The sequence below is a fragment of the Mytilus trossulus genome, chromosome 14, assembly GCF_036588685.1.
Source record: "Mytilus trossulus isolate FHL-02 chromosome 14, PNRI_Mtr1.1.1.hap1, whole genome shotgun sequence".
In the NCBI taxonomy this organism is placed as follows: Eukaryota; Metazoa; Mollusca; class Bivalvia; order Mytilida; family Mytilidae; genus Mytilus; species Mytilus trossulus.
In genome coordinates, this window is record NC_086386.1 from 30,266,226 (window position 1) to 30,410,404 (window position 144,179).

The 144,179-nt window shown below is 31.8% G+C and overlaps 4 protein-coding genes across 6 annotated transcripts in view; 2 read left to right on the forward strand and 2 right to left on the reverse strand.

Annotated features, from left to right (window-relative positions):
• Positions 1 to 10,501: 10,501 nt before the first annotated feature.
• Positions 10,502 to 48,955, reverse strand: LOC134697019 (glutamate receptor-like). Its single transcript, XM_063559026.1, has 17 exons — positions 48,744 to 48,955; positions 43,160 to 43,306; positions 28,946 to 29,191; positions 28,508 to 28,704; positions 25,567 to 25,620; positions 23,894 to 24,007; positions 22,899 to 23,069; positions 22,144 to 22,260; positions 20,624 to 20,737; positions 19,527 to 19,739; positions 17,933 to 18,279; positions 17,090 to 17,288; positions 16,074 to 16,318; positions 15,721 to 15,832; positions 14,620 to 14,757; positions 13,947 to 14,060; positions 10,502 to 12,310 (listed from the first exon to the last, which is right to left on the reverse strand). Exons 1-17 carry the CDS (start codon positions 48,868 to 48,870, stop codon positions 12,236 to 12,238), a joined length of 2,730 nt encoding a protein of 909 aa, XP_063415096.1. The 5' UTR covers positions 48,871 to 48,955; the 3' UTR covers positions 10,502 to 12,235.
• A 159-nt stretch (positions 48,956 to 49,114) lies between these two features.
• Positions 49,115 to 85,095, forward strand: LOC134697018 (glutamate receptor-like). 2 transcript variants are annotated; one of them, XM_063559024.1, is made up of 17 exons: positions 49,115 to 49,584; positions 66,265 to 66,453; positions 67,166 to 67,408; positions 68,799 to 69,019; positions 69,706 to 69,759; positions 71,405 to 71,551; positions 72,296 to 72,469; positions 73,506 to 73,616; positions 73,967 to 74,089; positions 74,583 to 74,828; positions 75,639 to 75,988; positions 78,051 to 78,249; positions 79,270 to 79,520; positions 79,795 to 79,900; positions 81,494 to 81,628; positions 82,079 to 82,177; positions 84,149 to 85,095. In XM_063559024.1, the coding sequence occupies exons 1-17, from the start codon at positions 49,437 to 49,439 to the stop codon at positions 84,239 to 84,241; spliced, it is 2,889 nt and encodes a 962-aa protein (XP_063415094.1). In that variant the 5' UTR covers positions 49,115 to 49,436; the 3' UTR covers positions 84,242 to 85,095. The 2 variants fall into 2 exon arrangements, with proteins under 2 accessions (XP_063415094.1, XP_063415095.1); XM_063559025.1 differs by lacking the exon at positions 49,115 to 49,584 and adding an exon at positions 65,015 to 65,062.
• An 11,082-nt stretch (positions 85,096 to 96,177) lies between these two features.
• LOC134697656 (glutamate receptor 3-like) overlaps positions 96,178 to 144,179 on the forward strand; it is a 48,646-nt gene continuing 644 nt past the window's right edge. Inside the window, exons 1-17 of the mRNA XM_063559940.1 lie at positions 96,178 to 96,283; positions 98,425 to 98,574; positions 107,197 to 107,439; positions 119,886 to 120,091; positions 121,174 to 121,227; positions 124,538 to 124,699; positions 125,412 to 125,609; positions 126,240 to 126,347; positions 127,806 to 127,916; positions 128,817 to 128,892; positions 132,536 to 132,678; positions 134,214 to 134,563; positions 135,398 to 135,596; positions 140,552 to 140,799; positions 141,680 to 141,791; positions 142,382 to 142,516; positions 143,151 to 143,273. Of these exons, the coding sequence (XP_063416010.1) occupies positions 96,178 to 96,283; positions 98,425 to 98,574; positions 107,197 to 107,439; positions 119,886 to 120,091; positions 121,174 to 121,227; positions 124,538 to 124,699; positions 125,412 to 125,609; positions 126,240 to 126,347; positions 127,806 to 127,916; positions 128,817 to 128,892; positions 132,536 to 132,678; positions 134,214 to 134,563; positions 135,398 to 135,596; positions 140,552 to 140,799; positions 141,680 to 141,791; positions 142,382 to 142,516; positions 143,151 to 143,273 (2,724 nt within the window). The remainder of the gene's footprint in view (positions 96,284 to 98,424; positions 98,575 to 107,196; positions 107,440 to 119,885; positions 120,092 to 121,173; positions 121,228 to 124,537; positions 124,700 to 125,411; positions 125,610 to 126,239; positions 126,348 to 127,805; positions 127,917 to 128,816; positions 128,893 to 132,535; positions 132,679 to 134,213; positions 134,564 to 135,397; positions 135,597 to 140,551; positions 140,800 to 141,679; positions 141,792 to 142,381; positions 142,517 to 143,150; positions 143,274 to 144,179) is intronic.
• On the reverse strand, positions 111,711 to 114,696 carry LOC134696247 (uncharacterized). Of its 2 annotated transcripts, none has more exons than XM_063557933.1 (2): positions 114,584 to 114,696; positions 111,711 to 112,891 (listed from the first exon to the last, which is right to left on the reverse strand). In XM_063557933.1, exon 2 carries the CDS (start codon positions 112,889 to 112,891, stop codon positions 111,722 to 111,724), a length of 1,170 nt encoding a protein of 389 aa, XP_063414003.1. In that variant the 5' UTR covers positions 114,584 to 114,696; the 3' UTR covers positions 111,711 to 111,721. The 2 variants fall into 2 exon arrangements, with proteins under 2 accessions (XP_063414003.1, XP_063414001.1); XM_063557931.1 differs by having other exon boundaries at positions 111,711 to 112,894.

A 144,179-nucleotide genomic window follows, 5' to 3' on the forward strand; every position in this document is an offset into this window, starting at 1 on the left:
TTTCCCACTAAAAGACATTTCAGTTTATTCGCCAATATAACTGCTAACGACGAGGCTGACTTTCTTGCAAAAACAGCAACACATGAAGCAAAATAACTATTACCAGAAAATAACGTCTTAACACTACAGGACGTCAAACCAGCAGCATATAAAACTACAGAAGAAAAATGGGAAATATTTGAGAGGGGTAGGGACCTTTACGAAACAATACCAAATACAAACACTCAATTATGTATGATTTTCCCACTAAAAGACATTTCAGTATATTCGCCTAACTAAGAACTGGCTATACAGAACTCAACTTCTACAAGAACCGACTAGGCCAAACCAGCGCCATAGAGTCGTGCAACTGTGGAGCACCTGAAACGCCTGACCATTTCCTTCTGGAGTTTCCCTGCTATGAGAACGTACGAGAAGATATGTTACACCAAATATCCAAAGAGGTCGGAGTCAGAAACCTAAATTTAGCTATTATGCTAACGAGACTAGACGGCGAGAACACAGACGAGACAAAAGCCAAACAAGAAACAGTGGCACATTACATTGACAGAACAGGCAGATTTGACACTGCTGTTCTTCAATCCCAATCTTAACCAGCGCATACTTACTACCATGTTGTGTCGTGTTCTATTGTTCGTCTGTTTGTCTTTTTCATTTTTAGCCATGGCATTGTCATTTTTTTTTTTTTAGATTTATGACTCTCCCTTTGGTATCTTTCGTCCCTCTTTTGTAGGCCAGAGAAGAAAATACGCCGAGAAAAACGCACCAAAAAGGAAAAAAAAGTATTGAGACAATTCGTGCAAACAGGATTTAAGATGGAGGATTGAGGCCTTGGGTTGTTTATGCTATTTGTTGTGTAGCTGTTTCTTTGACAAATCAGAACATAATATAGGGCCAATAACTCCCTTAAGTTGTTAATTCAATTTGGGTTTGTTGGTTTGTTTTTTTTTATTAAAAAAACAGTTGCAGATTGTTTTTATAGTTTGTGAAGCAAAGCCACATCCACTTGTATTGTTGTCCATCTGATGAATTAAGCCATTTTCAACTGATGTTTATATTTCGTTCTTATGTTGTCCTGTCATACCACTGTCACAGGTTAGGAGGAGGGTTGGGATCCCGCTAACATGTTTAACCCCGCCACATTATTTATGATTGTGCCTGTCCAAAGTCAGGAGCCTGTAATTCAGTGGTTGTCGTTTGTTTATGTGTTGAACATTTGTTTGTCGTTGATTTTTTATATATAAATTAGGCCGTTAGTTTTCTCGTTTGAATTGTTTTACATTGTCATATCGGGGTCTTTTATAGCTGACTGTGCGGTATGGGGCTTTGCTCATTGTTGAAGGCCGTACGTTGACCTATAGTTGTTGATTTCTGTGTCATTTTTGGCCTGTTGTGGACAGTTGTCTCATTGTCAATCATACCACCTCTTCTTTTAATGCTATTATTCCATGGATTCTTTCATTCACTTTACACTTGTGCATATCTTGTTGCACACCTGATTTTTTATTCTTAGGTTAATTTAACATTATCTGTTGTTCTTTTAATTGAAAACTTTCTTGTTTTGAATAATTAAAAAGTATCATTGATATATCATGTCAACTCAAGGATACTGACTAAGACCGTATAATCAAACATATTTGAATTGATTTGAATATATCCAGTTTATTCATTGAATAATCTTTATAAGGTTTTCGTTGAACGTAAAACAAAGATGAACATCAAGTAAGGACACTAGCGTTAATGACTTTATTGTGCAACCCTGTGTTTTTGTGGGGATCATATTTCTGAATTGTTGATTTTCAGTTTCGGTTTGAAATTTTATGAAGTAATTTTTACCATATATCAATTGTACATTTGTATTCATTCAAGTTAGAAGTCTTAAAAAATAAATTGCATTCCTGAATCAAAATCAATTTATTTCGAACCAATCATTAGCGGCCCATGACTGCAAATGACTCCCTTACTGAACATATAATATAATACATACTTGCATTAGTAACGTAATAACTATCTTGGCAATCTACAATCTCATGGATCTGTTCAAGTGTTATATCTTTATCCATGGTTGATAGACGACCTACTTCCAACTCGAACGTCTTTGCTAAGTGTCGTGATTTGTGGTCAAATATAGCACCTGGAAGGAAATTCAATCGATGGATAATAATTCAATTAAGTGAATAAAGTTATAATAATATTTTGTATCTGACTATTTTGAACTGTTATAATAGATCGACATAATCGTGTTTGTTGTTTGATGTTTAACAAACTAGACTGTAAACAGATTTTCTGTTCATAATGCTCCAGAGAGAACCACTAAACCTTGGCAGGAAATATAAAAAAAAGATGTCAATAAAGATCTTAGTCAAACACACCTCACCATGATCAGGATTTTAACTCTTAACCGTAGAGTTTTTGTTTTGAAATAAAACACCTGGTCATAACTGTTTGAGTTCAAAACAACTAGTTACTAAGCGGATATAGAGTATTAATCAATTATCTCCCTTGAAAAATGCACTCATATTTTTAAATTTTAAAGCAATACCACGTAATGAGTTTATTGTACTTAAGATAAACATGTGAGCCCTTTGTGTTAACTTACAAACAATCAAAAGTGACCGAATGAATATGTGCTTCTAAAGTCGTGCGTGTGGTTAACGTTCAACAAACTTCGTCAACAAATATGTTCAACAAACTTTTAATATATGTTGCAAAATTCAAAATGTTGTTACGACACACACACACATAACTAGCATAGAAGCAATAGAATGAAAGCACCGGAATAAGACTATACGTAGTTACTAATTAAAAGAATACTTCAAATCAAATACCAACTTATATATATACATCAATCCTGAATAAATATAATTTGTTCGATCGGTACACTTCCAACAGATTTTTGGTCAAGACGTCATAAACAGTTTTAGAATCGATGATGTATGATAATGAGTTCTCATAACTTCACAAATGCAGCAAAATATATCAAATATGTTTTAATTTTCGGAAACGAAAATTGATATAAATACCAAAAACGAATATTTTACTACTGTATTTAATTGGTAACCTTTTAGAATAATTAATTTAAATAATTGATTCGTTATTTTTAAAGTTCTAACTCTCTGATAATCTGTGTAAGACTGTGTATACTTTTTAATAATCATTTCAAACGCGATGTAAATCAAGCATGTACCCATTTACATAAACCTAGCATGAAGTGGTGAATATGTTTGAATAAATATGATGTATTTCTTTATACATTATATTAATCGATTATTGACCGTCAAAACAGCATCTACAAAATCAGCTGTTTGAGATTAAAATATAGATAAACCAATTTCTTATATTGTCCTAATGAGAATTGGAATTGACTTACCGATTTTACGCCTCCTGCTTGAGTCCTGTCCATTAATCATTGTAAACATGAAATAATAATAAGAAACAAACGAATGTATTTTCATCTTTAAAACAATACTTTCCAAATACATATGTTGCGAAATGTCCTTATTAGCCAAAAATCGTATCTAATCATTAATTGTGCTGCGCATGTCAGCAGTCAGTATTTACAACTGAATGCTTCAAGATGGAGTTTAAATTGATGTATAAATGTTGCTTTCATACTAAAAGCTTAGACATTATGTATTACGCATTTATTTTCTCAAAGAGACAACATCGGCACGCTTATAGATTATCTCATTAAGTCAACAATTCTATGAAAATCACATTTGGGTGTAAAATATCAATAAGTATTGATGGTTAATGTCTGTCGTGATGTTGACGATCTTGTTCTACGAGATCCTCTACCTCAAATATAATCAGTATTATATTTTTATTGTCTCTGTCTATGATTTCATTTATATCTATATCATGTGGTTCTACGTCGATTACTTTAACATTGTACAATATATACATAATCATTACATACTTGCTTACATTTTCAGTGCATTGAAAATCAATGCAAACCGTTTAGTGTCTGGTACCTGATTAGAGGAAACGTATAAACAATGTTACAAAAAGAAACGCAAAAATATTAAACAAGGACAACGAAATTGTTCTCAGTTCAGAGGACATTTGAACATTCAAAGCAAATATTTGTTCGAAGGGTGATCATAATTGTAATGATTGGTAATAATTGGTTTACTTGTGGTTCTGAACATACTTATCAGCTGAGTCTGAGGCTTGCGGATATTTTTCTCATTGGCCTTTTGACGTACATGAATCCTGATGAAGTGATACTGATCGGATTCCATTTTCTGTCGAGGATCTAGAGCTATTTTGTTGTACACAACCACATGTATTGATAATCCAAACTAGAGTGTACCTATTTGTGTTAACACAACCGAACGATAGGTAATTTTTCAAAAGGGAAAATACCTCCACACTTAATTGACGCATGTGGAAAGGAATATTTACAAAATAAGATAAATGAGGATTGTTTAACCACATTTATCTAATACAACTTTCAAAAAAGCCTTATATCAATTGTTATGGTAAATAAGCCTGACCAAATTTTTTTTATGGGTATAACTAGCATATAAATTGTTGATCTCCTTTCAAATTGATGAATTCTTAGTCAATATATAACATTTCTATTTAAGTTTTATGAAAAATTCAATCTGAAATGACAGTTTTGATTTGTAACCAATGATACGTTTCCTAAACAATATAAAATATAACCCACTTCTTCGTTATAGGAACTCTGTTAAAAAATATCGAAATGCAAAAAAAAACCAAAAACATAAAATGAATGAAGCTACAATTTTAAGTTACTGTTTTGCCACGCTTGTTTGTCTTGAGCATACACTCTTACGAACATTTTTAACGTCAAATACAGTGGACTTTGCCCCCACAAAAAGATTTAACCCTTTAAAATCTATTGGTGCAAGTCAGGTAACTGAAATTGAAGGTTTTAGCAGGTAGCTGTCTTTCTGTCTTTTTTACATTTAAATCAGGCTGATCACTGTAATTTTTCTATTTTGACATGTTTTAATATGTATACCCTATATAGCTAAATATACCTTGAAGGTTCTGCCTATTGTATATAAAAGGTTCTACGACTTTAACATCTTTTCCATTGTTCCTAATGCTCAGATGGCATTGCCAATCACATCACATCGTCTGTTTTCATATTTCATGCAATTATAATTGACACCTTACGCCCAGAAAACACATTATCTGAATGTTAACTAGTAATGAATTTAATGTTAAAAGAAATTTTTGCTGTAGTCAATATTAATCTTTTCCGGATATTTGAGATATTTGCATGCATATATTGGTGATTTTGAATCTGTTCAAAGTTTTGATTTTTCTACCCTATATACCACTTAACCTCATATTCTTATTAAGAAAAAAATCACATCCCTAATTAACTGGGCATTTAAAAATGCGAGTACATATGTTCAAACTCTTTTAGATCATTTTTTAGTAGCAATAAACAAAAGACCTATGTCAATTGGACATGCTTTGATACTATTTATGCGCTTGAATTTTTACTAGATAACATTTTTGTTCGCTTTGGAGATTCCGTATATCGTCAAGTTATTGGAATTCAATGGGGACTAACTGTGCACCACTTATTGCGGACCTGTTTTTGTATTGTAATGAGTTACAATTTATGACTAAAATTAGCAGAGACCCATCAAAACAACATTTGATACAAAAATTTAACAATACTTTTAGATATTTGGATGATATATTGGCTCTCAATAATAACGACTTCAGTATGTATACTAAAGAAATTTATCCTGTAGAACTTACTTTAAATAAAGCTAATGATAACAATGACCACTGCCCTTTCCTCGATCTTGATATCTATATCATAAACGGGAAGCTTAATACAAAAATTTATGATAAAAGAGATGATTTTTCATTTCCTATTGTTAATTATCCATTTTTAGATGGTGACGTTCCCTTGTCACCATCTTATGGTGTTTATATATCTCAACTTGTACGATTCGCTCGTGTATGTAACAACGTATTAGATTTTAGCGAGAGAAATTTATGTATTACTGAAAAATTATTACACCAGGGTTTTCGATATCACAAACTGGTCAAAACATTTACTAAATTTTATCACCGGTATAAGGAAATAATTCGTAAATATAACTCAACATGCAGACATCTTTTACGTTCAGGTATTTCACATCCAAAATTTTATGAAAATATTCTTTATAAAGCACAAAAATGTCAGTTTTCTCCTCAGAAACTAACAAAACCTTTAAATAGACTTATTAAAAGGGGATATAGTTACGATACTGTTGTTAGGTCATTAAAGATTGCATATTTTGGCTTTAACATTGATTCACTGATAGGGTCTTTGCATCGGAACTAAACACATTTATTTAAAAAAAAAAACAGTTGTTGGCATGACACGGGTTATGTTCTTCTCATATATTTTATGATAGTATGATACTAAACCCCTAACGGGAGGGATTGTACCTGATATTCATATGATGAAGACATAATCTTTCAATCAGTTTAATTGAGGTCTGGAGCTGGCATGTCAGTTAACTGCTAGTAGTCTGTTGTTATTTATGTATTATTGTCATTTTATTTATTTTCTTTTGGTACATCTTTTGACATCGGACTCGGACTTCTTTTGAACTGTATTTTAATGTGCGTATTGTTATTCTTTTACTTTTCTAAATTGGCTAGAGGTATAGAGGGAGGGTTGAGATCTCATAAACATGTTTAACCCCGCCGCAATTTTGCTCCTGTCCCAAGTCAGGAGCCTCTTGCCTTTGTTAGTCTTGTATGATTTTAAATTTTAGTTTCTTGTGTAGAATTCGGAGTTTAGTAAGCAATATAGAGTTTGAAATATTGTCTAATACACTTGTCTCGTATAACTACTTCTTGGTGTCTTTTGATATTTGAGAGCTTTGAAATGATGCCTCGAAGATTTATAAATCATACATTTACACATATAATAGTTTGTATTTCAATAACTCAAGGAGATAATTAATAAAAAGTTAAACATTTTCAAATTTGACACTATGTTTTTTTTTAAACCTGTTTAAGCCATAAAAGAGGGTCGACAGATACATGTACCAGAGGGACAGTCAAACTCATTAATCGAAAATGAAATGACAACGCCATGGATAAATGAAAAGGACAAAAAGACAAACAATAGTACATAGGACACGACATAGAAAACACAATATTCTCAACAATGTCAACATTTGTTTTGTATAAGATGGCTTATATGGTCTAACCTAAAATCTTCACGGAACCAACAATATTCTGCACAACGTCCGTATGAATGTACAAATATATGGCAAAGTTTTCTAGCCATGTTAATTTTATTAACAGTTCATTTCATAGAATGGCATTTTAAGAATTCACTTGATTTGAATGAAAAACATAAACAAATTAATAGTTCTACGGTTCTTCTACAATTTTCGTGCAAATGCCGAAGTGTGTACAAAAAAAATTTCAAATGAGTAAAAACTAACTGAAACCTTTGAAAGAGAAAGGCAGAAAATTTAAAAAAAAAAAAAAAAAAAAGTCATTCAAACTCATTTCTCCAGAATTTTCGGACAGCGCAATTAATAAAAAAGAAAGAAAATCACCAGACAAACAACAGTTCACAGAATTGCATGTAACATAGAAAAAAAGACTAAGAAATACAAACCCCATCAAAAACTTGAACTCATCAGATTTTTAATCATGAAAAGACCAGTTATGGCGATCGTTAGTATTCATAAACTATCCTACGTGCAATTCACAAACAATAGTCTGTCCCGATGCGGGTACCGGTACCAAATCTGATGAATATGCAAACAAAACTATTAACAATAATCAAAAGGAAAAATTAAAGAAAGGCTAGTCCGTAAAACTTGACAATACCATGTATACTTGATTATATATATCAACCATTGGACCGAATAAAACACAACAGTCATAGTCCAGATTTAGTACAAATATTTTACGAATAAATGGGTCATAGCCATGGTATCATAGCTTTCTAAACATCGCACTTGTAAAAACTTGTAAAAGTGTAACAATTGATATGTTTAAAATTGAGGGCATTACAAAACAAAGTAAATAAAAAGAAAGTATGTCCAATCTTTTTAACTGAACCTGGAACTACGCGAGAAAAATGTTAGAAAACGAAAAACCTTTATGACAAACTTCAACATAGAAAGGACTATCGGTGATTTTACTAAAAATCTCCCATAAACTGTGGTCAATAGGTTTTAACAATTCTTATTCGATGAATAATGGATTTCTTATCACGTGTATTTTCATAAATTAATAACTTTCATTTGGATCGTAAAAGGTATGGTATATAGGATAAAAATAAAAAACAAAAAACAACAAAAAAAAAAAAAGAAAACCAAACAGTCTTTCTAAGGTAATGCCGTACTTGTTTTAAAAGTGATGTCGGAATGGAAACATTTAAATTCAATGTTATTATCTTTGAGTCACCAGTCTGTTAAATATAACAATTTTCTTCTTCAACTTTCAAGAATATGAATCTCAATATTTTGGTACTCAATGTGAAAATCAATTTGAAGTTAGGCATAAAAAAATGAAGTCGGAATGGGCGTGACTGCTATCTACTATACGTTAGATGGTCCAACAATGTAATCACCAATATTAGCAGTCTGACGAAAGGTGAAGAGGAGGGACTAAATCGTAACCATTGGTCAACGAAGATGGACAAAATGAGAAGCAATTCAAAAAAGGAAACCAACGACTTAATTTTCTTTTACAATAATGAACTACTATCAAATGAAGCAAAGAAACGATTAAAGATCGACAACTACTGGTGAATTGGGTTTGGGTTCCTGGTTCGTTTTGAATTAATTGTCATAATAATGCCAGGTATTCATCGAACATAAATGTAAGCATCCGCTAATCTTCTGACTCTTTTTTTTAACTTTCTCTGGTTTACATTGATAGTTTAGATTCGAGTGAGGAATCATTCTCCAATGGACTATGAATGTATGCATTGTCGTTGATTTCTATCAGATAATTTGTCATTTCGTTTCATTTGTATTAATTTTGCTGTCTCCTTTGCATGAAACTGATAATTATATGTGTTTATTCATAAAATGATTATATTCCCTCTCACTATGTAATCGACAAAGATGTTTAAAGTATTGTGGTACTTTAACTAATCGATCAAAGTCCTTGTTTTGAAACGTATTAAGAAAAGTGCTTTGAGTTAATTTACCGATATTTTCCCAGTATGCAGTTAGAACTTCGGCCACCCCACAGCGCAAGTACTAAGTGCAAACGGTAATGACATGTAAAGATACGGGCACTGTTAACTAAGGTAAAGATTTATAACTGATTCTTAAACATGTTAAAAACACAAAAAAATAACTAATCATTGAAAACTGTTTCTAAAAGGTTGGTAAAACAAACAAGATAATTAAAACAACATCATGGCACTATCAATTCACTTGTTTGTCACTTGGCTCAAGTACTCTTTGTTGGTGTTATTTTAATGTTACGATCCAAAAAACTTTGACAACAAACTCGAATGAAAATGAGCTTTCGATCAACATTACAGAATGAAAATTTAATTTATATGTCGATAAAACATTATTGATTTGCAATGATTTTAAAAAAAAAAAGACTTGCATAAAAAAATTAGTACTGTGTATTAACATGCATTAGTTTACTGTTCTAAATATCATTTAGATTACATGAAACTCCTTTCATATGAATTAAAAGGATAATCTGAGCATATTTAGTATTTTAAAATATATTCTGAAAAACTTTCAATACAAATAGTTATCAAAAGTACCAGGATTATAATTTTATACTCCAGACGCGCGTTTCGTCTACATAAGACTCATCAATGACGCTTAGATCAAAATAATTATAAAGCCAAAAAAAATACAAAGTTGAAGAGCATTTAGGGTCCAAAATTCCATAAAGTTGTGCCATATATGGCTACGGTAATCTACTCCTGGGGAAAGAAAATCCTTAGTTTTTCGAAAAATTCAAAGTTTTTTTAAACAGAAAATTTATAAAAAATGACCATATAATTGATATTCATGTCAACACCAAAGTGCTGACTACTTGGCTGGTGATACCCTCGGGGACGAAACGTCCACCAGCAGTGGCATCGACCCAGTGGTGTAAATAGTTATCAAAAGTACCAATATTTTAATAGGATAAGAGGTACTGATTAACTTTATATGTAAATATTAAGATTTTGTATAATTGTGCACATTTATAGTATATGTGTTGAAAAGAATAAAGTGACATGGACAATAATGTTAAACAATTCTTTATGTGGGCGTACAAACGAATTTTTAAAAAGGCAATACTATTTCAATTTTATTGAAAGACGTAAACAGTACAATTAACTCCTATAACAATGTTTTCTCATGCACTTGAAATTTCATGAACTGGTTGTGACATCATTTAACAAAATTACACATAATACAATAGTTTCGTTTCATTATATAAATACATATTATAATAGGTGCAAACAAGGTTATGTTATATAATAGAATAATACCTGGGTGAATAACATTTTTGTATGCAGAATATTTAACAAATATGTATAAAATGACTACATGATAATGTGAAACTAATATATGAATAAATTAATAAGGGTGAAATATTTACACTAACAATAAATGTCCAGATATTTTGAAGCTGAAGCTATCAATTTTTCTAATTCTGTTGGTAAACAAATACATTTTTACCAGTTTGATGACAACACGTTGATTAAATTTGTCTCGTATATAAACATTGCACTCAGCATTTTTTTTTTATTATTTTATTAAGTCATTATAGAAACAGATTCAACCTCATTACAATGTTGACTACAATTTTGCAACGATCTCGAGCTCGTTCGGTACTGCTTATTCATTGGACCTGTCACGAGTGGATTCATTTTGAATTAAAAGGGGATGTTTAGTATCTTTAAAATCGGATATTACAATTAAGTATGTTTTACATTATAACATCACACAAACAACAATCAAGTTATATTGTTGTATATTTCCGATTTGTTTTTAATAAGATGAACCGATACCAATGGAATAATCTTGTTGTGTTTCTCTTCTGCAGAAGAGTTAAAGAAGGTGACACTGTCATTTATTTATTTTTTTCAAATCTTTAATTGCTTTAAAACTACTTTCATTACAAGTGTCTAAGCTAAACAAAAATAACAACAGTTAGATATGTGTCAATTAAAAGTACATCAATTTTCTTATATATAATGAATACACAGTCACACAAATGATACAAATGTCAGTTTATTGTTTTCCGTTTCTACTTTGCTTTCAAACAAACATATCATTTGTTTCACGTCGAAATGTCCATTTATGGAATGGAAACGTATCAATTCTTAAAGTTAAGCTAACTTATTTTTCGCAATTCAGATTGTTTAAGGTACACAAAGAAAGACTGTCATATGTACAATAATTTTAAATGATCTTAGGCTTTCTTATATCTCATATATATTTGGACAGCGATTGCACTTTTTGTTATTATATCTTTAAGTTAGCACAATTACGTAATCTGTGTACAATACTAACATTCAAATTCAGTGATTATACATGTTAAAGAATTAATTGCATTCATATTTTAAGGTTCAATTACGCAATAATCGTTTTAAGCAGCAACAAAACAAAACACAAATGTGCAAAATAGAGTAATAAATTGAATATATATTCGGTTGCTTTAATACGACAAATGAAGAGTCTACAATATTATCTAGTTTTTGTTTGTTATACATTATTGTTTATATTAGATTACTAGTCTATAAGTATACACATACTACTATATAGTGGAAATGCCAATGCAAATGGTGAAATGGTGAAATCGTAAGGAATGAATGTTTATTGCAAAAGGATTTGTTGATTTTAACCTATAAATCTGTGTGGGGATATTTAATATAGAATTATAATTTAAAATGTTCAACATTGAACATGTTCAATTTTATATAATAAATTGCCACAATCAAAATATTATTATGACATTATGATATCGTAAATAACTTTTTAATCACATATTGACTGTCCCTTTGGTATCTTTGGTCCCTCTTTAACTACGTCGTAAATAAAATTGTAATCAAATATAATTATAGATACCAAATGTTAGCAATGTAATTGTTGATGAGGATACACAATAAGCATAATTTTAAATGTGTTGAGATAGAACATGCACAAGTGTTCTCTTTCATGTGTTGTATATCTTTTACTCGGATATCATAAATATATATAAATAGAACTCAATCTCACAATCGTCAGTTTGATTCTGCAGCTTGGTGTCATACTTGTGTATGTGTGTTTGTATCAACATAAGGATCAAATCCCGGAAGCTGTGTTGGTCCTGTATATGTATACTGTAAAAGACAAAAAAAACAATATTTGTATTTTGACTTTAATTGTGTTTTTTGCATGTTGTTTTGTTTGCCTCGAGTATCATACAGGCATGTTTTCCCCAGTATCACTTTTTTATTTTCTTACCTGTCAAATGTGAAAACAGCAACGGATGAAAAGGAACACATATCTAAATCAACGTTATACATATGTACAAGATCATTTTGAAAAAGCACACTTTACGTATCCATGTGAATTTAGCATGCAATGTACCACTGAACAGTCATTATTACATAGGTCAAAACAAAACGCAACTGGTATGTCGACATGATGAACATCCTATCCATTAACATGTAAAAAAAAATGGAATTGTTTTTGCGATTTAAGACAGTTTAATGTTACTTTAATGTGTATTAAAATTATAACAGGCAAAGTTTATGCTAGTTGTTTGTTGTTTTGTTTTTTGTTTCGTCGTTGGTTTGATTTTGACGATGCAAACTTTATAGTAATGTAGTTTGTCTTTTTATCTGAAAGTTTTTAAAAAAACTCGCATTTCTTTTTTATAAAAATATATACAATACGTTTATTGTTAAGGACGAACATCTACCAAAGATTTAAAGTTTTATTCAGGGACACAGTTAAAAGTGGAATAACAGTGAGAATCAAAATTGGGAATATACCAAAGAGACAACAACCGGAACAAAGAGCGGAAACATTTCATGGCTCTACATGTATTGCTGTATATCATATTTGTCCTTCATTTCATTTTTTGAACATTTTTCAGGTACATCTTGAGTAGTTTCGTTTTACATTTAAATTTCGGTTTTGGTTTTGCTCATTGTTGAAGACCGTACGGTGAACTACCTGTTATGTCATGTTACATGTCTAGAAAGTAGTCTCATAAGTGTAGTCTCATAAGTAAATGTAACACATATTCATATTTTTATTTTAAATTAAAAAGATGTTTTTGCAACAATACTTATTACAACTAATCCAAATTTAAGACAGAAAAAATGCGGTTTAAAATATCTAAACAGTACAGAAAGAGATATACAGAAGAAAACGCAACTAGAAGATACTGGTGACCTATATGTAAATACTCGTCAGATATATGTTATACTCGAAAATGGGAAACAGGAATCGTTGACAATAACACAACGTATAACTTACCAATAAACAACAATCGAAAAGCACATGGTCAAGGTGTCCTGAATTTCCACATGCAAAATATGAGGAAACAAGAATGTGTCCCAAGTACACGGATGCCTCATCCTCACTATCTTTTTCTATGTTCAGTGGACCGTGCAAATGGTTGAAAACATCTTATTTGGCATTTAAATTAGAAAGATCATATCATAGGGAACATATGTACCACGTTTCAAATGAACTGGACTTCAAATTCATCACAAACTACCTCGACCAAAAACTGTAACCTAAGGCGGGACAGACGGACAAACGAATAGACGGAGAGACGTACAGACCACAAAACATAATGTCCATAAATGGGGCATAAAACACATGGTCACGGTATCTTGACTCTTTACATGCAAAACACGAGGAAATAAAAACTGAGACTGGAACAGTGCAATCAACCAATTAAACAATGCAGTATAAAGATATTTAAAAGGAATGTATAACTGGCATATCAAAAATACTTACTGTTCCTGACGATCCAGATTTTTTCAAAGGAGTTGTTGATTCTGGATTACCAGAATCCATAGATCCTCGAAACGATAAACGAGCTTTGTTTCTGACAATGGTACCAAACCCTTGCTGCACATAAATAAATGGGTGCGTCAATTAGAGAAATTGACAATTTTCTTTTATTTTACATTATAACATGTATAATAATGTTTGACAATGGAAGAATTGAAATAAAGATTTATCAAACATACACACGAACATGATTTCTTTTCTTTGTTATTACTTCTATAAAACATAATGAAAACGTGTTACTCTGTGAGATAAAGTGAATGAAAATAGCTGCTTGTGTACCCTATAGATTAGTCTGCACTGCAATCTCGTCGATTAGTTATTAAAATTTAAATGAACGATATTTTAAGTATACAAACAAGTCAGACATTTCGAAAGAATGACAACTCTTGGTATAAATGAAATTGAGAAAGGAAATTGTGAATGTGTCAAAGCGACAACAACCTGACCATAGAGCAGACAACAGCCGAAGGCCACCAAACCAAATCTATTTATAACTACATGTGTATCATAATTTTTACTTTAAAAACATTTCGTCAGCTTTTAAAGATTTATGCAAGATCTACGTGACTGTTCTGTTTTCATAATAAGTATAAGAGTTGTTCTGCTTTATGTTTACCTCTGATTTTCTGGAATCCACGATAGACCTATACAGGAATTCGAACCCAGCAATGATAACCGACAAGCTTAAACCCCCAATCAAAATGTAGAAAATACCAGCTACGTTATTTAGTTTCAACTCTGCTTCGCTGCCATCCTGTTAACGAAAATAGTCATCAGCATTGGATTTTGTTATGAGACACTGATAATATATCACAAAGCATATTGCAAAAGTTTTATGACATAATTTCATAACTAGAGTAATGTTATATTTGTTATTCTCATAATTTCATAATTAATGCAACGGACAAAAAAAGACAATACAAATCCGACATTGTTACAAAGTACTATAAAGTGTCAAAGTAACGAAAGACCGAAAGACGTAACTGAATTTTATACCTGTGTTTCAAATTCAAAGCAATCATTTTGCATAAAAACAAATATCTTTCCTGTTTTTTTTTCTCTCAATCACAATCATGTCTGTGGAATCACTGTTACACTTTCTATAATGCGCCTTTTCTTAGACTGATATGTGAACCACGCATTATCACAGTGGATCGTACTGTCCAACTGTGTTCGATTTTTTTCATTTGTTTGCGAATGCGAATATGTTTTCCTTATACATGTGATTAAAAATGAAAGCAAACATATGTAAATCCAGTAAGGTACACCAACAAATCAGCTTGAATTGAATATTTTGGTATTTGTGTCAGTAGAATTTGTTAACAATACTTTCAAAATGCAGTTAGTAATATTTGTAATACAGAATAAATTCAAAATATGGAGAATATTTTTACTATTATTTACAATACTTATATAGGGCATCATCTAATTAAAATAACTCTATGAGTTTAGAGATGTGGTAGTATTACCAATGAGACAACTATCCACCACATGAGGTACGTGTAGAAGTTAGAAGCTATAGGTCGATGTATGGCCTACGATAATGAATAGAACTAAGTCTTAAAGGTCCCGTTGTGACAAAATTTTACACAAAAATTCGTTTTGGTTATTTTTTATTTAATAAACTTACTAGTATGTTACATAAGCTAAAAAAGGACTTGAGTTGTATCGCGTTATTTTTCAAAATATAACTTTTAAATTACTTTAAAATGCTTACCAAGGCAGCAGATGGTTTGCCACATTCTGACCTCTCATCCCACCACTTTTTCTTTAATGACTGCAATACTCCTTTCTCTCTTAAGTGGAGTACTGCAAGTGTTAATGAATCTCTGGAAGGTAAAGTGAGGTATTTCTGTAGAATATACATCTTTGATTTTTCTTTTTTTTTTCGAAATTTTTGTATGCTACTAATATTTATAAAATAACAATTTGTATTTCATAATATAATAATTTTCATGCAAATTATTCTCAATTGCATGTATTTTTTTTTTATTTTGTTCAACATTCGACATTTAACGCCTTTGTTAAATTAACACAAACAAGTACAAGTTAATATATGCATACACATACCTTAAATCGGATCCAATTGGTGTGGCTATTCCATAACCCTTCGAATCCAAATTATTTCCCACTTTCATTGTATCGCATGGTTTTCGTGTGTTTTTATACTCGTTCGTTGAAGACTCAATCAAGTACGCATATTTGCCATTTTCATCTCGAACTCTTTGTACACCTTCACTTGTTGTCTTCGCAAATACATCTTGTGCAGAAGTCATATAGGCCCACATACGTTCATAAATGGCTACCTTTGACAGCTGTAAAAACAAATCATTTTATTGCAGTGCAAATGTAATTTTGACAAATTTAAAACATGCAAACAAAAATATATATTGATGTCGCATTTGGGAAAGCTTCAAACAATTGTTTTTCAAACAAATAGTAGAAGTAAATCTTCTTCTACTGATTTGTTAACAAAGCTATTACTTAAACAAAAAAAGACAGAGAACTTTGTATGTTTATATCAAACGTGTTGTAAATGGACTATATACACACTATGCATGTTTCTTAAATAACTTTAATTGGAGAAAAACTAAGTCAGAGTACAATACACTACTTTAGCGCATGCAATTTACAAAACAGAGCACATTATCTAAATTGCAAAAATCACCATATGACTGTGACATCAACTTTATACTGTATTGATAAATATTCCTGTACATATTCATGAAAACTATACAAAAAAGTTATCAAAGGTACTAACTAATAGAGTAATGCCATAGAACCTATTATGAGGGTCTGGATGGGGGGTATGTTATTCTGTAATCATTTAATTTTCAACCGTCTTTTCTCTAATATTTAAAAAAAAATAACCCCTTTTTTTCTATAATCTTTAAAAAATTAACCCCTCTTTTTCTATAATCTTCCAAAAAAAACACCCTTATTTCTCTAATCTTTATTTTTTTGCCCCGTTTTTCTCTAATCTTCATTTTTGAAGGGCATTTTTCTTTAAACATTTAACCCCATCCAAACCCTCCATTTCAACGTAATAAGATAAAAATTATTGTTACATTCATAGTATTAATTACCCTAAAGAAGTCAGCTGTAGTACCATACTCATATACACCATACTGAATTTGTGTCTGCTTAGCCAAATCTTCTGCTGATTCAATGGGTGTGTTCATTCTTTCCACTGTAAGGAACGCAGCTAAGTTTGCAGTATATGAGGATATAATGATTAAAGTGAAAAACCACCATACACTACCGACAATCCTACCAGAAACAGATCTAAAATCAAATTAGAAAATAACATTTGTAATTAAACCAAACCCAAAGTTCAATGCATTGTTGTGGATTTATTTTACAACAACGTTTGTATCTACTAATAACCTCCTTTCTAGTTTTTTTTAATGTCTACTGAATAACAGGATCCTGCATAAGGAAAGAAACATCCTAATGGTAACGTGGTTAAACATGTGTGCGAGTGCTAAACCCTTTTCGTATCCGACACAGTGGGGGTACCACAATAATAAAACAACTGTTGAATCAGTTTGAGCTGACTATCAGATGGGAAAGATGGAACAAATTCATATGAAAACAAATGACACGAGGTAACGATTTAAGAGAACTCACAGAAAATACAAGAAGTTAAAATTCCTTTTTCAGCTAAGGCTAATGAGTACACAATGTCTTCCGAGCATATCAATCATTATACATACAAAAAAATTAATAATTACTTTATGAATGGTATGAAAAAAAATAACTTTGCGCAATCCATACACAAGGACAGAATCTTGGATCATAAATGTTCATAAATGTAAAACAATAACATTATCTAATATTTTTTTCATTAACTGGTTCTTTGAAATTGATGTCGTTTTATAAAATTTTATATTTTTTATAAAGTTTTACCAATTTTTAAAATGACTTACTTTGGACTAATATCACACCCTTGTTGCATGAATGCACCAAGCGAATACCATAAACTGTTTGATATTGTAAAGTCATTTCGTATTGTCCTGTCGTCTTCTATATGCCATTCTGTTGGACTAAATCTACTGACAAGGAATAATACTACACTAACTCCAACATAGGCAAACAAAATGCACATCCAAATTTCATAGGACAAAGGGTCCATAAATGAAAAGGTGTGTGCTTTCTTGTTGGTTGGTTTCTTTATCATGATACTGATGCCTAAACTCATGAAAGGTTTTGTAAAATCAACAACTCTTTCTCGTTCTGATGATATTGTCATTGCTGCAAAGGCAATATCAGCAATCTGAAAAGAAAAGAAGCTATGTACTTGCTATGGATATACAATTATCCTGTATACCATTATTAACTCCTTAAAGATTTATAATGAAAAATTTTCACAGTTATGTATAGTATCCGCTTTAAAACGATATCAAAGGTACCAGGATTATCATTTAATACGCCAGACGCGCGTTTCGTCTACATGAGACTCTTCAGTGACAATTAGACCAAAATAGTTATAAAGCCAAACACGTCCAAAGTTAAAGAGCACTGAGGACCCCAAATTTCAAAATGTTGTACCAAATACAAATCTCAGGTAAGAATAGTATATTTTATCAAACTTTTTCAGACTCTTATATTATAAAAGATATACTGAAAAATTAGGAACCCTTGTGGAAATATGTTGATTTATCTGAAATCTGATAATTCATTCCATATGCCTAGTTAATATAAATTTATTAAAACAAAATAAAAAGTTCTCTTTAACTATGTTTTATTAGATTTTGTTGAAAAAGTTGTTTAACATGTTTAAAGATAATATATAACAAAGTTGGGAACAAGTGCGAAACATATCTTTAATTCTAAAACATCTCACATTAGAAAAATATATAAGATGTGGTAAGAAAATGAAAAAGACTGTTAATAAAATTCAGAGGAAGCTCACATGCACATCCTCAACATTCAGATCTTGGATATAAGTAAAAGAAAAAAAATATTGAGGCAGAACTTCTGTAGAAGATCAAGACCTTTATAATTAATTTCCGTACTTGACAACAGAACGTTATTTGATCAATTAAATAATAACAACAATAATTTTAGTAAACTTTCTGATGAAAAAATCAATTTGGATTGAAACTAATGACGACCCATACAAAATTTATACAATTCATACACGTTTAAAACAACTATATATAAGTTAAAAAAAATTGACTTAAGAGCTCGCCCTAATTATTGTATAGAATTGTTATGTTTCAATAGGAATCCGTATTGCTGGTTTATATCAACCAGTTTATATATTGTGTGTCGTTTTCTTTATTAAATGTAGATTTGTTAAATTTTTACATGAACTTAATCATGCAAATCTTGTTAAGTTGTGTATGTTATTATGTAGCAATAATTAAACTGCAATCATTTTGCCCAAAAATGGACACTGTTATTAGTTAATATTTTTTTTAATGTATTTGTTGTTTCCCTTGCTATCAGGCTATTGCATTACATTTATTTCGAATATGTGTGCATTTCTTTTTGTTAGTCATGTATGACTCGACTCACCCCTCTGGTTAATTCTCCGATCACACCATTCCATGTGCCATTTTCCAATTTTTTGCCATATGTTCCATCCCCAGCGATGCATAGTGTATAATTAAATTTAAGATAATCGGATACTTTATCTATCAGATCTATTATATAACCTTGGAAGTTTTCTCTTCCACATGTAGCTCCTATTTGTTCTCCTTGCTCAGTCCACATCACATAAGGATCTTCCTGTAAAAAGTTTTCATTTTTAAATGGAAAATTCCACTTTTCATTTTGCATTTTGTTTCATTGTCAACTTTAATATCGTAACTTATAACTCCATTGATGTTTAATCTTAAATCCAGTTTCACCTACTATTGGACATGCAGATAGTTTTTGCCTCCTGTTTTTTCGTTCTATGCGGGAATCAAGCAACCAGAATAATACAACTGATGACAACTTCGACGTTCACGCATACATGACTTTGTGTGTTACACAACCTAAACCTATCTATATGGTGTTTTTTATTGACTTTTTATATTGCTTGTTTTTTTCTGTCGGCCATTTTGTTATTCGTCTTTACTTCTCCTATTTTTACACTTTTTGTTTGGTTTTTACGTATGAAACATAAAAAGCATAATTTTGTGTTGATGCTATTAAATTTTATTTGTCGTTTTGATGTAAATTGGTTTAAAGGTATTTCCATTCAAAATTGTAAAGAATCAAGACTTTCACTAGGCGGCATCTTCAGCACTTTCCGTTTATCTTATATATTGGCCAACTGGAGAATGAAATTAACAATATATTGTTTTAGGAATTTATTTTGTTAATTCACAATGAAGTAGATACAGTTAATACATATTTATCATAATCCATTGTGCATAATTCAATAAAATCGTCGAAATAATTAACTTTGCAAAGAAACCTGTATATTTCACACGCTTTGAACGGAACAAAGCAACAACTATTGAAAAATACCCACAAAAATTAAATTTGGGAACTGTTAAATAGTTACAAGTTTCAAATGCAAGACGTCTCGGTTACAGTTTTTGAATGAACGAACAAGTAAAAGACTATTCTTGCTCGATTACATGAGTATATAATTGTTATTGTTAAAACGCATAAATTGTCACCTTGACTGTGGTTATCCGTCGAACTATTTGTCTATTTGTTATATTTGGTCTGGGTGCTGTTTGTATCTCTGGTTCGTGTAACTGTAGTTGTGTTGGTGGGTTAAAAACTCCGACCTTCAAAAAAGAAAACATGATTAAACAAGGTCATCATAATAATTATATATTTAAGAGATAATAATAGTTATTAAAGGCACCAGGATTATATATAATTTAGTACGCCAGTCGCGCGTTTCGTTTACAAAAGACTCATCAGTGACGCTAATATCAAAATATTTATAACGCCAAACGAGTTTGATACCGTTGCAAAATATCAGTCAAATATAATATAAACATACACGATTCTCAAGAATCACAAATGAACCGAGACATAAACAAATGATAAAAATAATCCTAAGAGCGGATGACTTTTGAGAAGAATCAGGTAGCAATATTAAGATGCTCATTTTGCCACTTAACTGCTAAAAAAGTATTTCTAAATGGTAGACAAAATATGTGTATTCACAGAGTTGATTCCTAAACGCAATGTCTTAACACGTTATATTAGGCATGTTCCTATATATGCAAATGAGTTTTTACAAATCGTTAATACTCACAAATTTGAAGAACTATTAAGTTTTGATTCAAACTTATAATTCAGCTAACTTATATCAATAGCAAACGGGATGTATAATTTGCATTTGATACCAACATTATGATTATAAATAGGTATAAATCAGGGCGTTGATATTGCCTTTTGACATTTTGTCATGTGGAGGCAGTTTGTAGGTTTTTAAAACGTGTATATTTTTATCATTGTTGGATGTTGTTTTGTGACCTAAAATTGCTTACATCAACGTCTTTTGTCTTTGACAGACAGTTGTCTCATTATAATCATACTAACTTTACATCTCCTTATAATTACATTAGATGCATGTTTCTTTATAATACTTAATTCTGATTGTCTAACTGCACATCACGTGTTATTCCTTAAGCAATTGCATTACTCAATAAAACTTATCATTCAAGATAACACGCGGTCCCACAATAAAGTGCACAGGTGAATTAAATAAAACAATTATAAAATCCGTGTTTTCATGATCATTTCTAAAAAATGTAATTATAAGTATTGAATGCTTCTTTTTGTAACTTTATAGGGTTGTAAAAGCGACGACCGTACTTCGGTCAGCGCGTTTACACCCCAATGAAATTCTTAAATAACAAACAAAACAAGATTGAAAGGCAAACACTTGAATGATTTTGAAAAAATGCATTCTTACCATTTAAAATTTGAAAAACTATTCGGAATGATATTGTACTTGAAGTTGTAAAGTCGAATCATACTATCCAAATGAATTCCAAAGATGTTCATCAGAGTTTGTGTCAATTTTTGAACCACTGTATATTTTTGTTTCTCTTATTTTAAATGTGTTGTATATAAATGTATAACAGTAATTAAAAATGAGACGTCACTACTAAAGCAGAAACCAAAGGAACAAAATCATCAAAGAGGAGAAAAGTAACAATAAATTGACATAATGTACCTTAGCTATCTGCATATTCATTCTAGTTTCAAAAAGTGGAAGTTTGAACTCCTTTCGCCAGCCGTTTTCTTGAAATTTTATAGGATTTTCACTATCACTTTTTCCATCATACTCTCCCTACAAACAGATCACAAAACAATCAAATAATTTTTATATGTATTACTCAGCACAATGTGCGATTTGACTCTATTGGACATGAAAATGTTAAAAGAATTATTCAATATTTAGTATAACGCACGGAGTGCTGAGCATTAATCGACAGCAAGACCCCTTATGATTACTAGTAATTCTTAAAAGGTTACGTACATTTATCGTTCAGGTACTTTTTAAGGAGACCTATAAGACTTATTTATAGAAATGTCAACTCTACCTTTTTTTTTAATTACGACTATAGTTATAAGTATGATTACATGATTTGTACGTTTAGAATTATATCTATTCCCAATTTGTATACACTTAGAACAGTAAAAAAGCCTAAAAGAATCATCTGTCTACTGTTTGGGACTGTTTGGTGTCTTCTTTTGATTTCGTTTTAGTGTGTTTGCTTGTTGTGCGTTGACGTTTTGCTTCATTTCATTTATTTGTAAAGTGTTCATATATATAAACAAAACAAAAAACAAACAAAAAAACTCGTTTTTTTTAATTATTGTAGTACTCATAGTGATATGAGAAACGAATGAAGTTAATTTCATAAATAGAACTCGTATTAAAATAAATAAAATCGATTTAAAGGAGATAAAATAATAGGTTTATACCTCTCTTATAGCATTCAAAACTCGTTTTCCTGGCCTAAATGAAATACTGCGTTCGTTGTCCCTACACTTCATCATTTCGTCAGGATTACGGATCTGGGTGACAGGATCCGTTAGTTTCTTTAAAGCTCTATGGAAAACCATGACTGCATCTTCAACAAGTACGTCCCCATACTAAAATTATAACGTGAATTTCTACATATTTATATGATCGTATACAATGTTCGTGCCAAGTCAGGAATATGACAGTTGTTGTACATTCGTTTGATGTGTTTTATCATTTGTTTTGCCATTTGATTAGGGAATTTCCGTTTTGAATTTTCCTCTGGGTTCAGTATTTTGGAGATTTTACTTTTTTACCATGTTATTCAACGGTAATGTTTCTCACAATTGGAAGAAATACAATTAACTTGTCATTTTAAATAATAATTCTAATGCATTCCTACTACATATTTTTTTTTAATTGTCGAAATCAACTGATATTAAATAACATCCAATGACTTTTCTGTGTCATCTTTTTAAGAATGATAATTCAATGTGCATTGTTTTCATGTCGTTAGGTTACTGTCTTTCATATCATTTGATCGTTTATAACTTTTCATTTTGTGAACTTCCTTTTCGGAATAACTTTGGAGTATATTACAATAAAAATACCTGCAGATGTCTGATTTAATATGACGTGTCCGACTTACATACTATAAGTATATTTGTGAACGAATCAAAGAATACTAACGAGACAAGAACACAATATGACTCCATTATCTTAAGAAAAAATAAACCTTACTCAAACAAACATTTTATTATAACTATCAATAATGCAATTGTGTTCTTTTTCCTGATGCAAAGTGTGCGACAGTTTCGAGGTAAACAAATTACATGTATCTATAAGTAATATCAATAGTACATGGTTAATGTACTAGTAAAAATTCAAATAAGCACGTTTTCAGAGTGAAAAGCATATTCGCAATTTTATTTATTATGTTTTGTTCTAGACTTACTGTTCTCTTTTTTCGTGATTGTGTATTCCAGGGCTCTGCTTCAGGGACTTTCAAACTGAATCCAGAAACGTTCATTCCAGCAGATAACACTGTAGCATTCATGTCGTTGATTCCCTAAAATGTCATTTGTAAAATTTCTTAATTTCATCAATTTTTATTTTTCTGTGTATTGAAATACATTAAAAAGTATTGGTTAGTGGCGTCAATGATTTTTCTGGTTAAGGTTTTGTTATATTTCATTACATTCATGCATACTTATGAAACTGAACATAAACACGTACACATAAATAGAATTACATTTGCAGTTACAAATTCATGATTTTCTGCAAACACACTATTAAGAAAGACACATCATTAATATAATAACCAGCAAACATGTTATCAGAGTCACACTCGAAACCACTGAAATTAATAGCAATTTTGAGTGTATTATCAACGCATATGTACTTAACCTAATATTGTCCTAAGAAAAAGAAAACGTTTATCAGTATCGATGTTGTAACGATTTTCGTTATAAAAACCCACCGGAAAACATGGGGGATATTTTTTAATGGTTCATTTGCATTCATTTTTGCATTTAAATATTTCCGGAAACCCTAAATTTATTTTCCCCTTTTTATAAAAACAAAAAACAAAAACAAAAACATAGAAATAAAACAGTTTTGACAAAATTTTTCGTATTATTATTATTTTCACTTTATTTTCTCCCAGTTTATCACTAATTTGTCACATATTATACTCCTCATAACCGTTTATCTATCGTTCCATATTTTATTTCTTTTCCAATTAGAATACAAAGTTTATCCTTTTTGAAATAGAAGGTTTATCTATTGAAGCTGGTTTCAAATTCTGTATATTAGATACAAGGCAACAGTAGTATACCGCTGTTCAAAACTCAAAACTACATAGACAAAAAACAAAATCGGGGTAACAAACTTGAACCGAGGGAAACGCATTAAATATAAGAGAAGAACAACGACACAACACCGAAACGCAACACACACAGAAACGGACCAAGCATCAGACAAAATCCCACGAGAATAACACATATAACATCTAAACCAAAAACATGATAAACAAGTACCGTGCCACGTCTTATCTTAATATCACAAAAATAAGAGAAAACAAACGACACAACATTAAAATGCAACACACACAGAAACGAACAATAATATAACAATGGCCATCTTCCTGACTTGGTACAGGACATTAGAGGTGAAAAATAATTGTTGAGACTGTCTCTTTGTAAAGATAAATATAACAATCTGTTGACAGAATGTGTTGATTAACGCTAGGCCGTTGCGTTTATTCAAGTTAATTCTTTCATAACTTCTAATCAAGTGCACTGTCGTATATTTTACTAAGAATTCTAAATGCGGACCGGAAGTATATATATCCTGCTGTCATAACCAATCCTATGATTCATTAATTGTAAGTCTGAACGAGGCTATACATAACATATTAAAACACTTTTTCGAGTTCGGTTATTGATACTGATAAATAAACCTTCCAGAACGAATACGCTAAAAGTCAAATATATAATATAGCATATTATATAATAAACGTAGATTTGTATATATGACGTTGAAACCTTATAATAATGCAACTAATAATCAAACGTCGATATCATTGCTATAAACATATAGACAGTTAATATGTTATAACATACTAACCAAGTCAACAAGAAGAAAATGAAATCTGTTGTTGCTTATGTCTGGATCATGCTTCTGAAAAAAAGAAAGACAATCGTAAATTCAATTGCATAAAAAAGATTACACAACATTAATTTAATCAGACACAACTCCTAGTTTTATTTATTTTACACACGCAGTGTATGTCGTCTGTTAACTTTATATTAGTAGTTGTTATCAAACAAATTAGTACAATCCTACCATTTTATTTCAGTGCAGTGACTTTGGTTCAAGTGTGTCGTTTCGTTGTAAATTATCATAATTTTAAGTTCGATTCAGTCTGCTTTCTTATCTGACCAGACGAAACAATTAAGCAAACATTTAATCAATCAACGAAAAAGAAATATTGGTTGAGTATTGAGACCATCAGTTCCTATCTGCCTAAAACAGTAATTCATCAACTAAAAGACAGCATCTTAAAACAGTTGTGTACACAATGGTGAACTAAATAAATGTTTTTATTACTTTGGTGTACTTCGTTAATGTCATGATGACTTGTACTGCCACATATATTAATAAAAGCCTTTGGTATAAAGTGTCATATTCTTTAAAATTTAGCTCAAAAACTGTTCGTTGGTTTATCCTTTTTAATTCGTGTATCATAATGATATCCTTTTAATGATATAAGGCATGCGTTTAGAATAAACAAGATGTCAATAATGTAGTTTCAACTTAACGGAACGGTACCCGGTGCTTCTAAAATAGTTACTTTGGGTTTATTTCTTTTTTAGGAGGGAGCGGGTTTCAGAGTTTTTATCAATATTCTTGTCACAAGACAGTATATTCATCTTCATAAGGAATACTATAGTATAGAATCTAGAAGGTCTGATTTATATCTTGTTCTTTTCCTTTTGGTTAAAACAACTATTATAGTATACTTCATTTTTCCATTTGTCAACTACCATTTTGTTTAGCTGTAAAATACACTCTCCCATTGTATGACGTTAAAGAATTGTAATTGATAAGAATACGTTACGCTCGTGTTTATTTACGATATGTTTTCGTAGTTTCCGATCTAACGATACACAAGTTTGAGCTTTCTAAAAGGCAATGGACTGCTTTGCTCTATCCTAATTTAAGGTGATATGTGTGCCTATGGTTGTTGAATTAGTATTCGAAATGTGGCATTTTTAGATATTGATGATATAAAATGGATGTACTTTAAAAAGTTTAAGAGTGTGCGTTGTACACCCATGCTTAAAAATAATTAAAAAATAATACATTGTACTTTTTGAAAATCAATACAATTAAAAATAGATACGGCCTCTCTGGAGTTGTAACTACTCGTAGATTGTCAGAAGTTATAACATACAGACAATGCATTTTTAAAACATTGTATAGGAACATTATTTAGCAAATCGTGCAAATTGCAGACTATTAAAGCTAATAAACACGTATTAATTATTAATACTTCAATATTGAATGTATCTATGAAATTTGTGTATTCATGTTTACACGTCTACTATTGAAGATTTTATATTGCACTCTTTCTGTATTTGTTATTTGTGGGTTTTTTGTTGTTGTTGCTTAATAACACAAACCCAACATCTCAAAACAATCATTAAACGCAGATACAAAATTGATTATTTACAATATATAAATACAGAAATTGAAACCATTTATTGTTAAATATGATCTGTAAATTCTATTCAGTTCTATTTAATTTTGTTTATTTAATCAATACAATGTAATCCACATAGTAAAAGTATCACATCAGCGGAAAAACCTGTGTAGCCTAAAGTCAAAATATTGTTTTACAGATCCTTTGTTAAATATTATTATCAGTGTAATATGAATTTAAGAGAATTACATGGTAAAAAGTTGAAATCTTTAAACAAGTGTTCAAACCTAAGATCTAAAAGTTGCACCGTCTAAAACATAGGGTAACTTTCATAGTGACTAAAGCCAGAAAAGTGCATCGAATGTAATACTTGGTAGCTACATTCTACACGTAAATCCGTTTGTTTACTTTTAGTCACCGGTGGTACCATCAGCTCAGTAGTCGATGCATCAGTACTAACACGATGTTTAACACGAATTTTCTTTAAATTTTTTATCCGTTTATAAACTTATATCAATTTTGCGCAAAAAAAATATAATTAAAAAGAATATAGTCGTAGGAACGTTTTTAGATATTTATGTTGATATATTGCTAAAGTATAAAAAGAAAATGCAAAAATTATGTTTTCTACAATAAAGATGTAAAATTTGTATTTAATTTTATACTTCGTGTTACATATATCCGTTAATCACAACAAAGCTGTCAATGGTATACTTAATTCAATAAGCTATGACTAACTATAAAATAAGTGTCAACGTGTTATTTTCTATTGCACAGGGGAAATTATATATTTCAAACTAAAGTAAGAAGACATCAAGAGGGTAATTAAAATAACCGAGGCGATAAAAGACATCATGATATTTAAACAAATGTTCAGCAAACACATATGACTACAAAGAACAACACCGTTATAGCAGGACATGAAACTGATTCTCAAGAATGAATCAGCTGTTATTGTAACATCCGTATTTTATTTATTTCAAAGGATAACAATTTGGAAGGTAATAGTCGGTTAGGTAATAGCATATGCAGATTCCTATCCTTCCATATCACATAAGGTCAACTTGTTTTTTTAAAGAGTTTGTATATTGCTTAATTATTCTTAAGTTTCCAGTGTAGTGTTTTGTGCAATTTATTTTTGCTTAGTATTTGCTTTGGTCATGGGTATACCATGTTCTTCGACTTGCGTGTTTTATTGCCTTCTTGATCTCTTTTCGCTTTTTTAAAATCGTATATTCATGCTAGACAATTAATTGAAACCACCAACCTGATGTGTAGAAATATATTTAAAAACAAAATTATTGTTGAGAAAAATTGAAGGTGATATTTGAAAAAACGATACAAAATATCTTTGGTACCTACAATGGCTGTTATTACTTCCTGCGATTGGTCAGAAGTTAGGTCCAGAAATACTCTCAACGGTTCCTTTGTAATCTCATTATAAATATCCCGTAACATCTGGTGGCATTTTTGTACCGATACTATTCGCTTTACAATTATATCTAAGTCTAATTCCCTAAAATTGATGTCTTGGTATAATTGTTGAAGTCTTACTAATCCTGAAAAATAAATGCACATATTTAAATTAGTTTTTGCATTAGTTGATCATATTGAAAATTGTAATTGAAATATTAGCGAAAAATTATACAATCTGAAAGAATCTACTCCATTGCTAATTAGTTTTTATTCATTATTATTATTTTTGAGGTTGGATATTTCAAATTAAATTGTAATTTCACATAAATATTTGTTTAGATATAAACATTAACGCGCCAATAACAAAATGAATAAAATACATACCATCGTCTGCTTCATAAATGTAAAATATTTTGTTCCACTGTTTTAACTGTACAACATCCAGTAATCCTTTTATATATGCAGGTCTTATATAAAGCTGGTACGGGTCTGGAGAAGAAGACTGTTGTGGCATGCTTAACGAAATAAAGGGGACTTTAAATGTGTCCGTATACGACTGGATTGTTGATAAGGCACATGACTGAAATGCTCCAAGTATTCCATAGACATTGTGTTCCAATAAATTACAAACTACAAGAGAAAACGAAGAACGTTAACTTATTAGTTTTTGGCCTTGTTTGTGTAACTCTACATTTCTTTTTAAACACTTTATTAGATTTCGGCATTGTTGTTGTTCTCCTACAACATTTCTTTTCGTCATCAGCTTTATCAGATATGCATGATGTAATGCACTACAAAGGAGGGCGTGATATCACCATCATTTTAGATGCGGATCGTGTTGATTAATAATTTTCTATGTTATATTTGTTGACTGTTATTTATTGTTTTGGTTTTCTCTATGAGTTTAAGTGTTACTTTGATATATTTCTGCTCTTTGGCATTACAATTGCATTATTAAAGTTACATTGATATCAATGAACAATTAAAACAGTTTAAAAAATAATCATACCAACTCAATAAACTATAACTATTAATGTGTGTTATGTTTTAAATAGAGGCAGCAACAGTAGTATAGTAGTTTTTATAGTAATATTAAGATGATAACACAATAATGACTGCTGTACCCCTATTTTTGACATTTTTACTCTTTGAGTATGTTTGTTTTGTTCATACATCGTTGACAATGTAATGGAATTTGATGCGACTGTCATACAAGTGAGAGGTTTAGCTAGCTATAAAACCAGGTTCAATCCACCATTTTCTACTTTAGAAAATGCCTGTACCAAGTCAGGAATATGACAGTTGTTATCCATTCGTTTGATGTGTTTGGACTTTTGATTTTGCCTTTTGATTTTGGATTTTCCTTTTGAATTTTCCTCGGAGTTCGGTATTTTTGTGTTTTTACTTTATACCGCTGTTGACATATCTTTTTTTTTTACATACTAGCCTTTGAGTTTTACATGTCATCTATTGTATCCTACTCTATCTGCACTGTTTGTTGTGTTGTTTTCATGACCTTTGTATGTGTCTATATATTTTGTTATTCTTTCAATTTGAAAAACTCATTAGAACTTGTGTGTATGTAGTTAACTATAGAATATTTATAGAAACAATAAAAACTTTGAATTGATTAGAATTGAATTGAATCTTCATTTTTATCAAAAGTGGACATACCACACTTTAAGACTCACATGATGTGCTCGAGTTACAACGCAAACACTAACACGTAAGCACGACAGGTTTATAGACCATCTCAATAGTTTTATTTCAATACTCCATACAAAATATAACACCATTTACTAACGATAGCAAGCACTATTGTATCATTCAAGTGTGATAAAAGGGTAAACAAATATCATAACGAGAAATGTGTTTATGTTAAAGCTCTTCAGTCTGTAAATCACGATTTCAAGAACTGAAATGTCCCCATAACAAACATATCAGATCGTCTGGGGAATAATGATTTTTAGAAAATAATACCCATAAAAACATTCAAACTAATCGCTTTAAACTTGTGCGACGAAATGCATTGAATGGAAACACTGATACCACAGAATAATCGTACTTTAGTGGTAAAGTTGATATAATTGATAACCTAACTTGACGTTGTTTTTATTTCAGATATTTGAAAGCAAAAGTCTCAGCGTCCGCAATCGATTTGAACGTACACAGTAGGGTAAAGATGAACGGTAGTTCTTCCATAATCAAATTTCTGTTTTATTGTCGAAAAGCATGGTGGAAACGAGATCGATTTCTTAGTTATATTTGTCCCTGGAGAAATGAGAATTTAATAATTTTCTTTACCTCGTTTCACATGGCACATTGCAAAAGAAATTAAGAATGACCGTCAAAAGAAATAACCGATGCTTAAAGATAATTGTGATAAAAGGCATTTTTGCACGAAATCTTGTTGTTAAGGAAAACTGCAAATCAAGTTAATACATTGCCGCAAGTTTTCTTAATTGTTATAAATTATAAATCAATTTCAATAATATGTACTTAACTTTTACACAAATAGATTATTATTTGCTGAAGAATTTAGACTTTAGACTATATTTTTGTCATATAAATCTTTGAGCTTGATTTCTTTTTTTTTCGAAGTGAAAACTCAAAATGAATAATTTTTATTTTTAACCATGGAGTTTTCAGTTTATTTTCTATCTATGAGTTTGACTCTCCCTCTGGTATCTTTCTCCCACCTTTATAAGAGTTTGGCTATGTTCTAATCCTATTAGTCTGTACATTGGTGATGTGACACCTTTTAAGAACTAAAGGTAACATTTTGTTTCAACACTTTTTGAAACAGTATAAGAACAAAAATATTTGCTGTTTAACATTTATTAGATATTTATTTTTATATTTATTTGTAAGTATATTTAACTAAAGTAGTTAAGTACCTTGTGAAAACAACAAGGCCAAACACCACGTACTGTGTTTTTTATGTTCGGTTTCAACATATAGTTTAGTAGCTTTTGAAAAATAAGCAAGAATAAAGAATCGAACGATGTTATAAAATAAATGGCCATAATGTTTTTATATGTTACTCGGTCAAACAAAGCAGATAGTGTTATCTGCTGACTCGGCTTGTATAAACACACAACGCTTGTTGCGATGATTTAAATATGAGTTTTGAAAACTGTTATACGGTTTTATGCTTTAGGTGTACAGTTTTGAATTAAGTTCATTAAAATGGAATTTGCATTTTATCCAAATAAAACATGTATGTACAAGGAATGAAATGATTTCTTTCAGCTTTCTTTGAAACGAACAGGAAGAAGGAAGGTCGCTGATCTAATTTTAATAAATTTTGCGGTGTAATCCAAAATTAGGGTTATGATGAAACTCAACGACCATCGAAGCATCCTCAGTTCCATTCTGAATTAGTTTATTTTAATACCAAATTAATACATTAATGTATACAGAAATATGAATAAACTGGTTATTCTATATTTGAATAAATATCAATGGACGAAAAACGCAAAAAGAGGACAATAGCTCAAAAGGTATCGGACCATGAATGCCGAAACACCCAAAACACAAACAAATTTTTTTTAAAATAATCTAACCATCTTTTTCTGATGTTACCTTCGTCATGAGTTTAAACTTGTAGTTCTTTCGTTTCTGTGTATCTGGTAATTAGAGATATCTCTAAGACTAAACACCCATGTTGTTAAAATGATAGCTTAATTATGGAGTTAGCACCCCTGAACAGTATATATACACTAGAACAAACCCGCGAAATCGCGGGCATTGAGAGGGTAGTTTAAAGAATGTAAAGTTTTGTTGGAAGAATTTTGTAAAATATTAAATGACTGGAGAATTTCAGCAAAAGTATCATAAGTCATAGGTTATTGGGGATAGGAAATTGCTTTTTTTTTTTTTTTTTTTTTTTTATCCCGCCTGATTATTTCCAATATTCCCATTTTTGGTTTTCTATCAATTTCAATATGAACAAACATTTAGTATGTTATGAACATTCAAGTAAGGAGCCTGTAATTCAGTGATTGTTGTTTGTTTATGTGTTACATATTTGTTTTTCGTTCATTTTTTTGTACATAAATAAGGCCGCTAGTTTTCTGGTTTGAATTGTTTAACATTGTCAGTTCGGGGCCTATTCAAGTAAGGAGCCGGTAATTCAGTGGTTGTTGTTTGTTTATGTGTTACATATTTGTTTTTCGTTCATTTTTTTGTACATAAATAAGGCCGCTAGATTTCTGGTTTAATTTGTTTTACATTGTCAGTTCGGGGCCTTTTAAAGCTGAGTATGCGGTATGGGCTTGACTCGTTGTTGAAGGTCGTGCGGTAACCTATAGTTGTTAATATATGTGTCATATTGGTCTCTTTTGAAGAGATGTTTCAACATGGCAATCATACCACATCTTCTTTTTTTTTGTAATCAATGAATTTTGTAAAAGATTTAATGACTGTAGAATTTCAGAAAAGGTATCAAAAGTTCACATGAATATTTTTAGCGCTTATCTGTATATTTTGAACATTCATTACTATATAAATATAGTGTATTTACTTTCAATTCGAAGTTTACTAATAGATCCATAGTGGTCATTGATAAAGTATACAGACCCTCTCTATTTAATAAACTCTGTGACTGCCTTGGATAGTAAACTTGAAAATGATAGCAGATAAAATTCAATTCTGAAAATACACTTTATTCTTTGTATATGTATGTTCAAAGTATACAGAAAAACGCAAACCGGAAGTCTAATCTGAATTAAAATTTCGTCCAATGACGGGACAATATCCGGATGCCTTTTTTCTTGTTTTTCTCCAAAAATAACTCAATCTGAATAAACATATGAATGGATGACAAATGGCACTATGCACTGTACCTATAGGACACAGAGGCGTGTTGATTAATTTATTGTTGAAAGAAGAGAAGCGACACCCAAAATGAGGTCTTCTCGTTTAATAGTACTAGAACACACCCGTGATATCGCGGGTCCGTGACTGAATTAAAGTATATAACTATGCGCAAGACTTATTTTTGTATTAGTATTGTCATCTGATAAAGTCATGCCGCCGGTTATAAGAAGGTTAACAATTTGACAATTTAGTAGTGTCAACCCTGTGATTATGACCCTTGTATATAGCATATCCTGAATACACCGTTTGGTGGTGCGCCTGCCAAATGCGGAACGTACAGATAAGGTAATAGGTAACAGATGAATATACTATTGGTATCGGTATCGGAATCCACCCGGAACTTCTTAATTATTGGCAATATTAATTATGTGGAAAACAAAAGGGCCTGGAGTGGTGTAATTTTTAATCTACACCTTTGTACTATATTAGTTATATATAAAGTCGAATTCTTTGATTCGTCGTTTTTACGTGATGACGGCTGACAAATTGGACCTCGTAATTTTAGTATTATAGATGTATTTCTAGTTCATCTCAACCAAATTATATATTGAATTACCAAGGCAGGAAAAGAAAACGAATGGTATATTCGTGCACTATTTTACATTTTGAACATAAATTAATGTCAACTTGAGTGGGGTTTTGTTTGTGATGTGTTCACCACTGCCTGGATCTAAATGTTAATTGTTCGCTTAAGTAATTTTGTATTTTTATTGTTTATATAAATGTTCCAACATTTTCCTCGAAGTTCAGTATTTTTGTGGTAACTTTTTTCTCTTCTCTTTTAAAAGATTCTCCTATCAAAACGAGATCAGGAAAGCCATAATATCAGAAGGCAATTACGACATATGAACTAGACTTGTCAAAACTAAATATACATCTATATGATATCTGTTATAGAAGTCGATATCACTATCTACAAACACTTTCTGAAAGCATCATTCGACAAATGACTTCCACCAAACTCGTACAAATCCATTATCCTCTGAAACAAAATAAATCTTTCGCTCAGGGAATTAAATAATTCGTTTCCATAGTAACTAAAATGAAAAGGAGTAGAAATGTGCAAAATTGATTTGACACGCAAAGTGTAAATCCTCTGTCGTGCGTCTTCAAATTCACCGGTTTCTCTTAAATATTTATCAAAATATCGACTTCTCCCAATTAGTGGGGAAATAACGCGGTTAATTTTGGAATTGTTAGGAATTCTTTGTATAATTGACCATGTTATGCCAATTAAAAGTTGTTATATGATACAAACACAAATTGCAATTCGGTAATATATCCAGTTTCAAATGATAATTTTTTTTTAAATTTATTATGTCATTATTTTTATTGCAACAACATTAATCTGCAATTACTGTGAGTAAATGTCATGGGGAGAATACTTATCTAGTAGTAATATAAAACACAAAAAAGTCGTCCAGAATAACATGGCTGTTGTCTGCTCTATGGTCGGGTTGTTGTCTCTTTGACACAAACCCAATTTCCATTCTCAATTTTAGAATGTACACCTTCCACATACATTGTATATCGACAGTCTAAGGGTCTCCTGCTATGAATTTATCATCCGTCATGCAAATCAACATCCGGTCAAAATATCCTGAGAGAAAGAGGAACTCAGAGAAAATAAATATATAGATAAAACAACTATTCGGAAATCATAATGTTGGAGACTTCGAATTTATGTCGTCTATTTGTGCATACAGTTGGTTTTTAAAATAAAAGAATGAAAAATATAGTAAGACAATTTAGTAATAAGACAGCATGAAGAGAAAAATCATTTTCAAGCAGATAATATATTTCTTATATAGTATTTTTATGAATCTGCTTAGTTTTAAACCCTTAGTGGTCAGACGTTGCATGATTGTATACTGTACATGAACATCTGTTTCAGATCTAAAAAAACAACAACTTCTTAACAATATTTATTTATACAAAATTAAATAAATTAACACATTTAAAAAAAAAAAAATCGTCCAGGAAAATTCAATTCAAAGACAACATCTCATATGTTTTACTTGGATGTATTTAATATTTGTTGTATTCAAGAAAGTACATATAAAAAAAAAGATGTGGTAAGAGTGTCAATGAAACAACTATCCACTAACAGACTAACGTTCAGATGAAGTGGATGTAATCAATCACAAGTACGTGTATAAATTCACTCAGTATCACAGTATAGGAGGGTTTATTTTTACAAACAAAGATATGAATACACAGAGAGAAGAGTATAGGTCTATGATGGAGGAAACACACAATATAGAAAAGAAGATGTGGTATGATTGCCAATGAGACAACTATCCACAAGAGACCAAAATTACACAAACATTAACAACTATAGGTCACCGTACGGTCTTCAACAATGAGCAAAGCCCATGCCGAATAGTCAGCTATAAAAGGCCCGGATAAGACAATGTAAAACAATTCAAACGAGAAAACTAACGGCCTTATTAATGTAAAAAAAAATGAACGAAAAACAAATATGTAACACATAAACAAACGAAAACCACTGTAATACAGACTCCTAACTTGGGACAGGCACATACATAGATAATCTGGCAGGGTTAAACATGTAAGCGGGATCCCAACCCTCCCCCTAACCTGGGACAGTGATATAACAGCACAACATAAGAACGAACTATAATAATCAGTTGAAAAAGGCTTAACTCATCAGATAGACAAAAAATACAAGTGGACGTGGCCGGGTACTTATACATCCCGACACAAAAAGACAAAATGAACAGATCTGAGAGTACTCGCAGTTATCTGACAGCTAGCTCAAAGCCACTAACAACTAATAAAATCAAAGCGCTGTAAGCACTGTAGGCAGTTAACCAAAAACCAAGGCAAACATAATTATGAAAACTGTGGCAATGCTGCTTCAATTTTTTTTTTAAGATTTAAAAGACCAAATATTAAACATTCATATATAATTGTCATTTATGTTTATTTAAGGAATTGTTCATTAAGGCAAATAATTCATATTTTATCAAGGTTTACAATAGCAACGCATATATCAAGTATAATTTTTTTCGTGGTCATGAGTCTTGAGTAAGCAGTGGTACACATTCGCAATGATTGCAGTTCTTCTTGATGATCGTAATTGTTCGTATTAGTTGACTGTGTGTAGTTCAAGTTGACTTAAGTGCGAGATTGTAAAAGTAAGAATGGACTTGCTTCCCTGGAAAGAAAACTGAGTTTGTGTTCTACAGTACAAAAGTAATGAGACACAAATCAGACAAATGTTTACTACTACAGAGATCAATGATGAGGTCTGACTGACCTGTCCATAGTAAATGTAAATGACCCCCCCCCCCCCCCCTTACCCCAAGTCCATGATGTCTAAGTTTGGAATAAAATGAAAGGTGTTAGGTCTAGCAAAGTGATATGCATATGTGACGCCTACGAGATTGACATTGTATGTCATTCAATCTTTTTGAAATGACAAACAGGAATGAAATGAATATGGTTTAGGAGTTGGTATCTCAATCTTATACAAGTTCTCAAAACACACACAAGAGGGCCATGGGGTAACCCTAGGGACTACACCTATTTTTCATACGATTTTTTAGTCCCATACATGAATATATATAGTTGAGGGGTGGGGATCTCATCTGTTTCCAAGTTACAAACAGGATTGGGTAGAGTGAACCTCAGGACTCTCCCTATATTTCATTTGATAAGTTCTTTTGTCACATACATGAAAATATATAATGGTTTAATTTAAAGGTGTAGATCTCGACTGTGTCCAAGTTCTCAAACAACAGGAGGGGTGGGGTGACCGCAGGGAATCCCCCTACATTTTATTTGATTTGTTATTTAGTCCCATACATGAGTATATATGGTTAAGGGGTGAGGATTTCAAAATTCTGAAACAGGAAGGGGTAGCATGGCCCCACGAATTCCATCTCTATTTCATATGATTGGTTATATTGTTCCATCTAACTTGCTTTACCAACATTTATTACTGATAAAGAAAATGTATACTGCCACAAGGACCATATATATTGTTAGATTGTTCCTAGCTGTCACAAAGACTCACATTGTATTGGATTCACATTAAAATTTGTCCCAAAAAATATTTTGGAGTTTCATTATAAAATATTTTCTGTTTTTTTCATTCTTTTACATATATCTTTTGGTTTTCAATTCCAGTTTTTATATTTATTTACAATGCAAAGATGTATTTTGTCATCTGTCTGATTTTTTTAAAAGTTGATCACGGAATTTACCCATATCCGCTGCCGGAATCGGATCCGATATTGTAATTTTCTTCTTCCGTCAGCCATTTTGTTTTCAATGTTGTTTTGTCAGATACGATTTTACTCGAATTTACACATTCTTTGTCGGCGATTAGCTGTATAAAGCTAGCGGTTGAACAAAATGAACATCGCTGTCATGAATATTAATGCTAAAAACAAGTTTTGAGATCGTTTATTAGGAGACTTTGGTAAAAAGGTTTGGAAAGGTATTTTTTTTATTTCCTCTCAAGTCGGGCATGTCGATCGTAGCTAGTATAAACCAAGTCGAAAGTCCGACTGCAAAAGTGGGAGGTCGCAGACCTCGGAAAACCGGTAATTTGAACCCCTGCCTCCAAATTGACAAGATACAAAAATTTCGTCTTATAATTTATAATTGCCGCCAACAGCATGATCAGCGGAACTTATTTTAAGACTATTGACCTAGTTGACTACGTATTGACGACTAACAATATTCCTACGACTTTTGTCATTTGGGAAATCTAAACTACTTGTCTTTAAAGATTTTCGGCGATTAAACATTTCAAACATTTGTTCTTTGACAGCTTAGCCAAAATCTCAGGGGATAATAAACTACATAAAGATTCCTAATGTGCCCTACTTCCTATGTGCAACTTCAAAACTTTTGGATAAATCGACGATCATTTAAGGTTTTTCTGGTCATAGTTTTTGTAATCAAGAATTAAAAGTGTGAAACAATTGCCCAATTAGTTATAAATAACAAAAGATCCAGCTAGATAATAACAATGACACATATTTCAGCATTTATTGGGTAGCACACAAATCTAGGATGCTCGCATAGGGCAGCTTAACTGCCTAAAAATCATGCATCTAAGACTAAACACTCAATTCGGACACATCCAACATACAATGGATTTAGTGTACAGACGTCATACACAGCCAGAGAAAAACATGACCTTGTGCAATGCCAAGTTACAGATATCGACAGATTGTAGATCCATGAAAATGTATATGTATATAACATACTATTATAAGTCTAGTAATATTTAGTTAGCTTTTAATCTACTGATAACAAAATTAATATTTATACCAATAAAAACAATTATCAATGATCGTATTACAGTGTTGAATAGGTAACCTTTTAGAATAAGTTTATTTAAAGGAACAACAAGTTTACATGGATCCTTTCTAAATTTCCGGGCACGGTTAACAACATTTCCGTAAAAATGAGGATGTACTATCCCGTTTGAAATAAGTTTTCTACAGTACAGGTACAACCAAACTTCAAAACCAAATCTTTATATCTATGGAAAAATTTAGTAAAGGTTTTAAGAAATTTATGATAACGATATCCCTGGTTTAATAATTTACAAGAAATACAAAGGTTGCGTTCGTTAAAATCAAAAACGTCACAACAGACACGGGCGTAGAGTAAAAGTTGTGCAATATAAACATCGTAAGATGGTGCCAAAGGAACATCACCATCTAAAAATGGAAAATAAACAATAGGGAACGAAAAATCTCTTTTGTCGTAAATTTTAGTGTGCAGTTTCCCGTTTAAAACTGGAATATCTAAATCAAGGAAAGGACAGTTATTACCGAATACATTTGATTTATTTAAAGTAAGTTCCTTGGGGTAAATTTCAGCAGTATATTGAGAAAATTCTTGATTATTTAACGAAAAAATATCATCAAGATAACGATAAGGGTTGATGAATTTATCAATTAAATGCAATTTCAACGCGGGCCTTTACTGAGTTTAGTCGTAAATTGTGATTCGTAACGGTACAAAACAAGTCTGCTATTAAAGGGGCACAATTAGTGCCCATGGGGATACCTACAACCTGTCGATAAACTTTGTTGCCGAAACGTACGTAAATATTATCAAGGAGAAAATTAACATCTTCAATCATCTCATCACACCTCCAGTAAGTATATCTAGCATATTTACCTTTCTCATTAGAGAAGATGGCTTTAAATGAGTTGCAGCAAATATATCTACATTCCGCTTTACCAAACGACCATTTAATTAGATAGGAAAAAATTTGTTTAATAAGATAGACAACCTGGTTTCTAAACTGTGTGTGAAAATAGAGAAATATACTTGTGTGCTGTTGCTGTGTCATTTATCATGAATACCCTACAACCTTGGTTTTTCTATTAAACAAAAATCAAAACAAAATTAATAAAACATAATTCATGTAAACAGTAAAAGAGTAATGTAACTGTAAACCAAAGACAGTTAATTTACGATATTCCATGTTATCAATAACACGACAGGACTACTTGTGGAGCAGGTATTGGGATATGTTCGTATGTCTAATTTTTCCATTTTAGATTTTCATATTTAAGTGTTCTTTCGTATTGGGCTCTTTATATTTAAAGAAAAAAGTTAAATATCCTTGCACTTTAAAAGGGTATACACCAAGATGTTAATACAGCTTCATTAGAAGCAGTCTTGCTTGAACAAATGTTTGGAAGCATTGCAAAGTGCGCATATTTCAACAAAACAGAAATTCATAATCTGATCAAATCAGACATTATGTCTCATTTAATTCATACCAAAAACCGTACACTAGGAGATACAATTTAATCTATAATTTTATGAACCGATAAAAGATTATGAACCGATATTTTCAGACAAAATGTCTTATTTAATTCATTACAAAATTATACTAAAAGATATGAGTTAATAATTTTCAAAGTCTAATAAACTTGTGAGAGAGGAACAAGGAGTCACAATAAGAAATAATTATATTATGTGAACAATATAAAATAACTAAAAGTGTGTTAAAACGCCAAGTAATCGTAATTGTTTCTCACAGCTGTTGTAATTGTGATCACCCTGTTTATTTACTGAGGCACAGACTACATTATATATATATGGGATCATTTGATATAAGTCATTGGCCATATCATAAATAGATTGAGCTGTGCGTATCTACTTGGTTTTAGAGAACAAATTTTGATAATTGAATACTAGGTATATTAAACTGAAGGATAGTTGTTTTTGATTCCTGTTAAAATCATTTTAACTACATGGAATCAGTATTTATGATACAAAGTATTATTGTTGAAGGCCGTACGGTTGGCTATAATTGGTAACATCCACTGCAGTTCAACTTTGGTGGACAGTGATATCATTATCAATCATTCCTCGCATCCTTGTCTTTGTATAGTCCTATATAACATTTTTATCAACACTGACATTTTTCAATATTGATATTTACGTGCCCATCATTATTTAACTTCCTACATAATTGTTGATAAAACTGATCATCCTTGCATATGAATGTACAAAAAAACAAATGTATATTTTCGTTAAAATATCATAAATCATCATGTTACCAATAAAAAAAATCATTATACCTATATTCATGGACATTTTTCCATTGCGGGTTCTTTCATTTAGTTTCAGACCACGAAATACCGGTATACTCTTAATAACCACACGCAAAAATTTTGTAGACAGAGGCAATAGTGATATGTAGAACGAAAGTATCTTTGATGCATGCGTTTATGTATTATACTGGAATCGTATTTAATAAAAAGCCGCTAAAATTTCCATTTTAACAGACTGAGTATACTAAAGGTGGGCTTTAGCTGACCTCTATGAACTATAATAATCTATATATGCATGTCTTATTCTTTACTGAAGCTATATCCTAGTGAAAATGACGTGTGTTACCATTAATACGATAATCTTTGTCGGGTCAGTTACAAGGTGAAAATCTTTCTTCAATAGGTTATACCCGATACAAATGACAGAAGATTTGGAAAAGTGCTAGAAGTGTTTGATGTTATTAATAAAGCAATCACAAACTGTCTGTCAAAGTTAACTTCAGATGGGAAATTTCAAGAAAACTAACATTTGATATTAAAAGTCCGTTGTGTGATGTCCTAAAGGATGTTTGCCTTTAACGTGTGATGTTTATACTTTAACATTGTCCGCGTAAGATCATTTTGTATGAGAAGAAGAATTTTCCGATTAACAAACAGAAATAAGAAGAACTTGAATGTCAATATAATATTAAAAGCATATTTCAAAGGCCTTAATAATTTGAAAAAAAATTCTGCAATGCAAGTATAAGACATTTTTAGATTGATAATAGCTTTTGGTTATGCATATATGATAATTTTCCTTTCTAATGAAAAGACCTATTCAAATCCGACTGGGAAAAGTCACTTATTGAATATTATTCTGTCATACAGATTCCGCTATATGGATATATATATGTTTGTTTAACTCTGCTATTTAGTGTGAAAATCATATAACATGGGCATGTACATGTTTAAATCTTATCTTGCAATACGATAGTACTTGTGTGTCAACAGACATGTATGAGTCATTTTAAATTGATATTTATGATATTGACATCGCCCGCGGAATGCAGTGTCGCGAGGCTGCTGTTTAATGCTTATGGGGCATCATTATTAAATTTATAAAATAATTTAATAAAAACAAAATGACCACATTTAACTAACATCTATTGGAATAACAGAAGCATATTCGAACACATGTGCGTGATTTGGTCCATTGGGGTCCCATTTTCGAAACTTGGAACATGTATGCACGTGTCAGCTCATGCAGTATTATATTAACAATTTGAATATTGGTATCTCTGTTAACTTTTTGGGTTGAAGACTCATACATTCTCTTTCCATAGCATTTATAGATTTTATCAGCTGTGCGCAGTACTTGAGGTGATTTCACCGTATATAATTACGATTACAACCGACGGGTATTATTTAGTATTGACGGTGTTATGTATAAAAGGCAAAAAGCGGGATCACTTTTCTTTTATATGGGTTAATATGCATATTTTAGACATTTTCAAAGAATGTGGAATGTTACTATAATGTAAGCTGACTTACAAATTTGTGTTATGACTGAGAGTAAGAAGATAGAATAGAAATGGAAATGGGCCAAAAACCCGAACAAGAAATCAGCCCGAGGCCTCCAATTGGTGTTCAACGCGGCAATACTTGAAACATAAAAAAACTGAGTGTTTCTTAACTTTGAAACCGCTGAGAAGAACTAGCTGTTATGCCTCGGAACATTTGACTATACAGCTTTGGAAATAGGGAATGATACAGATAAATGCAGCTAATGGTTGTCTGTTTTCGAGCACAATCAATATGGCAGTCGATGGTGGCAGTTTAAAGTATTGAATACTCGTGTTGATAGTACAAAACAATACTAGTAATACAAGACACTACAATTGGTTTTTTATACTTGTAAGATAGAGATACCTGTGCATTTTTCAACGAATGAGTTCTAAATTAAAATTAAATAGGCAGTGTGTTAAGTAAAATGATTTTGAAAGAATTTGGTATAATAGTTCAAATCATACTATCTTAATGTTGAACCTTACATTCATATTAAAATAGACTGACACCAGTGAAATTGAGAAATATGTTTATCATATCTTCATTGCGCAAGGTATTTTATTGAACTTATAATTGTAGTTTAGAATAAAGTATGCATTTTACTTACTTGCATTACTAACATGAAAACTATCTTGACATTCGACTATCTCATGTGTTTGCTCCAAATGTATGTCCTTGTCTGAATTCGACAACCTCCGAACTTCAAACTCAAATGTCTTGGCTAAATGTTCTGATTTACGATCAAATATGGCACCTGCAAAAAAAGCAAAGTGAATGCAAAAGGTCAATTTTATGCAATAGACATGCAGACGACAAACAGTAAACCAGTTAAATTTCACTGCTGTTGCATCAATAGTCCTACGACACATAGGGACCCAGTCCAATGTCGTTTTTGTAACATCGACATTCCTGATATAAACAGGTTTTACATCAAAATTATGTAAGGGATATAAGCCGATAACAGTCCATTCTGTAAAATATTGGACAGGTCTGAGGCCGCAGGCCGAAGACCTTCTTCCAGGTAAGGAACCGGATTCATTGCTGAATGTTAACCTGTTCAATATTTTACAGAATGGACTGTTAGAGGCTTATATCTTACTTAAAACATTGTTTAACACGTCGATAAAAGGTAAAAGAAAAGAAAAAGCAAGCAAAGATTTATTTTCATCAAGTATGAAAATTGTTTTGTAAATAAACTTTCTTTGCATAAAAATATATCCTACATGTTGGCCCCTTTAAACAATAATTAAACTTAAAACAAATAGACAAAAAGAAAGTACAGCTGAAGGTAAACAACATGTATTGCTACATGACGAATAAGACACAGGGTATGCGTACCATAATTTTTGCGTGCGCAAGGACTACTCACATTTTCTGCTCATAGTTTCCGTGAATACCTTTACATACGGTTTGTGTTTCAAATGGATAAAGTGATGAAAGTATATTTTAAATGCAAAATCGAAGAAAAAGATGTCATTGCATGTATTAGTGATTGTGTTGTTTCAAACTTTGGATTAAAATCAAATGTGTATTCAGAATCTATTCAGATACAGTATTCAGTGTAGATTACAAAGAGGATGTAGTCAAAGAAGCTCATAATGATAAGTTTTATTTGTATTATATTTCAAAATGTAGTCCTCTTCTTAGTTTCTTTTTCTTCTTGGGTTTTATTTTTACTAAGTGAATGAGAAAAGAAATAGAATATGATATGAAAAAAGGTTCTTGTCGAACCATATCGAGTGCACCGCAGTTGATTTTATTACAAATATATAATTAATATGAACAAGTGAAGAAATAGCAACATGCAATCAGTTATTTGCTTTTGTTAGAATTTTCAGGAGACTGTACCCAAACGGTACCACCTGAATACCCACCCCCCTTTCTGTTTTTTTTTCTTTCTACAATGTCGTGTCGCTCTTTTTTCGCTTATTTGTTTATTAAGTCCCTTGTGTTTTATAAATGTTACCGAAAAATATTCTTGTCTCGATTTTGTTTTGAAAAAAAATCTCTCATAAAACGATCACTGCAAAAAGTGCGAATCGGAAACACGATTGGTTTGTTTGACAGATATAATGCGGTAATACCTTCCTTTATTCTACTTCCCATATTCATCGTCGTTCATTAGCGAAGTGTAGCATTATATTCATATTTTAGCAATAATATTAGACTTAAAAAACAATAACTTCTAAATCAATTTAGAAACTTGAAAATTATAAAAACTATTATAGTCCCCTAGTTCATGAAGGAAGTTCAAGATTCCCACTTGTACTTTGTACACTGTCATTGTACACAGGATAAGGTTTAGGTTGTTCATGGCCCTTGTATATTAGCATGATCTATCAAATTTAAGAAGAATTACTTCATTGCTTTTTTTCATTTTAATTGTAGTGGAAAATGATGTTACTAGGAAGAATAAGAGCAACACCAGAGGTCAATTTTGATAGCCTAAAGACGTATGAGGATAACTCTTTTGAAAAATGAAATTCATAAAAGCCAAAAAACAAGACTTACAACGAGCATAATCAACTTGTTGAATTAGTCTTAAAAGAGACAAACCCAAAACATGATAAAATGGCTGTGATATAAGTATTGGATGTGTTAAAAATCAATTTGAAAGCGATTTTTTCCTCAGGAAACCGTGTAGATGAGTGACAAAGTTATTGTATTGGAAAGTGATTTTAATAGAATGGTTTGTTTTATTGTCATTTGTTCTTTGGTTGTATTTTTGTTTACATGATGAAAACAATTGAGGTAATCGATAGTTTTTTTTTTATTTCGGTGATTAAACTATCATTACCTGTAAGAATCAGTGATGCTACCTCTAGCTGTCCAATATTTTTAAGAAAGAGGAGGGCTATTCTTAAAAATATTGGACAGCTAAAGGTGGCATAATGGTTTTTTACAGGTAAATGATAGTCCAATCACTGAAATAAAGAACAGGTAAAACAATAGAATGACGTCACAGCAATGTTTTAAGGATACATGTATTACATTTCCAAGAAAAGTTTGAAACATGATAATAAATTAAATCACACAGAATAATTTGCATTATCTATTACAATCAACATAAATCCCATTTGCTAATTCAATTAATATTGTCTCCCACAAGTTTACCGTTGTGCAATGTTTCAATCAACAAAACAAACAGATCTCAACGTTAAAATATTTGTTTTCTTAAACCTATAATATTCGGAGCATTTCTATTATTATTAGAGCGATTTCATACAATTCTAATCCCTGCACAATTCAATAAGTGTTTACTTTTGTGACTAATTTATTGACTCCGCATGTCTTAAAGTAAATTATTCTTTCACATTCTTGTGTACCTCGTTGACAGACGTTGCAAGTTCAGTCACATGACATATCTTCAATTTGACGTTTGGGCTCCTTTTATTTACATTAACGTAGATGCAATAAATTTTAAAATGTATAATTTATTTTCTGAAATGAAAAAGCGATTAAGTTGAAAACTAATTTTAAACCCCAACACTGATGTTGACAGCCACAGTAAGGTGTACGTGGAATTGTAATATTTAAATTCTAGAACGAGGCCATTATTTTGTGTACCCTAATAAGGTCAATGGATCGGAAGGTATAGCGTCGTCTGAGTATACTTTCTCAAGCTGAGGGATGAATAAGGAGAAGGAAAATATGAAATTATTTTGCATGCATGATGATTTTTTTCAAGTGTGTATGCATTGCGTGATAAAAGGCATCAAAGCCCTCGTAACCTATGAATGTATAACTTAAAAGATAAAAACAAAAGAAATCGGTCATCATATATATTCAAATTTATTTCTGATTATTATAATGAAAATACTTCAGTAAACTTTGTATGAAGGTTCAGGTCAGTGTTAGAAAGAGGTGAAAACCCTAATCATGCTATGCTATTATTATTCACATGGCTCTGGAAATACTATCGTTCCACTACTGTATTATAGGAGTCAACCGAACAAACTATTTTTAATTTTAGTTTCTTGTGTATAGTTCGGAGTTTAGTATGACGTCCATAATCAATAATAGTATGCATATTTGTAAGGGTCCAACTGAAGGACACCTTCGGGTGCGGGAGTTTCTCAATACATTGAAGACCCAATGGTGGCCTTCGGCTGTTGTCTGCTCTATGGTCGGGTTGTTGTCGCTTTCATTTCCTTTCTCAATTTTTCTACAGTTTTGATGTTTGGTTATGATAAAGAGAAAACAAAAATTACAATTTTAATCTCATTTAATAGCAATAGATTTTTTTAATAATGTACGTATTCAATTATCTTATTCTGAGCTAAAGGTTGCATTTCTTTAAACATTGACAATGCAATTTCCCATAAGAAATCCTTTTATGGCTAAAACTGTACTACTTTTACTATGAAGTTTTGATAAAAATCTTATCCTAGAATTGAAAGTTCATATGCACTACAATTTTTTTCATAGGTCAAAATATAGGGGTGTGTGGCATATTTTCAACGTTTATATGCCCTAAACTTTTCAGAGTTAAAAATAAACATTACTTTTCTTAACTGCCCCTATCTTGAAAAAAAGGTTACCACTGATTTTTAATGTTAACAATATGCACATGTATATTTACTGGCAACTTTCCCAAGTTATGTCTGTATGACAGGGAACACAGAGAGCATAACTGGGAACCAACATGTAAACAAAATTAATTTTCTATGAATATTCTAAATATCCACAAAAGAGGCGTGGTGTGAGGAACAGCTGTATTTACAAAGAGCAACCTTAACACTGCATGTATGCAATTATATACAGTACTGTAGTATGGTGGTAAAAGGTTTAATAATTTGGGTAAAAACTATGGATTGTCAAATTGTTAAACTTTTCGTATCGATTTGTATGTAGGAAAAAAAATGTACAGACTTTTGCATTTAGTTTGATTCTACTGTACTCCTTGTTTCATGGGGGTTTACGTTTTTGTTTTACTGTTTCTAAAAAGGGTGGTAACATACAATGTACCTTTACAATTCCTACCAAATTTTGACACTGACTACAGTTGGTAACGTGTATCTGGGATATTAACCTTCAAACCAAAATGTTTGGATTAAAATACATAAAACGTTGAATCATTTTGAACACTCTCTCCCTTCAAGTTTTTGTCAAAAATCCCAACAGAAAGGCTCTTCAGTCATTTGTGTTATTCGTATGGTGCATACATGTACGTAAATTTTAGTGAAAAAGTTATTAAAAATTGAGAATGAAAATAGGGAATGTGTCAAAGAGACAACAACCCGACCATAGTACAGACAACAACAGAAGGTCACCAACAGGTCTTCAATGCAGTAAGAAATTCCCCCACCCGGAGGCGTCCTTCAGCTGACCCCTAAACAAATACATATACTAGTTCAGTGTTAATGAACGCCATACTTAACTCCAAATTGTACACAAGAAACTAAAATTAAAAATAATACAAGACTAGCAAAGGCTAGAGGCTCATGACTTGGGACAGGCGCAAAATTGCATCGGGGTTAAACATGTTTATGAAATCTTAACCCTCGCCTTAACCTCTAGCCAATGTAGAAAAGTTATTTTTTACAACATACATGTATACGTTGCAGTTGTTGTTGTGATAATAGTGTATTGGAATTATTTTGAAATTATTCATGCAATTAGATACATGTTTAAATAGAGACTTATATAATTTTATACTCCAAGATGTATAAAACTTAGAAATACACCAAAAATTATATTATAACCGATTGACTTCGACAAAATTGTTAATACGAAATAATACATCTGAAAGATTCAGATTTCCAATAATTGGCTATCATATTCAGTAATTTGATGAAGTTATCCCATAGGAGGTGCTGTGATAACCAAAAAGTTAATTACATAAATAGAATATCCTCTGTCTAAGGACATAATTAAATAAAACGAATGAGATACTGGTCAGTCCAATAATCACTTATAACTCCCCAGGGGTACACAAGTTATAGAATTTACATGGTCGATATCTTGTTTCTTAAGAAATGATTGAAATAAAAGAGTATGACACCAATACATACACAAAGTCACTTAAGAATAAACATATCTACATTTCATTCCAATAAACGACTAGAAATTTATAAATGACGGCAATCTTAGATCAAAAATCAATTGTAATAATAGATTAAGATATTAATGGTTCATTTCAATTAAATAAACGATCATGCAGGCAAAATATACTTAAAAAAATAACTTACCAATTTTACGTCTTTTACTTGAATCTTGCGCATTTATCGTTGTAAAAACATAATAAAAAGATACAAATAGATATATCTTCATCTTCACTTGTTGTATCATTGTGTACTTTTTACTAAAAATCTCCATTAGGCAAAAGATGCTTCATTTTTCCTCTATAACGCAGTAATTTGTATGCGCATGTCAGCTTCGGCTATCTATAACTGAGGGCTCTTCAAGATGGAGTTTAAATTGATGTCAATACCACCCTTGCTTCTTTATTGATGGTGTAAGCTCGTTGTATGCAATCTAATTACTTTCTCTAGGGATGATGACAGCACACTTATAGATTTAAAACATTAACTAAAAGATGCTGTGTGAAGCTCTAAGCCTCTTTGTCGTGGATGCAAAGGGTAAATGTGTGTAATTGGTTAATGTCAATTTTATTTATCATGTTTATTGGTCGATTTGTCCGGTTCGTACCATGTTATTTTCACTAATTTCATTTATCTGAATTATTGGATTGTAAATCTATTACGGAGACACTGTAAAAAGCAGACCCAATCTGGGTGAAATAAATGACATTTTGATTGTATTGAACAAGAAATTTGAAACCGTGATTTAAGTGTTTAATGATGGGTTTCTATAAGAGCTTTGCAAAAGTGTTGAAAAAGCTAAGCATGAAGCAAAAAACAATATGATCTTTAAACAAGTTAATGAAGAGTATTCTAAAGAAAAGCAACAATAGTGTTTTCGTGGTGCGTAGAACTGGTTTCCTTTTCAATATGGGTAGTGCTATGCTGATTTGGTTCCTCGTTTTTTCGGTACTTAGCAGAACTTCGGACGGCATAGATATATATGGGGGTGAGTATTTTAATATTTAAATTTTTTGTCTATCAAAAGCTGATAAAAAATGTATTCCATGGTAAACAAAACAATATTCTTTTGTATTGAACTCAGACTATTTAACGTTTAAACGAGATGACTCCCTTCTTAAGCCACGGATTTGTTAGAGTTTAAGTAGATTAAGGGGGGAAGGAGGGGTGACGATTAATCATCACGAGCCTACATGGCATAGGATGAATGTGGATACAGAATAACTAGCTCCAATCACCAAGTCTAGATCGGGTTTGCATTGCTTCATCTTTATGTAAGGTTCAACAATGTTGGTTTGTACACCATTAGTTGTGTGTGCATTTTTCTCTGCTGCCCATGGTGTTGTTTGGTCGTGTTTGATTCAATATTGATTGTTTCTTTTGCGTACCATGTAATATGTTATGTAGAAAAATAAGTATTGTAATAAGTCATAAGTGTAAGAAAATGTACATACATGTACCTAAAATGGTCACAACTAAGTAGTGACTTTTCATGATTTCAAATTATATTACTAATAAAAAAACGTTTCTGATAGTATACTGTTTATGCTTATATGTTGACTTAATTGGGCATATAGATAATAACACACAGAAAAGAAATACACAAATGATGATGTTCCAATGAACAATAACAAAAAAATATAAAATCTGCACAATTGCATAAAATAATGCAGACTTCGATTCTGTAACTTTCAGATTGAGTTTCTCAATGATGACTTATAGATCGAGTTGTACATTGATAATCTAAAGATAATGTTGTACAATCGTGACTCACGGATTGAATTGTTCAATGATGACTTACGGTTTACTAAGTCATCTATGTACAAATTGATCATAAGTCATCATTGTAAACTCAATTTGTAAGTCATCATTTTACAACTCAATAATGTAAGTTGTCATTGCACAACTCTACATGTAAGTCATCATTGTACAACTCTATCTGTATGTCATCATTGTACAACTAGATATGTAAGTTATCATTAAAAACTCAATGTGTAAGTCATTATATATTGTACAACTAGATCTATAGGTCATCATTGTTCAACTCTATCTGTAAGTAATCAATGTTTAACTAGATCTGTAAGTCATCATTGTACAACTAGATATGTAAGTCATCAAAGTACAACTCTATCTGTAAGTCATCATTAAATGTGTACATCTCTATCTGAAAGTCACCAAGGTACAACTCGATCGGTGGGCTTAAGTCATCATTGTACAACTAGATCTGTGTAAGTCATCATTGTACAACTCGATCTGTAAGACACCATTGTACAACTCGATGGGTGAGTTTACGTCATCATTGAACAAATTGATCTGTAAGTCGTCATTGTAAACTCAATTTGTAAGTCATCTTTTTACAACTCAATATGTGAGTTATCATCGAAAAACTCTATCTGTTAGTCATCATTATGCCACATTATCTGTAAGTCATCATTGTACAACTCGATATTGAAGATATCATTGTACAACTCGATCGGTGAGCTAAAGTTATTATTGTACAACTAGATCTGTAAGTCATCATTGTACAAGTCTATCTGTAAGTCATCATTATAAAACTCTATCTGTAAGTCATCATTGTACAACTCGATCGGTGAGCTTACGTTATTATTGTACAACCTGATCTGTAATACACCATTGTACAACTCGAGATGTTAGCTTAAGTCATCATTGAACAAATTGATCTGTAAGTCAACAGTATACAACTCTATCTGTAAGTCATCCTTGTACAACTCGATCAGTGACCTTAAGTTATCATTGTACAACTCGATCTGAAAGACACCATTGTACAACAGGATGAGTGAGCTTAACTCATCATTGTGAAACTCTATCTGTAAGTCATCATTGTGAAAGTAGTTATGTAAGTCATCATTGTACAACTCAATATGTAAGTCATCATTGTACAACTCTATCTGTAAGTCATCATTGTACAACTCTATCTGTAAGTCATCATTGTAAAATTAGTTCTGTAAGTCATCACTGTACAACTAAATCTGTAAGTCATAATTGTACAACTCAATCTGTTAGTCATCATTGTACAACTCTATCTGTAAGTCATCCTTGTACAACTTGATCAGTGACCTTAAGTTATCATTGTACAACTAGATCTGCAAGTCATCATTGTACAACTCAATCTGTAAGTCATCATTGTACAACTCAATCTGTAAGTAATCATTGTACAACTCTATCTGTAAGTCATCATTGTACAACTCTATCTGAATTTAATCATTGTAAAATTAGTTCTGTAAGTCATCATTGTACAACTCTATCTGTGAATCATCATTGTAAAATTAGTTTTGTAAGTTATCATTGTACATGTACAACCCTATCTGTAAGTCATCATTGTACAACTCAATCTGTAAGTCATCATTGTACAACTCTATCTGTAAGTCATCATTGTACAACTCTATCCGTAAGTCATCATTGTAAAACTAGTTCTTTAAGTCATCATTGAACAACTCGATTTGTTAATTATCACTGTACAACTTGATCTGTAAGTTATCAAATTACAACTCGATTTTTAAGTCATCACTGTACAACTCGAATTGTAAGTCATCATTGTACAACTCGATCTGTAAGTCAACATTTAACAACTCGATATGTAAGTTATCATTGTACAAGTCTATATGTAAGACATCATTATAAGACTCTTTCTGTAAGTCATCATTGTACAACTCGATCTGTGAGCTTAAGTCATCATTATACAACTAGAACTTGAAGTCATCATTGTACAACCTGATCTGTAATACACCATTGTACAACTCGAATGAGTGAGCTTAACTCATCATTGTAAAACCCTATCTGTAAGTCATCATTGTGAAAGTAGTAATGTAAGTCATCATTGTAAAATTAGTTCTGTAAGTCATCAATGTACAAATCAATCTGTAAGTCATCATTGTACAACTCTATCTGTAAGTCATCTTGTACAACTCTATCTGTAAGTCATCATTGTAAAACTAGTTCTTTTAGTCATCATTGAACAACTCGATTTGTTAATTATAACAGTACAACTTGATCTGTAAGTTATCAAATAACAACTCAATTTATTAGTCATCACTGTACAACTCGAATTGTAAGTCATCAGCGACAACTCGATCTGTAAGTCAACACTGTACAACTCTATCTGTACGTCATCATTGTGAAAATAAGTTATGTTAGTCATCATTGTAAAATTAGTTCTGTAAGTCATCATTGTACAACTCAATCTGTAAGTCATCATTGTACAACTCTATCTGTAAGTCATTATTGTGAAAGTAGTTATGTAAGTCATCATTGTAAAACTAGTTCTTATAGTCATCATTGAACATCTCGTTTTGTTAATTATCACTGTACAACTTGATCTGTAAGTTATCAAATTACAACTCGATTTATTAGTCATCACTGTACAACTCGAATTGTAAGTCATTATTGTACAACTCGATCTGTAAGTCAACATTTAACAACTCGATCTGTAAGTAACCATTGTACAACTCAATCTGTACATCATTGTGCAACTCGCTTTATTATCCACAACTGTACAACTCGATCTTTAAGTCATTATTGTTAAACTAGATTTGTAAGTCATTTTTTGAACGACTCGACCTGTCAGTTATCATTGTACAACTCGATTTGTTTATCATTACTGTACAACTAAATCTGTAAGTCATCATTGTACAACTGTATCTGCAAGTTATCATCGTACAAATTTCTTTATTATTCATCACTGTACAACTCGATCTGTAAGTCATTATTTTTAAACTAGATGGTAAGTCATCTTTGAACGACTCGACCTGTAAGTATCATTGTACAACACAATTTGTTAGTCATTACTGTACAACTCGATCTGTAAGTCGTCGTTGTAAAACTATAGATGTAAGTTCTCATTGTACAACTCGATCTGCAAGTTATTATTGTGAAACTATATCTGTAAGTCATCAATGTACAACTTGATCAGTAAGTTATCATTGTACAAATCGTCCACTTAGTTATCATTGTAAAACTTAATTTGTTAGTTATCATTGTACAACTCGATTTGTTAGTCATCACTGTACGACTAAATCTGTAAGTCATCATTGTACAACTTTATCTGCAAGTTATCATCGTACAAATTTCTTTATTATTCATCACTGTACAACTCGATCTGTAAGTCATTATTGTTAAACTAGATTTGTAAGTCATCTTTGAACGACTCGACCTGTAAGTATCATTGTACAACTCGATTTGTTAGTCATTACTGTACAACTTGATCTGTAAGTCGTCATTGTAAAATATAGATGTATGTTATCATTATGTTTTAAGTTTCTGCTTGTCTTAAACAAATTAAACTATTGAATTAGTTCATACTTATACGACTTAGATATACCATCTTGATAGTATAGTTATGATTTGTCAACAGTGTTCTAATAATGCAATTATTGTTTAATCTTACTTTTCGGTGAGCTTTAATTGTTTAACAGTATTGAAGTTGATAGGTATTTGCCCTCTACATGTAAAAGTAAAAATCTTATTTATTTAACTGGTTCTAGTTTATTTATTGTAATTATTTTTATAAATCTACACCCAATACTCAACAACACAGCATGGTACATCGCATATAAAACAGAGGACAACGTCTTACAGCAGTGACACGGGCTTTTATCCGATGATATAACACGACAAGGTCAACAATTAAGTTTTGACCTAGCCCATTTTATTTAAAACTACATGTGAATCATCATAATTTTGATAACTATCATTTATCTAAATAATTCAATTAAGACATGGCACAGGAGCTCGTTTAGTAGAGGCAGAAGACTGTCCAAATACCTTAGGGTATCGACCACCATTGATACTAAAATCTCATCTGAATTAACTTAACTAGCCCTTGTGGTCTGAAGTTCTTGCAGTCCATATCTCTAATACACAATTAAACTGTAGACATAATCATTATCAATTATTTCCTATTTGAATACATAAATCAAAAATAAGATCACAATCACATTAACTATTAGCAAAATCTGGTCTATTTGGGAAAAACATGAGCCACTTGGAGCATGGACCCTGTTTCATCTGTAATTGTGTTAAAGATTTTGTTATCATCATTTTTTTTTTAATTTCAACTTGTCATTAAATGTATGTGGTCTTGCTCGTATCGTTTATTCTTCTAGTTACTGTTGTCCAAATATTCTTACCCTCTACTCATAATCAGCATCTCGTTTTTCAATTGTAACTTGCTCCTTAGAAGAAAAAAAAACCAGGTGTTTAAAATAAACCATTTAAAATATAGGTTTTAATCAGTTTAAATGAGGTTCAAGCTGGTATGTAATTAACTGCTAGTAGTCCTCTATTAATTCATGTATCATTGTCTGTTAGTTCAGGTTTTTTTTACCTTTTCTGACAACGAACTTAGACTTCCTTTGAACTGAGTTTTACTGTTGTATAATGTGTGTTTTTATTCATTCTACATTTGCTAGAGGTATAGGAGGAGGGTTGAGATGTCACGAAATATGTTCAACCCCACGGCACTTTTGTATCTGTCCCAAGTCATGAGCCTTTGGCCTTTGTAGGCCTTGTATGGGTTTTTTAAAATTTAAGTTCATTAATGTTTTGGAGTTTAGAATGACGTTTAATTTAACTAAACCAGTAAACCTTTTATTTAGGGGCAATCTGAGGCCCACCTCCGGGTGTGGGATTTTCTCACTGCATTGAAAACCTATCGGAGGACTTTGGCTGTTATCTACACTCTTTGGTCGGGTTTGTGTCTTCAAGACATATTCCATATTTCTATTCTTAATTTCATTTGAGTGTACATGTATTTCCATAATGATGTTCTATGTAAACTGGTGTTTTCCTTTATCTTATAGCCCTCCATGTAATAAAAATGACCGAGGTAAACTTTTCCTCTAGATGTCAAGACATATGAAACAGAAATACAATATTGGACAAGTTTATAATAACATTAACGGTACCAATTTCCCTGCACCAGATGCGCATTTCGACAATGCATGTCTCTTCAGTGATGCTCGTGGCCAAAATATTTGAAATCCAAAGTTTATATAACAGATGAAGAGCTATAATCCAAAAGATCTAAAAAGTAAAGCCAAATCCGTGAAAAGAATCAGAGCTTTGCATGAGGGAGATACATTCCTTAGTTTATAATAATTTCTAAAATTTTGTAGCAGCAAATTTTAATAACACAAAAAAAATCCGTATTTTCATGCCGAAAATATAATATAACAAAATGTCTTGTTTAGCCTGTTTTTGTATGGATTGAAAGTTGTTGTTTGGCTGCATGTTCGTGTGTTAATTGAATTTCACTTTGTACAGTTTTATTCGATCATTGGGTTTTTTTTGGGTTTTTTTTTAATCATTTTCATTCACATGTTTTAAAAATCTTTCTATGTGTGATTATACATTTATACGAAAGTTACATTACCTAAAAAAGGAACAACTTGTCGATGTTCCTAAGAGAGGAACTTTAAAGGAAAACGATGATTACCCCCGACTTGATAAACTTGTCAATCGTTTGTCTGTAGTGCTTTAGAGCAGTATATGATTTCACATGCCCTTTGATACAAAGTTAAATAAACATTATCGATTTTCCTGTCTCACTAACCATTCTACAGATAAATTATGTTTCATTTTATAGTTGCTTTTCTTTCAGAATAGATTAGTTTGATAATAAACTTTGACATTACATTGTTTTCCTATTAGGAAATCATTAATATCTAGTATCTACTACAGTTACCCATTTGGAGGCTATTTTTTTCTTGTCAATTATGTAATTGAACAAGCAGCTAGATAAATATGATTTTAAGTATTTAAAATTAATGTTTGATTGAGATTTCAGTTCTTCAAATGGACATTCCGATACAAACATTTGTATAATATCAGCAAACTGAATGACTAAACTTACAGATCAAATTTCATATGTCTACATCTACGTACTTTTCATCTACGTTACAAAAAACTTTTTTTTTCAATCGTATATTGAGATCAATTGAGATCTAGGTAAGCAGTAAGGGAATGTATTGAGATCAAGTGAGATCTATGTCAGCAGTAAGGGGATGTATTGAGATCAAGTGAGATCTATGTAAGCAGTAAGGGGATGTATTGAGATCAATTGAGATCTAGGTAAGCAGTAAGGGAATGTATTGAGATCAAGTGAGATCTATGTAAGCAGTAAGGGGATGTATTGAGATCAAGTGAGATCTATGTAAGCAGTAAGGGGATGTATTGAGATCAATTGAGATCTAGGTAAGCAGTAAGGGAATGTATTGAGATCAAGTGAGATCTATGTAAGCAGTAAGGGAATGCATTGAGATCAATTGAGATCTAGGTAAGCAGTAAGGGAATGTATTGAGATCAAGTTAGATCTATGTAAGCAGTAAGGGGATGTATTGAGATCAAGTGAGATCTATGTAAGCAGTAACGGAATGCATTGAGATCAAGTGAGATCTAGGTAAGCAGTAAGGGAATGCATTGAGATCAAGTGAGATCTATGTAAGCAGTAAGGGAATGCATTGAGATCAAGTGAGATCTATGTAAGCAGTAAGGGAATGCATTGAGATCAATTGAGATCTAGGTAAGCAGTAAGGGAATGTATTGAGATCAAGTGAGGTCTATGTAAGCAGTAAGGGGATGTATTGAGATCAAGTGAGATCTATGTAAGCAGTAAGGGAATGCATTGAGATCAAGTGAGATCTAGGTAAGCAGTAAGGGAATGCAATAGAACGTCAGCGTAAAATCTTTTATGTCTCAATAATTACATAAGATGTGTGTTTCATATAAAAATTTTATTCTGATTGGCTAACTGCACATTATGCGTTCTTCCTTCAGCAATTGCATTTCTCAATAAAACCTTTCATTTATGATAACACGTGGTCCCACAATAAAGTGCACAGATTAATTAAATATTTTGTTTATAAAATTCGTGATGATCATAGCTAAAAAAAAATGTAATTATAAGTATTGAATGATTCTTTTTGTAACTTCATGGGGTTTTAAAAGCGTTGACCGTGAATGAAGCGCGAAAGCGCTTCATACAAAATGTATTTCGGTCAACGCTTTAACACCCCAATAAAGTTACAAAAAGAAGCATTAAATTCTTAATTGGCGTGCGCCCAATATCTTCCTGTATCTATACTTGATATATGGCATGTGTTCTTATCTATTGTAAACTGCCTTATATTTATTGATCTATTGATACCATTTGTAAAATATATGGTGGTTTCTGTATCATTATCCACATTTTCTATTCACCCACATACCAACAGAGCTGATGTGCAGCTAAAATAAACAACCTTTACTAGAACAAGGTTAGTTCGTGTGTCATAGTCTATGTGATCTATTCGCTTTTTTCCAACATGGTTTTTTCTCCCCACATAAATAATGATTAATTGAAGTTGACCTAACGTCCAGGGGTTGAAGTCCAAAAATATTGCCCAGTGCTCGGAGCACAAAAATCATGCTCGAAACACCAAATCCAGTATTTTGATTGGTTGATTCTTGAGTTTGAGTACAAAAAAAACGTGCTAAAAAGTTTTATGACCGCAAGGCATGTAGCCATTTATTATTTAATTCAAAATCAGAACGTGAAACCTAACGTTAATAAGAAGGAATGTAAATCTTGACATCATCTTGCCCACCTCCGGGCATTAAAAATCCATTGGTGGACTTATATGTAAACTGGTGTTTTCCTTTATCTTATATGGAATATTAAAGCTGTCCATGTCATAAAAAAACCCGAGGTAAACTGCTCCTCTAGATGTCAAGACATATGAAACAGAAATTCAATATTGGACAAGTTTATAATAGAACGAAATGTCTTGTTTAACCTGCTTTTGTATGGATTGAAAGGCGTTGTTTGGCTGCATGCTCGTGTGTTAATTGATCTTTCGCTTTGTACAGGCATAGATTACCTAAGTCGTATTTGGCACAACTTTTTGGAATTTTGGATCCTCAATGCTTTTCAACTTTCTACTTGTTTGGCTTTATTAATATTTCGATTTGAGCGTCACTGATGAGTCTTATGAAGACGAAACGCGCGTCTAGCGTACTAAATTTTTTAATCATTTCATTCACATGTTTTTAATCTTTCTATGTATGATTATACATTTATGCGAAAGTTACATATCCTGAAAAAGAACAACTTGTCGATTTATGTTCCTAAGAGAGGTACTTTAAAGGAAAACGATGATTACTCCAGTTACTTTATAAACTTGTCAATCTTTTGTCTGTAGTGCTTTAGAGCAGTATATGATTTCACATGCCCTTTGATACAAAGTTAAATAAACATTATCGATTTTCCTGTCTCACTAACCATTCTACAGATAAATTATGTTTCATTTTATAGTTGCTTTTCTTTCAGAATAGATTAGTTTGATAATAAACTTTGACATTACATTGTTTTCCTATTAGGAAATCATTAATATCTAGTCTCTTCTACAGTTACCCATTTGAAGGCTATTTTTTTCTTGTCAATTATGTAATTGAACAAGCAGTTAGATAAATATGATTTTAAGTATTTAAAATTAATGTTTGATTGAGCTTTCAGTTCTTTAAATGGACATTCCGATACAAACATTTATTTAATATCAGCAAACTGCATGGTTCAACTTACAGATCAAATATCATATGTCTACATCGACGTACTTTTTCCTCAACTTTTTCATCTACGTTACAAAAACGTATATTTTTATCAATCGTATATTGAGATCAAGAGAGATCTTGGTTAGACTGGTTCCCGATCGCAATATTCAGTATGTTACACATATACCAATATATATCGTGAGAGAGTATGGCTAATAGCTAATACCTTGAACGTAGTACCGGGAACCAGGATAGATCTAGGTACACAGTAAGGGAATGCAATAGAACGTAAGCGTAAAACCTTTAATGTGTCATTGGCGTGTGCCCAATATCTTCCTGTATCTATAGTCAGAAATCTGATGTACAGAAGTTGTCGTTTGTTTATGTAATTTATACGTGTTTCTCGTTTCTCGTTTTTTTATATAGATTAGACCGTTTGAATGGTTTTACACTAGTAACTTTGGGGGTCCTTTAAAGCTTGTTGTTCGGTGTGAGCCAAGGCTCCGGGTTGAAGGCCGTGCATTTACTTATAATGGTTTACTATTTTAAATTAATATTTGGATGGAGAGTTGTCTCATTGGCACTCACACCACATCTTCCTGTATCTATACTTGATTTGTCATAAATATAAGACGATGAGGTGTGAGTGCAAATGAGACAACTCTCCAACATCAGATTGCTGACTGAGGACAGGTGCAAACATTTGCAGCGGGATTAAACGTTTTAATAGTACCAAACCTTCTTCCTTTTTCGTAGTCTATTTAATCTATTCGTTTTTCTTCTACATGGCTTGTCTTTTACATTCCACATAAATAATGATTAATTCAAGTTGACCTAACGTCCAGTAGCCAATTATTTTATTCAAAATCAGAACTTGAAACCTAACGTTAACAAGAATGAATGTAAATCTTGACATCATTAGTCAAGTGATTTAACGATATCGCCATTGATTGGTTATGAGGGGAAAGGACCCTAAAATGTAATTGATCTTTAACTGTTTGCTGGAAATAAAATGTTCAACTAAGCTGCATTGTTATACATGAAAACATTTGATCAGAAATAATTATGACTTGGGTTTTACATATGATACTGCTTTTCAAATTATTGACTTCAATGTTTGTTTTCATCCTTTCATGAAGCTATGATTAACTGACGTGAGGTATCATTTTATTATGGTGTCTGGTATCAACGTAACTCCCCTGTTATTAAATAAATGATACATTTCCCTGAATCTTCTATTGACTATTCTGTCTGAGGAAATTTACGTCTTATGCTATATGTTTCACTATACTTTTCCAAGTTCTCTTTATCGATTATCTTGTACTTGGAAATAGATTCTTCACATCAACGATTTGCGCTTTATATAATAATTGTGCAAGTCTTAATGGCAATTTGACCAGTAATTAACATTGATTCTGCTCGAAACTTATTAAATACATTGCAATATTTTACAAATGGATGATAGAATTTCAATATTCTAAATTGATAAAACATTAAAATTGATGTATGTATGTTTCTAGATTTGCGATTATTTAATGCTAAAATACACATTATTTAAGTGTGATGTTTAAGCTGAAAACTGTTAAAAAAATGAAAAATAATATGAATTATTTGTCCCTTTCGTCATTTTTAATACATATATCTTATTGGTGTATTTATGTATAAGGAGACAAACATTCGGTACGCTTTGAAAGGAGGAGGGGTAGAGAAGGGAATTATTTTGGTGTTATCCTTGATCAAAACCCTAAAAATTTGCTATGATTAGGGAATTTCCGATTTAGTTTTCCTCTAAGTTCAGTATTTTTCAGTATTTTTGTGATTTTACTTTTTTGTATACAGTACATTAAACTTAATAATCGTTATAGTACATTTCTCTTGAGACATAACTTATATTTTGATAAACACCAGTAAGATTTTTCTGTGACTCTATAATCCTTACATCTTTGTGTAAATAAAAATTCATTGCACTTAGAATACCGGATACAACAGAATCCATGCATACTACCATAGTGTAACCCAAAACATATTTTATTTGACACAGCTGGTAGACTTTAATCTATAATTCGTTAATAAGTACAATCCCTCAACAAGAAAATCGGTATCAACACTTTAAACTTTCAATATTAGATTATTTTGTGTGTGTTTAATTATTGTTATAGTTAAAATTATTATTATTATATTTTTTATTATTGCATAGCAATATAATATTTCCCACAGAACGTAACTAAAAGTTAGCGTGCAATAAATTATAATATTGCACTAGTGCAATAAATCTCAAAATTCATGACGTCATCAACGTTTAAATCTTAGTTTAAACCAATTTTTACTTTCAAATATTGTATTGCTATACAATAAAAGGGTTATTGCATGAATATTGGGGAATATTGTCCCTCGTAGAACATATATTGCACTCGCAAGCTCGTGCAATATAAAATTCTACTCGTGACAATATTCCCCAATATTCATGCAATAACCCTATAATATTGCACTAGTGCAAAAAATCTTCAAAAATTAATGATGTCATCAACGACAAAATCTTAGTTTAAACCAATTTTTACTTTCAAATATTATAGTGCTATACAATAAAAGGGTTATTGCATGAATATTGGGGAATATTGTCCCTCGTAGAACATATATTGCACTCGCAAGCTCGTGCAATATAATATTCTACTCGGGACAATATTCCCCAATATTCATGCAATAACCCTATATTATTATTATTATTTGGGTGAAACTTTTAATGACGACGTCGACCAGTCCGATTAAAGTGGTTATAATGAAGACGGTCAGTAAGAACACCAAGACAACTTAATACATTAAATAACATCAGTTATCTAAACATTGTGGTTAATGTGATCGATCACAGATCAAGTATTTGTCAAAATTGTCTAGATATTATAGATTTATTTATTTCTTAATCTAACTAGTATATGAAGCAGCATGCATTGAGTCTGTTGACGTACGAATGATGTTAGCTAGACCGACAAATAGTTTGTGAGGCTAGACCGACAAATAGTTTATGTTAAACTTAAACATGGTTAACCCCGCCGCATTTTTGTGCCTATCCCAAGTGATCAGGAGCCTCTGGTCGTTCTTCGTCTTGTATGTTTTTTAAATTTTTAGACTACATGTAGTTCATTTTGATGTTTTGGAGTTTAGTATGACGTCCATTTGCACTAACCTAGACTGTACACATTTTTATTTAGAGGCTAGCTGAGGCACCCGGTTGCGTTGAAGACCCATCGGTAGCCTTTGGCTGTTGTCTGCTCTCTTTTTTGACAATTTCTAAATAGTTTGACATTGAATGTGCCTCAGATATGTTGGTAGTTCAATTTTATATGAAATTTCAATTATTTGTATGAAACCGTTGTGACAGTCCATGAAAACAATAATAAATATTTTAAATTTAACATACTGGTAGTGATGATAAGGTTTCTTATTAAGTAAGTTTGTATTATTAGGATACTTTTAGTTTGGGAGACACATGATTTATTTATCAGTTGTACATTTGTACTTGTCTCTAAAATTTGTTCAGTTACTTAGAGTAATCTTAGATCAGTAATGTGTGTCTGTTGTCTAGATGTTAGTTATTTATATTTTTCTTAAAGATTTGATGAGACAAGCCATTTCTAGCTCGTATTTTTGCTATCAGTGTGTTCTTATATTTGACTGTTACCCTCAAAGTCCCAGGTTACGGAAGGGTTTAGCGCTTACAAATATTTTGAACTATCACAATTTTATTTTGTTTGAATATGATTTCTTTAATAAATCGTTGCATGTGAGAAATATTTGTTTACGTCCAAGTCAGTTAGAGACAGTTGATTAGTTGACATACATGTACATAGTAGTATGAATATAAAAAAGAAGATGTGGTATGAGTGCCAATGAGACCATTCACCACCCGACACTAAAATAACACAGACATTAACAACTATATGTCACCAATAGGCCTTCAACAATGAGCAAAGCCCAAACCGCATAGTCGGCTATAAAAGGCTCCAAAATGACAATATAAAACAATTCAAACGAGAAAACTTACGGCCATATTTATTTTAAAAAATGAACGAAAAACAAATATGTAACACATAAACCAACGAGAACCACTAAATTACTCTGAATGTTTCTATTTTTAAGTATTAAACATTTCTAATCGTTATTTTTTTCTCTTCCTTTCGTACATTAAATCTCTAAATTGGAAACCTGTGATTCAACCCTTAATCTCTGACTAATTATTTGTATAGTATTGTTGTTGTCTCTTCTTAATTCCAATTACTCTTTGTTTGTACAAATGTAACATATAACATTATAATCCTAAAATCATTATTCACTATTAGCAGAAACTACTATTGAAAATAGGGATTAATGATATTCTGCAGTTATTAACATTTTTTTTTTAGATTTTTTATTGAATTCTCTAAACTTCTACTTTATTTAGGCATCATTTGTACAATGTAAGACATCCAGATTTAATATATTTAATGAAACGGAAAGTTTTGTTATAGAGACATATAGTATAATCAATATGAATACATTATATGATTATTTTTTCAAAATTTAATAGTACTTGCGTTAAAAGCGTTTAAGAATGAAATAAACAAAGGAAGCAAATTTGTCTAAAGAGGTTACCAAATCAAGAGTCACCATAATATGTCTTCGAGTGATGTGTTTTTTTTTTATGAGCGGGAGACCTATTGGTGGCCCTTGACTGTCGAGTTATTATCGCATTGATACATTCCCCGTTTCCGTTCTCTGTTCTTTGACAATTTTGTCCTTTTTGAATAAAATCGGAAGATTGATGGAGTTGAAATGTTTCAGCTAAAGTGTCTTTATATTGATATATTTGAACATTATCTAGCAATATTGTATACGAGCAAAACTGTAACTATTAGTCAGTGATAAATATTGCAGTTGTTGTATACTTGTTTTGACACACTATTGCAAAGAGAACATGTTTTATAAAAATTAAGCATTAAAGAATGTCCATAACCAAACGGTATGAGCCCTCTATTTTGCTACAGGATATGGTAATACGATAAAAATATATGCTTGTGGGCCAGATAATAGCTTTTATAAAATCTATTTTTTTTGCCAAAATGTTTTTAAATTGTCACATTTAGTTAACTTAAAGCATCGGTAAAACGTAAACATGATGAACATTTTTAATGATAAATATAAATTCTGCTCATATTTGAAAATTAAAATGCACCATCTGCATTATACAAAAATTCAATGGAATTTGGCTTAATTACCCTCTTTTGCATATGTTCAGTTCATATGTATTAGAATTTTTATGTACAAATTTTCTCATAAATGTTGTAATACTATAATGTTTGTTACAACATTTTTATTACTTTAAAAGATTCATTTTTCAAACTTATTCGATATTGGAAATAAATTTCTCCATATTTTATTTTCGGTGTAGCATAATCTTAATGGAATCTATCCGTTTATATTGTTTCTATACTTCATTTTCGAAATCAAATACCTAATGGATTTATTTAATTCAAATTTATCAGATTTTGTTAGGCTATTGATCATTTGAATTTACTTTGAAAATGTTCTAATTGAATTTTGTCTTTTTATTGAAATCTGAAACAGATTTTTAAAAAGATAGAAATATATTACGTAAAATGTTATTTTGCACTCGAACTATATCCCCTATTGATTGATTCTTGCCATTTGTAAACAGTCAGCTAATGAAAATAAAATGTTCTTTGGAATTTATTATTATCTATCGGCACTAGCGTTACCAGTTTCGACCAAATTGAGTGGCATGTTACGCAATGTTTCACAATTCCTCCAAAATCAAACATTTTTATTATCCAAAAACATTTTAAAAATCGAATTCCTTAATTCTGTGTTATGATGTACAATCACGCTATATGGACTGCACGTAAATTCACCGAATGGAAAAACCGTTGGTTTGTAAAATTTAGTTACATTTAAATAGGTCGTCACGACTTCAGATCTGTAAGTGTTAATGCAAAGATTCCATTTACTCTAATAAGTTTAACATGTTTCTTTCTGTTTCACCGTTTTCATTCAAAAGACTTGCTTTTTAATTTCCTATAATGTCTCCATCTTTACAGAATGCTGCAGTAAACCTTCCTGTTCGCTCAACATTCCGTAAAACAATCAATCCCGCATGCAGCATAGTACCATTATACACAAAACGACAGTTAAACCAATTTTCGATTTTTTTTTAATCTTTTGTTTTTATTTTTAAAAACATGTATCATACATTAAGGTAGCAAATAAACGATTGGGAACACGGATCTCTTTATAAACAAATTCTCTCTAAATTCGTAAAATTCAACAGTATTGCTTGTTATTTGACACAACTTTAATAATGCAGAAAAATTCTGTAAAACATGGTAGCGGATCTACACAATCCATGTTTCTTTCATTATGTTGTTAATATATCATTTTATTCGAAACTCTTGTCTAGATACGAATGGTTATAAGAAGTCTTGAAGATTTCAAAGCATAAACAAAAGTTCCGCCTTTGTTAAAAAGGCGTTAACGTTGCAAGCATGTTAACTTGATATAGCTGATATGTGTTTGAATATATCTTGAAATCATTATTTATCTTTTAAATCATACAATATATAGTTTTTCTTCTTTCGATACGTGTGCAAGCACTCTCGGATGTTTTTTACTTTCTTACCATTGTACTTGTTGATACTTGGTGTGGAATACAAATATATTTTAATAACGTGTTTGTAAATTGATGTTTTAGGCTATCTCACACAAAATGGCTTCTAATTCCCTAAATGGCCTTATAACTTGGTGTATCTGTATTTTATTTAGTCGTGATGCAGTTTGAAGTTAATGATCCATCAAATAGAGTCTGAAAGCTTTCAACAAAACATGATATCTATACCAGCAGATTGCATCAATAAAAATGACAATTTTACCAAAGATTGCCTGACTATTATGTGTATAAAGGCTAACTTATCTTTATTTCATATATAGTATATATATTTATTACGGATTTATCCATTTAAAGCGGGGGCACTTGCAGGAAAGGTACATAAATATGCTTCTAAGATCATATACATTGAAATAAAATACATTTTAGACAATTCATACACTATAGTAATTCATGCTTTTTTCACATTAGACATAGGACTAATACAGGATTCCAGTCTGCACTATATTGACCGACAAGGAATGGACGATGCCTTCAAGTATGCAATTCAAACCTTCAACAATGACCAAAGTCTGAGACAAGATATCAATAGTGTGATCTTAAAGAGTAAAGGACATAATGTCACTGACATAGACAACAGTTACCAGCTAACAAGGCAAAGTAATGATAGACTTCTTATTTTTATCAAAAATATTAGTTCATTCAATCTGTATGTAAAAGAGGGACGAAAGATACCAGAGGGACAGTCAAACTCATAAATCGAAAATAAACTGACAACGCCATGGCTAAAAATGAAAAAGACAAACAGACAAACAATAATACACATGAAACAACATAGAAAACTAAAGAATAAACAACACGAACCCCACCAAGAACTAGGGGTGATCTCAGGTGCTCCGGAAGGGTAAGCAGATCCTGCTCCACATGTGGCACCCGTCGTGTTGCTTATGCGATAACAAATCCGGTAAATAGTCTAATTCGGTAAATGTATACAAGCTCCAATTGTAAACTATAACATATAATAGTTGACAAAAATTAGTACCCAAACTATATAGAATTGGTAAACTACTTATATAACTATGTGATGTTACGTGTATGTGTAAAAATTATTTGGCACCTAAACTTCATGTATAATTTAGGAAATTTTCTATTGTGCAAAGAAGAAAAAATGATAATTTTTATCAATTGGACACAATTAAATGAGACTTTTGATTAAAAATTTCTAATGGGTCATTATTTTTCTGTTTCTTTTAATCAACCTTTTTTGTATGTAAATTCCAAAAAATTGTTACTTAATTTTATTGAATGAAAATTCGAAAGGAGATAATTTAGGTATTTGAGTTTATCTCATATTCAGTCTTATATCTTTCAGTATGTCATTTACTACCAAAGAACATTATACTGTTTATTGCGGATTCATCACAGAAATCTATGGAAGTTTACGAGTCGATGTCGAGTAACCTGGAAATTCCAATAGTCTTGCCAAGAGGACCTGGATACAATCACACATCGGACTATGTTTTTGATATGACGCCTTCCTTTATTGGGGCTATTATCGATTATATTCAGTACTTTGGTTGGAAAGTTGTGTATTATGTCTACGACTCGGAAGAAAGTGAGTAATACAAACTCTTGAACATTCTAAGCGACACCTAGCGTACGTATATATACCGATAGGATTCTAGTATTGAACATAAAATACATAGACACTAGAACTAGAGTAAGAAAATAAAATAAAACAAATAAATAACATTTAATGTTAAAAGTCTTTGTACAGTCTCTCGCTAATACTTAAATGTCCACACATTTCGTTTAATGCTTAGACCTTTTCTGTTGGGAAGGATTTGATCGTTTAGTTTCTAGCGTACTCACGTAGTATTTACAAATTATGACTTGGATGGAGATTTGTCTCATTGGCACTCATCCAACATTTTCTTATTCCTATATATATCTATATATTACATCCTTAGTTTTCAATTTTAATTTTCTTTTTTATTTGAGCATTCTTAATGAATGTTAATCTAAAAATAGTGATTCCGGACAATCGAATAATATTTTACTAAGTGCTTTTTTTCATTTCACTTAACGAATTATGTTATATTTGTATTTGATTTTGTCACTCTGAAAGAGGAAAGGCTTACTCCTCTTGAAATAATTGAATAAGTACTTGATATTTTCCAAATTTTCCGTGATATATGTAACATTGTAGTTTGGAAACGTTCCTTTTAATTTTGAATCTACATTATACATTTCTAAAGGTGGCTCGAGGGTTCAAAAAAAATATTGACACAGTTGTTTTTTCATACAAATTTTATTTATTACAATATTGTTACTTTATGATATGATACAAAAATCAACCAAAAAAATCAATTCGCTTTGGCCTCAGATGACTATTAAAATGTTTATGTCATTGAAAAACTTCCAAATTGTCTGCCTTCGGTGAAAAAATGCCTTTTTTTTTGGCATAAAAATTTAAATATCTTTCTGAACTCATCAATGACCATTATTTTTTTTTTATTATTTTCAAATGTACTGTATTTAAACTAAACTAGTATAAAATTTATGTGATTTCTGTAATTTACATGTGTTAGTTCTTTTTTATTTCGATTTTACTTTTTTTTCTCCTATCAGTTCAACAGAAAATAGTACCTTAACAGAAATGAAAGCTTCAATCATGGGTTTAAATGAACGGTGACCCCACATTTTCATTTATTTTTTTCTTTTAAGTATAGGATAAAGTTGATCTTATAGAGAAAAAAAATGGCGAAATCCTATATTTAAAAAGCACCCTTAATAGACACTTTACGTTTTTCAATAAGGGGCCAGCTGAAGGACGCCTCCGGGTGCGGAATTTTTCGCTACATTGGAGACCTGTTGGTGACCTTCTGCTGTTGTTTTTTTCTTTAGTCGGGTTGTTGTCTCTTTGACACATTCTCCATTTCCATTCTCAATTTTATACTTTACGTTTGCTAATAAACGGCAATATTTAAATCCATTTTTTGTAGGTCTACATAGAATTCAAGAAATCTACAGAGCACAGAAAAGTTTAGGAACTAGATCATTTTCCCTCAGACCTAAACGAATTGTCAACATCAGTGATTCCTATGCTGTTTTACGTTCTGTGGATAAACATAGATACTGTGATAGCGATATGCAGTTTGCCTGTAATATGAGAATAATTCTAGACCTGTCTACTAAAGAAGCTTTCAATCTTACATTAGAACAGGTGACTCAACTAACCTATTATAAGATGACACTTTTGATTTTATAATTAACACAGGGTTGAGACCTTATTAGCTGGGAGACTATTAGTCCCCGAGGGTATCACTAAGAAACTTCTTTAGTGGAAGATAACACCAATAGCTGTTATAAAATTTTAGAAATTATTTTTAATAAAGGAATGAATATTTTTCTCAAGCATATAATAGACCTAATTCCTTATCTTTGTCTTGCTTTACTTTAGGGGCTTTTCAATTTATCAGTTTAAATTTGCAACGTAATTATTAAGTACAATTCCAAAATATAGATAAATGGTACCGATAGAAAATGGTAACATGAATACTCATAACTATACATACAGTATATAGCAATGTAAACTAGAGAAATGTTAGTATCGATAAAAGCGGCAACAGTAGTCATACCACTGTTCCAAATTTATAAATCGATTGAGAAAAAAACAAATCCGGGTTCCAAACCAAAATCAAAACTTTACCACGTTGCTTAATTGATACTCTACAAGAATAAGTTTATTCAAAATATCAACGAGTTTACATGGATCGTATCTATTAGTTAGTTTACGGATTCTATTAGCAACACCACTCTACACATTAGTTGTTCAAATAAATTAAGACCAGTTATAATATTTCAGTCAGAGGTAATAATTTTTATCATTTCTATTTTACCTTTTTCTAGATAATCAATGTTGGTATGAACAGAGATGAATATCACTACATTCTGGGAGGACTAGTAAGTTTAATTGTTTAGTTATTTTAACACTTCATTTCGTACGAATGTATTTCTTTAAAAAATGCGCAATTCTTAATCTATTGATAATAGGTCATATGTAAGATTCCCTACAGACTGTTCGGTTATGCGTCGAAATTACGTTTACGTGTCCCAGTAGGGTGTCCTTTTTTCCTGCGGACTGTTACAGTATGTACTGACACGTAAAACTCAGGCTCAGTGTGTCGGATTAATATAAAGCAGGGTTGATATTCCTACAGGAATAACATGCTCGAGTCATAATCTGCTGGAATTATTTGTTTAATACTAAAACATTGTCATCATCTTACGTATAGCTTTACAATTAATAACGCCTCTGTTGCTTTATACCAGTAATAATTATGACAAGTTCACCATGACGGTTCATCTTGTTTTTAGTATTTAACCTTCTCATCATTTTCAAACTAATCACAAAAGACAACTTTGCAGCATTCGTTTTTTAATTATATATCAAACTACTGTAACATTGGAAAATATTGTGAAGGTTTTAATTTCATTTAACTGATTTGACAGTGAAAGCATCCAAATACACGTGTAATTAAAAGAGAACAATATTATTTTCAAAATAAAAAAAAAGTAATATCATAAAAAATAATCAAGAATATTATAATAATTATTTTTTTGTGCATTCTATTGCAAAAATGTTTAAGCAATTGTCTTCAAGGCCTAATGACTAATTTTGAATCTTTTGATTTATAAACTAAGCAGTGAACAGCAAACGTCAAATGTTACCCCTATATTAAAACTCCCCAGCGAATTCCTTAATGATAAAGCATCAACATTTACATTCGTTTTTGTACTTTCAATTAAACTGAATTAGGACTGGTACACTTTACATGTTTATTTTGTAAAAAAATACATCATTTGACGTTCTAAATAAACTCATCATAGATATCAGGACTAAATTTAGTATACGCCAGACACGCGTTTCGTCTACAAAAGACTCATCAGTAACGCTCAAATCCAAAAAAGTTAAAAAGGCCAAATAAAGTACAAAGTTGAAGAGCATTGAGGACCAAAATTCCTAAACGTTTTGCCAAATACAGCTAAGGTAATCTAAGCCTGAGGTAGAAAAGCCTTAGTATTTCAAAAAATTCAAAAATTTGCAAACAGTAAAATTATAAATATAACAATATCAATGACAATTCATGTCACACAGTAATACACAGTTGTTTTTTTTTAAATAAATTGCAATGTTTATACTAGCACTGTTCAAATGTCGAAGAACAAAAAAAAAAGAATTATTTGTCACTGTACTGCCTTATACAATGAATAAAACCCATACAGTATAGTCAGCTATAAAAGGCCCCGCCATGATGAAAAATAGCCAACAATCCGAACGATTAAACTACATGTAACTGCTTTATTAATACAATACAATAAAAAACAAGTGTGGTAGAAATGAAGCAACGCCAACCACTGCATTACAGGCTTCAGACCTTGGACAAACACAAAAGGAAAGTGACGGAATTAATAAAATTGAGAAAGGAAATGAGGAATGTGTCAAAGCGACAACAACCCGAGCATAAAGCAGACAACAAACATGTTTCTTTTTGACCTTTTATTATAAGTATATAATAATATTGTATTTTATTTTAAATATTCCCAGGGCATACAAGAACTTGACCTTAGTGCTTTTGCTTATGGTGGCGTCAACATCACTGGCTTTTCGATGCTGAACGCTCACTCAGCAACTTTTAAAGAAATAGATTCAGACATGAATAGAAAAGTTTACCAAAATCTAAATCCACTGACGGTAAGTTTATAGTCATTGCATATTAAATACAAAAAGGGATGAGCAAAAAAAAACATAGACAATCACATACTAAATATATATAGGAAGATGTGATTTGAGTGCCTATGAGACAACTCTCCATCCAAGTCACAATTTATAAAAGTAAACAATTATAAGTCTTACTCGAAAAATAGCGGCGTTAATAAATGCCAGTTGCAACCAAATTAAAGATGACAAAAATGGCAAGAAATGACAGATTGTGTCAGCTTTGTTACTTAGCTGACATTAAGGATGAATATCATTACACAATGTGTTGTAAACTTTTAAACCAGAAAAGACAAAAAAAAAACATGTCTTGCTTACTTTGACAATTAAGATCACAAGTAAAAATTTGATATATTTAAAGCGATGGTTTATTTGTGAACTTACACAAAGCAGTTGCTGAAATAGAATCATGCATTTGAATGTGTCTATTCATTAGCTGAAATGGACTTTTCAGATGTATGAAACATTAAATTTAGTTTTTTTATGATTTAGTTATTTGCTTGCGATAAATTTTATGGATTTACAAAATTATTCTTATAAATTCAAAATCATAAGGAGAACGGTTAACGTAGTCCAGAAAAGCTTTTTACGTGCAATTAATTTGGTGCATATCTTTTTTCAGAAATTTTTGTACTCTTTCTCTCTATCATGACTTACCATTTGTTTAGTCTGAACATTTTGATAATCCTTATGTATTTAGAATAATGATTTTTGATTCAGATTGATAAAGCCATGATGATAGATGCTGTGAGATTTATTGGCAAAGGAATAGATAAGTACTTGGCTGATTCTTTGTCGCATTCATTTAAAGGAGCGACGTGTAATAAAGGTTACAAAAAAGATTTAAAAGATACACCTACTCGTGGAAGTCTAATTGCCAAATCAATGAAACAGGTATGTACAAGTAATACTCGTTTGTTTTATAGTGCATACACGTTTGAATTGATGCAATACAACTAAACACGAGGGTATATTCAAATCAGATGTCAGTGGTTGGGTACTGACATGACAATAACAAACTGTTATTAAATTCTCCAATGATAGATTAAAAAAATACTATGAAACTAACATTCTAACTCCGTCAGTAAAAGTTGACCTTACATGAGTTTCAATGAAGGTCCCGTTTGGGCATGTAGGACATATAGATTTTCGCGTGACGAGTTCTTATAAATAAGAAGATTTGATATGAGTAGTAACGAGACAATCTGCGTCTAAGTCATAAGGTATATAAAAAATCAAAGTCGAAGTACGGCCTTCAACACGGAGCATTGGCTTACACTGAACAAAAAGCTATAAAGGGCCCCAAAATGACTAGTACAAACAATTAAAACAGAAAAACTAACCTTCTGCTGTACTATTTAAAATAGGATAAACGAGAAACACTTATGAACCACACCAACAAACGGCAACTATAGAACAACACGCTCCTGACTTAGGACAGATGCATACATATGCAACGGGTTTAAACGTTTTAACAGGCACAAACCTTCAACCTAGCCTGTGACAGTAGTGTAAAATTACAACACAGAAAGATCCATGGTTTTCAAATGTTTGCGATTGAGCACTCCTGTTGAAGAAATCCAGAAAAAAACGCTTTATACGCACGAATTTTATAAAGTGCATGTTATATTCATTAATTAGAGTTAATCAAAATTCTGGAACCAAATATTTAGTACTTTTTACGAAATATTATATATATAATAAACCTTTAAGATAATTGTTACTTGTCTGTTTATTTTCGATAGGTTAATCATATACTTAATTTTTGTATTAAAGTTAGGAGATACATTACATATCCATTCGATTGATGTGTTTGAGCTTTTGATTTTTTCCATTTGATAAGGGACTTTCCTTTTTGAATTTTCCTCAGAGTTCAGTATTTTTGTAATTTTACTTTTTTACTCAGTCAGCTGTTAATACTATTTTCCAGGTTGAACTACCGGCAGGCCTAACGGGGAAAGTTGCGTTCGATTCAAATGGGCTGCGGAAAGATTACACTTTAGAAGTTCATCAAATGGGATACAAGTCTAAATTGACGAAGGTGCAGACACTTCTCTTAATATGTGTTTAAATGAGAAGGAAAGTAGCGTAGTAATTTCGAAATGAATAATTATCTCAAGTTTCCTAGTCTAACAAAAATCCATCAAATGGCTGTAGAAGGTAAAAAAAAAAGATAATAAACAAAATTATAACAAAAAAACCCACATGAAACCTTTAGTATTAAAATAAAAATACATTAATCAGTTTTCAATTTACTTTAAAAAAAAAAAAAAGCTTATTTGATATACATTGTATGAGTTAACAAACAACTACTGCATACATAATTGCTAAATTGGTATACGGAAGGCAGTGAGAAAGAAATTTTTATCAATTTACACATTTGTTTTAAAGATTGGTGATTGGTCACCTAATAGACCTTCAGGGAAAAGATTTGAGACCAATATTCCTTCCCGAATGCCAATGGACAGATCTTTGACTCATGCAAATAGGACATGGAGAATTGCAACCAAAATAGTACGTATATTTAATTATATCATGGCTTATGTGTTAAGTAGTTCATATAGCTTGGTAGCTAAATTAAAACGTGGGCTTGGTTGGGGTTTAGAGAAAATAGAAAAATGGGCCAAAAATATATTGAACAGAGAAAATTAGTTTAGGAAAAAGATTTGTAAAATATGGAACGTTTATGACGCCAGATTGACATGTATACTTGTGATCAAAATTACATTTCACAATTAAATTAAAACAACCTTTATAGCTTGTTGTTCGGTGTGATCCAAGGCTCCGTGTTGAAGGCCGTAACTTGACCTATAATGGTTTACTTTTATAAATTGTTATTTGGATGGAGAGTTGTCTCATTAATTTGGCACTCATACCACATCTTCCTATATCTATTGATAGCATTGATTAATTTTGAAATTTTTGTTTTCATTTTGAAATCTCCTATTAAACTAGTCCTCTTATTAGATGATACATACTGAATATAAAAAAAATTATCCTCTTTCAGTCAAAACCATTTGTCCAAGATGTGACCTCGCCGCATACTGACAAACGTACAGATGGCGTCATAGAGATTGATGGTAAATTATACGAGGGGTATTGTATAGAACTAATACAACAAGTAAAGGAACGATACCTAATAGAACACAAAACGGACTTTAACTTTAAGTTTCATTTTGTGAAAGACAACGAATTTGGGAAATGCCAGAAAGATTTTACATGGAATGGTATGGTCGGTGAATTGATTCGAAATGTAAGTAAGCGTAGGATAAACACAATTGGAATATGTGTACGTTTACAATATGTTAACGCATTTCAATGATATTCATTCTGTCATATATTAAGGAATATTTTTGTACAAAAAAAAATGCAAAATAGAACAAAATGACTTTTTTTTTCTTTTTTTTTAAATTTTCAGAAAATGAACATATCAATGATATGTCACTTGATAATAAGTGCTGAGCTGACTACTAGGTACATGTAGGTGATAGCCTCGTGAACAAAAATTCAAACATCGGCATCGACACAATAAACAACTCATCAAATATACCAGCCTTACAATTTGTTTTAGAGCATCGTTTTGTCTTCATACTACTGATCAGTTGATCTCGAATCAAAACAATTTAACCCAGTTTATTATGTTGGATATCAGAGTAGCAATATCACTGTGTGGCAATAAACTTCACAATACAAGACAGAGACAACAAAATCAAACACTTAACAAACACCTTAAATTTAGTAAATAGTTCATAACATTCCAGTAAATCAAGATAAGACGAAAATGTAAAACATTAAGCATGCATGTGACCCTTATACATCTTTCTTGAAGACAGCTCGTCTTTAATTAGCGGTTAAATTTTATTATTGTAAAAAATTATCATCATTAAAATTTCAGATTGTTCGTTCAATCATCTAATTGTCTTTCAATAATAAAGAGTTTTGGATTTGTTTTCTACTTCTTTTAATTTCAATGTCATTTGACAAACATTACAAGTAGGTAGCGTTAACGTCCTGTTACCATTAACCTAGAGTCATAAGTGAAAACGAACTCTTTTCATTTCAGGAAACAGACTTAGCCTTGTCATCACTCACAATCACAGAAGACAGACAAAGAGTTGTTGATTTTACAACTCCTTTTATGCAAATGGGCATTAGTATAATGATTAAGAAACCAGATAAACAAAAGCCAGGCGTTTTCTCTTTCATGGATCCTTTAGATGTTAAAGTATGGATATGTGTAATGGTCGGCTTCCTTGCAGTCAGTCTTGTTTTATTCTTTGTCGGACGATGGAGCCCATATGAATGGAGAGAAATCCTAAATTCAAGAGATCAATCGAATGCATTTACTTTTTCTAACACTTTATGGTTTGCTTTGGGGGCATTAATGCAGCAGGGATCTGATATATTCCCAAGGTTGGTCTCGATATATCAGATGGTTATACATGCGTATAAACATAATCAGCTCCATATTGTCTGTATATATAGATGCATATAAATATGAATATGTTTATATATGTCTTCCCTTTTTATCATATCACTCTTAATAATGTTGTAACAAAGCATGACATGAATGTCATTATCTTTTATATTTGAGATTATTGTCGTTTTTTATGCATGTATTGATGCTCTTGATGAAGAATATCTTTTTGAATAATGTTATTTAACTATTTCTACATATTTTACAGTAATATGTATCATAAATCACTTCGAATTCTGTATAAATTATTTTTGTTCATAAGCCGTTCAATGAATCACTTTTTAAATCTCATACATTTCACCAGAATTGCATGTTTTTGTCATTTTGATATTAAAAGCTTGATAAAAAAAACACTCACTGTACATACATTTGAAATATTGTGCCAGACATAAGTTCACGTTAAGTTTTGCAATTCTTTACTTCTAATTAAATTATGTATGCATATGTTGCATGTGTATGAATCTGGTTTTTACTACACACAGTAAAAGGAATGGTAATTGATTTCACATTTAATTTTCCAGAATAAGTTAAGATGCGCAAGTGGTATGCAATCATCTTTTGTAGACCTCTAAATTTTTACATCACTTCCAACAATTTCCATGCACTTTTTATTGCACATTTTAACTGTTAATCACATACACTTTTTCAAGTTTTATAATTCCCAACAATCACACCGCAATCTCATCCTAATAGACAACATGGATGTATAATTAAAGGCAAAAAAGGCAGGGTTGTACCTCTCTGTTCACCAATTAACCCCTCTTCTCCCATGTAAGCCAATGGTATCCCTAGTGCATTTTTAATCGGATAACACTAATAACTGAATATGACTTTATATACTAACTCAAGAAATATACTGACATTGTATTTGTATCGTAACAGACCCATTAATCAAACACAATAACTATGCAAAAAATGCATGTTATATAAGTTCATATGAAAAATCTGACATCCAAGATTTGAAGCCTTTGAAGTCTTCTTCGAATTCTTGAAGAAAATAATAAATTCCCTGCTAAAATATGAATCTGTGTGATGATTTTTTTATTTATTAAAATGAATATTTTGCAAAAGATTTCATGAGCTAATTAAAAGAAGCAATTCTACGTGTGATGTTTGCATAAAACGAAGAAATTGAAAACCCTTCTAAAATAGAAATCTGGACTTTCGGTTTAAAACAAATGAGATTATATTTAACTAAAATACTTTGAACAATATTTTTTTGAGAACTTATCCTATCCATGATTATTAATTTTTTTTTAAAGATAAACTAAATGTAAAGAAAAGTAGCAAATATGTATCATTCTTGTTATCAACATAATTTACATGTTTTCCTCATTTTGAATGAGATCATTTTGCTCATACCGGGTTTCTATGTCTCATCAGTGATGCTATAAATAACCCGGAAGCACTACACACCCAGAACCTTTAAAACTGTATCTAAGATATTGATCTTGCCTTTGCCAAATAAAACCAACCTTGGGCAAATATCAAAGTCTGGATGCATATCATAACGAATAATGCAAACACTTATTTCTGTTTGTGTTTAAACGACACAATAACATGGTAAGTATTATGTTAACAGTTTATAAAAAGGTTCACGGGATGATTCATTTATTTCTGTCCTTTTTCCTCTTCATTTTTGTGTGCCTATAATACTCTATTGTTTCATAATTTAGTACCACTTTATTCTTTATTCTTTGTTTTTTTGGTCTATTTTATTCTGTTCTTTCTTTATTATTTCCTATCTCTTGGTCCATTAGTATGTTCTATTCTGTTAACCCCATCCGGACCCTCATTTGAACCATGCATGTTTAATGTAAAGATATGGTTTAGTTTTAAATACTATACATGCTTTTCAATAGACTTAGTATTTCTGAAGGACTTTTGTTTTCTTTCGAATATTCTTGCATCTTTAACTTATTTTATATTATTGTACTATGAGGGAAAATGTTTACATGTATGTAAATGCCTAATCTTTTTTCTATTTCTGTGTTGCAGGTCCATTTCCGGTCGAGTAGTTGGAAGTGCATGGTGGTTTTTTACACTTATTCTTATATCTTCATACACTGCTAATTTAGCAGCTTTTCTAACTATTGAACGATTACTGACACCTATTCGAGGTGCTGATGATTTAGTAGGTCAGACTAAAATAAAGTATGGTGCATACAAAGGTGGTGCTACTGAGAAATTCTTTGAGGTATGAATCTTTAACTATGATTTTGCTTGGCATATATCAAAATGAATAATGTTAATAATTTATGTATAGAGGGCAACTGTTGAAAAATGGTAAGGGTATGTGCTTACATAAACCATAGTGTGTCTGTACCAAGTTATATTACCTTTGTTTTGTCTTAAATTGTACAGGCTTATGGTATAGATATTCGAAAGAAGGATTTCACGTTTCATCGGTTTTAAATCAATAAGATGTTGTACTAACCTTGTTGAACGTATTTATCGCATCGACGACTTTCAAATAAAAGGTACTACATACACGGTTAAGTCGGCCTCAAATATTGACTAACATCTAGAAATTACCAGTTCTAGTTGGTTCTAGAATAGAGCCTTCCGATAAATAAGATGATTTAAGCTTTCCCATGTTAATTTTTACTCTATATATATAATCCCATTTGGTTTGATAATCCAGGGCTTAGATTTATAATATCCAGGTAGAGTCATCCTTAGGCTTATCTTTTTTGTGTAGACGTTTCGTAATGCTTAGTCCTTGGTCATAAGTCGATGTATTAGAAGCCCTTTGTTTGTCTTTTCGTCATAATTTTGCCATGACATTGTTTGGTGCTCTCCGACATGTGAATATTGATTGTTCCTTTAATAATGTTGCCTTTTATTACATTTTTTGGTAAAATTATTTTTGTTTTATTATCTTTTGACTTTTTACACTGTATTATTATCTGTTTAATATCTTGTTTGTTAACTTTCGGAACGAGCACTGTTCTCCTTGTATTAGATGTGAAAGAAAAAATCTCGAATTTCATTGAAATTGATAACTATAAACAATAAGGACAATAGTAGTAGACCGCTGTTCCCAAGTCATAAATCGATTTAGAGAAAACAAAACTGGGTCACAAACTAAAACTGAGATAAACACATCAACTATAATAGGAAAATAACAGAAACATTGAAGTGCAAAAAAAAAAAAAAAAACACCAGACAATGCAACATACATGGAAACGAATTTGTGATTATATGTTTTTTTCAGCAATCAAAAGTTACAACTTTTTCTAATATGTGGAAATACATGCTTGCTAACTACGACAGTGTAATGGTAGACAAGGATGAAGTAGGTGTTCAAAAAGTAAGAGATTCAAAACACGACTATGCCTATCTGTTAGAATCACCAAGGAATCAGTATGAAAACCAGAAGAAACCGTGCAATACAATGAAGGTTGGAGAAAACTTGGTCAACAAAGGATATGGGATATCTACACAATTTGAACTTTCCGAACTCAGGTTTTTATAATTTCTTTGTTGTCATTTTGTTACTATTAAGATCAATCCAGAAAGGCACTTCCAAAGCATGTATTTTATAAGTATTGTTTTTATTGAGACAAATTATTGAAATTTAAAATAAGTTTTGTATAGAAACAAACAATTATTTTGTTAGGTTATTTTTGTTAGGTTATCTAAGTTTTTTTCTCGCTCTTTCCCGTTTGAGATCGAGATCGAGCAATGTAAACATACTGTTGTAAGACTAAACATTATATCTTCACATTATTAACTTCAGAAAGAATCTGACTTTGGTCATATTAAAGTTGAATCAAGAAGGCGTGATGTACAGATTGGAACAACGCTGGTGGTATGACAAAGGTGAATGTGGCTCAGACACAAAGGTATGTCAGAAGTGGAAGTTTTATTTTAGGTCAACGTACTTATATTTTTAAAATAGGGTTATATGCAGCCATTTGTCGTATTGTTAAAAACTGTTTATCCATTTGTCAGTCTGATTCAAATCAGCCCCTACTATCCACTTGCGTTTGTAGGCCTACTAATCAGACTTTCTTTTTGTGTGTATCAATTGAGCTACATAAAAAAATACATTAATGTATATTGTAAGAATTTCTTTTCTCAAATTTTTTTATGATTATTTCCAACCATAACTGTAAGACCGAGTCACTATATGTATTTATTTCATAACCAAATATGCTGTAATGTTTTGCATCTATTTATTAAACCATGTGTAAGGGAGATAATTACAATTTACTTTATTATATTGGGGAATAACAAATCATTTCAGAATTACCGGTACTAAGACGGCATTTAATTAATGATGATGTTTACTTTTTGAGGTAACGGAATTGAGAAATTCCCAATGTATAGAAAAAAGTAAAATCACAAAAGTATCGAACTTCGAGTGAAATTCAAAACTGAAAGTCCCTAACCATATGGCAAAATCAAAAGCTCAAACCATTCAAACGAATGAATAACAACTGTCATGGGAAATGATTCAATCCCTCTCAGGTTTTTTTTACTGAAAATAAGTAGTAATGACCGCTTACTTGGTTTAATGAAGTAACTACACTTGTTACTTTTAATAGATATAGGAAGATGTGGTGTGAGTTCCAACGAGACAACTCTCCATCCAAATAACAATTTAAAAATTAAACCATTATAGGTTAAAGTACGGCCTTCAACACGGAGCCTTGGCTCACACCGAACAACAAGCTATAAAGGGACCCAAAATTACTAGTGTTAAACCATTCAAACGGGAAAACCAACGGTCTAATCTATATAAACAAAACAAGAAATTTAAGTCTGTATTTCATTTTGTGTCCAAGTTCTTAAGACCCCAACCGGCTGGAAAATAGTTAAAATTGAAACATTTTTTGTTTTTATCATTCAAACTATCATTTGTATATTCTTTGTTTATTTGGTTTATCTTATTAGATATTTTATTTACATTCTAAATTCTTTTTTATATTATTTATGATTCTGTTTTGTATCAATAGGTTTATTGTCGTTATTCTTCGTCTGCAATAAATAAGTAAAATAAGTACACAGTCATGTGCATGATATCAATCACAAAATACAATTTGAACAAAAGGAGTTATTGAAATAGTAACAAAATTGAACAGCTGACTGGAGACATGTTAATTTAACGTAAGGCCTCTTTATCAATATTGGAGTTTATTACTTAGAATATTAATGGAAAAAATGTCTGAGTTAACCGTTTGAAGCATTCGTAGAATATCAATAATGAGTTAACTATTTGAGGCATCCTCCAGTCGGCTATAAGGTAGTTTTGAAAAATAAATGTGTGTTGTCATTTTGTTTGTGTATGTATTGTTTGTTTGAATGTAGTATTGTGTGCCTTGTTTTAAGTAGAGGGCTAACATAGGTTTTGCCTGTTGCCAAATCCAATTCAATTTATTTGCGTAGAAATACAGTTTAAACCGATGAAGTAAAAAAAAACGTATATATTTCAGGATAATACGAAAAGTGCATTGACTTTGAGTAATGTGTCTGGTATATTCCATATCCTAATTGGTGGATTAGTGATATCAATGTGTGTTGCTCTATTTGAGTTTATTATTCACAGCATTAGAAAGAAACATAAACAAGTGAGTTCTTGTCATATTTTAATACACAATAATTTGTTTCAAGATTTAAAATGACTGTATAGAAAACTTATACATTAGATTGTGAAAATACTAATAATTTGAATTATTTAATGAATTAGCTTATCTTTACGTCAATTTCATTTTTCTAGAATGTGGATGATAGCTTCTTATATTAACATACAATAAAACTGCAACTGATAAATAAAATTTCACGACTTTTCTCTTCTGTTCGTACTGATGACCTCTACAGCATTTACTTTTACATAATAGCCATAGCAACTTCGAATAGTTTTCATGTACATTACTTTTAAATTCTATACATTTTGTTGAATATGCATGTATTTAGAATAAACATTCAAATTACAATGTACATGCATTCTTAATTTGGTTATTATTTTAATTTTCAAATGATATCATAACTGTTTTATGTGATTAGATATTTATTTTTAGAGATATAAATCTACAGTAAAATCAACAGTTAAAATAGAGAAGAAAAATCCACTGGAAGTTTTAAAGGCTGCAGGGTACTCAGAAATTGATAATTCTGGGGTAAGTTCAAATGAATAAAAACTGAATTTATTTATTGATAAAGATTTACAAAATGATTGTGTAAAAAGATTTTGAAGAAAAAAAGTCGGCAATCAATTTATCAAAAGAAGCTAGACACTATCGTAATGAAAAGACAAAAATAAAACAAATATGGCATATGCAGTGATGCTCTATTGACTTGTAGTGACTACAGATAGAGAAATATCTTGTGTATCTGTTGACCATACATTTAACGGTGTTTATAAGTACGTGATATTGTCGACTTAGTAACCAACGAATGATGATGATAATTGCACAGGTAGTACAAAAACGTCTTCCTAAAACATTCACAATATCAATTTTAGTGCTAAAATGCGCATTTAGGCAGTTGAAATATTTTCAGTCGTTCAAGGCCAAAATATTTGAAATTTCAAAATCTAGTAAAGCTGATAAACACAGAAAGACCAAGGGTAAATCGAAACAAGAACAAGGAATCCGTGCTATGCATGATAAAAATGCATTCCTTAATTAAAAGTGCTTTTTGTCATAAGCTACTAATTCTTGTAACCCATTTGAGGACTTGAATATTTGAGCATTGTTACAGCTTGTTTAATAGAGTCTACCGTATAGCAGGTTATTTTCGCGTGGTGTAAATTTTCGCTTATTTTCGCGGATACAACAAAATCGCCAAAATTAATTTCGCCAATTTTAAAGTTCACATGCAAAGGGTATTAATAAAAAAAAATTAATCCGCCAAAATAATAACCGACAAAATATTTCGTATACCTTATTCAATGCAAATCGCGAAATTTTACACCCGCGAAAATTACCATCTATACGGTATTATCCGCATAAGAAAAGACGATTGTCCTGTAAACTCGACCAGTCTCGCCCCTGCTGGGGATTCTCTTATATTTTTTTTGATTCCTTCATTTGTCTCTTCTAAATCAATTTTCAAAATTTGAACCTACAGTCTACTGGTACTTAATTATTAATAAGTACAATTTATAGTACAATTGTTTCATTATTGCATGATTTAAAAGATACTTTGTGCTATGAAAATAATTTTGAAATTAAGAAATGTGACAACTTCATGCATACTTCTGAGTTCTTTCTTGCTTTGGCTTTGCCTTTGGTCCTTTGTTATATTTTATCTTCTATGTTTGTATGTTGTTTTGGATTTTTAAACATTAGAGCCGGATGAATCAAATGAAGGGAAATCATTCGTCGAAAAAAAATGGTGCAGTCAATTTGATACCGTATTCAGTTTTTTTCATTAATCAATTATGTAAAAGAGGGGCGAAAGATACCAGAGGGACAGTCAAACTCATAGATCGAAAATAAATTGACTACGCCAAGGCTTAAAAATTAAAAGACAAACAGACAAATAATAGTACACAAGACACAACACAGAAAACTAAAGAATAATCAACACAAACCCCACCAAAAACTGAGGGTATCTCAGGTAAATGTATTATAAAATTGAACATGATTGGCTGATTTGACATGAATAATTTGTTGGCCATGATGCTATCAGGCCTTTTTACTTGTCTCTCCAAGCTTTTGGTATAGAACCTAGCTGTTGAAGATTAGTCCTGAAATTCTCGTTTTTTGCAAACGCATCATCAGAAGCATGCGGTTATATTATTAATTGGTAGATATATAAAACGTAAAAATTGGAAATTATAATAGATGTCGATTCTGTTAAAAAATAAAACTCTGTTTGTGTGTATTTGGGTCATTTCTATTGGTACACATTCACACATATTATAATTTACACAACATACAAGGTTTGCAGTTTCAACATTATATTTCTCCTTCCATTTATTGAGGAGTATGAGTAAACCGTAAAACTATGAATCTGAAATGTTAAAGGCAGTTCCATAGTCATCATTTATTTATTATTCGTGCGTAGGAACAGACATATCACAGAAAATTATCATAGATACATATGTTTTTATCAGATAGTATGTTGTTTTATTTTTATTTCAGTATGCCCAAGGACCACCTGATTATGATCATCTAAAGACGTTCGGTGATGGAGCAACGTACAGATCTGAAGGGGACGAAGCATTTTTTTCTTGATTTATGATTATTTTGCAGGACGCGAGATTTTTTAAAAATGTTTTCGTATATCAACTTCCAACAACAGTTGCATGTTGTTTGCATTGTTGTTATTTTTTTCTTTTCAATCGTATAAAATATATAAATAACACTTATAGCTGAAATTGTACATACAATAGTTCTTTTTGAATTGCAAAGTGTATGCATATTGCCATTTAAAAAAAGAAATAGAGGATATTTATATGTTCAGTCAATGTATACATGATACTTTTAAGAGACGCAAAAGGAAATAGTTATAAGTAGTTTTTAAAAAAGATATGTTAAATGAGAAAACTATTATGTGTTCAAGTCAATAAATATTTATTTAATATATCTTTATTACAGATTATGTGTTAATCCTTTAATTCATCGATATTTTTCATCGATATTTTTATTATTCAAAAGACTAAGGTTTCATACTAAATGATGCATGTACACAGATAACAAGTCACATATCAAGAGAATTTTTCCTAATAAAACAAAGTTTGCAATGGAGTTGGCCTTTGTGATTTAACTAGAACATTTTATCATTTTGTAATTAGTTTTACTAACAGACATGTAATTTTCATCACTTCTGCGTTTCTGTTTTATGTACAATCGTAAAATGTCTTGACTGAGCGTTTACGTAAACAAAGGAATTAAAAATCGATTTTATAATAAGAACGGTTTTATTTCTTCCGCCTAAATGTCAATCAACTTGAATTTATAGAGACAAACGGATTTAGCAGTCCCTATGTGAAAGATCTCTTTATATTGTCGTCATTAAAATGAAACATGCTTTCGTATAATATTTGCTCATTACATTTTGTATAATGGAACTGGTACTAACATATGTAGATGAGCGTGATGATTTGAGTAAAATTTCGTTCCTATACATTTGTTTTTTCTCGTCTTTTTGTATTCATATTCTTATTGCGTATGTCTAGAAACCCCTATATTTTTTGCGATTTAGTACTTGTTTGGTTTAACGAACATTCCTTATATTGGTAAAGTTAGCCTGTCTTTGGGTTGTTATGCGCAACTACGATAGTAGAAGACATTATGTTTTCTTGTCCGTACTTTTCTGTCAGTCTATCTGTGCATCTGTTTGCAAGTAGCTATATAGGTTAAGATAGGGGTTATAGTTTTCAACTTATCTTCTCATGCCTTTTTTTTTATTTTAACCTTGATTAGTATATAACTATTGCATTTATTACATTTCAACATCGGTACTACTGTTACATCTAATTTACCATTGAAGTTGTCACATCAACTGGTAAACCACGTCTTTGCGGTCACATCTTTGAGTTTGGTACACCATGAAGTTGCTGTCGCATAAGCCAGTTCACGTGTTCATTATGATTTTATCTTTTGACGGTTTTGGCGAAGGATTCGAGATTTACATTTTTTGTTTATGTGCGGGTAGTCGCAAGTTGATAAAAGGTTCACTTTTCGTCCAGTTCTGAAGAATTACCCTGCTTTATATTCTAAACACAAGACCACATATAGTAATGCTTCTATGTTCATTTGTCTTGTGGCGTTTACTTTATAATAAATCAGACTGTCGTATGTTAAAACCTAATTTACAATTTACATGTGATGCTTTCTCCCCTGTCTACGTACTGCTTTCAATATCAACAACTCCTAGCATTCTTCTCATTTTTATTTGTAAATGAGATTTGTTCATTTTTAGAAACGTTAAATAAATCAAAATACAATTCCGGTATCCACGCCTCGCTAACACCAGGATCTTACAACTGTTTTACTTTCTGTTCAGTCAATTATTTTTCAAGGCAATGACATTCTTGTTTTCAATATTTTAACCGTAGCATTATTACCAAAACCATAGGATCTTATAGGGTTTTAAAACAAAAATAGCATGGAGCGCTGTTAATTACTTGTAATCAAAGAAAGCGCGCTTAAAAGATTTCTTCTCTTTCTTCTAAAATACTTTATTTCTTTGTAGCAACATTCCAGCAGCGCCTGCATACGTAGTATATATCTGTCAATTGATATTTCATATCATGATTTCCTTGATAGAGAATTGATGCTCATATGGAAGCTATTAAACCAAAAGTTCCAAATGGTGAAGTGGAAATCGTCCCTTCGTAAATTTTACGGACGCATTCATGAGTTGGTTCACCGCTATGGAAAAACCGTTTCACAGATGATCTCGGATATGTTCCTTATGTCATAACTACAATACCCTTCCCTGTGACCTACCGAATTAGACTATTTACCGGATTTGCAATAACATAAGCAACACGACGGGTGCCACATGTGGAGCAGGACTTGCCTACCTTTCCGGAGCACCTGAGAACACCCCCAGTTTTTGGTGGGGTTCGTGATGCTTAGTCTTCAGTTTTCTAGTTTGTGTCTTGTGTACTTTTATTTGTCTGTTTGTCTTTTTATTTTTAGCCATGGCGTTGTCAGTTTAGTATACATCTATGAGGTTGACTGTCCCTCTGGTATCTTTCTCTTTTACTATACCCATATGAAAAATTATTGAATAGTATAATTCGCTTCAGTTGAATTTGCATCTGAATTAATTAAATTGTCGACCAATACTGACTGGGAAGTTCTTAGTCAACTCACATGATGAACAATGTAGAATTGTATACAGGTTTAAGTTACATAGAGATTAATGCATGGCTTTTTCCATATCGACTCGGGTATCATTCCGAGACCCCCATATCAGCCCGAGATGTAATCGAGGTGCTGATATGGGTCTCGGGATGATACCCGGGCCGATATGGAAAAGGCCATGTATTAATCTCTTTATCATATACTTCCGACAATTGATTTTTGTATGGCAAATTAACAAATAAAATAACTAAAACAGTCAAAAACTTTATACAAAAGTTAAATTTTGAATTCAACAAATACACTGGCGTTTGTCTAACGTAGATGGAATGCACGCTACGTGTTGAAGACCGTACTTTGACCTATACTTTTAGAAATTTTGACATGAATTGATGCTCTATTGACTTGTAGTGACTACGTAGATGGAATGCACGCTACGAAGGAAAAAAAGTCTCTTGAACGTATTCGAGACGCGTCCAGGGCGTATCTGGGACGATAATCCGTGCTTTCGGCGTGTGTGGGAGGTTTACTTATGATGTGTTTGTTAGAAACACAACCGAATACGTTTTAGTTAAAGTCAAACGAGCTTGAAGCGTATAAAACGTGTGTGTAGCGTACAGGTATACGCTTGGCAAACGCTTGAGCTGGATGAAAATTTTTATGCTGCATAAAAATTTCCTGAAGTAATAGCGTTCGCCAACGTTTACCTTTGCATTTCGACGTACTATACGCCAATGTGTGACGTCGGCATTATAATATGATACGCCAGACGCGCGTTTCATCTACATAAGACCAATCATTGACGCTAATATCAAAATAGTCAATAAGTGTTTCTCGGTTTTTTTAATATAGTTTAAACTGTTGGTTTTCCCGTTTGAATGGTTTTACACTAGTTATTTTGAGGGCTCTCTATAGATTGCTGTTCGGTGTGAGCCAACGTGTTGAAGACCGTACTTTGACCTATACTTTTAGAAATTTTGACATGAATTGAGAGTTGTCTGATTTGCATTCATACCACATCTTTTAATATATATATATAAGATGTAATAAACAATTAACAACAGAATCCTAAAAGAAGGAGATTTAAGCAAATATAGATTACCCTCAGGCACAACATGAGAACAACATGTTAAACTCAATTTACTTTAGTTAGTTGATCGGCACAAACCACTCAAAAAGACTCAATGTATCGATCTTAGTTAGAGTAAAACTATAATTGTAATGACTGGAAAATGGAATTTTATGCGACTGTCATACAAGTGAGAGGTTTAGCTAACTTTAAAACCAGGTTTTGTCTGTAACAAGTCAGGAATATAACAGGTGTTGTCCATTCGTTTAATGTGTTTGAGCTTTTGATTTTGCCATTTGATTTCGGAATTTCCATTTTGAACTTTCCTCGACGTTCTTGTGATTTTATTTTTTACTGAAAGCTAATTCAAAGCCAATAAAACTGTATTGAATAAATCATCTTTCTTAGACTACAGATATTAATCATTTCATATAAATGATTGAGGGCCAGGAGAACGTTAACAATCTGAGCAAAGCACGACCTTCTAAAATTCTTTAATATAAAAACATACTATCGACAGGATGTAGTACCATGAGTTGTCATAAATATAAGCAAAAAGTAAAATCACAAAAATACTGAACTCAGAGGAAAATCAAATCATGTCCATTATCACATGGCAAAATCAAATGACAAAACACATCAAAAACGAATGGACAAGAACTGTCATATTCCTGACTTGGTACAGGCATTTTCAATTGTAGAAAATGGTGGATTAAACCTGCTTTTATAGCCCTAAACCTCCCCCTTTGTTGACAGTCTCATCAAATCCGTTATATTTACAATGATGCGTGAACTAAACAAACATAATAAATAAAATAGTCAAAATATGGGTACATCAGTCATCATCGTGTAACAATTTTAAAAGGAACAATTTAACAGAACACAAAAACATCTATCTACAAACACATTCATTGATTCGCGTGTCTGACGTCAGAAAATGTGATACGTCATATATTTTTGTCGTTTAATGTTTATACAATTTCACATATGGGATATACAATTTCACATGGGCAATGTTAGAATACAGGGTTAAAAATCAAAAAGTATGTAAGAATGAATGTCAGAAATAGACCGAGATTTAAAATAGTCCAAAAGTTCTATAGAATTTATAAGAATCCACAAATAGTTCATTCCACTACGCGATTGAATAGCTTTTACGTTTGTACTTCAACTGATTTTCTAATTCATAACAGAAATATATCATAATGACATATTATAGAACAATAACATACTACTCTTTTAAAGTACAGAGTCACGTTATAAGAACCAATGAAACACAAAAAGTAAAACTGCCAATACATTTGAAGTTATTGTTCAAGGTTTATTTGCAACTAGATGAAATTTAAAATAATGGCTACCTAAAAATATCCTCATTTCTAAATTTGTTTTCATTCATTGTGAAATAATAAAAAAAATCCTTGCTTTACATATACTTTTCAGAGAAACGGTTATTTCCAGAACTTCAAAGCATTATATGTATATTGTTTCGGAAGCCTTTTTGCAAATTCTCATCTTCTTGTAAAAGATTTTGCAACCAAATATATGACAGGTACCATATTGAATTATTGGATTATTGAATTATTTATGCATGTATTCAAGCGTGCATCCTGTAAAACACATAGGCGTCTTACATTTATCATGGGTAAACTACCAATGATATTTTTACAGTACTAAATTTTCATATATATCAAAGTGTAGACGAATGTACATACTGCACACAATTTATTAGAATATAACGATCATTTTGTATCTTTGGTGAAAAATCGATAAATAATAATCAATGGATCATTTCGGACATTTCCATCACATATAGACAGTCTGCATGCAGCCGACAGTGAAACAGTACGTCTGAGCGTATTCTGATGTATGGCATCGTATCTATGTCCAGTAAAACAGGTGTTTATTACATTAACTCGCTGTATACCATTTGCAAAATTAAGCAAAAGTGGAAAGCATGTATTTACTAAAATCAATTTTCTAAAAAAAGCACCACAAACTTCATGTTAGTCTTCAGCTAGAATAATGTACAAAGGTTTGTTCAAGTCTGCCTAAGTATAAAAAGATCTGTTTATTTTATGGTCATATTAGCCTTATGTTTTGTAGATTGTTATCGTATTGATCAAAAATATAAATCTTTTAGAAATGATTACAATAAAGACTGAAAATTATTTTGTAATCTGAATATTTTCAGTTACGCTAGATTCTTTAGATGATTACTTTCCCTGTGAAACCCATGTAGGACCTCTGTTTATTCGTAGATGATCTAAAACGATTCTAATGATATACTGCAATTCATCGACAGATTCCAATAACAAATCCAGGATCCGACCTCGCCGTCATAATTCACTATAATGGAGTAATATGAAAAATTAAGACTATGATTGAAAACCAAGCCTTACAAACTATACTGTCTCCATCAACGGATAACGTTATTTTCCGACGTTATCAGAAAAAGAAAACTCATTACATTTTGCGGCTTAAGCAAGTAAGCTTAACATCTTAGATGAAGCTATCGATTTTCTAATTTGCTTCCCCTCCGTTTCTGCCGTTTAAATCTTTTGTGATGGTTTAATGATGGCTCTTGTAGTAGCAGGGATGAGTGAGGGTAATAGAGTTAGCCACTGGCAATATCTGTCATGTTGTTCGGTTAATAACCAGGTGTTTATACTCTAATAACCAGGAACTAAATTGATTTACTGGTGAATTATTGTATTGTAGATTTAAGGCGACATAATTGTTAAGTAAAGTACTGATAAAAACTCAATAAACTTACTTTAACTTTTAACTTCAATACCTAATTTAAAACTGGAATAAAACAGTTATTTCTAGTAAAAAGCTGTCGACACGCAATCTAACAGACAGCTAAAACAGAGATAAGAGGAATATGGGCTGATTCCTTATATTGATAATTTAATTTCATACTGGTCAGTGAAAATGTCGGCAGGATTTATTAACATTGATGCTATACTAATATTGACATATTTGTAAAAGTATAATCACAAAGATACTGAACCCGGAAAATCCTTAATCAAATGAAAAAATCAACATTTCAAACATACCTAACACATCGAAAGAATGGACAACTGTCATACTCTGACTTGGTACAGACATTTTCATAGTAGAAAATGGGTGATTAAACCTGGTTTTATAGCTAGCTTTACGTCTGATTTGTTTAAAAGTCACATTAAATTCTTTTATATTGACAACGATGTGTGAACAAAACAAAAAGCCATAATAGATAAAAATGTCAAAAATATGGGTACAGCAGTCAACATTATGTTATTATCTTAATCACTATAAAAACAATCAAATATGTAAAAATGCATTTGCACAATAACACAGCACGTCTGACTGTTTTCTTTTCTTTTCAAACCGGTGTTTCAACATTTCATAATTTTTAGATATTATAAAATAAAACTTGATGACTTAAGATACCAAATTCTTTTAGAAAACGTTACATTGTATTAGGTATCGCACCAACCTGTCAATTATGAACAAAAATCAGTTTATATCAAATACTGATGTCCTACGATTAGCGCTGTAGCAAACATCAAAATTAAAGATAAAAAAATGAGATATGGGATAAATTAAGTTACCATGTATGATCATTGTAAAAGTCATTTTAAAAGACTCTTTTACATTATAATTTTGTATGGAAGTGTTGAACTTGTTTCTTAGTCTATCTTTTTTATATTGAAATAAAAGACCCAATCAGCTCCCCATCCGGAACACCTGAGACCAACCCCCGTGTTAAGGGGAATTTGTGTTGCTTATTCTTCAATTTCGATGTTGTGATTTGTGTACTAGTATTTGTCTGTTTGTCCTTTTCTATTTTAAGCCAAGGCGTTGACAGTATGAGTTTGAATACCCCTCTTGTATCTTCAGCGCCTATTTTTTGTACCAGGTTAAGTTTACAATTAGTCCTTTGTTACCAGTTAATGGATCTGATCTGCATGTTCAGATATTGAACGACGGTATTTCACAATTTTAAAATGAGTTTTAGTTTACCAAATTAGTTTGCATGTTTAAGTCTTGAAATTCTAAAATTACGTACAATATTTCATTATTTATGAACTGAAACTCAGGGTTGATATCTTTCTTTCGTAATCAAAACTTATTAATTTTACTGCGTTTGTCATGTTCGTGTAATACTATTATTTTCTAACAGTAAAATGCTTTAATCTAGAATTGATGAAACATTACTAAAACTGAAAACAGCCACAACTTGTCCAAATGTAACTTCATAAAATGTTCTTTATAAAATGTTGATGAATACTTTGAATCAGCACAATTCTAGTAACAATAGTAAATAAAGGCAACAGTAGTATACCGCTGTTCAAAACTAATAAATCCATTGACAAAAAACAAAATCAGGGTAACAAACTAAAACCGTGGGAAACGCATTAAATATAAGATGAGAACAACGACATAACACTAAAATGTAACACACACAGAAACGTACCGAGCATCAGACAAAATGCCACGAGAATAACAAATATAACATCAAAACCAAATACATGAATTTGGGATAGACAAGTACCGTGACGCGTAAAACTAGAAATGCTGATTTTTGTCCAAAAAAATTATATAGTACTTTAAAATAGAATATTTTTATTCAAGAAGCACGAAGCTTCGCGGATTTATTTGATGTAATTTTTAACACTAGATATTGATTACCTCACTACAAGAAAAACAAAGAAAATTTACACAAAGACAATATGGGGCAGTCATGTCAAAACGGAGCTGCTCGAAAGGTTCGTCATAAGGAATTGACAAATGTGGTGGTTTTACGACATACATTTACTCTCAGTATAAACACAATCGTAAACCTCGAGCTTTTAGAAACACGGGTCCGAACTAAAATGATACATCTTTTGTTTCTAAATATTCAAAAAGTTCGTTGATTTTGATTTACATTTTTTACAAGTATAAAGTTGTGGACGAATTTAAAGAAATACCAAATCGTATAAATACGCAATAATTGTATTAATGGAGAAAAAAAATAAAAATACTTCTACACTACAATACGGTATTCCCCAGTATACAGTATGTACATATAAATTAGTGGACAGTGTCAAATAAAATTCAAGTGTCATTTTTGCTGTCTCCTTATTTAATAAAGAGGTTATCAAAATGTAAAAGTCGAAAAATCTCTTTTCGATAACTGTAATTCAAATATTCCTAAGAATAGCAGACAGTGTTTGTGTGAGATTGATGATTTGTTATTGCCATTTTGTGTATGCTTCCATCTGATGAAGTACACAGCATTTTCAAAAAGTTGTGAAGAAAACTTAGTATAGGTTACATTTCTTTGATAACTATTCTTACATCAGATAAACTTAATTTAACATCGTTGTCAATATAATGTAATTGGATGCGACTGTCATACCAGTGAGAGGTTTTGCTAGCTTTAAAACCAGATTCAATCCACCAGTCTACATAAAAAAAAAATGTCTGTACGCAGTCAGGAAAATGACGGTTTTTGTTATTCAATCGTTTGATGTGCTTGAGCATTTGATTTTGCCATTTGATTAGGGACTTTCCGTTTTGCATTTTTTTCGGAGTTCAGTATTTTTGTGATTTTACGTTTAATGCGTTTTGGTCGCTTTTCAGATTTATCTTCACCAGAATCTCTGAAACATCAACATGCGAAATTCATGGATGTAAATACTTGTAAATAGTGTGGGCCATATGAACAAAAGGGACATACAAAGAAAAGTCAAATATCAAAAATATCGATCTCCGAAACATATGCATCCAGTTATGGTGAACTTTTCCGAGATTGTTTATATATGATTTTTTATTTTCAACGAAGAGGTATTGAAATCGTACAATGTTAGGGCAAATGCACGGATTACTGCGCTTATCATAGTACCCTCGGGTACTAGAAGTCTACAAACATGCAGTATTATAGATGTAGTGCAAGAAAGTTGAATATTTCTCACTTCTAGAAATTGAGAAGCCAAGGATATATAATTGTATAATTACTTGGATATTTATGTGGACCAATATAATAGTGTCCTACCAGAAGAGGCTTCAAAGGCATATTATTCAATATGTTTTCTTCGATTGTATTGTTTAAAAGAAACTTTATTAATAGTTCAATTAACATGTAAAACTCCGCTTGAATATTTTATTAGCTCGTGTTGTACACATGTTGTTTTGTCGTTCTTAGTACAAAATCAATGAAGAATTCGTTAGAACTTGGTTGTTTTTACTAATCATAAAATTGCTTCGAAAAACAGAGGTAAAAAAACAAAAGTTCTATATAAGCAGATAAAGTTATGTTACCTTGCATTCAGATGCTACGAGCATTTGTTATATGTCAACCCAACAATGTTAGATCTACAGATTTTACAGATTTACCATTGTTGGATTGATGTTTAGACGAGTTATATATACACAATGTACACAGCCATGTATCACCATCACTGCTGGTGATCCGATGGATACATCTGTTGTAGAGTTGTCACTGGCTCAGACGTACTTACATATAATATATATATAAAGTTTCACCATTCTTTACACGAGTAGAGTCACGATCCGACTACATTAAACAGATATTCTGCAATTAACATCATATAAATTTATAAGTGACAGATATACATAACTAAAAAGTTATCAAAGGTACCAGGATTCTATTCTAATTCGCTATACATGCGTTTCGTCTACATAAGACTCATCAGTGACGCTCTGATATGATAGTTATAAATCCAAACAAGTAGAAAGTTGAGGGGCATGAGGACCATCATACATAACGTAAAACAATCACTGAAGAGCTCGGTTCTTATTTGGATTTTCATACACATTCAAATTTGGTAAATTGAAGGTTACACTTTTTTTCTAAATTCGATGGGTGGAAAAACATAAGATATACACACTTTAAAGTCTATACAAAACACTTATTAATGATACAATTTGAATAAAAGACAACAACAATTTATTAAATATTACAGATGTCTATGTCGTCAGTTAAAAAATCTCAAGAATTCAGATATAATTACACTATTAGTAGTGTTATCACCATTTCCAGTTCAAAGTAGACGACGTAAATTATGATGCATTGGTTTCTTACGCTTATTTGGCATTAGATAAATTGCCTACAGTTATTTCATATAATATACTTTACAATATTTGAAAACACAGCTTCCCTCCGAGAAACTCTGGTTCTTAAATCATTAATTAGTGTCGTAAATAATTTGACAAAACGGATGTCATCGGCAGAAATTTACAATAATTACATATAATTGATTCAATTTCTTAGAAAATTCTCACCTCGCAACAACGCTTTCTTTTTCTAATTTGATTTGTAAACTTAAAAAATCTTTTTTCTCTCTACTTGATACCAGTATGTTTGCTCAAATTAATCAGGGATCGGCATTTCTACAGACAATTTTCTATGATTTATGAGATAATCTTCATCGGTGTCTTACAAGATCGTTTTTGATTTAATAAGCAAAGGGATAGAACTTTGGAATCCATCATTTTTCCCCTGCTAACAACATCCGTGTAATTATTTTTCTTAGAGCCGGTGACAGCTTGTTGACAATAGTAATGTCTTAAGACAGTGCTATGTCAATAGAAAAATCTACAATAAAGAGGGAATGTCAGCAATGTTTCTTAAAGAAAATGGAATTGCGTAATGGATAACAGACAGATAAAAACTAAAATAATTGCCTTTTTAAAACGTTTTGTACTATAATTGACTATCGCGTATGACACAGAAGTCATTTCTATAGATGTTAAAAATGACAGATTTGTGATGAATGATGAAAAATTAAATCTTTTAACTTGATGTTTTTGAATCAGAAAAAAAGAAAGATTTTATATTCGTGGACTCTGGACAATACTACGAGGAACAATCAGGAGTGATTGATCAGAATCAATAAACAAGAACATTAGAGAAACTGACTACAATAGATTTGAATAAAAGACAGATAACGATTTATGAACAGAAGAAAATTTCAATAGAGTGATTTTATCTTCATGCATTACAAAGGCATTATTTTGAAAATATGATGTTGTTTAAATTCAGTGCAGAGATTTGCTCGGATTGAAAATAAATCTCGTTTGTCTTTATTAATTATCTCTGTTTCGTATGCTGACAATAAATAAGGCATTAGAGATAATTTACATGCTTTTTCTGGAGCAAATTAATTTTAATGACACAAGGGATTGCCCCACAATTGGTGATCAGGTGCAGATGACATCGAGTGCAATAATGAACTGTTAATGGTGATTGTCTTACAATACGCGGAAATAAACGGACAATTCTACAATTATGATGATGGATAGCCAAAGTATGGTGACAAGAATCGCACTTGTCCTTTTATTCCAAACTTTCATCATAGCTGAACTTCGTGATAGAAATATCCAATGGCAGATACCTATAGGTAAGTAATAAGCTTTTTTAATTCCCACAAAATGTTGGATTTTTATAATATCAGTTTTGTGTTATTCATAACTCTAATTGTAACCATGTCTTTGTTAAGCACGTGCATGTATTTAGTATTATAAAACCGAGGTCGCTTATCTGCATGCACGTGAGTTCAAACGATGCACTAGTCATCCGTGTTGGAAATAAGAAGGAATTGCAAACAGTTTATATTATTTTCATTAATTGCTCTATTGTAAACTTGAAGGTATTATCTATAGGTATCTATTTATAGATATTGTAAATACATGAAATCTCGAGATCTGTGTTTAACGAAAAGATAGGACTTAGTATCATGGCAAAAATATAAAAGAGATTAATTTTAAACATCGTATTACCACTAATATGATTTATATTCATTTCAATGTTTGCAAATGATAGATTAGATAGGTGCAAGACAGGTATGTTCTTTTCACATATTTGTTATGAATACCTTAGGTTTTGCATATGCAATAACCTCAAAATTGCCCGGGGCAAAAAAGGTATATTGATATTGTGCCCTGTTCCAAATGACGTGACGTCATTGCATCATTAACGACACGTTTGTGATAAATTGTTTAAGATTTTGCCTTTTATGTTTCATTAAATTGTTATAACTGACCTTTTTCTCTTTTCTGCAGAATTTAAATATGTGATAAAAAGATTAAAACATGTCTTTTCAATATTGGCCCGGGTATCATCCCTTGACAATAATTACATATAATTGTATATGTTTATGCTAAAGCCTCGAGGCCGATATGGGAGTCTCGGGATGATACAAAGGCCAATATGTAAAAGGGCATGTTATAATGTATACTTACAACAGGCTATTTGAAATGTTCCATTCTATGAATTTTTGAAAACTCCTGATTCATAAGGTTAAGATTTACAATTTGCAGGTCATACCTTTTTTTGTAAAGAAACCCTTTTCCTTAAACAAATTTATAACGCATACATTATAACACCTATTATAATAACTATTGTGTGACCTTACTTAATATTTGTAGACATGATCATACTCATGCAATAGTCGTACAGTTGTGTTTCCAAATTACAGTATACGTCCAAAATAAATTGAGTTGTTTAAATATAAATTTCTAAATTAATAACATATTAACAAATGCACTTAAATATAACATTATATGATAGAAGATGGTCACGATTTTTTTTAAAAGGAACCTATAGCTTGCACACCCATATGTATTATCTCAATTAATATATGTACTTCGATGCACAATGCACCATCACTGTTTTACATCTCAGCATGTTTGTCCATAAATTGGTGTTAAAACAAATAAAGGCAACAATAGTATACCGCTGTTCAAAACTCATAAATCCATGGACAAAAAACAAAATCGGGGTAACAAACTAAAACCGAGGGAAACGTATTAAATATAAGAAGAGAACAACGACACAACACCGAAGCGCAACAGCACACAGAAACAGACCAAGCAACAGACAAAACACCACGAGAATAACAAATATAACATCAAAACCAAATATATGAATTTGGGATAGACAAGTACCGTGCCACGTCTTATCTCAAAAATAAGAGAAAACACAAACGACTCAAAGTTAAAATGTAACACACACACAGAAACGAACAATATTATAACAATGGCCATCTTCCTGACTTGGTACAGGACACTTTTAAAGGGGAACATTGAGGCTACTTACATTATACATATATTTCTTAAAAAATTGGTTTCAGTTTATATTTTAGAAGCATACGTAAGTAAACATTTCATTGACAATAGAAAAATATTTTCAGTTGATAAGTTTAAGTGTAATTGGTTTATGGTCTCTAAAGGTTGTTTTTTTTACTATATTTTTAGGTTTTTCATTACTATTTCTAATGGTATTGGTCACGACAATACATTATGAACAGGAGCTATGAAATTCTAATATAAATAAACAACTATATCCATGTATATATGCACCTTTCCAATAAAAACACTTGTTTTTCCCCTTGTGCCCAATGCATGTGTAAGGAGCAATTATCGTAACTTAAATAGATTTCGCAATCCCAAGTGCATGGAATGTTATGAGAAACACTTGAAATACCTAGAATATAAATATCATGATTCATACATTTGCCATATGAAATGCCTTCTTTTCCAGGTATAATCCAGGACAGACGAGACGCTGTGACATTTACAGGGTTTTACTACAGTGTACAAATGTTAAAACAAATTCAATCACAGACATTCGAGCTGCATACTCCTGTTAGATATGTCGACAAGTCGGACAGTTATAAACTGGCCCAAGCAAGTAAGATTCGTAAACCTTGTCATATAGATATCAAAAGATGTGCCAGTGAGACAACTCTCTGTCTTAGTCACAATTTGTAAAAAGTAAACCATTGTAGTTCAAAGTACGACCTTCAACACGGAGCTTTGGCTCACGCCGAACCCTACTTTCAGAACCGTCTGTCGTCTTCAATTTCCTAGTTTAAGATAAATGTCTTCTGTCGTATTTGCTATAAGCAGGTTTTTCTGCAATTCTGTGCGCCAAGAAAACTGATTTGACCCACGCTGGTGCCTAACCAGGACAAGCTATATGTTTGTTTTCTGAACCATTTGTTGTTGTTTACTGTTTGTCTTCGAGTGCATGGCTTAAAGGACCTGGGAGTGGTTGGTTGGTGTGATTTGTCGTAATTTCAATGATTAATAACAAAACAACTTTCTAAATTTGACAATTAATAAATTTTGAAAATTTAAAGAAACTATAGTTTCAATTCCCTCAGGAAAAACTGACCTGAGAACGATTTCGTTATTATTTTTCAGTCATTTTAGAGGAAAATTCAAAACAAAAAGTTCCTAAGCGTTGCTGGTGAAAGTAGCTCCAAAAAGCACGTCGTTTTAATTTTTTTACAATATATTTGGTAGTTCACGCTAATATCCTGATTATATAATTATTATGATACGCACTAAGGAACCTTAAGATCAAGAAACAGTAAAAGGGCTGTGTCACAGATTTTGATATAATTTTGCACACAACCTTTGCTGGTTAAAATATTACTGAAAATCGGAAAAAATAATACATTCATCTCTTTTATTGTCTTAAATAGAACTGAACAAATTATGTTTTAAAAAAGGTGAATATTTTTATAGAAAGCACATACAATAAACGAAAAACGTTCTTAAATTAGTCTACAATCATAAAATCTTAAACTAGTCTAAAATTATAAATCTTAAATTAGTCTTAAATTATAAGATCTTAATTTTTTACTCCATAAATGCTTATTTAAAACTATAGAATTGACTCAGAAATTTTTAACTAAACTTTTGTGTATCACTTCCATATTTATAAATTAACTGTTTACAAAATTTTGAGTTTTATAAGGCTTTTCTACCTTAGGCATAAATTACCTTAGCTGTATTTGGCAACACTTTTAGGAAATTTGGATCTCAATGCTCGTCAACTTCATAGTTACTTTATTTGTTGTTGTTTTTACTTGTTTGGATTCATGCGTCACTGATGATTCTTTTGTAGACGAAAAGCGTATCTGAAATAAAATTTAGTCCTGTATCTATGATGAGTTTATTTCCAAAAGTTCTGACCTTACTTTATAAGGATATTAATTATATAAAAAAAGACTTACAACAAAATAGAATAAAAGCAGATACATGTAAAAACACTTACAGATTTAATAAGCATACAACTTGTCTTTAAGTACCGATAGAGTAGAGTGTGCATGCAACATTTTGTTTCTGCCTTCAGATATAAAATTCATTACTAATTCAGCTGTGATAACTCAAAACAAAGAAATAAAACGACATTTAAATCTCTTCAAAAATTAATCGAATACGTTTTGTTCTTCTCGCATATAATAGGAAAATCATTTAAGTGAATTATCGCAGAGAGCATCGAGAATTGAAATGATATTAATTGTACGATTGTAATCTCCAAAGGTTTCAAAACGTGCGATTAAACAAATTACAATCCTCTCGCTTTACTATTTTTCAATTAACAGTTTTTGCTTTAGAAACGTCTTGTCCGTGAATAACGGATTAGCTAAAGTTCATGTACGTTTTCGGCTTTTAAGACACCAGTCATGTTTTTGGCCTACATTCAGTGATATTCATGTTTACAAAATGACTAGGTTTTTTTAGGCATTTTGTAAAATGCCTGTCAACTTTAGGCATTTTACAAAATGCCTGAAAATTCAGTCATTTTACAATATGCCTAAATTTAGAAAATGCCTGTAACATATACATGTATTCGATACGATAAGAGGGTACTTTTTGGTTGACATTCTTCAAAGAGTAAATCCATGTAAGTTTATATTGAAAAAAAAATCAATTTCATATTGAATATCCATGTTATATTTGCCAATAAACTTTAAGAAAATAAATCTCAGGTCAATATTGTGGAAGAAAACAACTTTAAGTTTTCATTACATTTAAGAGTTTTGTTTCCATAATCAGGTAAAACTAGACATAAACTAGAAGGAACCCCGTATGCCATTGGTTATTAGTTGCACTTGACATGTAACCATTTAACATTGTTAGTATAATCGGAAGTAGGACATAGAAACAAGGATATCTCATCACAATACATCAATAATTAATAACCATTGTGTAAACATACAAAAACTATTGCATTATCTTAAGATGTTATGCAACACCGAAGATTTGTTGACGCTGCGTATTACTATGAGTTTGATATACCATATATATATGGCTATTATATATATGAATAATTATACTAACCATCAGAACAAACGTAAAATTTCAATACAATGGTTCTAAAACTATTTGAACCATTACAAAGATGTTTTATAATTAACAATGAGACAACTCACCACAGAGACCAAATGATTAAGAAAGTAACAAAAATAAGTCACCAAACGGCGATCAACAACGAGTAAAATCTACACCTCATAGTCAGCTTAAAAGGGTTATTAAATGACAAAAGTAAAACTATTCAAACGAGAAAACAACGGCCTGATTTTTGTAAAGTACAATGAACGAATTCAAATACAAATTTGACATACAGCAACGTTAACTAACGACAACACTTACAAAATTAATGTACAAAATCACAGACCGGATAAGGCAGAATGTGTAGACATACCTAAAATAGAAAATTCACTAAGTATACAGATCTGAGAATACTCTCAGTTCCTGACAGTTAGTCCACAGGCAAAAAATAATTAAAACAAATCCTGTATATCTAAGACTTCAGTTACATATTCTCTGTGTTTAAGCTATCGTAAATGTTTTCCTGTTTAAAAATATAACAATATTCACAAAAGAATTAGCCTGTTCTGAAATATGTTTTGCAAGAATTTTGACTATAATGCGTCTTTAAATGACGCTGGTTATCATACGAAAATGGTGATGCTGTTGACTGTTGTTTAAGATTTTAATTTCAACAAATACTTTGAATTTTGTCTGTATCGGCTCCTTATGGTTAAATCCGTCTATTCTTTATCGGACATTGTATTCCAAGTATCAGGTGTAATATCATTACTAATAGAGTCCAACAAGATATGATGCTCCTTTTCTATAGGTAAAATCATTCTTCCTAAATTTGTTTATCTTTATTATACCAACCTTATGTGTCTGTATGTCTTTTTTTTAGCCATGGCATTGTCAGTTTGTTTTCGATCTTTGAGTTTGATTGAACCTCTCGTACTTTTCGCCCCTCTTTTATTATTTTTATTCAAACTGAGAAAAAAAATCCAAATCAATTTTCAATTTCAAAGTTGGCTGAATAATTCACATTATACTAAAACATTTATAGCTAATTTTCAATTTAAATTTTAAACTAAGATTGAATTTCGCCTGAATTGACATTTTGATTTCGAAGAATTGGTAAAAGATTACTTTAATAATGAATTTTGAGAATACATGCAATTGCTTTAATGAGAAAAAAATAGATCGATTACAAGAATGAGATGATTAAGTTTCACATTCAAAATAAATATCATATTATCTAACATAGAAAATAAAGGTGACATAATTTTATCAAAGTCAATTGTAATTCGATTAAAAAGCAAGACTATAATTTTTATGAGAAAATCTAAAATTGCAATTTTCAGAAAGAAGCAGCTAAATGTATTTGATAGGTGCTTCCGTTCTACATGTCAAACTAAAACTGAAAACAATACTACGTCAATATTTCTTTCCTTACTTGTTGCTTCAAAGACGCACGAGTAGAGCTGAATAATTATATCGAAAGGGGATTTCAAAGCTTGCAGCATTGTTGGTCATCAGCAAATCTCATCTCTTGAAGTAACATTTTGACAATAGAGATTCGTTGTAGTTTATTTGATCAATGGTTGTTAAAATGGATAATAGGCGCCATTTGTACGCATAGATGTGATAAGTTGTGTTTCTAGTCGCGAGTTAATTCGACAGTCCCTAAGGCAATACAATGTCATTCTATTAAGTCTAAAATGAATAAAACATGAGTTCTAGACATTAAAGGAGCAAATTAAGACCCGGCTTATATCATACGGTTATTAAAGAACATTTTCCTGCGATTAGGTTCCTAATGATGCTCGTTTATCATGATAATTCGTTATAAGACAAGTGGTTGTACTGTTATTGACAAAAAAATCCTTCCGGACTAAGTGTGTATAGATTTTAAATCTAATATTGCTTGTCTTTTCTTGTGGCTTATAAATCATTAGCAACTATAGTTATCTTACGTCTGTCCATGTTCGGTCAGATTTTTATAAATGAATAATCTTTGTCCATCTTTGAAGCTCTATGGTATCAGTGTTCAAAACACAATGATTACTCGGTGGACTTATGATGGTCACGGGATAGCATGCGCGGTACAATATCAGGGGGTCATTTCGGAAAGTCGTGGGTTCGATCTCCGGTCAGATCAAATCAAAGCTTTATAAAAGTTATACTTGCTGCTTCTCCGCTAAGCACATAGCAATAAAAAGTAAGACCAAATACTGGTTGACTCGGAGTCATACTAATGTGTCCTAGTAGGGTGGCATATCTTCTTTTTTACTGTTGCATTGTGAATTTCATGTAGCGTGTCGGTAATGTACAAAGCATGGTTCGTAGTTAAATCGCGTTATTGGTTTTGCGCATTGCTAAAGGCCGTTCGGTAACCTTTATATGTTCACTTCTACGTTATTTTGGTCTCTGGTTTGAGATTTGCCTCATTTGCATTCACACCAAATCTTCTTATCTCTATTTACTAACAGCCCTTTTATATATGTATCACAGACTTAATCAACCTGTTCCTGTGAGATTTTGTGTAATTACTAGCAATGCTATTTCAGTCGACAAGAAAGTAACTTCTGGCAGCACCATAATTGACGACATGTTTTAATGAGATCATTATGATCGTATGTTAACTACCATGAACATGATAAAGGAAAGAAGAAAAAACGTAATTGTTGAAATCTGATATACTTTAAACATTTTGAGATCGATGAGGAAGGCACAAACAGGAAAACTTGTCAAGAATATTTTATTTGATATTTTTTTTAATGCAATGCTTGGTAGAAATTAACAAATATGAACAAATTCCTTTCTATTATTTTCCAGAATAACTGTACATTATAGTTATAAAATCACGGTCTTTCTAAAAATAGCAAAACTAGTAAATGAATATATGAATTAATATGTTGTATTCTTTTTTTTCCCTCCAGTTTTTTTTATGCATTTTACCATTTTACTACCGAATTATCACCAACAAGGCGTGTCTTTTTAATACAACGCGACGCTACACTTATTGAATAGTAACATAAAGAGACTTGTTCCAATGAAACGCAATAAACTTGTTATATTAATGATTTCTAGAACTCATATAAACATATATAATACGGATTTAACATTATAGATTAAGGATGACTTCATACAGGAACTTCTTAAGAAAAAAGATAAGAAGTTAGCAATATCCTTAAACTCTACTTTCTGCTATATAGATGTTCTCTCACTAAATAATTCAAATGTTGGTGACTATGTCGAACGCATCTATTCTATTCAACTAGAGATAAAGGATACAACAGATACAGTGAAGTCGACCTCATATCTTGACTTACATCTAGAAATTGACAATGAAGGTCGATTGAAAACAAAAGTTTACGACAAAAAGATGATTTCAATTGTGAACTTTCCATTTCTAAGTAGCAACATTCCAACAGCACCTGCATACGGTGTATATTTCCAAATTGATACGATATTCCCGTGCTTGCAAAACTTTTAGGAATTTGGGTTCTCAATGCTTTTCAACTTCGTACTTTATTTGGCCTTTTTAACCTTTTTGTATTCGAGCATCACTGATGAGTCTTTTGTAGACGAAACGCGCGTCTGGCGTGTATACAAAATTTAGTCCTTGTATCTATGATGAGTTTATTTCCTATCATGATTTTCTGGATAGAGGTTTGTTGCTCACAAGAAAGCAATTAAATCAAGAGTCCCAAATGGTGAAGTTGCAATCATCTCTTTGTATATTTAACGGACGCCATCACGAGTAGGTTGACCGTAATGGAATAAACGTTTCACAAATGATATCGGATACATTCCTAACGTCGTAACTTCCATCCCCTTCCCTAACATAAATGTGACCTACAGAAATAGACTATTTACCGGATTTTTTATCTCATAAGCAAACACGACAGGTCCCACATGTGGAGCAGGATCTGCTCACCCTTTCTGGAGCACCTTAGATCACCCCTAGTTTTTGGTGGGGTTCGTGTTGTTTATTTTTTAGTTTTCTATGTTGTGACATGTGTACTATTGTTTGTCTGTTTGCCCTTTTTATTTTTAGCCATGGTGGTGTCAGTTTGTTTTCGATTTATGAGTTTGGCTGTCCCTCTGGTATCTTTCGTCCCTCTTTTACATTTTGATAAAAACATAACCTTTTCGTTTTCATTAGAATTGATAGGTAATCTATATTTGATTAAAACATGCTATTTTATATTGTCACAAAGTTTAACTTCAATCTATTCTTGTATTCCCAAGCAAGCTTTTGCTGACGTAGCAAAATTCTATAAATATTTTGAAATACAGTTTAATGTCGACAGCAAAAATAGCAGTCATAAAATCTGAGATTGGTTGTCAGCAGCACTTATTATATAAGAGCTTAATAATCTAATGTACTTTATATTTACAAGTGTGCCTGTACAATAAGCATTGGAGTGGTTATCATTTAAAAATTAGTGTAATATGTCAAATCTATTTCTTCGAATTTACAGTTTTATACCATACCGTATAAATTGACATTCCAATCGTGCTAATTAAACTATGCAGCATTGGAGTGAAACATAAATTGGTATTCCATGTATAATTATTGACGATATAATTTGTTCCGGTTGCTTATTTGTAATTCTTGCTTTTCGTATTCAGGTATAAGTCTATAGAGCCGATTAGATTAATAAACAAGATATACGTATATAATTGTACTGGAATACGTATCTAGTAGAATTATCAAAAGTAGCTTATCAATAGCTTTTTATAAATTTCCTGTTTACAAAAATTTGATTTTTTCGAAAAACTAAAGGCTTTCTTATCCCAGACATAGATTTCCTTAACCGTATTTAACACAACTTTTTGGAATTTTGGATTCTCAATGCTCTTCAACTTTGAACTTGTTTAGTTTTATAAATATTTTGATATGAGCGTCACTGGTGAGTCTTATGTAGACGAAACGCGCGTCTGACGTACTAAGTTATAATCCTGGTACCTTTGATAACTATCATTGTGACCACACAAGAATCAAACGAACAGCGCCTTTTCTGCCACGAAAAATTATTTCTATAAGAAAGCTACACAGTAGACTATCAACGGTTCCATTTAATTCCAGTGAGTTCAGTAAAAAAATATTGTGATACGATTTAAGACATGTTACTAGACAAAAGAATATTGTGATACAATTTAAGACATGTTAGACAAAAGAATATTGTGATACAATTTAAGACATGTTAGACAAAAGAATATTGTGATACGATTTAAGACATGTTAGACAAAAGAATATTGTGATACGATTTAAGACATGCTAGACAAAAGAATTACGTTTGTGGGTTATGTTAGTTTAAACATTTTTAATTATCCGACATAATGGATAGGGAAACAAGTTTTGCCACTTAAATTAATCCCTTTCCACTTGGCGGGTGCGAGTGCTGCCTTGTAGCGGCAAAATCTACAAGGGTGTCTTTAACGTGCCATTTATCGTCCCCTTTCGACGGACTATCATCGTTTCATCTAGACCATACTCGCCAATGGTGTCAAGGGAGAGCCGAAAATCAGTCCCTGAAATTTTCATCCCGGAACAGGAATCGAAACAGGAACCTTTGTGTTAGTAGTCCGATGCATAAACCGGTTATGTGAGCAACATACATAATACAAGGTTTGATATTCAAAGATTTTCGAAACTTGCGCTATCCTATTTTTCTTAATCGTTTGAAAGACAAAACTTGACAAGATCTATAATACCAAACTTCTTCTTTGTTTGTTACGCTAAAAGGCAAGGAATTGAAAAGTCAAAATAATGTAAAAATCATAGAGTAGGATCACCAGCAAATTGCTACATTATATATAAAGTTACTTCATGTACAAAATAACGTATTTGTTTTTTGTTAATTTTTTACATAAATAAGGCCGTTAGTTTTCTCGTTTGAATTGTTTTATATTGTCTTATCGAGGCCTTTTATAGCTGACTATGCGGTATGGGATTTGCTCATTGTTGAAGGCCGTACGGTGACCTATAGATGTTAATGTCTGTGTCATTTTTGGTCTTTTGTAGATAGTTGTGTCATTGGCAATCATACCACATCTTCTTTTTTATATTAATGTGACTTTTTCTTTAACTATATTTCATAATCTAAATATCGTTTCATTTATAAAAGTTATTCAGCTTGCCAAATTATCTCTGAACTTCATACATGAACATTTATCTCAAATATCTTTATTTCAGTATGCACATCGATGTCGAATGGTGTGTTTGCGTTGTTTGGTACAAAATCTTACCGTTCCCAAGATATTCTGACGTCATACTCTGACAAATTCCATATGCCATATATTACAATCAGCTCTATTTTGGAAAGAACAGAAGGGAAGTATGAAGTCCACATGAAGCCACCATTAACACGGATCCTGAGAGATTTGATCTTTGCAAAAAAGTGGAAGAACATTTTCTATGTTTATGATTCAGACGCAGGTAAGCATACTAGTTTTGTTGGTATTGGTATTGTATTAAATAAGCAAAGAATTAAACATGAAAAGGGTGCGTGGATTACTTTAGTTTTCGGTTAAAAATGGACACCGAAGTCACCAATCCCATTCATATATTTATTCCTAAAATGTTCAGCCAACTCATATATTGGGGTGGCTCTGAGCACGAAAACACCTGCAATAAGATGCGGAATGACCTTACACTGAAACACTTCACGTCAAGAGCTCTTATTCCTAGAGAGAACCGCAACAAGTAAACATGAAAAGTAGGAGAGACTACTTCGGTTTTCGGTTAAAAATTTGTATAGAAGTGTGGCTTGAAAGTGACACCCCAAACCCCATCCCAATTCATATCAATGCATTAAATCTGAGCACAGAAACACTTGGAATCAAGTTCGGATCCAGAAGTTGAGGGGGGTGCAAAAAATTGCTCCACCGCGAAAAGCGTGGTGCGAAATCCTATTGGGTAAACACGCCTTACACCCTAAACTATATATCTTCAAATTATGAACCAAAATATATTTCGGAAGTATATTTTAGTAAAGTATTATTCTTGTCAATAATCGACCCTATGGCAATAAATCACACTTACTTCTGATACGGATGAGGAAACATAATTACAGAAAACAACATATCATCCTTCAATGGAATGGCTTTCTAGTTGATGACATTGTGTGATATAAAAAAACACAATGAGTTTTAAAGCAATCGTGTAAATTACAGGAAGTTTTATATCTTTATCTCTATTTATAATTGACTAGGCATGTAAAAGTTTGTTATGTTTTAGTTTTTAGTGTGTTGTACCACATTATTTGTTTGTTTCGTCGTAATGTCATGCCCTAGTCTTATTGCTTTATGTAATTTAAGGTTAAAATTCTCATCCACATAATTCACGTTTTAGTGGTGTATGAATAGACTACCGTTAACAGACATTTATGATTGGGGATACTTTACCATCTATATAGAAACATAGAAATACATAAATAAGATTTTATAAGATTTTTTAATTGGATCTACGGCTTCGTGTATGGGAATGATTCATTATTGCAGTACTTATACTATTGCAAGTAGGGAATATTAATGAAATATGATGCTTACGTCTTCTCTCGAACGATTATTTCTGTATAGTTATTTCCTGAAGTATCCATCTAAAAATTGGCTTCTGCATGTTTTATAGATCTAATTAAAAAAACAGATTCGACCAGACTGTCAAATTGACATACTTTAACACACCCTCGAAAAGCATAAATCTTTATTCTAGCTTTGTTGTTCACGAATCTATAAAAATGAAAATATCATGTTTTCGGGTTGAATTAGTTTACTCTAACGAGTAAACTGACCACATTGTGTTTATTCAGATTATATTTTATTTTTGTCGCTTCTCCATAACGTAATGTGGCTTTGTATCATATATATAAATTTGTTTATAAAAAAGTATCATACAGCACTATTTTCTGAATACTGACGGAGTAATTAAAAAGTTGCAGCTGTCTGTGACCTATTTTTAATGGACGATTAACTATGGTAATGACATACACGATGCCAGTGCTACATGCATCCATCTTATAGACATTGCATGCAACTGCAGTCTAAAACATCAAAGGCGTCGTTATAATCTCAAAGAGTACAAAATATATATCTGAAAAAAATTAAAATGACTGTAAAAATGAGAATAACTTGTTAAAAGTTGTATTATATATAAATCATCTCCGTTTGGTGTCCATCCCATCGATGGTATACACACCAAAGAGGTTGTTATTCATAATAAATAAATTATGTGTATGTCTATTTGACAGCTACATTTTGTACATATATATATGTACCTCTTATCTCCGAAAAATGCCTTAACATATGTAATTATATTGCAATTCTTTCGAGAAACAAACATTATATTCAACTTTCAGAATCGTCAGTCTTTTGCCATCAAATTGTGTCACGCGGCACTTTCTTTAACTACATGAATTTGAATTTTAAAAAACTGGCACAAACTCATATTCATGGTTTCTTTTTAAATCTGTTATGCTCAAATCTGAATGCGATAAACATCTTTTTTTATTTCTGTTTTATATAGTTAACAGAGCTGGTCTAAAAATCCCCTAATCTTATGTATTTGATCAGCAAGGCAATTGTTTTAATTTTTGGAATCCTTGCTTTTTCAAAGCAAGAACATTCCAAAGCCAAACGATTTTTCTTTAATTTCTCTCTCGCTTTTGGATTTTTATAATTTTAAGTTGTATTTAGATTAGACTTGACATCCTTTTTTTCATTATTCCTGAGTTCTTCCAGGTCGCTACGCAGTTAACATTTTTAACAGACTTAGTAGTCTTATGGACAATAATTATTTAAGTACAGTCCTTGCTCTTAAACAATCTTGTATCTTTGTAATTATGCACTTCCCTCATTACCCTCCATTTCTGATCTCTTAATAATGCAATTAAGCAACTTGTCGTTGCGAGGAGATTGTGTAGAAACAAAATACTTTTCCATTGTCGTTCCTTAGCATTCCTAAGACTATTAAGTTTCTTTAATAATCCGTGGGATCATTCTGACAAAACGTCAGACTTTTCCTAATAAAACCTAATACATCTTCTATAAACCTGATGTTGTCTTTAATTAAGGTGTCCCTTTCTTAAAAGATATCATGCTGAAACCCTATTATTTCAGACCAAATCGATATGTCACTTAAATGTTTAGGTAAATACAATAATATGAAGCAGAACTAAAGCTTTCTAAAAACCATTCTATTGTGAAGTCTTCCATTTACTGTAATTTGAACGAGATTAATTTGTCCGGGAAAATGTCACAATATATTGGTTCTGTAATGACTTCCACATAAGACGATTAAACAAAATAAATGTGTAAAGAGGAGACAAAACATTCTAAAGATTTAGTTTTATTTCAGAATCCATTGCGTTTTATAAAAAGAAAATTTGCTGCGAAAATTGTGATAATTATTCTAGATGAGATCACGCGGTGTGAAACCATTCTCAATGCTAAGTTAACTTCAGATAAGTGATATAACGACTGCTAACAAATTGAAAATTAACGAATTCAAACTTGTCATTTACATCCTTCATGTTAAAGTTTTACGGTTTAATTGTATAGTTGTTGTATAGCAAACCATAAAATTTCTTGTATATCCTTTTCTGGTTAAAAGCAGGAAATTCCAAATTCATTGAGGCTTACATGAGTCTATTCCCAAAGGACAAGATTAAAACAGATATTAAACATCCTACAGAGATTAAAATGAAACACATGTGAAAAGTACGCATTAATTGTAATAGGTTATCGAGCATTTACTGTTTTATTTGCTTTCAATGTTTAAGCAAAGCTATCTTGCCTTTAATAACCTCTAATCAAAATTAGTTTCTATTATAAACGTTAAGTCCTTCATCCAAATCAATTTTATAGAAATCAATTGAAGCGTTGCTAAAATTGCACGTACAATAACTTGTGACTCAATCAGAGAAATTGCACACAATTAAAAATGTACCCGCGATACAACTAAGTCCCCTATCGTGCTTCATACCTCTAGACGCCGTAGACCTAATGTTACATTATAAGTTGACTAATATAGGGGGAGGGTCAATATAGAGCAATGTCATTTATTGTAAATACAGAGACACATTGCGATTGCCTTTTCGTTGTTTAAAATCGGTATGTTACTATAATATATATAATTACATGTATGCTATTATAGAAATGACAGAATTCATCATTAAATACTACAATTTTAAACTAGGAAATTACTACCTTTAAGTCTGTCAATCAGTCAAAATGTATATAATAATCATCTCATCCGAATTCATAAACTCATACAAATTATTGAAATGTATCTGGTATTTCCAAAACTAAACGAGACTTACCTTGGTAAAAGTTGAAGTTCAGTTGGAATTTAACGTAGTCATCTTTAGTTGTAGGGATCAGATGAGATGTTCGTGCGCATGTGTAGCTTCAGTCTTCAAAGTCGAAGGGTTTGTGCATACAAAAGTACTAAGTACAACATCACAAAAAAGAGGGAGGGATATCGGGAGGGCATCTGATCCCTACAACTAAAGATGACTACGTTAAATTCCAACTGAACTTCAACTTTTACCAAGGTAAGTCTCGTTTAGTTTTGGAATTTAACTACGTCATCCCGTTTCCGGGACCAGATGAGACTTCAAAGAGCACAAGCCCTGAGATAAGTCAAAAAGTTATATTAAAAACCTCAAAAAAAAAACCAAATATATCCCTCCTATATACAAAGTTCATTTACAAATAAAGTTCTATGTACTCAGAACAGCTCTCTGAAAACGTTGTTCATCTGACTCGATCGGCTCCTTGTAGAATTTAGCAAAAGTCTTTTCACTGGTCCAACCAGCTCTTCGTAAAATACATTCCACAGGAATCAGATTATGGAAAGCCTTAGAAACAACTGCTGATCTAGCGCTATGCGAAGAATAAGATTTTAAATTAATTCCTGATTTTGACATCACAGTTTTGATCCATCTGCTAATTGTTTCTCTTGAAACGGCTTTAAACGGTTTCACATAACTTATAAAAAGTTTCTGACTATTACCACGAGCTTGAGCTGTTCTCATCAAATATTCTTTTAAAACAGTAAAAACACACAATCTCCTATCTGGAGGATAAGCAAAAAGTTCAACAAAATGTACATTAAACCCAGGTCTATTCTGTTTTAATAAACCTGAATAAAACAAAGTATAACTATCCTTTCCTTTAACTAAATTGTCTAAACATAGCAAAAACAACGACTGTGTCCTACAAGCCGTGGATAAAACAATTAACATTACTAACTTCAATGTTAAATCTTTCAACGAAATATACTTTACGGGAGATAACTTCCGTAAAAAATTAAAAACTTTAGATACGTCCCAAGTTTCACTATATCTAGGTTCTGAAGGTCGCAAATTATAAACACCTTTTAAAAATCTGATGATTGTAGCGTTAGAGCCAACTGTCACTCCATTAAACATTATTCCTAAGGCTGACAATGCAGATCTTGCACAATTTATCGTACTATAACTTAATCCTTTATCAAAAAGCACTGTTAAAAAATCTAAGACTTCATTTAAAGCTGGTTGAAGTGGATCAATTTTCCTTTTACTACAGAAACGGAACCATTGCTTGACATAAGTTGAGTATTGCTTTTTCGTACTGTCTCGCCAAGACGCCAAAATGATTTTGGAAGCCTTGTCTGAAATGCCTTGGTTTTCCAAATTTTTCCTGATAACCGACAAGCAAGAAACTTTAACTGATTGTGAAGAGGATGAATCTTTTCCGTTCCTGGAATGGACAGAAGTCTTTTCTTTCGAGGCAACATTTTTGGAAAGTCTATCAACATTTCTAGTAAAACTGGATACCATGCCTGAGTCGGCCATAATGGTACAATCATCAGAACCTCTGCACTGTCTTTCTGAACTTTCTGTAGACATCTACTAATTAGAGAAAAAGGGGGAAAAAGATAATAAAATACCTCATCAGACCATAAAATACTAAAAGCATTTACAAATACTGCCTCAGGGTCAGGTTTCCACGACGAGAAACTCTTAACTTGACAATTTAATCTAGAGGCAAATAAATCATGGTCTGGAGTACCCCAAATCTCCACTAATTTATGGAAAACTTGCTTATCAAGCATCCACTCTAAATGATCGTCAATTTTTCTTGATTCAACATCTGCAGCGTTATATTTACCAGGAATATGTTCTACTGAAATCCATATATTTCTTTCAATACACCAAACCCACAAAAGTTTGGTTATTTCATTCATTTGCTTGGATTTTATACCACCCATATTGTTAACATAAGCAATTGCACTAGAATTGTCACAAAAAATCTTCACATGTATATCTGAATAATTTTTACAAAAAGCCTTCAGAGTATAAGAAATGGCTAACAATTCCAGAACATTTATGTGATAAGTTTGCTCAACATCATTCCATCTTCCTTGAATTTTTTGGTCTTTAAATAAAGCACCCCAGCCTTTTAATGAGGCGTCAGTTGTCATAGAAAAATCTGGATTTTTCCTATTAATGACTCTTTTCTGACAATGTAAGTTTTCAACCCACCATTTTAAATCTGCTTTCATGGCAAATGTTATAGTCATATTTTGATCAAAATTCCCAAATGAAAATTTTAAAGCCTGAATCTTTTCAATTTCTAAATTTCTGTAATATAAATGACCAAAATCCACAGCTGAAAGAGTGGATATTAGCAAGCCTATAACATGGGCAACTAACCGTATACTAGCTACGTTTTTCTTGATCAGATTCTGACATTCTAATACAATTTTTTCTACTTTTTCTTTTGGCAACACAACTGTCATAGATACAGAATCAATAATATTGCCTAAAAAGACAATTTGTTTAGCAGGCTTGAACACAGATTTTCTTTCATGAATTATAAAACCAAGCCACTCCATTAAATCATTAGTATTTTGTACATTTTCTATGCACTCATCTTCAGTATCTCCAAGCAAAAGAGAGTCATCAATATAAGCTACATTCATATAACCAAATTGCCGTAAAGTTGCAAAAACAGGCTTCATTAACTTTGTAAAGATTCTAGGTGCTGATAGCAAACCATTTGGTAAACAGGTATATTGAAAAATAGTGTTTTTCCATATAAAACGTAATAGTTTCTGATGTTCCTCTGCTATAGGAACAGAATAATATGCATGACGCAAATCAATTGAACTGAAAAAACAATTTGGTTTCACCAATTTTAAAGCCATTTCAAAAGTGTCCATCTTGAAATGATGGGGAATAATAAATTTATTCAATTCTTTTAAATTAAGAATCACTCTATGCTCATTTGTATTTTTCTTTGGAACTGTAAAAATTGGAGATATATATTGATCTGTATCAAATTTAACTTCCACTATTACACCTAATTTTTTCAAATTTTCTATTTCGTCATTTATAATCTTTTCCTGGCCTTTATCAAAAATTCTTTGATATGGTGTGAGACTTTGAGTGGGTATTGAATTATCAATAAATTCAAGGTGACAGTGTTCAACTGTATCCAAAATAAATTTATCAGAAGTAATTTTTTGCCAGTTTTCAACATAATTTCAATCTACCTGCTGTAAAAGGTTTAATATCAGAGACACCCGCTAAACTTACCTGTTTAGCATAATTTACTTCCTCAGGAAACTTGGAACACCTCTCAAGTTTTTTGAACCACCTTGATCATTTGAATACTGGCCTCTACCGCCGTAACCACGGCCTCGACCACCTCTGTATCCACCACGACGAAACCCTGCACGGCCTCTACCAAAACCTCGTCCTCTACCAAAACTACCTCCTCGAGAAAAACCATTTCCTCTACCTCTTGCATTATTATTATTATTTAAATTTCGACCAAGTCTGTTCATGTCTTGAATTTCTTTCGACTTTTGATGGACATTGTCACCATAAAGCATGTCAGTGAAAGGAATTGAGGGTGAACTTAAATGATGATATTCAGGACTTAAATCAAATCTTTGATATTCCTTTCTTTTTATATTAGTCATCTTGTTATATTGTGACAGTAAAGCTATGGAATCAATCCCCAAATCTATGCAAGACTGCATTTCTTGTTGACAGTCGTCACCCAATTCAGATTTTAGTTTGCACAACATATTTAATAATTTTGTAATGTTACATGATGCTTTAACAACAGTCTCTTGATGTTGTTGTATGACCGAATCAAAAGATCTAGTTTGAGGAGAGAGTAAATCCCAAATGAGCTGATTTACTCTAGTCCTTGTAAGAGAAACACAATTCTCTGGTCTAGCTACTGATTTCATCAGTTCATTGTATTTTTCATCAGATATTCCCTCACGGAAAAATTCATTAACCGTGTCAGCTAAAGTGTCATCTACACTTGTATCAACATTATCTTTTGACCTATAAGCTTGAGCAGCAGCTTTAAAAACATTGTCACCCTCTTTGTCAACAGTTTTTTGTTTTTTAGCTGGAGGTTCTGCAACCTCAGTATCACCAACATGATCATTATTGTCATTATTATTTTCATCATAAACCTCAGGGTCTGCACCCTGGCTTTCATCGTAACCCTCAGGCTCAACGTAATACAATTCGTCGACCATCGACTTGAGAGACACAAAATCAGTTTTTTGGGAACTCTGTTCCTGTTGCATGTTCTTCAGAACTGAAAAAACCTCAGCTAAAGTGGGCTCTTTACTAGCTTCGCCAGTATTTTGACTCAGACCTTTAAGTCTTGAAGCAACAGTTCCGGCCTCGCCGGAGCTGACAATTTTTGCACCACTACTACAACCATTTGTATCGTCATTCTTTGAACGAGAATCATCACCGGATGATTTTCTTTTAGGATTTTTACCTTTTGCCTCATTTGAAGCACTTGAACCTTTCTTCAAGGATTTTGAATCAGTTTTCGAGAGCATGGCATCCGCCATTGTTTACACCAAAAAATATCAACTGCCGTAAAACGGTCTATTTATCGTAAATTTACAACAGAGTAAAATATAAAAAAAAAAATTAATATAAACAATAAACCCCTCGAGTTTATTTACATATTAAACAAAAAAAAAATAACTACCTCGTAGTTATTGTGATAAAATATTTCATTATAGAAGCTACAATTACAGACCACGTCTGCCTTCTATGAAATAAAGCTACGAACTGAAGCTACACATGCGCACGAACATCTCATCTGGTCCCGGAAACGGGATGACGTAGTTAAATTCAAAATAGAAACTTAATTTACTAGAAATAAATATATAATTATTTATCATATTCGATCCCGATTTATTCTATTGTTGAATTCAATACCATCTATCTCAGTGCAGCATATCGTTTGTTAAAAAAACACACGACAAGTTCAATACGTTGAAACCTTTTCTTTAAATCGTCTTTGAAATCATTATTATAATTATGAAAAAGTATCAGGGGACTATAAATGTTTTATAAAACTAGATAAATCGGTTTGTTCGGGTTTTATTTGTCTAGGTATACTAGTATTTAAGTTGTAAAATAGCATATTATAGTAATTCACGTCTTCTATACTATTTTTATCTGACTTATATACAATATTAACGTACATGCTAAGCTATTTCGATACCATTTTGTGGCATTAGTTATAGGTATAAAAAATGGTCATTTGTCTACTGACTTCCACAATAGGAACATGACCTGGTCTATTTAAAAATAAAATAAGAATTATCGGAATTATTACAGAAGAGACACCTACATGTATCCATCTACTGAGACTATAGGACGTGGATATAGACAACACATTTACTACACTAAATGCACATGCTTCAATCTCAGTTCACATTACTGATTACATGTACTTCAAATTTAACTAGTTGAATTTTACAGTTAAAGTATAAATTATAAGTATACCATAAATTACTTAAAACTTTTAATAAATTCTTTCATAGATACAAATATTTGATTAGTAAATTTGGCTGTACCTGTAGAAAACTTATTAAAAATGGTATTTCACATCCTAAATTTTACGGTAATATTGTACTTAAAGCGAGGATATCACTCAATGTGATCCATGTAAACTCATCGAACCTTTAAACAAACTTATAAGTAAGGGTTATCGTACCAATATTGTAATTAGATTTCTAAATATAGTTTACATTGGCACTAATATCGATGTTGTCATAGCGAACTAAAACATAACTAAATTGTATCTTCTTTTGAGGCGGGATGTATAGATACACAAGCACGTTATATTTTTTTTTTTATCTCTGAAGAAGTCGCTCCTCACTATCCTACTACCTGTCGAAACATTTAATTTTGGCATTGCACAAGTCATGTCTTTTCCGACTGTTCATGACGTTAAAATACAAAATCCCTTGAATGTGTTTTAGTTGATTTTAGTCTTTGATGCCTGATTTTTTGTATTAATTGTTTTTGGCTTTTATGTAGTTGTCAGTTACTGCGAGTACTCCCGAATCGTACTGCGAGTACTCCCGAATCGTATTTTCTTGTTAATTCGACCTGTTGATACCTTTTGTACTGTTTTTTTTTGTTATTTATATAAATATGGATCTTGTCTATATACTAGCTTTGATTATTAGGAATATCTACTATTTTTCACTCCTTCGTACTACATTTAGTTTAAACATATTTATTTCGAGTGGATTGGGAAACAAGTTTTGCAACTTATATTAATCCCTTTCCACTTTGCGGGTTCGAGTGCTGCCTTGAAGCGGCATTAGCCTACTCTTTTTCGAAATCTACAAGGGTGTCTTTAACGTGCAAGAGATATGGCTCTCTCTTAACACGGGTCAGCCATTTATCGTCCCCTTCCGACGGACTATCATCGTTTCCTTAAGACCATACTCGCAAATGGTGCCAAAGGAGAGCCGAAAATTTAGTTCCTGAAATTTTCATCCCGAACGGGAATCGAACCAGGAACCTTTGTGTTACATGTAGTAGTCCGATGCACTAACCAGTACACCACATTTGTATAAATTCAAGATTATTCTCCTTAAATCTGTACAGGGAAGTTTTAGCTACATGTAGCTCTAATTGTATAGTTTTTTGTTGATATTCACCCCAATTTGCAACTTGTGTTAAATTATGTATTTATATGACTTAACTTTCTTAAAATTCCTAATTACTGGAAGAATGTTATACACATAAGTAGTATACCTAAAACGACAAAGTTTTTTTTTCAAAAGTGATTATTTTCGAAGGGTTAAATATTTTGCGGTGGTGTTCTGCCATGGCTTTATTTTGACTTTTTTGTTTACTTTTTGGCCTTGAATGTTTTTCCCTAATATTTTATTAACTGTGAATTGCATTCAGGTATCGCAGAACAAATTTATTCGTTCATAGTGTGTTAATTTACGTGTTATGATTGAGTAAAGCCTTCCAATTGATATTTTATCGTGTGTTTTTTTTTATGTTGTGATGTTATGCTATTGTTTTCAGGAAAAAGGGAGAAGGTTTGGTACCATTAAAAAGTTTAATTCCGCTGCAAATGTTTGCACCTGTCCTAAGTCAGGAATCTGATGTGCAGTAGTTGTCGTTTGTTTATGTAATTTATACGTGTTTCTCGTTTGTTATATAAATTAGACCGGTGGTTTTTCCAGTTTGAATGCTTTTACACTAGTACTTCTGGGGCCCTTTATAGCTTTTTGTACGGTGTGAGCCGAGGCTTCGTGTAGAAGGCCGTACATTGACCTATAATGGTTTACTGTTATAAATTGTTATTAGGATGGAGAGTTGTCTCATTGGCACTCACACCACATCTTCCAATATATATATATATATATATATATATTTATAGTATTCTCATTTGGAAAAGGTCATTATCAAAAGTCTAATATTGCGGAATTGTATTAGGACATAAAGAGTTATTTCATTGCATATGAAAAACATGACTTTTTTATATGTTGTTATTGGCTTTGAACTAGCTGTTATTATATGCTAGTAATCTAAAATATATACTAAGTGTCTTCATTTTGTTGTGAAGATGTATAAATACCTTGTCACGTCCGATCTGTGTTTTGGTAACTTATCTGTCTGCTTTGTATCGACCTGATGATATAAATCCTCTTCGACTGCGTTTTATTGTTTGTTGTGCTATTGCATCACTATCCCTGGTAAGGAGAGCGTTGGGCGTTCACAAACATTTCTAACCCCGACAAATCATGTATGTGCCTGTTTCAAGTCGGGAGCCTCTTATTCAATGGTTGTCGTATGTTCATGTCTCATTTATTTCTTTCGTAAATTGGTGTGTCATATATTAGGTCGTTATAATTAGTTTTATCAATCGAATAGAGTCAAATTTTTTTATGTCGGTGAATTTTATAGCCAATTGTACTTTCTGGTTTTTTTTTATTGTTGAAAGACGAAAGATTACCTATAATTTCATCTAAAAACATCCTTTGAACTCTAATGATAGTTGTCTCATTAGTACTCATTAAACAATTCTTTCTTATTTTTATATCCTGAAAAGTTTAGGGATAAAGAAAAGTATTGATATTTGGAATTCTACCAACGGCTAGCTTTAGTCTATCTAGTGCCTGAGCGTTGGCATCAGTTTGACTGTGTGTGGTGTATAAATTTGTAGATGTGTCAGGTCAGATGAGTAGTTAAATTCTATTCTCATACAGCATATGAGCAGCGGTATCAAAAATTAAAAACTTTTAGACTTGTAACAATGATGGGTTTATATGTGGTTTGTGGCAAGGCAAACGTTTTGTCCCTATTGAATATACATTTATTTTACAATTCCAGTATAAATGTCCACCGGAATAACAGAACGAAAAGTTATTTTGTATAATATAGTTGGTATAATATGGAAAGCCAACGGGGTCAAAATTCTTATTTCGTAACATGTCAATGTCTAACTTGTAATCGGTTTTTTTGTAAGTTGTCGATTCGTAAATTGTCAATTTGTATATTTTTAAACTATTCTTATGCTCTTATATATTTAAAGGTTTAATGCGTTATCAGGAATTAAGAGAACTGCTCTTACAGAACAATACCGATCAACCTGTCTACATAAAAATACGACGAATACAGAACATAAAACAAGCACATGACGATCTCAAAGCTTTAGATTCACAAGAATTACGGTCTACGACCAAACAAATTTTAATTGATCTGGAGTCTGAGGAATCATATGCTGTAATTCTGCAGCAGGTATGTAGCTATAAATAAGGTGTACGACCAAATTTCTCTTTTTTTTCTCTCTAAACAGCATTGATTTGATTTTCCTCTAAGTTCAGTATTTTTGTGATTTTACTTTTTTTGTATAGCTTTTTGGGAATTTTAATTTGTTTTGCATTTAACCTTTGATTGTACGAGCTTCATGTGTTTCAACATATCCTCATAAGATAAAAAAAAAAACATCATACATCTATGGATTCGTCCATTAATGAACAATATCTTTAATGAGAACATTGTGGTTTACTACTCTGATTTTTTGTGTGTATTGATTAATTTGGGCATACATTCTTTTGGATCTCGAGTTGAAATGAATACTTCATTAAGACTTCGTCGTTGCTGCTAAATGGAATGAACACTAATGTAAATATGATCGCACTATTATAAAATATGAAGCAAATCCATCCTCTTGAACATATCTTAACGTTGAATAATTCTCGTGTATATAAGGAGGAATGACCTGTAGAACTGTGTAGTGCGCACAACGACATATAAGTACAGACACTTATGAAAAAAAAAAATACTGGATACATGTGTTATGCCATAGCGCATTTTTGAATATAAAAAATTTCAAATAAAAAAGAGAAAGTCATGAATGCATAAGAGTAGATGAGTGCCAATGACACTGAACTTTCAATCCAAGTCAAATTTTGTAAAAAGTAAACCATTTTAGTGTACTTAAACTTGGTGTCCACTTTTTTTCTTATGATTGATTACACGATACAAGAAGTCAAGGAAAAAGCTAAATGAACAACAAATATTAGTATTTGGGGAACATAATTATATAGCAACCAAGAGGACACGAGATGCGATGCATGGGTTTATATGGGGACTAAGTACCTAATGCTTTTACATGGTAAATACCTTTAAATACAACCAAGGGAGGACCTTAATTGGATACAAAAAAATGTAGTACAAGTGCCAATGAGACAACTCTCCTTCCAATTCAAGTCACAATTTAAAAAAGCAAAACATTATTATATTTCTTAAGTTGATATGTGAAAATGAAAATTTAATATGTTTACTTCTGTTTATATCACTGTTGTTGTTTCTTGTAGATACGAGAAGTTGGAATGAATAAACAAAATTATTCATACATTTTAGCAACGCAGGTAAGAGAGACTTCTAAAATTGTAAACTAAGCCAGATAAGTTGACAGTAAAAACAAAAGTCATAGAAAGAAGTATAATAAACAAACACTATATTGTATTATATACAGTCCGCCAATAGTTAAGCACCACCGAAATATAACTGGCAATATTTTTTATAACTATTGCGAAGAAAATATTAATGTTTGGTGTTATGAATTACCTTCAACATACCCTAAGAAAATCCATTACGACCAAAAAGATTGAACTCCCATAAAGCAGTCAAGCAACATCTTATCAAAGGTCATCTGCGCGTTTTCAAATACACTGTTTCTCCAGGTGGTCGTGTTAGTGTTCGTACATTGGTCAGTCGACTTCTCAGAGGCAACCGAAGAGCAAGTCTTGGTGTATAGAGACCTGTACTTACAGGTAGGCACTCTACCTTCAGGTTTTAATGGGATAATGACTATCTATGCTTGCACATAAGAAGCTGAGAAAACGCTCATTGTTCAGATGGTAATCAGTTTCTTTTACTGCCAGTAGACGCCATAATACGAATTTCGCTGGGAAACAAAACGGCCTATGACCAAAAACAATGTTTGCACAAAGACTGCATTCAATGCTGGTGTTGTTCCGGATCCAGTACGGGGTCGCTTCGTATACCCTTATAAGCTGGGTACGCATATTCTGCAGGGTAACATAAACGGACAGACATACAGAGATTTGGTGCCTTAAAACATTGTAGTCCCTCATTTTAATAATCCCCCACTTGCCTCTACATTGCCAAAACCCTTGTACATGGACGACAACGCTAGAACACATAGGGCAAGGATTTTAACCGAGTCCAAAGAGTAACAAGTCATTTACACTATTTTTTATCCTTCCATGTCCCCATACACAAACCCTATCAAACATGTCTGAGTTGCCATTGTCGTAAATCTCAATCACAGAGATCCACCTTCACAATATTTTGTCGATTTAAAAGTGGTATTTGTTGTTAAATGCAACAGATTTTCCTAAACTAAAGCTTGAAGGCTTTCACCGAGATCGATATGTCGTGTTATGAAACTGTACGGGAAGTGAGGCTGTTACACATGCTATTGACTCAAATATATATTGACATTAAATTTGCCGAACATACCAAAGCTTATGTGTAGAAAATTTTAATAATATTGGATGATCAATTGTTGTAAAAAAATTAAATCACAGTGAAACTTAAATTCTGTTTCTGAATTTTGTAATTTACACTATTTCTATGAACGGAAAACCTACATGCATAGAACCTCTATAAGTGACTAAAATTACATTTCTGGTTTGTTTATGGTATACATAATCAAAATTGCTATATGATTGTTTTCTTTTTTTAGTGGAATAATTGATTTTTTAAATTTGAAAAAAAATCTATGCAATAAAAATAGGTGGTGCTTAACTTTTGGCGGACTGTATACATGCATGTTGAAAATACATTAGTTCACAAAGAATTTGATAAACTGATGCGTGATGAACGTTTTGACAAATAAAAATCAGGACATGTAACATAAACGCTCAATGCATATTATGACACTTTTGATTTATAAAGAACATATTGATTAAATGCAATGTTTTCATTTCCAAGCGGCTCACTCATTTCAGTGTCATAATACAACCAACAAAACTACATGACAAATAACTAAATATATTATAAGGATTGCTTGTTGTTTGGTTGTCTTACGTCCAGTTGCAAATATTTCGTATATGAAGCTTAATGAAGGTATTGTATTAGTTATTTACAGCGATGAACAGCCGGATCTTTCGACTATGCTGGAAAAGGTGGTTTTAAATTACTAGATAGGGATAGAAATTTAGCCTTTCTACGGACTCCTCAAAATGATTTTTGCAAGAGTTCTTACCGTACGGAATACGTAGTACACTCTCTACACGAGACATCGGGTTTTAAGTCTTCATTCTGACTGGACGGGGTTAAGTATTTATACATCCCGCGCACAAAAACACATAGTTTTACATCCGGATGACAAAACCCAACCAATATAGAAAAAGTTAAATCGTAATGTAAAGAGAAAACAATTATGGCTTCATTCTACAAAATTGCCTTGATTTTTAAACAATCTTTTGATTTTTCAGTCATGGTTCAGACACGAAAAGAAAAACTATCACGATAAGCAATACAAGCGTTGTTTTTTTTGTTGTTTTTTTTTTTAGATTGTCAAACACTTTTTAGAACTTGACAAAGAGTAATTATCATACGTTATTTTTCTTTAAACCTGATATATGATTATCTTATTAATAGTTGTGGAGCAAGATTTTTAAAAAAACCGAATTACTTTAAACCGTGCGTGTGGCAATCATTTGATAATGTTAACAATATGTTATAATCAATTCCTTTATTTATCTTAACCATTAGGATAATTTGGGTCTTCAATTAAAATGTTATTGGTAATCTAAAAATGATTATTTTACACATTTGAATTAAAAATCCTTTATTGACGAATGATTAAAAAATAAAAATGTTTATTAGATTAAATGTTTTGCAAAATATTGGTCCCGTCTTAGGCCAAGTAAAATAGAATTTGTGGTTCTAGTAACATAAAAAAAAGTTGAGGAAGTTGGTGGTTTATATGTTTTTTTTACATTGAGTCTATGAGAGCTACGTTCTGACTTTAGCAATACTTAATTAAACATGCCAAAAACCTGTTTAGGGTAGGCTCAGTATATTATTAAGTCTAAAAGGTAGGGTAGATAGGGTAACTGGAACCACACAGTCATGTCTTTTTATTTGGTCTTATACAAATAAAATTGTAAATATTCCCATCCTTTGTCCTTGGATACGCAGGGGCGGATCCAGCGATTTTAAAAAGGGGGGTCCAACTATACGTTCCCATTGATCGGCAAAAAGGGGGGGTTCCAACCTCCGGAACATCCCCCCTGCATATATGCATGGATCCGCCAATGATACGTATGGATAGTTGTCCCACACCAATCCTCACCCCATTCCCCTATATTATGATAAATATGTCTGAATAAAATTTAAAGGAGATGGAAAGGGGAGAAGAAAACGACAAGACGACAACAACCAATCAACAAAAGTAGCTATGCAATATCTTGAGATCATCAAACAATCTGCAACAATAGAGACAGCTGCTTGTAAAATATATTAATACATTAAGTGTCGGATCTTAAATATCAGTTGTGAATAAATTTATACAATAAACAAATATCTGGCATTAAACAATAATGGTTTTCTAATTAGAAAAAAAAACATTTTATATATATCTCTTGCATCCGAACTGCTTTTTCTGAATTGCACATACGATATATCATCTGTGATATTTATTAGGACATTTTGAGTCTTCCAGTAGAAAAGTTTCGCCATGGTGGTGTACAGATCACAGGATTTCAGCTGGTAGATTATTCGACATACAAAGTACAACGGTTTATAGGCCAATGGAAAGCGCTACCAACATCTTTGTGGCCCGGGGCAGGGAGTAACAGAATAAGGGCAAGTAATTTTTAAAAATATTCTCTGAGACTCTAGTGGAGATACAAAAAGAGGGTCGAAAGATACCAGAAGGACAGTACTAGTCAAACTCACAGTTCTATAAAATAAACTGATAACGCCATGGATAAAAATGAAAAAGACAAAAATTAAAGACAAATGATAGTATACAAGACACAATTAAGAAAACTAAATACTAAGCAACACGAACCCCACCAAAAACTTGGGGTGATCTTAGGTGCTCCGGAAGGGTAGCAGATCCTGCTCCACATGTGGCTCGTTGTGTTGCTCATGTTATTACAAACCCGGTTAGGTCACATTCATGAAAAGATGTTGTTTTTTTACTAAACAAAAAAATCCGAACAATCACGTCAAATTATCCCCTAAACCAATTCATATGAATTAACTACGCATTCGAAGGAGCTTATATGGAACATACATTGTATTAATTGCAGAGGTCGTCTAGTAAGAATACTTTACAAATTGAAGACTACAGCAGCACTATAAATAATAAACTGAGTTATTGGTGGACTCAAACATAAACGTGTACTTCTAGTTAAAATTTGAAATAAATAAGTTAATTCCGACTGATTTTTGAAACAAATGAAAACAGCAATAGTTACTTTGCCATTTATTCACATAAATGCGTTTTTTTTTTTTAAATTTACCATCTGACATCAACACTTAACTCTAGATAAATATTCAAATACAATAGGTTGGTGCAGCTCTTTCTATTGATGCAGCAGTGATACTACAGGAAACGATTAAAGGGATGCTTGAAAGTGACCCTAATGTATTCAAAACAACATTTAGACGTGCTGATATTTACAACTTTAATACGACCAAAGGAATTCCTTGTTCTGGTGGCAGACCTTGGATGCATGGCCAAGAAATTATGAGAAGGATGAAATCGGTACCAACATTGCATTGATAACTTTTTAAATTCCACCCAAACATTTCATTGCTGTTTTATGTGAATAAAAGGAGATTTGAAATTACATATAGCTTCATTTAAAACAAATTGACATGAAAGTGAAATGAACTTAAATATCGTGTAATAATTTCATGATTGCTATACCAACAAACTAATGATATATATGGCCTAAAAATTTCAATAATATATCTATCATTTAGTATTTACACTTGTTCAAACATTGGTATAGTTTATTACAATTGCCAAGTTACATTTTAACTTCGGGGATTATCCCTAAAATTATCTTAACCTGGGTAAAGCATTGAAATTAGTGTTGCTTTCAAGCGTTATAGCCTTTTGAGAAAAAAACAACGTGTCTCTTACTTGTCATAATTGAAGAAAAAAAAAATTTGTCAAATCAGGTCTTCCGTCATTCAAAATAGACGTTAGCTTTGCTCATTGTTGAAGGCCGTACGGTGACCTATAGTTGTTAATGTTTGTGTCATTTTGGTCTTTTGTGGATAGTTGTCTCATTGGCAATCATACCACATCTTCTTTTTTATATTGACCAGTTGCAGAAAAATTGGCTACATCTAATATGTTAATGTGTAATATTGATTTCTATTTTAGATGGACTTTGATGGTTTAACAGGAAGGGTCACTTTTGACGAAAATGGTATGCGCAGACATTTTAATTTGGGAGTTTATCAAGTGTCCCTTGATTTTGGACCTACAAAGGTACTGATTTCTTCAGCTTTGCAATATTAACTCTTTTTGTTCATTTGAAATTCTCCGTTATGAGTTTTGATACGGAGATCGATATCCTGTACTGGAAACTGAAATCCAGAAGTTTTAATTGCAATTTACCGAGTAAATCTATGATTGCAAAATAGAGAACCAAAAAGTAGCTAACACAGACTTCTATTCATGGCACACACTGCTTTAGTATGATAAATACAAAACCATCAGCTACGTACTAAACAAGTTGTTTTCTTTAATAAAAAGAAATGCAATCGTAACCCAAATGTTTGTTTTTCATTGAATATTATATAATTATAGTGTAATAAAGATGTATTATTTTATATTATTTTTGTGGTACAAGAATAAGAAACTAACATTAATTGTTTACTTAATGTAACAACTGTTCAATGTGTTGTTAAAGCAATCATTTCCCGCTTCCAAGGAATATTTTGTTTCTCCTCTCTCCCGATAGACAACATGCTAAGTCAACCACTGGATGTTCCATTCTAAGGCGCTGGTTTTTTTTTTTTAGAGTTAGTTTCAAATTCAAAGATTATTTGTGTTTCAGAAATGCAATACATGAACCTGTTAAATATAGCTGTTTTTATTAAAATCTAATATAAGTTCATGGTTATTTGAACAATGGCTTGATGTTGACCATTATCAAGATCCTTACACCTGCTCTGCAAGGCTTGTGATGCTTAGGGTAGTAAGCATTGACAATTTTAAGTTGTGTGCTTTGTGCTCTTAAAAGTTTTAGATGACAAAACTCTTTTGTTAAAATCAAAAACTTTTTTTAAACCTTTTAGTTTTTGAAGATATTGTTTAATGTCCCTTTTTATTTTGATGTTTTCATATATTTTAAGTTGTGGGTCATGAACAATTAAGGCCTGCAAGTTTAGTTGTAAATATATATAATTTCACCTTGATCACCCAAACCAATTCATCAATAAATGTATTTATAGCTCTAGACAAAACAGCTGATACCTTGTACTTATAAATTAACAAATAGAATTGAAAACAACAAAAAAAGCTAACAAAGTCGAACCTGAAATTACCACTGTGTAACCATCGCCTAAATATTAGATTGTTTATAGGCCACATTTATTAACTGTTGTGAGGTGTTCCTTTTTTTATTTTTTATTTTTTTTATCTGCATGAAAACGATTTTTTCATTAACTTTTAAAGGGTGTCTTTTACATGGCAAAGTTACACTACTGATATGGTATTTACTCATAAGCACATTTCCCACTAGTAAAAAAAGGGTTCCCGTCCGACACGTGCTTACATCTTCGAACTAGAAATTGCATTATTGGATGATTAATTGATTTTTTTCTAAATTATGTTCAGAAAATTATACATTATAGACTATTCTAGGCATTTTTAACTATCTATAAATATTGAGTATTTGCATTCTTCCAACTATGTATTATAACAAAGACCTATTTCTTTCAGATAGGTGATTGGCATTCCGTCAATGGTTTCACATGGAAAGGACAAGAGGAGAAATATGAAGAAAAGATAGATAACATTGACAGAGATATCAAAATTGTGATAAGTGTACTGGTTTGTACTGACACGTTAATATTAAAAAAAGTAGCATCTGCTACATAAAAACACGTTTAGGAAATACACATTTAGCATTATAAAGTAATGATACATTTTCAAATTTAAGGATAAAATTCTTATAAATGTTAGCAACAAAGTAAATGCCAATACAAAAAGAAGAAATCATTCAATTAAGGCGGTATGGGGTCTTCCGCCATCTTGGATTGTAAAAAACAAAGAACCTAACTAAGGTCCATATTTTCTATCAAGTTAGCAAAATTTGATGCAGGAATGCAGATATTTAATGTGAATTTTCATTTAAAAGAACCAATTCATAAGAATATAACTTATAAATATTTATGTTTTTACAAGTGTAGATTATTTTTGGTTGTATTTAAATGTTTTTAAATTGGCATTTTAAGAGGTAGTAACTCAAAAACAGTGCATTTTCTGATGGAATCTACACGGAATTTTCCTATTTTGTAAAAGCTATCTTTTATTAGTTTCCTAATTTATTTCTCAATTTTATCATTGTGTTTAGTTTCTAATCACAAAATGGTGTTTTTTCCTGTATAATCCATACAAAATGTAGCTTGAGAAAATGCGCGGTGGCATATCGTTTTTATTATATTTTTGAACTTATATCAATAGATACGACGTTTTCTCAAATTATGAACAAATTCTTTCATTTTTATTTTTGACTCCCGTCAACACCTTTAGTAATATTAACGACGGCTCGAACGGTAGTATAAAACGTTGTGATTGTATCTGAGGTCCAAGTACACAAAAAAAATACCATTACAAATATACTACGCTATTTTGGTTTAGATCATGAATACATGACCACCGCGATTAAGTTAGGACGGTTAAAACAGTTTTCTATAAACATGCATATGATGAGTGTGTTTCTTTTTGTAGGAAAAGCCGTTCTTTATGCTTAAATCAGAACCACAGAAAAATGGATCAGCATGGACAGGAAACGATCGATATGAAGGTACGTTGTCAATTGTTCCATACATATAATTTTGTAACCGTGTATTTCTCATTGGCCGGCATTGTCTGTGAATTAATTTGTATTACATGGTTGACAGGTTTAAAACAAAAAAGGTTTTTCAAATGTCTAATACTAGTACTTAAAAGACGATCTTAATAACCTCTGTTCGATTGAATATGACATGTTATTTAAACGGAACTCACTGACAAGGTACCACATAGATGACTCATGCATAAATTACATAACTATGGAATACGGGATAGTCTCCATATATATCTGGAGTAAAGACTTTCTAAACGAAAGAACACAGTAGGTCGTCCTCGATAACGGAAGATCAAACACCGCACCTGTCCAATCAGGAGTTCCTCAGGGCAGTGTCTTGGGGCCCATCCTATTTCTTTGATACATAAACAACCTTCAAGAGTACACAATCAACACATCATTATTTAGACAATTTGCCGATGACTGCGTCTTGTACAGGAAAATAAAAAAACAGCACAGACGCAGCACTACTACAAAAAGATCTAGAGAACATGGGATAATGATTGTCTCATGGAATTCCATCCTAACAAATATCAAGTCATGCACATTAACAACAAGAAAAAAACTATAAGACTGATTAATTGTTGGTTGCTTAACGTCCCGTGTCAAATATTTCATGCATATTCAGGAGGAACTATAAGACAGCCATATAACATCCATGTCCACGTCTTAGAGGAAGCCGAACCCAGAAAATATCTGGGATCCAATACCCACCACAAACTGAACTGGACTACTCACATAGAACAAGTAGTGAGGAAAGCCAACAACAATAGAGCTTTTCTGCAAAAATATATATTATATACCAATGTCAACGGAAGACCAATGAACTCTGCTACAAGACCATTGTGAGACCGCACATAGAGTATGCCAGTATCATTTGGGATCAACACACTGCAAACATCACTCATAACCGACCACCAGTGTAACAAACCTATTAAACCAGCTGCAATGGCCATCACTACAAAAACGCAGAGCTAGAAACAAAGTCATGATGATGTACCACATAGTTAACCACCTGGTTGCAAAACCAACATCTTTCCTAATTCCAACAGCAGCAACCGTAAGAGGACACAATCAAAGATTTCTTGTTGTATTTGCTGGAACGCAGCTATACCAGCACTCGTTCTTCCCATCAGATTATGGAACAGCCTGCCACCAACTACTGTAGCCTGCAACTCAATTGACACATTAAAGTGTGAGTTGCAGAAGATATAGAAGACAAAAACTGTGTGCGATTTTAATTGTATATACTGTTTTTAACTGAACTGTTAATATTGGTTTGTCTGCGCCAAGCATCATTTCGAAAATACACCAGATAGTGGTCTGAACAGAACATAATTTTATGAGTCCCAAATAAAAAAATAACTATGCATATGCCTTATTGCCTAAATAGTATACATTTGTTGTCAATCGGTAATTGTTAACTGTTCTACACAAAAAATACTGTTGTGCAACGTTTTATGTTAGAATAATTCGAAAAACTCTTCTTCTGAACTACTGAAATTACTGAATTTTCAATCTTGTTTTAAATATTTATTGCTTATTATGATTTTATATGATAAAAAATCCAAAATCTGCCGATTTTTTTTAATTTTTTTTGTGTCTGTCCCAAGTCAGGAACCTTAGTCATTGTTTCTCTTGTGTGTTCGTTTAAAAAAAAGTTATTTATATTTTTCGTAGTTGTAGTGTTAGGTCTATTTCGCTGAATTAGTAACATTATTGTTTTGGGGCCAGCTGAAGCCCGCCTTTGGTTGCAATACTACAATTAAACCGGTGTACAATTTCTAGCTTTGAAGACCCATTGGTGACCTTGGGCTATTTTCTGCCCCAAAGTCGGTCTGTCACTCCTTCATTGACACATTCCTTGTTTCCATTTTCCATTTTAATCTAATTATCATAATTATGTTTCTGTCCAAATGCACTCTATTTTGTCTGTAAAACCAGTTCGAATTGCAGGAAATATTTAAGAAAAATGTTTGTACACTACTTTTCTTTATATTACCCTCCTCTCAATGGTGTAACGTCAACCTTGATACAGTTCGTTCAGTGACATAAGTTATCAACATTCATTTTTTTGTATCAAAAACAATAAATTGCATTAACATTATCATGATGAAAAATAAAAAAATTGTGAAGATTGTAATTCTAAATTATCCTCACTAGTAATAAAACTATATATTTTTCCTTTTAGTGTTAAGGATGTATTCTTCTGACATTTCAGTCTCGTTCAGTCTCATTGAAATCTCGTTCTTGAAATATTTCAAAAACATGCTATGCAGGTGGAAAATATCAATGAATTCTAAAAATATTATAATCAAACATAACTCTTTGAAAAAATTATGTATTTACAATGAACGGTTTTTGAGTAATCCAGTTTTCAAATTTTATGCCCAATCAAGTCAGTATTTTTAGCCAAAATGTTGAGAAAATGGGTGAGGGATACAAAAAATGATTTTACAAGAATCATGTACATCCCATTTCATTTTGGTCTTTTCAAATTTCTTAGATATGTATTTTATCAATCATTTATAACAAAAAAGTTGAAATAATATGCATTTTGTTCTTTAAACTGAGAAAAATCACAAAAATAGAAAATTGACAGCATGGTAAATTTTACACAAAAAAGCGTCAAAATATGATAAAACTTTCTTATATTAACACCTACCTATATTTTTTTTAAGTAAAATTTATTCAGATTGGTCCACTTAATCTTTATAGAAAGTATGAACAAAAGTTTAATTGTGGAACTGTAATTTTTTTCAAGATAATAGCCCAAAAATAGGTAAAATTCGATGAAAAATGGGAAATTCATCAAAGTTGGGCATTTTCAAAGGACCATAGCAAAAAAAGAAGTTCACCACCATATGATTTTTTCTTTGCCAATTATTTTGTTACAGTCTTATAAACCCAAAAATCAGGCTAAGAAAAAAAGTTTAATTCTAGAAATGTTTGACTCCTCAGAGGTGTACATCCTTAATATGTTTTATTCACAGGTTGTTCTGTAGAGTTGATACGTGAAGTTGCAAGCATTGCAGATTTTAAATACAGAGTATTATGTTTTATTCACAGGTTGTTCTGTAGAGTTGATACGTGAAGTTGCAAGCATTGCAGATTTTAAATACAGAGTATTATGTTTTATTCACAGGTTGTTCTGTAGAGTTGATACGTGAAGTTGCAAGCATTGCAGATTTTAAATACAAAGTGTTATGTTTTATTCACAGGTTGTTCTGTAGAGTTGATACGTGAAGTTGCAAGCATTGCAGATTTTAAATACAGAGTATTATGTTTTATTCACAGGTTGTTCTGTAGAGTTGATACGTGAAGTTGCAAGCATTGCAGATTTTAAATACAGAGTATTATGTTTTATTCACAGGTTGTTCTGTAGAGTTGATACGTGAAGATTCAAGCATTGCAGATTTTAAATACAAAGTGTTATGTTTTATTCACAGGTTTTTCTGTAGAATTGATACGTGAAGTTGCAAGCATTGCAGATTTTAAATACAAAGTGTTATGTTTTATTCACAGGTTGTTCTGTAGAGTTGATACGTGAAGTTGCAAGCATTGCAGATTTTAAATACAAAGTGTTATGTTTTGTTCACAGGTTTTTCTGTAGAGTTGATACGTGAAGTTGCAAGCATAGCAGATTTTAAATACAAGTTAAAGCATAGTACTGACGGAATTTACGGAACATACATATACGAAAACAATTCATGGAATGGATTAATTGGTCGTATCATAAGGAAGGTAATGAAATGTTTGTGAACAACGTTTCATTCGATATTCATACCATCTTGAAATTATAACTTAACAAAAATATGATTCCGATTGCTAGCCTTATAATGTGGCTATATATATGGTTTTATTGGCTAAAATGATATATTTTAAAAGAAGGGAGCTTATCGTAGCTGTTAATGGTTTGTGCAGAATATTTGTCAAATTGAACAAATGAGTCTTACAAATGTTAATGTTTTAAACATTGTGAGTTGGCACTCATACCACATCTTCTTATTTATAATTATTTCATAAACGATAATACCTCGTGTTTGTCGATTTTGTTTTGTTCATATTCACAACGATAATCAAGGAATGACTGTAATATTTTTCGGTCTATGAAGAAATAACATGAAAAAATTGGTGCACACTGAATAACGCGCGTAGCGGGTTATTTAACAGTGTGCACCCCATTTTTTATGTTATTTTGAAAAGACAGAAAAAATATCACAGTCATTTCTTATAATTTAATTCTAAATTCCATTTGTACTGTAAAAAACCATGAAAAAACATTAATGACGTTAGGGTTACATGTCAAAATTATGTATATGGGCTGATAACAAAATAACATCAGCCAATCAGAAGACGCGTTACATCCAAAATTAATTTATATATCTATGCACACAAATTCGTATCAATAAAACATAAATCAAATAGAAAAAGGGACGTTATAGAAACAACCAAATTGAATGTAACTGTAAACAAAGGATATTAGACATACACAATTTAATTTTAATTTTATTGTGACAATATATAGCAGTAGTAAAACCCCGTTCATATACATAAATTGCAAGTGCTATCGGTATATAGAAACGCAAGATATATTGAACAGTTATATTTGAAATTACAAAAAACATATGAAACACCATTTGTTATAAAACGTCCATTTGGCGCATTAATATTTGAATCAACAATCATGCTCATTATTCTTCTTATTCTTATCAATTATATTATAATTATTATATGCCCCATTTATGGGCATTATATTTTCTGGTCTGTGCGTCCGTCCGTTCGTTCGTCCGTCTGTCCCGCTTCAGGTTAAAGTTTTTGGTCGAGGTAGTTTTTGATGAAGTTGGAAGTCCAATCAACTTGAAACTTAGTTTTTAATTTTGAAATTATTAAGAAACTAAGGTTTCAACTCCCTCATGCAAAGTTGACCTTAGATGAATTTGGCTATATTTTTTAGGATTTTTTTGTCATATAGCTCTTCAACAGGTTCGGTACTTATACATCTTCGGATTTCAAATGTTTTGATTCGAGCGTTCCTGATGAAGGTAAATCCAGAAAAGCACTTCGGACGCATGCAATAATTAAACGTGTTATTTTCCATTTTTTAGTACACATGCTCCCCATGATATGATCTGTCTTTTGATGTCAAAATAGAGATTCCCATCCCCCTTTTTCACGGTCCACTGAACATAGAAAATGAAAATGCGGATGGAGCATCCGTGTACTGGGGACACATTCTTGTTTTCATTATTATTATTTATTGTGTTATTATGTTGCAGGAAGTTGATATATCAATCGCTCCTTTGACGATTACACGACATAGAGAAGAGTATGTAGACTTTTCAGAACCATTTATGAATACTGGTATCAGCATTATGATAAAGAAACCAGATATTCAGAAACCTGGAGTATTTGCGTTTATGCAACCTTTCTCTATATTTTTATGGTTATGTATCGTAATATCCTACTTTGTCGTCAGTGTTGGAATATTTCTAGTAGGAAGATTTAGTCCATCTGAATGGGAATGGTCAAAACCTTTTAAACTCGGAAATAATAAATTTAATTTAGCTAGTTCGTTTTGGTTTACCATGGGATCTATGATGTTGCAGGGATCAGACACTTGTCCAAGGTATGTGTATATGTACTGGGATAAACAAAAATAGTTATCCGAAAAAAGAGACCACAGATACCGTGCTTGATTGATAAACGTACAGTGGCAAATATTCCATGCATGTTCAGGGAGTGAGCAAATAAAAATCAAAACAATAGAAAGGTCCTAGGTCGTCCAGAATAAATGTCAGGAAATTAAGACTGCCACTTTGAAAATGAGGGTAAATTTGATAGGGACGGATATTCTGCCTTGTAACAGGCTACCTATGCACCACTCACGAGTTGTTACAAGGGTTCTAAACGGCCAGACAGCGCGGTACTCTTTTTACACGTGGCATCGGATTAAACGCTGAAGATACCAGATAGAATACACATGCATAAGTTGGAGAGAAAAATGACAACATCATGGCACATACTACGATCATTGCGTCAAACAAACCTTACATATCTACAACTCCATTCTCAAATGATTACATTGTTGGTTTGTGCTTTGTCCTACCGAAGTTCTTTGATTCTCTCCCGGCACTCTGTCTTGCTCCGCCAATAAAAACCGACTTTACGATATAGTCAAATTGACGCAAATCAATCATACAATCTACACGTTTGACCTCTGATAAAAGCATTCTAAAAAAATGATAGATTAAAAACTTTTATTTGAAGGGGTTAGAATAATTAATTCAGCAAAACATTGTCTTAAAATTAAATACAATGTAATCCATTACAGGAAAAAGGCCGATCTCATGGCCTGCCATCTCATTAATAAGTGAAAATGTAAATAAGGAAATCACTGCATATTAATGAGATTGTAAAAGGTGCCTAACATGTAAATATACATTTTTCTACTAATTTTAAGATCTAATGCGGGAAGAATAGTTGGTGGAGCTTGGTGGTTTGTTGTGCTGATAACAATTTCATCTTATACAGCAAATCTAGCGGCATTTCTTACCATAGAAAAGTTACTTACCCCTATTGAAGGCGTCGATGATTTGGCAAAGCAAACAGAAATCGCATATGGAACACTGGCATCAGGATCAACACAGGATTTTTTCCGTGTCAGTTGGTATTTCATTCAAAATTGTTTGTCTTTTTTATTACCATAATTTATTGTTCTGCAATCAATTAAACTGCCAAAGAAAGTGTTAACCTAGTTAACAGCTATTGTTAAACACATCATCATATAAATCCGGTATGATATTTATATTTTCCAAACATAATATTGTATTCTTTAATAACTGGTCGGTCTATACGTATTTGCTTTTTACAATTATAAAGACAAATGCACGGTGGGTATGGTTGTCCTGCGAGAGAACGTACTGTGCTGGTGATTCGGTCCTGACGGGTGCTGGTGGGTCCTGATTCTGTGCTGGTGGGTTTGTTTACATTGTATCAGAACGGCAATAAAACGACTGTTTTATTGCTTAATTTTTCTCTGATGCGTCATAAGTACCATGCAAAGTATATTACAACAATATTATATTGCAAAAGTCGTGCAAGTTCGTTAAACGGAATTGTCCTAACGCGGTGCTGGTGATAAGAAAAACGGTCCTGGTTCTGTGCTCCGATGTCCTGGTTCTGTGCCTTTATATTTTAGTTAAAAGTGGTATATATTCAAGATCATTGATGCTGTACTGTTATTGACTAATTAACTGTTGCCTGTTTTCTTGAAATTGACATTGTTTTGAATCCGTTTACTGTTATTATGCAAGAAAAAATACCCTTATTTTTTTTATTTTTTTTTTAAATTAACTGTTATCTTATTTATTGGCCTGTTAATGGGACCCTTCTTGTCCCCTTTTAAGACAAGAAAATATGTTTACGATTTTCGGGATAACGATTATTTTGCAAGATCACCAAAATACGTTGTAATTTATACAATACTTATATAAAGTAGATGATGTGGTATGTTTGTTGTCAATGGACAAGTTTCTTTAAGAAACCAAAGGAAGTATGTGTTAATAACCATACGTCATCGTAATACCTTTAACAATAACCCATTAAATATAAATGTAAAAGGTTACCGTTTTGCATAAAAATGGAGAGAAAAAATATAGAACAAAGGACTTTCTGAGCGTTTGAATCATATGTCTTTAGCAGCTTAAATCACATTTTTTGTGAACAATTGAGTGCTGACTATAAGAATGACAATAGTATTGCGGTTTTTTTTTTTGGGGGGGGGGGGTGTAAGTAAGAGCGAGGTTGCAGTAAAAGTTTTAAGCTAAGAATAGTTTCCCGTAAGATTAAAAAGTTGTATTTTAAAAGAAAAATGTATCTTATAGCCATTAAGAATCACTTGCTGTATCTGTAAGATTTTTTCAACATAATTTTTTTGTCTGAGAGGTTATCATTTTTTTTTTCGAAAGTTCGATAGAACACTAAAACAAATCACTATTTTATGAAAGGGCAGACTAGAATATGCCAGAGAATGAAGACGAGATAACCTAGAGACCACTAACAAAACTAAGATTTCTTAGCTTTTTCATTTCAAAATTCCAAAATAAATAAATATTTTTGATAAGAATTACGGGGGAGGAAGTGGACAATGTGTCCTAATTTACTATGTTTAAAAAATTTTATGAATAAAAATCAAATGTGCCTTAATTATAACTGAAAATGAGTAAATGGAAAAAATACGTAACTCAAATACACTTTTATTTTAATATTGGTATTAATATCACTAAGCTTTTAAGTTTTGTGTGTCAAACACACCATCTCTGTAGTAATGACTCCTTACTAATTTTTTCACTTCATCCATTTTTGTCTGCATTTTTTTAAATTGTGAATTCTTAGTATTATTATATTTAAATGTAGCCTTAATTTATATTTAAAAAAAACAAATCTAAAGCCAGATATATCAAACATTTTTGTTTCCATCTATCCGTTTTCAGGACAGTAACAATCAACGTAAACACGCCTGGAAAGTAAAATGCGTACTCGGCTATCTGTAATCGATCATTTTTGGACACCCTCCTAAAAAACAAACCGGGGTGGGGGTTCAGAGATGCGAATTAAGTACTCAGATCAATATTTTATCTTTTCGTGTATGGTTTATGACCCCTTCTGTGACTTGTCAATTACGAAATGTGCAAACTGCAAAAGTATCAAAACAGCACAGACAATGAATAATAGGGACATAATTTTGTACATATATCAAGGGGAAACTTCTTGCAAAGCATTATTATTTATAGTTCATTACTGTTTTTAGAAAAAAAAAAGAGAATTTGGTGAAAAGAAAATCACTATTTTTGTAGAAAATTCAAAGACGTTTGTAAAGAGATTTTTGTTATGTTTAGCATAGGACCAACGCATGGGTACATTATCCTTAAAAATCTATTTAAAAGTATTTGAAACTAACGTTTGCTTTGTTAATTGTGCATTTCAAAATTCCACAAGGGTTACTGGGAAATAGAAATGTGGTCACTTGGTCTTCTCCTGTCCGGCAGTAAAACGCTTGCCGAAGTGGGGCGTCCGTTTGGCTGTGCGGGATTTATCAAGTTCGCAGTCGCGTCCGGTCAGAATGGGGACGTTAAATCCGATGTCTCGTGTAAAGAGAGTGCCACGCTCTTGGCACGTTAATAACCCATGCAGCAACTCTTTGATGGGTCCGTAGGTGGCCTGCTGCAAGGCAAAATTTCTGTTCCTATCCAATACATCCCCATTTTCCAGTGGCAGTCCAAAATTCCACGACTATTGGCCTCTTTTATGACAAGTTCTACCTATTGTATTTATTGTGAACTTGTTCTCGTCCTGAATATGCATGAAATATTTGCCACTGGACGTTAAGCAACCAAAAATCAATCAATCAATAGATTCATACTACCAATTGAGTTTAAAAAAGAAATTCTTAGATTAAACACCTACATGTACATTAAACTTTAAAAGGTCATAACAGTTTAAAACAATACAAATCTACACACACACACACAAAAACTAGCTTAATTCCAAATGGTTATCAACCTGAATCGCTATAAGATCATATATAAGCTCACCTGTGTCGAGAGTTCGTGTAAGGTTCATGTATTGTCTTGGCGTCCGCAATTACAAAAAGATCTTTTCTGAAATTACTTGACCAAATGTTACCAAATGATTTTCAAGAGTGAATCTAGGAAAAACAATATTCATCAACAAACATGACCACCGTCTGTTAAAATGTATTCGAGTTGTTAGTTACAGCCGATTCCATCGAGTATATAGGCAAACATGATATCTTTGGTTAGCTTGCTTGTAAGCTAAACCGTACCCTCCTTTCGAAGTAGCCTGGTCCTACAGACAGAAAGATGTGTCATTTGTCGGACTAGTATACTCTTAAAGTAGGGTAGTTTACATAACCTAACAATGACTTTTCTGTTCATCAAGCAATATAACCAAAGATATTCCCTTTGTCTTCACATTCATTGAAATCGGCTTTAATATTGCAAAAGTTGAAGCAATTAGGGTAAAACTTTCCGAGTAAAAAAAATTCAAAATGCCTTTCTACCTTGCACATTTCAGAACATTCAGATCAGATAACGAAACTGGGTCCAGCAACATTCATAAGCAATTTAAGATTTTGACCCTCACAGTTTCCATTCACCTTCCATTCATGATCATTAAATTGAACTGTAAAACATTTCTTGGTACCTTCTTAATTCCTTTATAAGTCTCATGTAAACATAATTATGACAATTACTGTTGTGAGCACAAGATTCACTGCACACTTTTAAAGTTCTGCTTCTTCAAACATTTAAATGTGATCTTAAGTTTTGAGATTTTTAATCGACACGATTGAGATTTTTGTATATGAGAACATGGTTTATCTATTAGTTGAAAATGCGTCTTTGAACTAGCTTTCAGTACCTGCGAGCATTCGTTGTTCAATAATGTGTGTATTTGTTTAACTATTTAATGTGATAAATTGTTTTGTTGGTACACCACTGTAACAATGGAGGAGGAAATGAGGAGGGTTGGTTGGGTGGAAGTGGGGAGGGGTATGCGGAGCGCTGACAAACATGTCTATGCGGCATGGGCTTTGATCATTGTTGAGGCATCAATGTAAGGGGCATTTAATATCTTAATAAAACTATTCTTATTTTAGATATTATATATTGTTCTCTGATATTGGACGAAAGATGTTGCCCTTTTATGTAATTATGTTATACAAGTTACGATCATTTGAAAACACATATTAAACAGCCAAATTGATGCACAAGAGCTAAATAGGAGTAATAGATCCTATTGACAACAATTATATGCCCAATTTTATTGATTTTGTAACATTTGTTTCAAATATGACCAACTTCTAATCCAAAATCACCAGCACCGTATCAGGACCCACCAGCACAATGACAGGACCCACCAGCACAGTATCAGGACATGCGTAAATTGAGATAATGCTATTTTTTTTATAAATTGCAATGTTTTTTTACAAAATAGTTTTGTCGTATGGATTGCGGTATAGAAAGCGGACTCTATAAGCATTTTTGTTTTATTTTTTCAGTTCGAGATTTTCTGAAAATGAGCATTTTTGTGTTACGCTTACTGAAACAGTTTAGAGGGTCAACTTTTCAATGGTTTACATATGAACCCATAAGAAAAAAAATTGAAAAATCTCAACTGTTTTCTACCTTTTTTTATTAGTGAAAACGTCAAAAATCATCATTTTCGTCTTTGTTTACATTTTTTCATTGATAACCAGCACCCGTCAGGACCGAATCACCAGCACAGTACGTTCTCTCGCAGGACAACCATACCCACCGTGAAATGACGAATACGGGAATGTAACCTTTCTAAAACTTATTGCACATTGTAAATGCACATAACTGGCCATGTCTCTCTTAAAAAAAAGAAAAAAAACTTCAATTACTCTTTTCGCGCACTTTGATTGCGTTTTTTTGCATGTGTACATGTATAGAGGTTGCATTTTAAGATTTACCTACTATGCTGAGAAGTTGAGCGACATATTCAGAAATATAAAAGTATATACATTCTGTACTAGTACGTAACATCATTTTGATTTATTATTTTATTATAGAATTCTGAGGTGCCTGTATACCAAACAATGTGGAATTATATGACTTCTGCCCAGCCAACGGGATTTGTCGATTCATCGAAAGAAGGTGTAGAACGTGTTCGTAATATGAAAGGAAAATATGCTTTCCTAATGGAATCCGTTTATAACGAATACTTCAATCATCAGGAACCATGCGATACCATGCAAGTTGGACCAAATCTCAATTCAAAAGGTTATGGCATCGCCACATGGAAGCGCTCTGGGTTAAGGTAATCATAATGCCCCCCCCCCCCTCTGACATTGTCTAGGATTTGAAAAGAATTGCAGGAAGTAACACTGAAAACATTTGTACTGAAAGAAAAGGTTTGCTCCTTTAAATCATATATCGATTTTCTTGTGGTTATGATTATAAAGAAAACATTGGATACTTGCACAAGAACTTACTATCTATAATAACTAAGTATTATGTGCAGATTTTTGTATGCCCCATTTATGGGCATTATGTTTTCTGGTCGTATCGTCCATCCGTTCGTTCGTATGTCCCGCTTCAGGTTAAAGTTTGTAATCGAGGTAGTTTTGATGACGTTAAGTCCAATCAACTTGAATTTTAGTAAACATGTTCCCTATGATATGATATCTAATCTTAATGCTAAATTAGAGACTTTATCCCATTTTCACAGTCCACTGAGCATAGAACATAATGGTGAGGATGAAGCATCCGTGTACTTGGGACACATTCTTGTTTATTTACAGGTGTTTTACATTAAAACTGAGCCATATAAGTACAAAATATAATTTAAAATATACTCATGTTTGTGAAATTTTAAGGATCGTACGACTTTAAACGAAAGCTATCTGAATCATACCTATTTTTTTCAAAAAGAACTTTTACAAACAAAAAAAAATAGTAAGATATAGTCATACATGAACTGTACCATCTCCAATCTATGCATTCATTTTTTTGTTCAATAACCTGCTTGGTATTAGTTTATCAGTTAAACATCTGCCATTTGCATTGGAACTTGTATGATCTGTATATTGATATTCAAATCCGGAAGTTCCTTGACTATTTGTTCATTGTTTGAAAATCACCGCATGTTAAATATTGTGTGCTAAATCATTTTACATCGTAATGAATATATTTTACAGGGATCAGATATCAATAGCTGTCCTAAAACTAAAGGAGAATGGGATGTTAATTAAATTGAAAAACCAATGGTGGATTGAAAAAGGTGGATGTGGAGTCCAGGAATCACATTCGGTAACGTAATTAATGGATGACTATGCGGTATGGGCTGTGCTCATTGTTGAAGGCCGTACGGTGACCTATGGTTGATAATTTCTGTGTCATTTGGGTCTCTTGTGAAGAGTTATCTCTAATTGGCATTCATCCCACATCTTCTTTTTTATATATAATACTAATGAATTAAAATCAAGCAGTAAATACTAGACACAATTGCTATTCTAACCGATACGTGTTTCTGGGTTTCTTATAATCGTCTGTGTTGTGTGGTATCTTCGTTTTATTGCTCCTCATCTTTTTAAAGTTTCGGTATCTAATTAAAGAGCAGATGAGAAATTTCTTTTCAAAAAGCCAATTTCGATCCCGCAAATTAACTTTGGTATTTGTAATTTTTAGTTATACGATACTTCTTCAGCAATGCTGCAAACACAAGGAAATACAAACTAAAAAAAATGGATTTTGTATATTTCCATTTAATGTATAATTATTTAAAACTCTTTGAAACGAATTTTGTACATGTATATGTCCATTCAATATATACATTATGCAGTCACCTGATTATAAAACATGTGATTCTTTGATTTTTATAATATTTTCCTTTTTTCTAGAAGTCAAAGAAACGATCACTATCGCTGAACAAAGTCGCAGGAGTTTTCTTCATTCTCATTGGTGGACTTGTATTTGCAATTGTTGTTGGTGTCATTCATTTCCATAAAACAAAGACTAAAGTTCAAAAGTTAGGCGTAAGTTTAACTTTAGTATAACTGCTGTACATCGTATTTGTCCCCCTAGTAAAGCATCTGTGTGGCCCGGCGTCTGTCTATTCTTACGTCCGATTTTGTTAGCGCTCTCACCGGTACTTTTCTTGCCATATTTTTATTAAAATATACATTTTTTAATGCTTAATATCTGCAATCTATGCCAGATTTTTATAAAACTTATACTATCGGTTGATATCAATAATATCTCGGACTTAAAAAAAAAGAAAAAAAAAGTTATGCTCCTTGGAAATATTAAATTAATGTGCAATGGACTCGTTAGCGCTACAAAAAAATGTTTCATTAAGTTACTGAAGATGAACCTTTGATAGATAAAATATTATTACGCAGTGGACATTGGAACTTTTTTCTAATATTTTACCATTGACCCTTGCACATTTTCACTTCAATACACCTATTAAATATCACCCTTTATCGTTATAAAATCTGTCGTATTCTCTTTTTTTCTGACATATTTGTCACTGCACGGAGATTTTTGTTCCTATTATCTAAATAATTATTACATTTTGATAAAAAAAAAACACAGGTGAAAAAAAGTGTTTTGTGAATTGTAGTACATTTTTGTATATCATCCACATAATATTTGCTTTATTTGCAGGGTTTATATTTCTTTGGAAATGACATGAAATGTACAGCCAACATTGAGTATACTAGATGTCCTTCTGAGAGCACGAATGGGCGTGTAGTAACAAACGGTCGTTCAAATGGAGAAAAACCTCAGGTAGAAATGATATTATACCATAGAGCTAACTCAGTGGGCTTTGGTGGCCAAGGGTCTAAGTAGAACAACTACTATTTCTTATCGAAGTCTGTGGTTTTTCTCCGGGTACTGGGGCTTCCAGCACTAAGATTTACTAGGATTGTCAGTTTTCTTATCGAAGTCGGTGGTTTTTCTCCGGGTACTGGGGCTTCCAGCACTAAGATTTACTAGGATTGTCAGTTTTCTTATCGAAGTCTGTGGTTTTTCTCCGGGTACTGGGGCTTCCAGCACTAAGATTGACTAGGATTGTCAGTTTTCTTATCGAAGTCGGTGGTTTTTCTCCGGGTACTTGGGCTTCCAGCACTAAGATTGACTAGGATTGTCAGTTTTCTTATCGAAGTCTGTGGTTTTTCTCCGGGTACTGGGGCTTCCAGCACTAAGATTTACTAGGATTGTCAGTTTTCTTATCGAAGTCGGTGGTTTTTCTCCGGGTACTGGGGCTTCCAGCACTAAGATTGACAAGGATTGTTAGTTTTCTTATCGAAGTCGGTGGTTTTTCTCCGGGTACTGGGGCTTCCAGCACTAAGATTGACTAGGATTGTCAGTTTTCTTATCGAAGTCTGTGGTTTTTCTCCGGGTACTGGGGCTTCCAGCACTAAGATTGACTAGGATTGTCAGTTTTCTTATCGAAGTCGGTGGTTTTTCTCCGGGTACTGGGGCTTCCAGCACTAAGATTGACTAGGATTGTCAGTTTTCTTATCGAAGTCGGTGGTTTTTCTCCGGGTACTCGGGCTTCAAACACTCATAAAAAATTACCACAACGAATCAGCCCAAACATGGCGCGTAAAAAAAATATAGCTATATCATTAATGAATATTGATACCAACGCATCTGTCAACACACATTGTTGCAATGAGCTATACATCC

What these genes read in the sequence shown, in the direction of transcription:
- LOC134697019 (XM_063559026.1), bottom strand. Translation starts at nt 48,870, where the DNA reads ATGGAGATTTTTAGTAAAAAGTACACAATGATACAACAAGTGAAGATG. An exon ending in TTTTCATGTTAGTAATGCAA is followed by an intron (nt 29,192 to 43,159) that starts GTAAGTAAAATG and finishes TTTCTCTTGTAG; the next exon opens with TTTGTAATTTATTGGAACAC. An exon ending in GGGTGTGATATTAGTCCAAA is followed by an intron (nt 17,289 to 17,932) that starts GTAAGTCATTTT and finishes ATTTGATTTTAG; the next exon opens with ATCTGTTTCTGGTAGGATTG.
- LOC134697018 (XM_063559024.1), top strand. Translation starts at nt 49,437, where the DNA reads ATGAAGAGTATTCTAAAGAAAAGCAACAATAGTGTTTTCGTGGTGCGT. An exon ending in TCAATCTTACATTAGAACAG is followed by an intron (nt 69,020 to 69,705) that starts GTGACTCAACTA and finishes ACCTTTTTCTAG; the next exon opens with ATAATCAATGTTGGTATGAA. An exon ending in GGAGAATTGCAACCAAAATA is followed by an intron (nt 74,090 to 74,582) that starts GTACGTATATTT and finishes ATCCTCTTTCAG; the next exon opens with TCAAAACCATTTGTCCAAGA.
- LOC134696247 (XM_063557933.1), bottom strand. Translation starts at nt 112,891, where the DNA reads ATGTCTACAGAAAGTTCAGAAAGACAGTGCAGAGGTTCTGATGATTGT.